Below are 144,179 nucleotides of genomic sequence, written 5' to 3' on the forward strand. Positions count from 1 at the left end.
AGCGTATCATCTTTAGTGTAAGGTAAAGTCCAATTATAGATAGTTCAAAGGTTTACAATTAGATAGACGGGAGGTCAGGGCAACTCTCTGGTTAGTGAAAGGACAGTTCAGTTGCCTGATAACAGCTGGGAAGAAACAGTCCCTGAACCTGAAGGTGTGTGCTTTCAAACTTCTGTACCTGTTGCCTGATGGGAGAGAGGAGAAGAAGGAGGGGCCGGTGTGAGACTGGTCCTTGATGATGCTGGTGGCCTTGCCGAGGCAGCGTGAAGTGTAGATGGAGTCAATGGAAGGGAGATTGGTTTGTGTGATGGTTTGGGCTATGTCCACATCTCTCTGCAATTTCTTGTGGTCTTGGATGGAGCTGTTCCCAAACCATGATGTGATGCATCCCGATAAAATGTTTTCTACGGTGCATTTATGGTAAATACATTTTGTACATACATTTTTTGAAGCTTTAGAGTTTGAAAGGTACAGCATGGAAACATGCCCTTCAGCCCACTGAGTGTGGTCAGGTTTGAACCTCCGGCTAAAATGAGCTGACGTGACGTTGAAGGATGTTTAGGAATCATGTGAAGATGCTGGTTTAAACCGAAGATAGACACAAAAAGCTGGAGTATCACAGTGTGACTGGGCAGTATCTCTGGAGAGAAGGAATGGGTGACGTTTTTATGTCAAGACTCTTCGGGCTAGTGATATACGAAGATGGGCCTCGACCCGAAACGTCACCTACTCCTTTTCTCCAGAGATGTTGACTGACCCACGGAGATACTCCAGCATTTTGTGTCTATCTTCAGTTTTAACCGGCATCTGCAGTTCCTTTCTACACAAGGCTCGTGATGTAGCCCATCTTGACCCACAAGCGGCCGTAACACATGGGGTGAAGCAGATAGCCAACTGGTCCTCCCATTGGATGGAAAAACGTGAGTGGTCGCTGTGGAAATGAGGGGTGAGCTCAGAGAGGGCGGGATGTGTGCATCAAAATCCATCTGGATGCCTGTTCGCCATGCTTAAGGGGTCAGAGTGTAGCAAGGTGAGGCTTTTCAAAACTCTTTCAAAGTAATTGTTCAGTTTCATTGTTCATTTTCGCTTATTGTCACGTGTACCGAGGTACAGTGAAAAGCTTTTGCCCTGTGCTAACCAGCCAGTGGAAAGACAATACACGATTACAATCGAGCCATTCACAGTGTACAGACACATGATTAGGGAATAACGTTTTGGTGCAAGGTAAAGCCAGCAAAGTCCGATCAAAGAAGGGTTTCGGTCCGAAACGTTGCCTATTTCCTTCGCTCCATAGATGTTGCTGCACCCGCTGAGTTTCACCAGCATTTTTGTGTACCTCCGATCAAAGATAGTCAGATAGTAGTTCAGGAATGCTCTCTAACTTGCAGTAGGATGGTTCAGTGGCCATAAAACAGCTGGGAAGAAACTGTCCCTGAATCTGGGGGGTCGTGCGTTTTCATACCTCTGTACCTTTTGCCTGATGGGAGAGGGGAGAAGAGGGAGTGGCCGGGGTCTGACCCATCCTTGATCATGCTGCCGGCCATGCCGAGGCAGCGTGAGATGGAGCCATTGGAGGGGAGGTTGGTTTTGCGTGGTGGTCTGGGCCTGGTCCACAATTCGCTGCAATGTCTCGGATGGAGCTGTTCCCAAACCAGACCGTGATGCTTCCCGATTAAACCTATTGCAGAGACGCAGGGGACCTTTTCAAAAGCAGCGAGCGCATGAGGGAGGGAGGGAGGGATGGGTTAGACCCTGGAGTTAGCACTGCGAAGGGTTGCATTAATATTTGAAACACTGGGTGGCATGAGAGTGTGGCAGTGAGACAGGGCAGCTGAAGTTTACAGCGGCCGTTTCCATTGGCTCCCTCCAGAAAGTGTGATGACATTAGGTTCTGCCTGAGTTTAAAAGGATCTTCTGACAGAGATCGGCAGTGCAGAGAGCTGGGTTGCTGAGCCAACAGACTGTGTTCCTCAACATACCCCGAAGAGAGAAAGCAACCAAATAAAAAGCACATCACAGACAGAGACTTGGCAGTCTGATCATGAGCGAGGTGAGTCTTTGTAGTAAAACGGCGAGAAGGATGTTTTTTTTTATTTCTGTGCATGAGTAGCTTATTTAATTGTGCTTTCCTCCTTTCGCAGCTTCATAAGTTCTCTCTGCGCGGGTTAGATTTGGATTTTAACGATTGTTTTAAAAAAAAATTAATGTGAATAATTAAAGTGTTTTCGAAGGGAAACCAGCGCAAGTGAAACGTGGTCTGTCACATTTCAAATAAAGGGTAAACAATAAATAAGGCTTTAGTTTCAAAACTGAGAGCCCAGTTGGGGGAGAGACAATGTTTGAACATTCACCTCCTCTCATACACTCAGGGACCTGTTGCTAATTTCCAGTTTGTTCTGCTTTCATTTTAGTTGACATGGGTTAATTTAATTGTTCGTCTACTTCCTTTCTGGTTCATGTTCAAACTGTACCGCGACTTCGGTTTTGTTTTAACCAGGGCGTTAAAGTGTTAATATCTGTGGTCACTCGTTTAAGGGGATTGTGAGGAATTTTACTCCGTGGAGTTTTTTTAAAGGCACAATGCGGATGTCCGGGAGGTGTCAGCGTCTTTTAAGAGGAGAGTGCTCGAGTCTAGTAGCAAGAAAGGGGATTGAGCTGAGGGGTTTGGGCTGCGGGCACTGGATTGGGGATCGAGCGAGAAGAAAGAGTGCGATAAGCGATGAAAAAAATAAAGGAAGGTGGGATGAAGGGGCGAGAGGAAGAAAAGCAGAGAGGGGCTGAGATCAAGAGAATCGCAGAGAGGATACTCTCAGCATGGGAGAGAGTGAGGAGAACATGTGTGTGTGTGTGTGTGTGTGTGTGTGTGTGTGTGTGTGTGTGTGTATATGGGGTGGGGAAAGCAGGAGGGGGGGGGGGGGGGGATGAAGGAGAGAAGCAGTGGGAAAATACAGAGGAGAGAAGCACTAACATACAAGTCTACTAGCTCCAAAAGCAAGGAAGAAGACAAACACGGGCGTTAATGCAGCGCAAGGTCAAATGTACAGAGAAAAGGAAAACTGACATTAAGAGGGTAGAAATACTCATAAACAGGAGGAGGACCATATATGTACAGTGAATAGAGTCGAGTGCACTTGTAAAAATCTCTATCCAGGACCCAGTGTGCTCAGAAATGTTGGCAGCGGATCAGAAATGTGGATGCTCATAATATTCTAACAATGCTTTGCTTACAATGAATTCTGCTCTCTGTCATTTCGTTTCTATTCCTGTTCGCTGAACTAAGAAGAAAAAAAAACAGACATCGCTCAAGCTTCCATAAGACGTAGCCTTGATAAAGACAAGCTGTTTGCTCTATGAGTGGTACAGTTTTCCCCCCGCTGTAGTGCGGGAGACAAGCTGTGTGTGGACCTTGATTTCTCATCGTTTGAAATGTGCTTTCTCTTCACTCCATGCACTGTCAGCTTGTGTCTGCCTGCCGCTGAAGCAGTGGAGTTAATGCCTTGCTGTGATGAATCTGTGATGAATAATAGATCACTATAACCTAGATTGGTGGTGGCTTCCCTTACTTTCATCCGAGTCGAGACAAATCCAGTTTACAAAAAAAAGAAATGCCGATGAGGTTCGCGAGCATTCACTGTTTGAGATGAAGGGGAATCCATTTAGACGGGATTCACTAAAGTTAACAATGTGATTCCAGCTCTGGGGTTCCTAAGCGGTAAAGAAAACATTAAACCGCCGGAGGAATTGACTAGTCAGGGGCTATGGGGAGAATTGGATTAGGTAGGAGAGATAGATCAGCCATGATTGAATGGTGGAGTAGACTTGATGGGCCGAATGGCCTTAGTTTAGTTTGGTTTAGTTTAGAGATACAGCGTGGAAACAGGCCCTTCTGCCCACCAACTAGCGACCCCCCGCACATCAACACTACCCTACACACACTAGGGACAAGTTTACATTCATACCAAGACAATTGGTTTCGGCCCGAAACGTTGCCTATTTCCTTCGCTCCATAGATGCTGCTGCACCCGCTGATTTTCTCCAGCATTTTTGTGTACCTTCGATTTTCCAGAACCTGCAGTTCTTTCTTAAACAATAACCTACAAACCCGTACGGCCTTTGGAGTGTGGGAGGAAGCCGAAGATCTCGGAGAAAACCCACGCAGGTCACGGGTAGAACGTACCAACTCCTGGGCGTTTGATAGACAAACTCCTATCACTAATGAACTTATGCACTCAGTGGGCCAGGTAGCAGCTCTAGAGGGTAATGAATGGACAGGCGACATTTCAGGCCGGGACCCTCATTCAGACCCTTATGTGACTCTTATTGTCACACGTGCAACTGGACAGTGACATTATTTCCTTACACACAGTCCAGTAAATTATTGTCGTACCTACTAAGAACATCCGTGATGAGCAGAGTGTGCAGGAATAGCGCCAGAGACCCGGGTTCGATCCCGACTATGGGTGCTGTCTGTACGGAGTTTGTACATTCTCCCAGTGATCTTGCGCCTCCATTTTACTGCTCCACTATAAAATCTCCTCCTAGTACGCCCGGACTGAAGAGTTACCTGCACAGATGTTGCCTGATTCCCGGTTACGGTGACACAGCGGTAGAGTTGCTGCATTACAGCAAAATGCAGCGCCAGAGACCCGGGTTCGATCCCGACTATGGGTGCTGTCTGTACGGAGTTTGTACATTCTCCCAGTGATCTGTGTGGGCTTTCTCCGAGATCTTCAGTTTCCTCCCACACTCCAAAGACATACAGGTTTGGAGGTTAATTGGCTTGATAAAAATGTAAAATTGTCCAAGTTGGCGATATGCAGAGTACTGCCCTGCCGACTACAAAATTCAGAAGGTTCAGAAGGTTCACCGAGTAACTCCAGCAGTTTTTTTTGTTCACTTTGGATTTCAGCATCTGCAGTCTCTTGCGTCTCCACACGGAGGTTCTTACAGGGAAATCCAGGAACGGGGTACTGATTCTGGATGATCAGCCATGATCATATTGAATGGCCTACTCCTGCACCTACTTCCTATGTTTCTATGTTTCTAACCTTGCTGAAGCAAAGCAAGAGTTTCATTGTCCTATCAGGGACACATGACAATAAACTCACTTGACTTGACTTGACTTGATCTCTCCCTTGTCCATATGAGAGTTTGTGACCTGGAAAATGATGGATGGATTGGGGTGGGGGAGGATTGGAAGAGCTAAATTGGTGGATGCGAGGCCACAATTGTGAGGCACTTTATAGATGATAAATCTTGATTGAGATGTTAAAGACTGGCCTAGTAGTTAGTATGGTTCAGTTGCCTGATAACTAGTTTCTTCCCAGCGGTTATCAGGCAACTGAACCATCCTACCAACAGCTAGAGAGCCGGCCTGAACTACTATCTACCTCATGGGAGACCCTGGGACTATCTTTAATTGGACTTTACTGGCTTTATCTTGCACTAGACGTTATTCGTGTTATTCCCTTTATCATGTATCTGTGGATGGCTCGATTGTAATCATGTGTTGCATTTCCGCTGGTTAGCATCAACAAAAGCTTTTTGCTCTACCTCAGTACACGAGAGAAATAAAATAAACTCAAACTCAAACTCGAGTGCATTTTTCACACATTAGGAACAGCGACCAAGGACTTAGAGTCATCGAGTGATACAGTGTGGAAACAGGCCCTTCAGCCCAACTTGCCCACACCGGCCAACATGTCCCAGCTACACTAGTCCCACCTGCCTGCGTTTGGTCCATATCCCTCCAAACGTCCTATCCCTAATATTCAATACTCAAACTGATGAAGGCCCATGTGCCAAAAGCCTTTTTGACCACCTGATCTACCTGCGACTTGACCTTCAAGGAACCATGCACCTGCACTCCTAGATCCCTCTGCTCTACAACACTCCCCCAGAGGCCCACCATTCACTGTGTAGGGCCGAAGGTACTAATTAGATGTCCTTGTTAGACATCCCAAAATGCAACACCTCATATTTCTCTGTATTAAATTCCATCAGCCCACCTGGCCATTCGATCAAGATCCTGCTGCAATTTTTCCCAACCATATTCACTATCTGCAAAACCGCCCACTTTTGCATCAGCAACTAGACTTAGTCAAAGGGGAAAGGTCTGTAACCAGAGGTAGCCAAAGTAGAGTGGAAGAGAGGTGCAGAATTTCAGAGCTGAACGCCATGTCAGTTGGATGGAGGATGTGATCTGACCCGATGCCCTTTATTGCTTCAGATAGACTCAAAATGCTGGAGTAACTCAGCGGGATAGGCAGCATCTCTGGAGAGAAGGAATGGGTGATGTTTCGGGTCGAGGCCCTTCTTCAGTCTCTTTGTTGCTTTTATATTTACAACATCAATGTGGTTCCATAGTACAGAGGGGTATCTTTCATTCTTTTTTGTTCAGCGATACAGCGCGAAAACAGGCCCTTCGGCCCACCGGGTCCGTGCTGACCAACGATCCCCACACACTAACGCTATCCTACACACTAGGAACAATTTACAATTATACCAAGCCAATTAACTTACAAACCTGTACGTCTTTGGAGTACGGGAAGAAACCGGAGATCCCAGAGAAAACCCACGCAGGTCACAGGTAGAACGCACAAACTCCCTACAGACAAGCACCCGTAGTCAGAATTCAACCCGAGACAATGGCGCTGTAAGGCAGTAGCTCTACGGCTGCACCACCGTGCCACCGGACTCAAGAGAGGAATAGTTCTGGTGGACGCACAGAGTCTTTTGCTCAGAGTAGGGGAATCGAGAACCAGAAGACATGGGTTTAATGTGAAGGGGGAAAGATTTAATAGGGATGTGAGGGGTAACATTTTCACACAAAGGGTGGTAGGTGTATGGAACGAGCTGCCAGAGGAGGCAGTTAAGGCAGGGACTATTGCAACGCTTAAGAAACAATTAGACAGGTACATGGATAGGACAGGTTTGGCAGGATATGGGCCGAACGCAGGCAGGTGGGATGAGTGTAGATGGGACCTGTTGGTCGGTGTGGGCAAGTTGGGCCGTGGGGCCAATTTCCACGCTGTATGCCTCTAATGCCCCTGTCCCACTTAGGAAACCTGAACGGAAACCTCTGGAGACTTTGCGCCCCACCCAAGGTTTCCGTGCGGTTCCCGGAGGTTGCAGGTGGTTGCCGGAGGTTGCAGGTAGTGGAAGCAGGTAGGGAGACTGACAAAAACCTCCGGGAACCGCACGGAAACCTTGGGTGGGGCGCAAAGTCTCCAGAGGTTTCCGTTCAGGTTTCCTAAGTGGGACAGGGGCATTAGACTCTATGAGTCAAGAAAGCATGGGACGTGGTGGGGGATGGGGAAGGGATGTGGTGGGGGATGGGAGGAGGGGGGGGTGGAGACGAGTGAAGCAGAAGTGAGGGGTCACACAGATAAAGAGGAGAGAAGGAGGGGAGGGTAAGACGAATAAGTACAAAACAGAAAGAAAGGGAGAGGAGAGGAAAAAGAGCAGGCAGGCATGAGAGAGAGATCTACAGTAAAACCAGTGCGTGCAAAATGCAGCAACTCAAAACATATCCAACAGATGGTCACGGAAATTAAACATTTATAATCTGTAAATATTTCAGTTGTTGCAGGGCACTGCGGGATATCAGAGAATTGTTGCTTAATTAGTGTTTAGTAGAAAAGACAGGGAATAATATTCGCTGCCAGGGCAAAAGATAGATTCGGAGAATAATGAGAGGGAGCTGGAAGGTTTCTAATGAATGGAGGGATTGGGAATGATGATGTAAATGAGCCCTCTGATGGATGTCAGTCCTCTGGACTTGATATTTCAAACATTAACTATTGATTACAGAGAAACATAAAAATTAGGTGCAGGAGTAGGCCATTCGGCCCTTCGAGCCAGCAACGCCATTCATTATGACCATGTTTGATCATCCAGATTCAGTACCCTGTTCATCCCTTTCTCCCCACACTCCTTGATTCCGTTAGTCCAAAGAGCTGTACCTAACTCTCATGAATACATCCAGTGAATTGGCCCCCACTGCCTTCTGTGGGAGAGAATCCCATAGATTCGCAACTTCTTCAGCCATGATCACATTGAATGGCAGTGCTGGCTCGAAGGGCCGAATGGTCTACTCCTGCACATATTGTCTGTTGTCTATTGTCTATTTCTGGCTGAAAAAGTTTTTACTCATCTCAGTCCTAAATGGCCTACCCCTTATTCTTAAACTGTGACCCCTGGTTCTGGACTCCCCCAACATGGGGAACATAATTTTTCCCTGCATTGAGCCTGTCCAATCACTTAAGAATTGTATATGTTTCTATAAGATCCCCTTTCATTCTTCTAAATTTCAGTGAATATAAGCCCCAGGCGACCCATTCTTTCATCTTATGATTAGAAACGATTCTGTGACCCCCCCCCCCCCCCCTCCCCCTTGGTGTCTGAGAGGATGTATAGGGCCTGCCCACTGCAGTATTCTATGTTTTAGTTTAGTTTAGTTTAGAAATACAGCACGGAAACAGGCCCTTCGGCCCACCGAGTCCGCACCGACCAGCCATCCTTGCACACTAACACTACCCTACACACACTAGGGACGGTTTTACATTTACACCAAGCCAATTAACAGCTTAGATTTAACTCTTTTGTCTAATGGAATCAAGGGATTTGTGGGAGGAAGCAAAAACGGGGTCCTGATTTTAGATGATCAGCCATGATCATATGGAAATGGCGGTGCTGGCTCGAAGGGCCGAATGGCCTACTCCTGCACTTATTTTTCTATGTTTCTATGTCATTTACTTACACTGCCTGGTGGTTTACTGTAGCTGGTTCAGGTACCAGCCTATTTTTGGGATGTGGGAGGAAAGAGGAAATCCCACGCAGTCACAGGGAGAGCGTGAGTGTACCACACACTCACACAACACCGCGTGAGTGTACCACACACACACACAACACCGCGTGAGTGTACCACACACTCACACAACACCTGAGGTGAGGATCGAGCCCAGTTTGCTGGAGCCGTGAGACAGCAGCACTAACCGCTGCATCGCCGTGCCACACAGCTGGTCATGCGGCAGTCAGTGCCTCTTCCTTGCAGCTCCAGAAAACAGGATGCCATTTAAATAAAACTTTCCACGAATTTAAATTAAAATCTCCACAAATTCCAAGTGCCTTTAACCCGTAATGTTGGGAACATGCGGGCAATTTTTTTTTCACAGGGCCAAATCCCTAAACTACCGGCTTTATACAAGTCTGTTGATGGATGGCTGTAGACAAAGATAAGCTGGGATAAATGCGTAAGAAGGAACTGCAGATGCTGGTTTACACCAAAGAAATGCTGGAGTAACTCAGTGGGTCAGGCAGCATCTGTGGAGAAAAGGAATAGGTGACAGTTTTGGGTCGAGAACCTTCATGAAAGGTCTCGACCCGAAACGTCACCTGTTCCTTTTCTCCACAGATGCTGCCTGACCTGCTGAGTTACTCCAGCATTTTGTGTCTATCCAGGCTAGGGAAAATGCTGCCTAGATTAGAGGACATTAGCTATAGAGGTTGGACAATATCCAATTATTTTATACGGATTGTTGGAGGCGGGGAGGAGACCTGTTACAAGTAGATTAAATTATGAAGCATAGATAAGGTAGACAGTCAGAATCTTTGTCCCAAGGTGGAAACGTCAATGAAGGATGAGCACAGCTTTAAGGTGTGAGGGGGAAATGTATAAAGCAGATGTGAGGGGCAAGTTTTTTTACTCATGGGTGTCTGGAATGAGCTGCCAGGAATGGTAGGGAAAAAGATACAATTGGGTCATTTAAGCGGCTTTCAGATAGGCACATGGATATGCGAGATGTTGAGGGATATGGAGCCTGGGCAAGCAGAGGAGATTCGCTGAACCTGCCATTATGGAAACATGCCCATCGGCCCACAATGTCCATGTCCTACATACCAGGGGGAATTTACAGAAGCCTGTTGACCTACCGGCACATCTTTGGAGCGTGGAAGGAAACCTCAGAGCACCTGGGGAAACCCACGCGGTCACAGGGAGAACGGACAAACTCCACATAGACAGCACCCATAGTCAGGATTGAATCTGGCGCTATAAGGCAGCAACTCCGCTGCTGTTCCACTGCGCCACCCCATGTAAGGCAGAAGAAACCTTGCAGTAAGTGATTGAACAGCCATTATCATAAATTTATTACAAGGAACTGCAGATGCTGGTTTACCAAGGAAAATTGCAAAATGCTGGACCAACTCAGCCGGTCAGGCAGCATAGAAACATAGAAACATAGAAATTAGGTGCAGGAGTAGGCCATTCGGCCCTTCGAGCCTGCACCGCCATTCAATATGATCATGGCTGATCATCCAACTCAGTATCCCGTACCTGCCTTCTCTCCATACCCTCTGATCCCCTTAGCCACAAGGGCCACATCTAACTCCCTCTTAAATATAGCCAATGAACTGGCCTCGACTACCCTCTGTGGCAGGGAGTTCCAGAGATTCACCACTCTCTGTGTGAAAAAAGTTCTTCTCATCTCGGTTTTAAAGGATTTCCCCCTTATCCTTAAGCTGTGACCCCTTGTCCTGGACTTCCCCAACACCGGGAGCAATCTTCCTGCATCTAGCCTGTCCAACCCCTTAAGAATTTTGTAAGTTTCTATAAGATCCCCTCTCAATCTCCTAAATTCTAGCGAGTACAAACCAAGTCTATCCAGTCTTTCTTCATAAGACAGTCCTGACATCCCAGGAATCAGTCTGGTGAACCTTCTCTGCACTCCCTCTATGGCAATAATGTCCTTCCTCAGTTTTGGAGACCAAAACTGTACGCAATACTCCAGGTGTGGTCTCAGAATGACGAAGGGTCCCGACCCGAAACGCCACCTATCCATGTTCTCCAGGGATGCTGGAGTAACTCCAGCGTTTTGTGTCTTTCCGCTTGTTCTAACTGTACTTTGAAGGAACGGGCTGAGAGGAGGGTGCAGGAAGATATCCTGCAATCATTCAGCCGGGTAACGCTTGAGGTGAGTGCAGTTTTATTCCTGCACTCGGCCCATCATTTGCGCAGGTCGGAACTGCAGATGCTGGGCTACACCGAAGACAGACATAGAATGTTGCAGTAACTCAGCAGGTCAGGCAGCATCCCTGGAGACCCTTCATCAGACTGAGAGTCAGGGGAGAGGGGGAAACTGATTATTATTGTTTGTTTTAGTTGCGACTCAGTTTGGGTCGTTCTTGCTGTTTGGCCTCTTCCTCGGGGTTTACTTTAAATGTGATATGGTTCAAGGCAGCTGTCACTGTGGTGATGACAGGCCACATTAAGGAGATTGTTATTTTTTCTAAATGCATTTATGGTTCTCTCACATCCCCCGTAACGTCGCAACCAAAGCAATTGAGCCTCAGTGCCGTTGGTTATCCAATGGCGAGAAGTAACGAGATCTCTTGGTGTGAGAAGGGTTGCGATTGCAGCGGGGGTGAGATGAGATGGCAGAAACTCTAGATTCATTGAGTTATACAACGCAGAACATCGAAACGTACAGCACAGGAACAGGCCCTTCGGCCCACAACACCTGCGCCAAACATTACGCCAAGATAGTCTAGTCTCATCTACCTGACATAGAAACATAGAAAATAGGTGCAGGAGTAGGCCATTCGGCCCTTCGAGCTTGAACCACCATACAATATGATCATGGCTGATCATCCAACTCAGTATCCTGTACCTGCCTTCTCTCCATACCCCCTGATCCCTTTAGCCACAAGGGCCACATCTAACTCCCTCTTAAATATAGCCAATTAACTGGCCTCAACTACCTTCTGTGGCAGAGAATTCCAGAGATTCACCACTCTCTGTGTGAAAAATGTTTTTCTCATCTCGGTCCTAAAAGATTTCCCCCTCATCCTTAAACTGTGACCCCGTGTTCTGGACTTCCCCAACATTGGGAACAATCTTCCTGCATCTAGCCTGTCCAACACCCTAAGAATTTTGTAAATTTCTATAAGATCCCCCCTCAATCTTCTAAATTCTAGCGAGTACAAGGCGAGTCTATCCAGTCTTTCTTCATATGAAAGTCCTGACATCCCAGGAATCAGTCTGGTGAACCTTCTCTGTACTCCCTCTATGGCAAGAATGTCTTTCCTCAGATTAGGAGACCAAAACTGTCTTTATCACATCTTTATCATTGGGGGTGATTCCAAAGGCGATCTAGGCAAAGGCGATCTAGGGGTAGGTAGAGAGTTATAGAACCATACAGTGTTGAAACAGGCCATTTGGCCCAACTGGCCTATGCTAACCAACATGCCCCGTTTACACTAGTCACGCTTGCCTGCTTTTGGCCCATAGTTGTCTCAACCAACCCTATCCATTTGCCTGCCTAAATGTTTCTTAAAGATTACGATAGTACCTTCCTCAACTACCTCCTCCAGCAGCTCGTTCCATACACACACCACCGTTTGTGTAAAAACGTTACGCCTCAGGTTCCCATTAAATCTTTCCCCCCCTCACCTTAAACCTATTTCCTCTGGTTCTCGATTCCCCTACTCTGGGCGAGAGACCCTGAGCCTCCACCCGATCTATTCCTCTCATGATTTTGTACACCTCTGTAAGATCACCGCTCATCCTCCTACGCTCCAAGGAATAAAGACCCAGCCTGCTCAACCTCTCCCTACAGCTCAGGCCCTTGAGTGGGATACCACGTAGGATGCTCCCGCACTGGCTCTGCAAATGAATTTCTCCTAGCAACTTGGGTGGAGTTTCTTCTTATTCTGACCTACAGGAGTCCATTCAGTTCGAGGAAGGGTCTCGACCTGAAACGTCACCCCTTCCTTCTCTCCAGAGATGCTGCCTGTCCTGCTGAGTTACGCCAGCATTCAGTGTCTATCTTCGATGTAAACAAGCCTCTGCAGTTCCTTCGTACACATCCTGGAGTTCATATTGGCCCCACCCTTGGCTCCAATGCCTTCATTGCCTTCTCTGGAATTCCATTCATAAACCTCTTTACTTCCCTCGCTCGTGTTCCTCCTTTAAGATGCTCATTTAAACTAACATTTTAGAACAGGGGGTGGCACGGTGGCGCAGCGGTAGAGTTGCTGACGTACAGCACTTACAGCACCAGAGACGCCGGTTCGATGCTGACTATGGATGCTTGTCTGTATTGAGTTGTACATCCCCCACCCCCGTGACCACGTGGGTTTTCTGCGAGATCTTCGGTTTCCTCCCACACTCCAAAGGTATACAGGTTTGCAGGTTAATTGGCTTGGTATAAATGTCAAATTGTCCCTATTGTGTGTAGGATAGTGTTAATGTATGGAGATCGCTGGTCGGTGTGGACTCGGTGGTCCGAAGGGCCTGATTCAGTGCTATATCACTAAACTAAAAATGAAACGAGTTTTTGATTGCCCGTTCCAGTATCTCCTTATGTGGCTCAGTGCCAGGTTTCTCTGATAACAACGTCACATCTCGGGACTTTTCTATTACAGAGAAATCTCATTTAAATGCAAAAATGTAGTTTTACATTGGTAATTTTGAGCTGGGATTTCCATGCACACAAGATGGCATAGGAGCACAGCTAGCAGAGCTGATGTCTCATTGCTTCTGTGACTCGGGCTCAAACCTGACTCTGGTGCAGTCTGTGTGGAGTTTGCATGTTCTGCCTGCAACTGCGTGATAGAGAGGGATAGAGATGGAGTCATACAGCATTGAAACAGGCCATTCGGCCCAACGTACCCTCGCCGACCAACATGCCCCATTTAAATTAATCCCATTTTAGTTTACCTTATCCATAGCCAGTCTGGAGAAGGGTCTCGACCCGAAACGGCACCCATTCCTTCTCTCCAGAGATGCTGCCTGTCCCGCTGAGTTACTCCAGCTTTTTGTGTCTATCTTCAGTTTAAACCAGCATTTGCAGTTCCTTCTTACACACTCATTGTAGTTTAGTTTACTTCAGTTTAGAGATACAGCGCGGAAACAGGACCTTCGGCCCACCGAGTACTCGCTGACCAGCGATCCCCGCACTTTAACACTATCCTACGTACAGTAGGGGCAATTTACACTTACTGTATGTATATCAGGTTTTCTGCGAGATCTATCAGGCTAATTAACCTACAAACCTGTACGTCTTTGGAGTGTGGGAGGAAACCGAAGATCTCGGAGGAAACCAACGCAGGTCATGGGGAGAACGTACAAATTTCATACAGACTGCACCCGTAGTCGGGATCGAACCTGGGTCTCTGACACAGTAAGCGTTGTAAGGCAGCAACTCTACCGCTACGCCACCGTGTCGCCCATTTGCTTGTATTTGACCCATATCCCTCTAAACCTTTCCTAGCCATGCACCTCTCCAAGTATCTGTTAAATGTTGTTATTGCACCTGCCTCAACGACCTCCTCAGGCAGCTCATTCCTTATACGCACCAAATAATTGCCCCTCGGGTTCACTATTAAATCTGTCCCCTCTCACCTTAAAGCTTTGTCCTCTGGTTCTTTGATTTTCATGCAGTTTCCTTCTGCATTACCAAAGATGCTCATCTTGGCAGATTAATTGACCACTTTTAATTTACTGTGCTTTGTAGGTGAATGATATAATCTGTGAAGAGTTGAGGGGAATGAGGGGGAATTGAAATGGGATTAATGTAAAATGGATGCTTGAAGGTTGGTGCGGACCCGTTGGGCTGAGGAGCCTGTTTCCGTGCTGTGTGACACCATGTGGCACGACTTCATTCAAATAACCAGATTCATTCGACTTTCCCAGAAGAGCTGATGCCTGTTCCATAAATGTAAATTTAGCATCAGTCATTTACATCTCCAAAGCACCTTGAAGATATTAAAATGTCCCAAGGCACTTCGTAGCAGCTTTGTCAAACAGGATTTATCTTAAAGTCACACAAGGAGTTATTGCAGCACGTGGCTGATAGATTTTCCGTTAAGAGTCTTAAACGGGAGAGAGCTGGGGTGTTTTATGTAAAGGCGGCAGGGTGGCAAAGTAGCAGAGTTGCTGCCTTACAGTGCCCGGAGACTCGGGTGTGATCTTGCCTATGGGCGCTGTCTGGGATCGGGTGGGTTTTTTCTCCGTGTGTCATGGAGTCATCGAGTGTGGAAACAGGCCTTACAACCCCACTTGCCCACACCGGCCAACATGTCCCAGCTACACTAATCTGCGTTTGGTCCATATCCCTCCAAGCCTACCCTATCCATGTCCCTGTCTGTTTCTTAAATTATGGGATAGTCCCTGCCTCAACTACCTCCTCTGGAAGCCTGTTCCATACACCCACTACCCTTTGTGTGAAATGTTACCCCTCAGATTACTATTAAATCTTTTTCCCTTCTCCTTAAACCTATGTCCTCTGGTCCTCAATTCACCTACTCTGGGCAAGAGAATCTTAAAGAGAATCTGCATCTACCCGATCTATTCCTCCCACGATTTTACACAAGGATGCTCCGATTTCAACCCACATTCCAAAGACGTGCAAGTCTGTAGATTAATTGGCTACTGTAAATATAGAACAGAACATAGTGTACAGGTGATCGCTGGTCGGTCTGGACTCAATGGGCCGAAGGGCCTATTTCCATGCTGTACTTCTTAAAAAAAAGAATTCTGGAGAATAGGGCCTCAAAGATGGGGTTAGATTAGAAAATGAATAGTTTCAATAAAAGCGTGAAGAAAGGATGGAGAGTGCTGGAGTAACTCAGCCGGTCAGGCAGCATCTCTGGAGAACATGGATAGGTGACGTTTCGGGTCGTACTCTTCTTCAGACTAATCAAATTGGAGCTGCTAATAATCTTTCCTAACCAAATGCCCCATAGTAGAAGGGTCTCGACCCGAAACGTCACCCATTTCTTCTCTCCAGAGATGCTGCCTGTCCCGCTGAGTTACTCCAGCTTTTTGTGTAAACCAGCATCTGCAGTTCCTTTTCTTAGTCATTCACACAGAGGCAAGTGTGAGATGAAAGAATAAGCTGTTTTTGATCTAGATATTTTATCTGGGAAACGTTGATCAAAGAAACACTCGCCTATGAATGAAGAAATTGGATCTTTAAAGGTCAGAGCCACTGTGATATTTGGTTGATCATAACATTGGAGGAGATTATTCCAATCAATTCTGTCTTGATTCAGTTCGACGGCACGGTGGCGCAGCGGTAGAGTTGCTGCCTTACAGCGCTTGCAGTGGCAGAGACTCTGGTTCGATCCCGACTACAGGTGCTGTCTGTACGGAGTTTGTACGTTCTCCCCCGTGACTGCTTGGGTTTTCTCCGAGATCTTCGGTTTCCTCCCACTCTCCAAAGGCATGCAGATTTGTAGGTTAATTCGGCTCGGTGTTTGTGTAAATTGTCCCTAGTGTGTGTAGGATAGTGTTAATGTGCAGGAATCGCTGGTTGGCTTGGACTCGATGGGCCAAAGGGCCTGTTTCCACGCTGTATCTCTAAAACTAACACTAAACTAAGTACCACCGTGCACTGTTGCTACTTGCTCAAACCCTTGGTTTGGGGGGGGGTGGTCTAGAAGTCACATTGTGACTTATACAAAGACACAACGTTCTGGAGTAACTCAATGGGTCAGGCAGTATCTCTGGAGAGCATGGAGAAGCAATCTATTGAGTCGGGATCCTTCTTCAGACTGATTGTGGGAGAGTAGGGGAGGGCGGAGGGTCCCCAGGGACACATGGGCACAGACGTTTCTCACGTTATTTCATTCACCATGTATCTGTACACGGTGGATGACTCGACTGTAATCATGTACTGTCTTTCCGCTGGCTGGTTAGCGCACGACAAAGGTTTTTCACTGTACCTCAGTACACGTGACAATAAACTAAACTCAAAATCACAAACTTAGCTATGAATCTATAAATGATTTATGTTTACATTAGAAAGGGAGGGGGGCTATTTAAGTGGAAAGTAAACAAAGGGAAGAATGAAAATGGAGAATTTACATACATTTACTTTATAACCCCAGAAACCATCTAAATCTCTTTAGAACCAATGTGGGGGAAAAATGTCAGTACAAGAAGCTTCCAAAAAGATTGTGATGATGGGTGCAGTATTCTTTCTCATGATGTTTATCCAGGGAATAAACATTAATGAAGATACTACGTTCGGTTCAGTTCAGTTCGGTTTTTTTTCACATGTAACCGAGGTACAGTGAAAAGCCTTTGTTGCATGCTAACCAGTCAGCGGAAAGACAATACATGATTACAATCGAGCCATTCACAGTGCACAAATACGTGATCGGGGGATAATGTTTAGTAAAAGATAAAGCCAGTAAAGTCTGATCAAATGTTCAAGAAGGAACTGCAGATGCTGGAAAATCGAAGGTAGACAAAATTGCTGGAGAAACTCAGTGGGTGCGGCAGCATCTATGGAGCGATAGTAGGTGCGGCAGCATCTATGGAATGAAGGAAATAGGCAACGTTTCGGGCCCTGAAGGGTTTCGGCCCGAAACGTTGCCTATTTCCTTCGCTCCATAGATGCTGCCGCACCCCAGCTGAGTTTCTCCAGCAATTTTGTCTAAAGTCTGATCAAAGATAGTCCGAGAGTCACCAGTGAGGTAGACAGTAGCTCAGGAACGCCCTCTGAGCTGTAGGTTCGATGGTTCGGTAGCCTGAAAAAAGCTGGGAAGAAACTGTCCCTGATGAGAGTGAACTCCTGATCTCTTTTGAAACAGGTCCTTCGGCCCAACTGGTCCATAGAAACATAGAAAAATAGGTGCAGGAGCAGGTCATTCGGCCCTTCGAGCCAGCATGGCCATTCAATATGATCATGGCTGATCATCCAGAATCAGTACCCCGTTCCTGCTTTTCCCCCATATCTTTTGATTCCTTTAGCCCTAAGAGCTAAATCTAGCTCTCTCTTGAAAACATGCATGCTGACCAAGATGCCCCATCTAAACTAGTCACATTCATCTGCATTTGGCCCATGTCCTTCAAAACATTTCCTATCCATTCATCTAGTCAGGGGTTCTTTTACATTTTTGCGATGGGCGGCAGCTCTGTGATTTAATGCCGCGTCTAATGTGCACTGCCTGCAGTTGTTCAGCACTCTCTCAGTCCTGCACTGAAACGTCAAACAGATATTTCCCTCAAATTGGGATCTGATCAAGATGACAGCATGTACAGTGAAATTAGCAATTTAACTCTGAGATTGGATTATAATGTCGGATGCATGCCTTGATATGATAATTAATCTTATTTTAGATTAACATTTCTTACTCATGGGTCATGATCCCAATGGTGAAATGGAACATTTTTACGCTTGTTGACCTAGAAATCATTTGCAGCTATTAGCTGAGGAGTTTGCAACCTATTTATCTTCCTTGGGTTTAGTATCTCTCAAAATAGTACAAGGAGGAGATCATAAAAAAGAATGTTTCATTGAGTTTAGTTTAGTTTAGAGATACAGCGCGCTAACAGGCCCTTCGGCCCACCGAGTCTGCACCGACCAGCGATCCCCGCACACTTACACTATTCTATACACTACCAACCTGTACGCCTTTGGAGTGTGGGAGGAAACCGGAGATCCTGGAGGATACCCACGCAGGTCACGGGGAGAACGTACAAACTCCGTACAGACAGCACCCGTAGTCAGGATTGAACCTGGGTCCCTGGCACTTTAAGGCAACAACTCTATCGCTGTGCCACCATGTTGCCCTATTTCAGCATAAAAACTATGAAATGGTGGTTTTCTGGCTAATATCAGAAAAAATCTAGTCAGAGCCCTACAGCTCGGAAACAGGTCCTTCGGCTCAACCTAACCATGCTGACCAAGATGCCCCATCTAAGCTAGTCTCATTTGCCCACCATTTTGGCCTATATCCCTCTAAACCTTTCCTATCCATGTATCTGTGCAAATATCTTTTAAATGCTGCTATAGTACCTGCCTCAAGTTCTTCCTCTGGCAGCTCGATCCATATATACCTATCACCCTCTGTGTGAAAAAGATGTCCATCTGGTTCCTATTAAATATTTCCCCGCTCACTTTAAACCTATGACCTCTACTCGTGATTCCCCTACTCTGGGGTAAAATGATTGTGTGCATTCACCCTAGAACATAGAATACAGTGAAGTACAGCACAGGAACAGGCCCTACAGTTCACAGTGTCGTTGCCCAACGTGATGCCTGAATAAACTAATCTCTCACATAATGCATACAGCCAAATGCTAAACATACATCGAATGTTCTTTTAATGTACCTCATCAACAGAAGGCATCTTTGTCTACTGTGAATCAATCTCCTTTTGGTCTCTGAAGGTATTTCCTGCTAAACCAGTAGGACAGTTCCAATTTGTACACCAGCCAATTCTGCATTCCTGCTGAACTAGATTACAAAATTTGGTTAGAATGAAGATTAATTAACAGGTGGATTCAAGCACATTAGCTTCCAAATTGAAAGTGTTGCCTTTGTTGCAAATGTCTGAGAGAGAAAGAGAGAGAGAGAGAGAGAGAGAGGAGGGGAGAGAGGGGGAGAGGGAAGGAGGCCGAGAGAGGAGAAGAAAGGGAATAGAGGTTTTGACCTATTAGAAGCATGGAAAAAACATAGAAAATAGGTGCTGGAGTAGGCCAATCGGCCCTTCGAGCCAGCATCACCATTCAATATGATCATGGCTGATCATTCCAAATCAGTACCCTGCTCCTGCTTTTTCCCCATATCCCTTGATTCCGTTAGCCCTAAGAGCTCTCTTGAATACATCAATCAGTACTAAGATTTAAAGGCATTTACACTGCATTGTAGCAAGGGGAAATTAGTAAGTATGTGGATTTAAGTTTGCATGTCGCTTCCACAGCACCTGAGAGACAGATAGCACAAATCTTCCATTGTTCCACTTGCCCTTGGCACAGCCAAATCAGCCATCTATGTGGTTTATAATAAATTAAGGAAGGGCACATTTGGAATTGGTTGACACGACCTTATACTTATGCCACATTAGACCCATAGAGAGCAGGAACAGAGATCTATTCATTGTGTGTGCAGAAGATAGTTTAGTTTAGTTTAAAGATACAGTGTGGAAACAGTCCCTTCACCCCACCGAGTTCACACCGGCCAACAGTCCCCGCACAATAACGCTATCCTACACACACACACATACACACACTAGGGACAATTTTACATTTATACCAAGCCAATTAACCTACAAACCTGTACGTCTTTTGAGTGTGGGAGGAAACCAAAGATCTCGGAGAAAACTCACGCGGTCACGGGGAGAGCGTACAAACTCCGTACAGATAAGCACCCGTAGTCGGGATCGAACCCTGGTCTCCGGGTGCAACTCTACCGCTGTGCCACCGTGCCACCCCACCGTAGACACAAAATACTGGAGGGTCTGGCAGCATCTCTGGAGAAAATAAATAGGTGACGTTTCGGGTCTGAACCCTTCTTCAGATCTTCGGTATAAACCAGCATTTGCAGCTACTCCCTGCACATTGTCTGTGCAGGCTGGATTCCAATGACAAATCACACACAATGCATTTGTTCCCTTCCAATAGTAAAAACTTTCATAAACAATAGTTTTTTCTTGGGACGGCCTGGATTTATTTAAACCTTAATTTCCCCTGAATCCCTGTATCAACCACATTGTTGTGTCCAGAGTCATATATCTGGGGAAGGAAGGCAAATAAAGGACATACCTTTAGAAAAGAGATGAGGAGGATTTTCTTTAGTCAGAGGGTGGTGAATCTATGGAATTCATTGCCGCAGAAGGTTGTGGAGGCCAAGTATCGACAGATGGCACAATGGGCTAAGTGTTCGGCTGGCAACCGGAAGGTAGCCGGTTCGAATCCCGCTTGGAGTGCATACTGTCGTTGTGTCCTTGGGCAAGACACTTCACCCACCTTTGCCTGTGTGTGAATGTGTGTGAGTGACTGGTGGTGGTCGGAGGGGCCGTAGGCGCAGATTGGCAGCCACGCTTCCGTCAGTCTGCCCCAGGGCAGCTGTGGCTACAGAAGTAGCTTACCACCACCGAGTGTGACTGAGGAGTGAATGAATAATGCGATGTAAAGCGCCTTGAGTATTAGAAAGGCGCTATATAAATCCCATCCATTATTATTATTATTATTATTATTAAGTCAACGTATTTTTAACGTGAAATTTGATAGATTCTTGATTAGTACGGGTGTTTTTACGTTTATTGTTAAATTCTTTAATGTTGTGTCTTATTTTTATTGGTGTGCTGCAAATGGCAAGTCAAATTTCACTACACCAATTGGTGTATGTGATAACACATGTCCTTTGTTCTTTGTGTCAGGGGTTATGGGGATTAGGCAGGAGAATAAGGTTGAGAGGGAGAGATAGATCAGCACTGATTGAATGGCAGAGTAGACTTGATGGGCTGAATGGCCTAATTCTGCTCCTACGACTTTATGACTTTACGAATGAATGAAATTTCCTTCCCCGTAGGAGATTTATTTCCGGGACATGGAGCTGAACATACTAAAAATTCTGATCTGAAGATGGGTTTTGACCTGAAACAACACCTATTGCTTCTCAAAGTTACTCCAGCAAATTTTGTGTCATGCTAAAATTTAAATTATACTCCGAACTTCACCCAGAGAGAGCATAAGATATTTTTCTTTCAGTTACTATGTGGATGTCTCTGACACAGCTAACACGTGTAATCCATCTCCAATTGGCTCCGATCTGAAAATGACTACATTGGTGGGACCATTATCCAATATAGCCTAGACCAGATAAAATTGGCAGATTCTATTTTGTAAAGAGAAATGATGAACACGATGGATTTATTTATTTTTGACGATAGTTTCTTGGCTTCCCATTTATTTTGATGGGGAAATCCTTCGGGGGGGGGGGGGGGGGGAGTGGGGGGGGGGGGGGGGGGTGGTTATTAGCTGTCCTTTGTATTTGTTTTATTTTAGATCGTTTAACATTCAGAGACCTGTTTGTTGGAAGGAACTGCAGATGCTGGTTTATACCGAAGTTTGACACAAAGTGCTGGAGTAACTCATCGGGTCAGGTAGCATCCCTGGAAAAAAAGGAATAGGTGACCTTTTGGGACGGAACCCTTCAGTCTGAAGACGTTTCCGACCCGAAACGTCACCTATTTATTTACTCCACAGATGCTGCCTGACCCGCTGAGTTACTCCAGCACTTTGTGACTACCATTCAATGACCTCTTGGCTGAACTTGACTCAACATGTGCAAGGCGTGGTGAACTGAGGGCTTTGACTGCAGTTAGATGTTCACAGTAATACTTACAATGGTGTAATTTGTTAAGAAAGGAGGCCAGATAGAATTTATTCAATACTACCTTAAATAAGTGCTTCCTTAATTCCTGGAAAATAGACCAACAATTGGAGATAAGTTTGGCTGCCAAAATAGGGATAGGCTGCTGATTGTACAAACAATGATGTTGGCTGTAAATAAATTGGAATAGATTATAAAAGGAGGCACAAGGAACTGCAAATGCTGGAATCTTGAGTAAAACACCAGGTGCTCGAAGAACCCCAATGGGAACCCCTGGCGCCCATTACCCCCACAGATGTCCTGTTCAGTTCAGTTTATTGTCACATGTACCGAGGTACAGTGAAATTTTTTTGCTGCGCGCTATCCAGTCAGCAGAAAGACAATACATGATTACAATCGAGACATTTACAATGTATAGATACAAGATAAGGGAATAGTGTTTAGTGCAAGGTTAAGCCAACAAAGTCCGATCAAGGATAGTCCGAGGGTCATCATTGGGTTAGATAGTAGTTCAGCACTACTCTCTGATTGAGGTAGGATGATTCAGTTGCCTGACCTGAGGAAATTCAGTGTCTCCGAGGATCCTCCAGTGCTTCTACGCAGCGGCGGTGGAAAGCATCTTGTCCGGGAACATTACCATCTGGTTTGGGAATTGCTCTGCCAAGGACAAGAAGGCTCTGCAGAGAGTAGTGTGTTCGGCCGAACGCACTATGGGAACTTCACTTGCCCCCCTGCAGGAACTATACATCAGGAGGTGCAACTCCAGAGCCAACAATATCATGAGAGACCCCTTCCACCCCTGCAACGGACTGTTCCAGCTGCTACGGTCAGGCAAACGCCTTCGTTGCCATGCGGTGAGAACAGAGAGGTTGAGAAGGAGTTTCTTCCCAGAGGCCATTCGGACTGTAAACGCCTATCTCACCAGGGACTAACTCTACTGAACGTTTTTCCTTCCAATATTTATTATGTAAAGGTATATGTGTGTTTATGATTGTTTTTATAGTTTGTTGGGTTGTTTGTCTTTTTGCAAAAAAGTCCTCGAGCATTGCCACTTTCATTTCACTGCACATCTCGTATGTGTATGTGACAAATAAACTTGACTTGACTTGACTTGACTTGACTGCTGAGTTCCTGCAGTACTTAGATTTTAAAGAGACCTATTGGACTTCTTGTCCACTGTATCTTAGTTTTGAGTCTTTTTGGTTTTGCTAACTCTGGTTTCAAATTTGTTTATAAAGTCGAGAGTACAAAATCCAGGGTGACATTCCAGTGTACGACTGAGGGAGGTGATGCTTTTTGATTAAGACTTCAAATTGACTCCCCGTTCCCTCTGTTGAACGGAGGAAACGAAAATCCATATTATTAATTAAACCTGCTGCAAGGAAAGGAATGGAACAACTAATTTGTGTACAGCAAACTCTGCAGATCAATGAAATAAGTGATGGATTGTGCCTGGTTATGATAAAATAAAAATAGAAAATGTTGTAAATACTTGGTAGGCAACATCTGTGGAGAAAGAAACAATGTTAGCCTCTTTACAAAATCATGAGAGGAACAGATCTGGTAGACGCACAGAGTCTCTTGCCCAGAGTCAGGGAATCGATAACCAGAGGACATAGGTTTAAGGTGAGGGGGGAAAGATTTAATAGGAACCTGAGGGGTAACTTTTTCACGCAAAGGGTGGTGGGTGTATGGAGCGAGCTGTCAGAGGAGGTAGTTGAGGCAGGGGCAATCGCAAGGTTTAAGAAACATTTAGACAGGTACATGGTTAGGACAGGTTTAGTGGGATATGGGAAACATACAGGCAGGTGGGACAAGTGCAGATGGCCGGTGTGGGCAAAGGGCATATTTTCATGCTGTAAGACTTTATGACTCTGTTTCACGCTAATAATAAAATAATGCTGGACCTGTGAGAGGCAGTACGCAGCATTTACTGAGATAAAAGAGAATGCTGGAAATACACAGCAGAGTATGGCACGGTGTCGCAGCGGTAGAGTTGCTGCCTTACAGTGCTTGCAGCGCCGGAGACCCGGGTTTGATCCCGACTACGGATGCCGTCTGTACGGAGTTTGTACGTTCTTCCCGTGACCGCGTGGATTTTCTCTGAGATCTTCGGTTTCCTCCCACACTCCAAAGACGTACAGACAAGTAGGTAAATTGGCTTGGTATAAGTGAAAATTGTCCCCAGTGTGTGTAGGATAGTGTTAATGTGTGGGGATCGCTGGTCAGTGCAGACTCGGTTGACCAAAGGGCCTGTTTCCGCACTGTATCTCTAAACTAAACTAAACTAAACTAATCAGATGGCTTCTGTGAAGAAAGGAAAAAAATTGCATTTTGATGCCCTTTCATCAGAATGGTCCAGTTCTGACACAAACTGGAAAAGCTGGATATTTGAGGCTTTTTAATTCAGTATCGACTCCTGAAGGCTGAAACTGCTGTTGGCTCAGGATGTAGGTTAGATTCATAAAGTCATACAACTTGCCAACGCCGGCCTACATGTCCCATCTACACTAGTCCCATCTGCCTGCGTTTTGACCCAGAACCCTCTAAACCGATCCTATCCATGTACCTGTCTAAATGTTTCTTAAACATTGCAATTGTACCTGGCTCAGCTACCTCCTCCGGAAGCTCGTTCCATGCACCCACCACCCTTTGTGTGAAAAAGTTACCCTTCAGGTTCCTATTAAATCTTTCTCCCCTCACCTTAAACCTATGTCCTCTGGCTGTCGATTCACCGACTCTGGGTAAGAGACTCTGTGTGTCTCCCTGATCTATTCCTCTCCTGATTTTGTACACCTCTATAAGATCACCCTTCATCCCCCTGCGCTCCAAGGAATAAAGTCTTAGCCTGCTCAACCTCTCCCTTTAGCTCAGGACTTTGAGCCCAGGCAATATTCTCGTAAATCTTCTCTGCACCCTTTCCAGCTTGACAACATCTTTCCTATAACATGGATCCCAAATCGGAACACAATACTCTAAATGTGGCCTCACCAACATCTTATATAACTGCAACATGACCTCCCAACCTCTCTACTCAATACTCTCTCAGGAAATGTGATCTCTCTGTGGAAATACCGCATGTCTGCAGGGACTCTTACCAGTTTCTGTAGAAGCACTGCAAAAAACATCATATTAGAGTCATAGAGTCTTACAGCGTGGGAACAGGCCCTTCAGCCCCATTTGCCCACACTGGCCAACATGTCCCATCTACACTACTCCCACCTGCCCGCATTTGTCCCATATCCCTCTAAACCTGTCCTATCCATGCGCCTGTCTAAATGTTTCTTCAACGTTGTGATAGTACCTGCCTCAACTACCTCCTCTGGCAGCTCGTTCCATACACCCACCACCCTTTGCGTGGAAAAGTTACCCCTCAGATTCGTATTAAATCTTTCCCCTTTCGTCGTAACCTATGTCCTCTGGTCCTCGATTTCCCTACTCGGGGCAAGAGGCTCTCTGTGTGTCTATTAGGATGCATCACAGCTTGGTATGGCAACTACTCTGCCCAAGACTGCAAGAGATTGCGGAGAGCTGTGAACGCAGCCCAGTCGATCTCACAAAGCAGCCTCCACCCGTTGATTTATCTATACTTTGCTCACACTAAGGAAAGCAGGCAACATAGACAATGGCCACCCACACCTCTCTTCTCTCCTACCAGTCCGGAAGAAGATACAAAGGTTTGAAAGCAAGGATTACCAAGCTCAACAACAGCTTCTTCCCCAATGTCATCAAGCTCTTCAATGAACCTTTCATAGGCAAATAATTCCCAATCTCCCAATCTACCTCATTGTGGCTTGCACTTTTTCAATCTGCACTTTCTCTGTAGCTGTAACATAATATTCTACAGTGATTATTTTCTCTTTTGCACTAACATAGTTTACCTGGATAGCACGCACAACAAAGTGTTTCATTGTATCTTGGTACATGTGACAATAATAATTCAATATCAGCACCTTTGCCGTTTTTGAGAGTATATAGTGTTTAAATTGGTTGCTGTGTTCCTTGCATTACTGGCAGCACGGTGGCGCAGCAGTAGAGTTGTTGCACTATAGCGCCAGAGACCCGGGTTTGATCCTGACTATTGGTGCTGTCCGTATGGAGTTTGTACGTTCTCCCCGCGACCTGCGCTGCGTGGGTTTTCTCCGGTAGCACCGGTTTCCTCCCACACACCAAAGACATACAGGTTTGTAGGTTAACTGGCTTGGTATAATTGTAAATTGTCTCTAGTGTGTGTAGATTAGTGTCAATGTGCGGGGTTTGCTGGTCGGTATGGACTGGGTGGGCCGAAGGGCCTGTTGCAGCGCTGTATCTCTAAACTAAACTAAAACTGAATTATAACAATTACTCAACATGCAAGGTTACTTTTTTTGAGACATTCCATGCCCTGATGGGCTGATGTAAACGGTGGCTCTTTGGTTACCTTTGCTCAGCTACTTTACAAGATTCCAAAAGGCAAAGGGTCTTTTTCCTTCCACACATCGAGAAAAAGCCAAAATGTCAGAAAAGATCGGAGCGAGAATGAGCAATTGCACGAATCCCACTAATACTTGGCAAATACACTCTGAGGGGTTGAATGGAAGCTCGCAACGCTTCACATAGATCGAACGGGGAGAATTTTTAGCTGTAAATGCTGAAGGAAAACAGCACAAAGCTATAAAAATCTAATATAAACTGCCTGGAGGATTTGGGAAGAGAGAAGAAAGTAACTAGGTTACCAGTGGTATTGCGAACATTAATGACATTGAAAGAAGGCCTCAAGGCCATTCCTGAGCATATGACAGGCACTGCAGCAAAATGCATACAAGCCACCAATAATTCATTATTAAGGATAACTTAGTAATATGCCAAGTCTAGTTTATAATGCTTTGATGCAATAAGACAAATCCAATGCGCTTTCAGAGGCTACACCGCTAAATTGGTAATGTAATTTGCAATTGCAGCTCGTGATACCAATTGCAAACACTGTGGAAATAATGATACTGAACTTGGCCGCGTACTTTCACACTGTTCCCATTCTGATTCTCCGGGGTATTTCACAAGTTCACAAGTTATAGGAGTAGAATTAGGCCTTTCGGCCCATCGTGTCTACTCTGCCATTCAATCATGGCTGATCTCTGCCTCCTAATCCCATTTTCCTGCCTTCTCCCCATAACCCTTGACACCTGTTCTAATCTATCTCTGCCTTGAAATTATCCACTGATTTGGCCTCCACAGCCCTCTGTGGCAATGAGCACAGATTAACTACCCTCTGACTAAAGAAGTTCCTCCTCACCTCCTTTCTGAAAGAGCGCCCTTTAATACTGAGGCTGTGACCTCTGGTCCTAGACTCTCCCACCAGCGGAAACATCCTTTCCACATCAACGCTATCTATGCCGTTGATTATTCTGTAAGTTTCAATGAGGTTCCCCCCTTCAACCTTCTAAACTCCAGCGAGTAGAGGTCCAGTGCTGCCAGGTGCTCATCATATGCTAACCCACTCGTTCCAGGAATTCTCCTTGCATCCTCCTCTCCGGATGCAACCACCTCCGAAAGCAGATGGGGACTTGTCTCCGCACCTCCTCTGTGAGATGGCACCCTTGACGTTACTGCGTTGAGGTGTTAACCTGTAGCACCTTCCTCGGGCCCCCGGAGTGGAATTTGAGCCCACAAGCGAGACTGCAACCCGTCGTGTTAAGGCAGACACGCACATTAAGTATCAGGTTTTATTGTGAATTTTCAACAGCCAGTGCATCTTAAAGCTTCCAAAATGAATCACGAGGCAAGGATAATTACATTGTGCGCGAGAAGCGACGGCAGGATTGCAGGGCAGTTGTGGGAGGACAAAATAACATAACATAAAATAAATAAATTGATGTCGAACCACAGCACAATTTAAGGTAGAAATCTAGATCATTGAAAAGCAATTAGGATTGCTTGTGCATAATATAGACTCATATTCTCAGGGCACCCCATGTAATGAATTATTCTTGAAGTAAAGTTTATAATATATCTCTAATGAAATAAGAAGCCAATTTGGTTTAGAAATAACATATGAGTAAGGACATGGACAGATGGTGATTGTACAGTTGCCTCTGGCCAATTCTGCCACTCAATTCAATTTGTGCAGCATGGTAGTGCAGCTGGTGGAGCCTCTGCCTCTGCTCAGGTTCAATGCTGACCTCGAGGGATGTCTGTCTGTACGGATGTTGTACGTTCCCGATTGTTCCCGATGTTGGGGAAGTCCAGAACAAGGGGTCACAGTTTAAGGATAAGGGGGAAATCTTTTAGGACCGAGATGAGAAAAACATTTTTCACACAGAGAGTGGTGAATCTCTGGAATTCTCTGCCACAGAAGGTAGTTGAGGCCAGTTCATTGGCTATATTTAAGAGGGAGTTAGATGTGGCCCTTGTGGTTAAAGGGATCAGAGGGTATGGAGAGAAGGCAGGTACAGGATACCGAGTTGGATGATCAGCCATGATCATATTGAATGGCGGTGCAGGCTCGAAGGGCTGAATGGCCTACTCCTGAATCTATGTTTCTATGTTTCTATGTTCTCCATGTGACCACGTGGGTTTCCTCTGGGTGCTCCGGTTTCCTCCCACATTCCAATACGCATGGATTTGTAGGTTAATTGGCCTCTGCAAAATGGCCCCTAGTGTGCAGGCGGTGGATGCGAAAGTGGGTCCAACATAGAAACATCGTGAATGGGTGATCAGTGGTTGGTTTGGACTTGGTGGGCCGAAGGGCCTGTTTCCATGTTGCATTTGTATAGTTTAGAGATACGGCGTGAAAACAGACCCTTCGGCCCACTGAGTCCACGCTGACCTGCGATCGACCCTTGCACTAGACATATCGAACACACTAGGGACAATTTACAGAAGCCAATTAACCTACAAAACCTGCCCACCTTTGGACTGTGGGAGGAAATGGAGCAGCTGGAGAAAACCCACGCAGTCATGGGGAGAACGTACAAACTCCATACAGACAGCACCCGTAGTAAAGAACGAACCCAGGACTATGACGCTGTAAGGTAGTAACTCTTCCGCTGCACCACTGAATCCTTCAATTAAATTCAATTCAATTCAATGAAATCATGGCTGTTAACTCCATCTAATTGCCTTGACTCTCCATAAAGGCCAGGAATGGAGGAGATTACAGGGAGTGATCATCTGCACTGACTTCCCCACCATTGAAGGGATCTAGAGGAGGCACTGCCTCAATAAATTAGCCCAATATCTTCACGCTGGCCCCATTCCCATCATGGTCTGCCCATTGGGAAGAAGGTGCATTATTGCATGGTCAGTACATATAACAATTAAACACTCTTGACTCATAACTCCTACTACATTTACCAAACACAGATCTCTCAATCCCAGTTGTGATATTTTCAGTCTAAACAGTTCTTTGTTGGTGTGGAGTGAGTTCCCAATGTCCACCACCCTTTTTGTGTGAAGCAGGAATGTGAACATAGAGCATAGAACATACAGCACAGGAACAGGCCCTTCGGCCCACATTATTTATGCTAAACATGATGCCAAGTTAAACTGACCTCATCTGCCTGTACAATAGACAATAGGCAATAGACAATAGGTGCAAGAGTAGGCCATTCAGCCCTTAGAGCCAGCGCCGCCATTCAATATGATCATGGCTGATCATTCACATTCAGTATGCCGTTCCTGCCTTCTCGCCATCTCCCCTGACTCCGCTATCTTTAAGAGCTCTATCTAACTCTCTCTTGAAAGCATCCAGAGAATTGGCCTCCACAGAGAATTCCACAGATTCACAACTTTCTGGGTAAAAAAGTTTTTCCTCATCTCCGTTCTAAATGGCCTTCCCCTTATTCTTAAACTGTGGCCCCAGGTTCTGGACTCCCCCAACATCGGGAACATGTTTCCTGCCTCTAGCTTGTCCAATCCCGTAATCGTTCTCTCGTGTGTCAGACGACGTGTAGCTCGCTGTTGGCTTCTGTCTTCGTCCAACATGTTGACAGAATTGGTCGCCCGACACGTCACAGAGTGCATCGTGTCGTCGTTTCCGGGGATCGCCACGAGGAGGCTTCTGTCATGATCCCCAATCCCTTAATAATCTTATATGTTTCAATAAAATATCCCTTCTCATCCTTCTAAATTCCAGAGTGTACAAACCCAGTCGCTCCATTCTCTCAGCATATGACAGTCCCGCCATCCCAGGAATTAATCTTGTAAACCTACGCTGCACTCCCTCAATAGCAAGAATGTCCTTCCTCAAGTTTGGAGGAAGCACTATCCAGCACTAGCACAAGCACTCTCCATATGCACTTCCATGTGCCTTTCTAAAAGCCCCTTAAACGCCACTATCGTATCTCCCTCCACCACCACCCCCCTGGAAATGCGTTCCAGGCCCCCACCACTCTCTGTGTAAAAAAAACCTGCCCCGCACACTTCCATTAAACTTTCCCCCTCTCACCTATTGGCTTTGCCCTCCAGTGTTGGAAGTTTCCACCCTGGGGAAAAGGTTCTGAATGTCTACACTATCTATGCCTCACATTTTCATTTACTTTAGAGATACGGCGTTGAAACAGGCCATTCGGCCCACCGAGTCCGCGCCGACCAGTGATCCCCCAGAACACAAGCACTATCCTACACACTAAAGATAATTTACAGTAACCAATTAACCTACAAACCTGCACGTCTTTGGGATGTAATAATCTTATGTGCTTTATCAAGTCTCCCCTTAACCCCTGATATTCCAGAGAAAACAATCCAACCTCTCCCTGTAGCTGAAACCCATTAATCCAGGCAGCTTTCTGATGAGAGAAATGGCCTGGATCTTGTTTTAAGATCATGTTTCTTTCTAGAATCATAGTCATTCGGTACAGCTCCAGGCTTCCTGATGATGAATATCCAGGTCACTTATTTTTGGTAGGTCCAGTTGAGAGATGAACCTTGGCTTCGATTCCAGGAGAAATTCCTGCTCATACTTAATTTCTTGCAGTGGAATCCTTTGAGTCTCGTTACCAAGGCATTATCATCTTTGATAGTGTGGCAGCCTCGTTTTGCCAGCTGGATCATATGCTGTCACCTTGGAGTGTAGTCTGCAACCACAGTCTTCGGAGCCAAACAAGGATGCTGCCTGGTTCTCTCCTCTATCACCTCCCTTGGGTGAAGATGCAACTGGATACCATCTCCAACCACATTAAGTAGCGTAACAACATGATCAATGGTATCTCTTTACTGTAATAATGAAGTATTTTCTAAGAGTTAGTACTGGTACCAAGCCAACTGAATGCACAGGGATTTTGGCTATTTAAGTATTAAATGGACTGGTCGAGCCCAACTAGTGAAGCTGTGCCAGACACATGGATTCTATCCTGACCTTGGCTGCTGTCTGTGTGGAATTTGCAAGTTCGCTTTGTGACTGTGTGGGGTTTTTCCAGTTTTCACCCACATCGCATTGACGGGTTAGTTGGACATTGTAAACTGGTCCTTGTGTGTAGAATCTGGGGAGGATTTTTTGTTAAAGTGGTGCAGTTGATCGAGCTGCTGCCTCACTGTGCTAGAGACCTGAGTTCGGTCCTGACCTTGGATTTGACTTCATTGATTTGTTTCATTGATCTGTTTTGAAAATTTTAGCTCAATAAGTTAGGGCGGCATGGTGGTGCAGAGGTTGCCTTACAGTGCCAGAGTCCTGGGTTCAATCCTGACCACGGGTGCTGTCTGTATGGAGTTTGTACGTTCTCTACCCGTGACCTGCGTAGGTTTTTCCCGTTGGGTTCCGGTTTGTGGGTTTATTGGTTTGGTATCATTGTTAATTATCCCTAGTTTAGTTGAGTTTAGTTGAGTTTCGAGGAAACATGCACTTCGGTGCACCGACCAGCGATCCCTGCACATTAACGCTATCCGACACACACTTGGGACAATTTACAATGATACCAAGCCAATTAACCTACAACCTGTACGTCATTGGAGTGTGGGAGGAAACCGAAGATCTCGGAGAAAACCCATGCAGGTCACGGTGAAAATGTACAGCCAGCACCAGTAGTCACGATCGAACCCGGGTCTCTGGCGCTGTAAGGTGTTATTACTCCACCGCTATGCCTCTGTGCAGCCTATTGTGTGTAAGGTAATGTTACTGTATGGGGATCGCTGGTTGGCGTGGACACGGTGGGTCGAAGAGCCTGTTTCCTGTATCTGAAAACTAAACTGATGTCCACACTGGCATTTATACTACTTTCCAGCTACCTCCAATTTTATCAGTACAAACTTTTGTTCCCTATATTTTCTCATTGCCCATTTTCTCCTTAAATACATCTCAGCCAGTAGACGACATGCTTCCATCTTTGAATATTGTTACAAATATTGATTTTTAAGCTTGGCAGACATATTATTTGCCACCCTTCACATACAATAGAAAAGTATCTTAAGAATGAAACTCAAGGTGTCCAGTAGTTGGGTTTGGTCTTATGTTTACATAGGTGTTGGTTTAATATTGTCATGTGTACCGAGGTACAATGAAAAGCCTTGTTTTGCACTCTTCCCAAACAGAACAGATATGCCACACATAAATACAATCAAGTCAAACTCCTGTACAATAGATAGAACGAAGGGGAAGATGCAGAATGTAGTTCCCAGAGTTGTAGTCCATCAGTTCTATAGACTCCAGTTGAGAGATGAACCTTGGCTTCGATTCCAGGAGAAATTCCTGCTCATATTTAATTTCTTGCAGTGGAATCCTTTGAGTCTCGTTACCAAGTCCAATGCCCGCAATGGGGTAGAGGTGAGTCATACAATACCTTAGCTTATGGAAGGATTGTTCAGAAACCTGACAGCTGAGTCTGGTGGTGCGCGCTTTCAAGCTTCTGTACCTTCTGCCAAATGGGAGCAGGGAGAAGAAGGAATGACCAGGGTGGGCGAGTCTTTGGTTATGTTGGCTGCTTTTCCAGAGGCATTGCGAAATGTAGACGGAGTTAATGGTGGGAAGTCTGGTTTGTGTCATGGACTGGCTACAATTTTCTGCAATTTCTCGCGCACTTGAGCTGTTCCCAAACCAAGGTGTGATGCAACCCGGCAGTATGCTTTGTATGGTGCATCTGTAGAAGTTGGTGAGAGTCGCTGGAGGCATGTCAGAGTTTCTTCCGTTTTCTCAGGAGGTAGAGGTGTTGGTGTGCTTTCTTAGCTGTCACATCAGTGCAGGTGGTCCACAACAGGGCGGCACAGTGGCGCAGCGGTAGAGTTGCTGCATTACAACGCTTACAGCACCAGAGACCCGGGTTCAATCCTGGCTACGGGTGCTTTTCTGTACGGAGTTTGTGCATTCTCCCCCTGACCGCGTGGGTTTTCTCCGAGAACTTTGGTTTCCCCACACGCTCCAAAGATGTACGGGTTTGTCGGTTAATTGGCTTGGTATATATGTAAAAATTGTCCCATGTGTTGGATAGTGTTAGTTGGGGATCACTGGTCGGTGCAGAATCGGTGGGCCGAAGGGCCTGATTCCGCGCTGTATCTCAAAACTAAACTAAACTAAACTAAACAGATCACTGTTTTTTTTCCTTCATTGTTCTTCATTGTTATTCTTTATCAGTTGGCTTGTGCAAAAAGCTTTTGATTTATTAATATTCTGTTGCTGCAGCTTCTTCCCCACAGCCATCAGACTATTAAACAAACTGTGAACTATAACAGCCTATTGCACTTTATCTGTTTATTTATGTGTGTATATATATATTCTATGGTATATGGACACACTGATCTATTCTGTATTTATGCCTACAATATTCTGTTGTGCTGCAGCAAGCAAGAATTTCATTGTCCTATCTGGGCCACATGACAATAAACTCTCTTGACTTGACTTCTCAGATTGCCACAAATAAAATAAATCAACACTTACAATTTCCACCACACAACTTCAGGAGGAAAATAAAGATGAGGAGGGGCGATAATGTACTAAGGAGGCACAGAGTGGACTTGTCCCTATTTAAAGGCCTTGCTAAGCAGGAATGGAAGTGGGTCAAGGTTGAGAAACCTCTGTGTGAGGTATATCTAGTTTGGCTGGGAGTGAAAGGGCCATTTGCCGTTGGTATTTACAGTAGAGCTACTCCAAGGAAAAATATACTCCCTGACTCAAGGACATAGGTTCAAGGTGAAGGGGAAAAGATTTAATAGGAATCTGAGGGGTAACTTTTTCACACAAAGGGTGGTGGGTGCATGGAACAAGCTGCCAGAGGGGGTAGTTGAGACTGGGACTATCCCAACGTTTAAGAAACAGTTAGACAGGTACATGGATGGGACAGGTTTGGAGGAATATGGACCAAGCGCAGGCAGGTGGGACTAGTGTAGTAGCTGGGACATGTTGGCCAGTGTGGCAAGTTGGGCCGAAGGGCCTGTTTCCACACTGTGTCACTCTATGACTATGATTCAGTGTAATCAACAGCAGTAGACCTGTACAATTGCTGGATTAATATGGGTGAAATGTTCACTGTCTATTTGAAGATGTCAACACCACATTTAGGAAACACTATCATGGGCCAGATTTTGTTGAAGTACAACATCTCGTGGCATGGCCTATCCGCTAGATTTGCCTGCGTGGGCCTAGATTTTGGAACAACCGCCCACAGTATTGCACGAAGCACAAACCTATAGAGGTGCATTGAAGGTAAAAGGGAGAAACAGCATGTCATCTTAACCACTGTGGTTTATGGATTGGGAAATGAACAAGATTGATGAAGGAAGAAAGTGGGTGAATTCAATGTCAGGTCAAGTGCAGAAGGAAAGAGAAATGTTTGCGATGGAGGAAACAAAGTGAATGTAAAATAAAAATGTAAAGATGAAAAGTTGACATGGTAAAGATATCATGGAACAATTCCCAACTTGACAGAATAAGATACCACAGTAATAACTGTTCACTGCCTTGGTAAAAAAGACTGATAGGCAGTCATTAGCAATAAGTGCACTGTTAGAGAGATACTTACGTTGTCGATTATTGGACTTAACATTCCATAGCAAATTGAGTTAGTAATTAGGAGCCAAATGTGGTGATTCCATGAAAATCCTGGAGAAGTGGAGATGTTTTCAGAAGGTTAATGGCAGAGCAAAGGTAATAGCCAGCCGACCACTTGATGCTACGCACAATTCCTGCACTGCGTTCGATTTCTGGCCACATTAATTATAGACTGGAGACACAGAAGACTGCCAATGCAGAAATCTTCAGCATAAATCAAACCACTGGAAGAACTCAGTGGGTCAGGCAGCATCTATGGGTGGGGCAGAGGGGAGGAGGGAAATGGACAGACGACGTCTCGGGCCAGGGCAGTTCTTCAGTCTGAAGAAGGGTTTAGTTTAGTTTAGAGATACATAGAATAGAATAGACTAGAATAGAATAGAATGCCATTTATTGTCATTTAAACATACAAGGTTCAAATGAAATTTTGTTCCTGCAGTCATAACAGCAAAATACCAAAACACACAATTAACACAATTCCACACAAACATCCATCACAGTGAATCTCCAAACACCTCCTCACTGTGATGGAAGGCATCTCTTCCCTGTTCTCTGTTCTTTATTCTTCTCCCGCAGTCAAGCAGTCAAACTGCTGCATCGAGCTGATCGAGGCTCTTGATGTTAGAGCCCCCGGCTGGCGATGGTAAGTCTCGCGGCTGTTTAAGCCGTGCCGGGCGATGTAAGGCCCCGCACCGAGTCGATTTAAACCCCTAGATTCGGGCGGGCGAAGTTGCCGTTGCGGGAGCTCCGAAAAGCGGTCTCCCACCAGGGACCCGCGAGCTCCCGATGTTACCGTCCACAGGGCCTGCAGCCGAAGTCTCCGAAGCTCCGAAGTCGGGTCGCAGCCGCGCGCCACCACAGCGCACCGCGCTCCGGTGGTGAGCCCGCAGGCTCTGCGACTGGAGCCCCAGGTCCATTCCGGTTGGAGGCTGCCTGCTCCACGATGTTAGGCCCCAACTCGACAGGGAAAAGGTCGCGTCCCCGTTCAGGGAAGGGATTAAAAAGTTCCCCCGCCCCCCCACATATACACAGCCAAAAATAAAGTAAAACTAAAACCAAAAACACCTAACAGGACAAAAAGAAAGAAAAGACAGACGGACTGGTGTTGAGCCGCTGCCACAAGGCGCCGCCACGAATTCCACAGCATAGAAACAGGCCCTTCGGCCTACCGAGTCCGTGCTGACCAGCGTTCCTCGCACACTACTATCCAAGCCAATTAGCCTAGGGGCTTGTGCGTGTGGAAGGAAACCGGAGATCCCTGAGAAAGGCCACGCAGATCACAGGGAGAACGTACAAACTCCGCACAGACAGTCAGGATTGAAGCCGGGTGTCAGACTCTGTCGGGCAGCAACACTACCATTGCGCCCGCTTGGTACCACCGAGCCTTGTTATGAAATATCGCCTGTCCGTTTCCCTCCATCGATACTGCCTGACCAGGCCCGCTGAGTTCCACCACCATTTTGTTTTTTGCTTCATAGTAGTGAGCGTTGTTCATGTGTAACCTTCTCAATAATGAGGAACAAATGCGAATGCTGGAGGAACTAGATTGTGATGGAGCAGGGCATCAGGTAGCGCTAAGTGTTTGGTTTCCCAATGAAAAATAAAGCCTAGAGAGCAGTCTTTGTGTAAAAAAAGATGGACACAAAATGGTGGAGTAACTCAGCGGGTCAGGCAGCATCACTGGAGAGAAGGAATAGGTAACGATTCGGGTCAAGACCCTTCGTCAGACTGAGATGCAGGATCTGACAACCAAGGTCTGAAGAAGGCTCTCGACCCAAAATGTCACCTATACCTTTTCTCTTGAGCTGCTGCCTGACCTGCTGTGTTACTCCAGCATTTCACATCTATCTTCCGTATAAATCAGCACCTGCAGTTCCTTCCTACACAGTCTTTGCGTAAAGTCTGGTGTGACAGCCAGGTAGTGCAGGGACCTGGGTTCGATCCTGACCATGCCTGCTGTCTGTGTAGAGTCTGCACGTTCTCCCCACAGGTTGTCAACAGCTTGTGTAGGAAGGAACTGCAGATGCTGGTTTATGCCGTAGATACACACAGAAAGCTGGAGTAACTCAGCGGGTCGGCACCATCTCTGGAGAAAAGGAATAGGTGACGTTACGGGTCAAGACTCTTCTTCAAACTGAGAATCAGGGGAAAAGGGAAACGAGTGATACAGATGCTGATATAGAGAGATATATTACAAATGAATGAAAGAAATACAAATAGGTAATGCAAATAAAGGAAATAGGCCATTATTCGCAGTGGGATAGGTGAAAACCAGTTACAGACAATGAGACTCAACAAGATGACTTTGAAACTAGAAAATACTTTGGTGGGGGAGGGATGGAGAGAGGGGATGCAAGGGTTATTTGAAGTTAGAGAAGACACCAGCTTGTCTGGTGTATCCCCACATCCCAAATACATTCTGATGTTGAATGTCTACTATATATTATCCCTTAGTGTAGGTAAGAATTAAATGGGAATTGGTGGCAATGTGAGCGAGAACAAGTTGCAAGGATGCGGATAAATAAGGAGAGAAGGTTGGAATTGATGGGACTTCTCTCCTGTACCGGGTGGGCTGAATGGCCTCTTTCTGTATTGTAATCTTATATTACTAAAAGTCTGATCTTGACCGCTTTTGGTCCACTGTGCTGCGATTTCCGAGAGAACGCCGCCACCCAAGACTGTCATTTTTGGCCACCTCGCTCAGAGCCCACGTCTGCCTTCCTGGACCAGAGGATTTTTCCCATCGATGAACAATCAGAGAGATATTAATGTTTTTTTTTAAATCACCATTCTCTCTGCTGCCCCTGCTGGAGGGAGGGGGAGGGACTATAAAACCAGGAAGTGGTGTACCTCACTCAGTCTCTGCAAGATGGAGGTCACGTCTCTCTGACCTCTGAATAACACTGAACACATGTCTACTCAACTGTGAGTGCCCTTAATGTGGTTTGAAAATGAAAATATGGTTGGTTTGAAGTAAAAATACACTGCCTGCAAATGGTTGTTTGGGGGGTTTGGGTTGAAGTAAAAAGGAACTCTCTCTCTCTCTCCCCTCCTCTCTCCCCACCCCTCTCCCCCCCCCCCTCCCCCCTCTCTCTCTCTCCTCTTTTTCTCCCCCTCCTCCCCTCCATCCCCTCCATCCCCCTCCCCCACCCTCCCTCCCCTAAACCCCCCTCCCCTCCACACCTACCCCCTTCCCTCCACCCTCCCCCTCCCTGCACCCCACCTCTCCCCCTAGCCTCACCTCACCACCTCTCAGCACCCTCTCTCTCTCCCCCTCACTCAGCACCCCCTCTCTCCCCTCCTCCCCCCCTCTCCTCCCCCCCTTTCCCCCCCTCTCCCCTCCCCTCTCCCCCTCCCCTCACCTCACCCCCCCTCTCAGCACCCCCTCTCTCCCCCTCACTCAGCACCCCCCCTCTCCCCCCTGCCTCCCCCTCGCTCCTCCCCTCTCCTCCCCCTCCTCCCCCTATCCCCCCCTCCTCCTCTCCTCCCCCAATTCCCCCCCTCTCCCCCCTCTCTCTCTCTCTCTCGCCGCTCTTTCTCTCCCCCTCCGTCCCCTCCCCCACCCTCCCTCCCTCCCCTAAACACCCTCCCCTCCACACCCCCTACCCTCTCTCCTCCACCCTCCCCCTCCCTGCTCCTCACCCCCCCTCAGCATCCCCTCTCTCTCCCCCTCACTCTCACCCCCTCTCTCCTCCCCTCCCTCTCTTCCCTCCTCCCCCACCTTTCCCCCCTCACCCACCCTCCCTCTTCTCCTCCCCTCCACCCCCCTCTCCCTCTTGCCCCTCTCTCTCTGCCTCTGCCTCTCTATCTGTCTCTGCCCCTTCTCTCTCTGCCCTCACTCTCTACCCCCACCCCCTCCCCCTCTCTAGATGTGACGGCAAGTTGGGGGCTATGCGTCAGTAGATGGGGTGGTTATGGGGTAAAAGGAGCAAATTAATAATATTAATATAATATCAAGGGGGGTAATTAGCGTGTGTGACGCTGCATGCCGCCTCCCCCCCACAACCGCACGTTGGGGGAACAGACCCAACGGGTCTGCACTTGGTCTAGTAAGTAAATAAATCATAGGTGCACAGCCATTGTTAGTCCTTCCTTTATAGAGAGAAAAATCCCAGGTACTGAGCTCTCAATCTCTATAATATGCTTCTAGCAAACGTTGTTTCTCACCACCAACTGCAGAACGAACTCTGCAAGCATTTACACATAGATGGCGTGGTGGCGCAGCAGTAGAGTTGCTGCCTTACAGCACCAGGGACCCACGTTCGATCCTGACTTCAGGTGCTGTCTGTACGGGGTTTGTACGTTCTCCCCGTGACCTGCGTGGGTTTCTCCAAGTGCTCCGGTTTCCTCCCACACTCCAAAGACGTACAGGTTTGTAGGTTGCTTGCCATGGTGACATTGTAAAATTGTTCTTACTGTGTGTGGTAGTCTACGTTAGTCTATGAGTGTTAGTCTACGGGGATCGCTGGTCGGTATGGACTCGATGGGCCGAAGGGTTTGTTTCCGCACTGTATCTCGAGACTAAACTAAAACTAACCTAAACACATCTCAGGCTAGAACGTTAATATAAAGCACATTATCTTTGCACAACTGGGACTACTTGCTTCAGACCATCGAGCCTCAAATTACCACCAGGGAAAGGAATCATTTCATTCTTGCTGTTTGTGTGAATGGGGAAATGATTCATGCCTTTGATGGATATCTGTAATCAAAGTGCGGTCGCCTGGAAATGTCTCCCTGATTCTTCAATTGATCTTGTTTTTCTTCGAGTTACCTGGGAGTTCCATTGACATCTTCATTGCGCAAACAGACTGCTTGGAGCAGCACCAAGAAGCAGCCAGGCCTGGTTTGCGATTTGCTTTGAGTTTTAGGCAGGGCATTGATTCATTTACACAGAAGATATGCGCAAAAATGCTGGAGTAACCCAGCGGGTCAGGCAGCATCTCTGGAGGAAAGGAATAGGTGACGTTTCGGGTGCGAGACCCTTCCTAAGACTGAGAGTCAGGGGAAGAGGGAAACTAGAGTTATGAAAAGGTACAGGACAAATCATGGCCAGCATTGACAACTTCAGAAAGATGGAGCCCACAATGGTCCATTGTTGGCTGTGGAAAAGGTGACAACAAGGGGATATACAGTAACAGTGGAACTAGCAGGATGAATAGGGTGGGGGAGGGATGGAGAGAGAGGGCATGCAAGGGCTACTTGAAATTAGAGAAATCAATGTGCATACCGCTGGGTTGTAAGCTGCCCAAGCAAAATATGAGGTGTTCTTCCTCTAATTTGTGTTTGGCCTCATGCTGGCAATGGAGGAAGTCCAGGACATGACTGACTAACAGGACATTAGTGTCCATGAATGATCTGACAGATATAATTAACTGGGACCCGACTTTCAACGTGAACCTTATCAGGCGACTGATCAGGTTCCAACCACAACCAGAGAGCAGTCCTGAACTACTATCTACCTCGTTGTACACCCTCGGACTCTCCTTGATCGGACATTATGTGTAGGAAGGAACTGCAGATGCTGGTTTAAATCAAAGAGCGACACAAAATGCTGGATTAACTCGGCGGGGCAGGCAGCATCTCTGGAGAGAAGGAATGGGTGACGTTTTGGGTTGAGACCCTTCTTCAGAATGAATGAGTGACGTTTTGGTTCGAGACCCTTCTTCAGACTGGAGAAGGGTCTCGACCCAAAACGTCACCCATTCCTTCTCTCCAGAGATGCTACCTGTCCTGCTGAGCTACTCCAGCATTTTGTGTCTATCTTGATCAGCCTTTGCTGGCTTTATCTTGCACTAAACGTTATTCCCTTATCATGTATCTATACATTGTAAATGGCTTGATTGTAATCTTTCCGCTTATTGGATCGCACGCAACAAAAAGCTTTTCACTGTTTCTCGATACACGTGGCAATAAACTAGACTGTTCGGCATGTCCCCAACAACCCTCACCTACTTCTACAAATGAGCCGTAGAAAGCATTTTATCGGGATGCATCACAACCTGGTTTGGGAACAGCTCCACCCACGACCAGAGGAAATTGTAGAAGTGTGCATGTGGCCCAGACCATCATGCAAACCAACCTCCCTTCCATTAACTCCATCTGTACTTCATGCTGTCTTGGCAAGGCCACCAGCATCATCAAGGGCCGGCCACACACTGGTCACTCCTTCATCTCTCTTCCCCCATCAGACAAGAGGTACAGAAGTGTGAAACCACATACTTCCAGATTCAGGGACAGTTTCCTTCCAACTGTTATCAGGCAATTGAACAGTCAATAGACAATAGACAATAGGTGCAGGAGTAGGCCATTCGGCCCTTCGAGCCAGCACCACCATTCAATGTGATCATGGCTGATCATCCCCGTTCCTGTCTTCACCCCATATCCCCTGACTCCGCTATCTTTAAGAGCCCTATCTAGCTCTCCCTTGAAAGTATCCAGAGAACCGGCCTCCACCGCCCACTGAGGCAAAGAATTCCACAGACTCACAACTCTCTGTGTAAAAAAAATGTTTCCTCATCTCCATTCTAAATGACTTACCCCTTATTCTTAAACTGTGGCCCTTGGTTCTGGACTCTCCGAACATCGGGAACATGTTTCCTGCCTCTAGCGTGTCCAAACCCTTAATCATTTTATATGTTTCAATACGATACCCTCTCATCCTTCTGAACTCCAGAGTGTACAAGCCCAGCCGCCCCACTCGCTCAGCATATGACAGTCCCGCCATCCCGGGAATTAACCTTGTAAACCTACGCTGCACTCCCTCAATAGCAAGAATGTCCTTCCTCAAATTAGGGGACCAAAACTGCACACAATACTCCAGGTAGTGTAGTCCTGGCCTCAGTGTGGTCCTGACCTCTCGTCTACTTAATTGGAGGCCTTTGAACTATCTTTAATAGGATTTTATCAAGATAATTATCAAGTTTGAGAACCTCATAATCTGGTGCCCAACAACAACCTTTCCCTCAATGTTAGCAAGACAAAGGAGATTGTGATAGACTTCAAGAAGCAAAGTAGTACACACATACCCCTGGTGTACATTGATAGTGGTGAGGTAGAGATGCTTGAAGCTTCAGGTTTTCAAGAAAGATAAATATAGTACCCTCTATCCCTTGATCTGTGCACTGCTTGATTGTAATCATGTAGAGACGTTTCTGTGGCTGGATGGCTCGCGAACAAAAGCGTTTCACTGTACCTTGGTCCACATGACAATAATAAACGACACTAAACTACACTAAACTTTTAGACTCCAATGGGAGTCTCGTTGATAAATGTGAATCGCCCTGTGACAGAAGTAGGGATTCTGATAATAGTCCAAACAAATTTCTTAGATGGTCATTCAACGGAAAACGGTTTTGTCATTATATTGTATTTAAGAAGGAACTGCAGATGCTGGAAAATCGAAGGTACACAAAAATGCTGGAGAAACTCAGCGGGTGCAGCAGCATCTATGGAGCGAAGGAAATAGGCAACGTTTCGGCCCGAAACGTTGCCTATTTCCTTAGCTCCATAGATGCTGCTGCACCCGCTGAGTTTCTCCAGCATTTTTGTGTACCTTCGAAACCTGAAGGGTTTCGACCCGAAACGTTGCCTATTTCCTTCGCTCCATAGATGCTGCTGCACCCGCTGAGTTTCTCCAGCATTTTTGTGTACCTTTGTCATTATATTATTGCTCCTTTCCCAATGTTCTAAAGTGTTTTATTTATTCTTTCATTTATTTATTCAAGAGGCAAGAATGAGTAAATCAGAACCACTAAATCAGCACCGTGTAAATGATCACATAAACTGTTTAGAACACGTGATGACAATAAATATTAATGGAAAATAGGGGATGGCTCTCCTGGTTTACGGTTTATGGGAGTGCAATGTTTTATATGCACCCAGGAGCAAGTGAGTCTTCAACTTAATGACTCAGTTGAAATTTGCCACCGCCAGCAAGGCTACACCCCGTCAGATACAAAATGCTGGAGTAATTCAATGGGTCAGGCAGCATCTCTAGAGAAAAGGAATAGGTGACGTTTCGGATCGAGACCCTTGTTCAGACTGAGAGTCAGGGGGGAGGGAAATTCGACGGTATGAAAAGGTTCAGAAAGGTGGAGCCCACAATGGTCCATTGTTGGCTGTGGAAGAGGTGATGATGAAAGGATGTATGGATGCAAACAGTGGAACTAACTGGACGACTGGGTTGAGGGAGGGGCGGAGAGAGGGGGAATATTAGGCTTACTTGAAATTAGAGAAATCCAGCCAACCCCTCAGTCTGGAGTGTCAACATGAGTGTCTCGACTTTGGATGAGCATCTGACTCAAGAGGCAAGAATGCGTTCCACTAAACCTTTTCCCAAGGTCATTGAGAAGGAGAGAATAAAAGAGAGTTTTGCATATTTTATACAAATGCACTAGAGAAGTGGCTCGGGGACATCAAAGTAGTTTTAGCGGGTCCGCTTTGATGTGCAAGTGTGACATATTGCATCGTATACCGTGACAAACTGCAAAATTGTAAAAAACATGCTTTTTCCACCTCCGCCCACTGAGTTCTGCTAACGCCAAAAATAGATGACTAGAAATAACATAGTCCACTTATATTGAATGTGTTTATATGCAGAGATGTCCTGACTTTATACAGCAGGATTCAGTTCCACGCAGAAATCCCGCTTACAGAGAGTGGGGATGAGCTCCTTGTATCTTTCATTTAACTTCTTATTTCTTATGATACAGTTATGATCATAATAGACTTTGATTGCTAATATATTGATTTTTTAATATAATGGTAAATAATTCTCAAATGTTCATTGTTAATAAGACTTGAACAAGTGACATCAGAGAAAGTGACATCAATTTACAAAATCGGGATTAAATAACTGACTTTAATTGGGCAGAGAGTTGGAGTTATTAACATATTTAATAAAAAAGGAACTGCAGATGCTGGTTTATTCCAAATATAGACATAATATGCTGGAGTAACTCAGCGGGTCAGGAAACATCTTTGGACATAGCAATGGAAAGCATACAGAGAAAGCTTGCAAGAGAATAATTTAAAGTTTCTTTGTGAAGCTTTCTAGTTCATACATAGTTTATGAGTTTTGCGAACACCACTATCCATATTAATCTTTTTCATGTTGTTTGTTCACTCTCCTTGTGTTATATTGTTTGGTTCACATAACCAACAGGATAAAAAGGGCCGGTTATGTCCTAAATGAATTCCTGCCACTATTCTGACTTATGAGGCTGTGGCAGAGACATTTTACTCCATATATAGACACTCATAAACTTATGGGTTCTATCATATTGAGGTGATCTTGAAGGGGTAGATTCAGAGCAATGTTGCCTCTAATTCTGCCACAGCCACACGCAATGACCTCTGGATCTCCGAGAAGAAAAACCAGCAGTGTTGCACTCAAACTTCCTGCTGTTGTCGTTGCCTCATAGACACTGATTTTATTGTGTTGAGGAAGGGGGGGGAGGGGGGGGAGGGAATTAGGATGCATGAGCAGGGATGTTCAACATATTTCGCCACCTCTACTGAGTACAACAGGATTCACATTGAAGTTGAAGTCAGCATCCTGGGTTAATTTGAACTACTGGCGTAGGCCTGCTTAACTGTAAAAGCCTTGGACCTCCGCATGTGCAGGGTCAAGCATGATTTGCGGACCGATTCAGCACAGCAGTTCCATCAGTTTTGTTCCAGGGTTGGACTCCCATCATTTCAGTTTCAGTTTTGTTTATTGTCATGTGAAAAGCTTTTATTCAGCAGGACTCAGTCTTGCTGAGAATCCCCCCCTAACAGCCATACCAGATAATTACTTGTCGACATAAGAGACTGCAGGTGCTGGAATCAATCTGAAGAAGGGTCCCAACCTGAAACGTTTTCTGTCCCCCCCCCCCCACACAGATGCATCCTGCGTCCATTGAGTTCCTCCGGCTGATTTACATCGGGGAGACTAAGCGGAGGTTGGGCGATCGTTTCGCCGAACACCTCCGCTCAGTCCGCAATAACCTACCTGAATGCCCGGTGGCTCAGCACTTCAACTCCCCCTCCCATTCCCAATCCGACCTCTCTGTCCTGGGTCTCCTCCATTGCCAGAGTGAGCAACACCGGAAATTGGAGGAACAGCACCTCAGATTCCGCCTGGGTTGCTTGCGTCCGGATGGCATGAACGTTGAATTCTCCCAGTTTTGCTAGCCCTTGCTGTCTCCTCCCCTTCCTTAACCCTCGAGCTGTCTCCTCCCATCCCCCCGCCCTCGGGCTCCTCCTCCTCCCTTTTTCCTTCCTTCTCCCCCTCACCCCCCATCAGTCTGAAGAAGGGTTTTGGCTCGAAACGTCACCTATTTCCTTCGCTCCATAGATGCTGCTGCACCCGCTGAGTTTCTCCAACATTTTTGTGTACCTTCGATCTTCCAGCATCTGCAGTTCCTTCTTGAACACGAGTTCCTCCGTCAGTTAGTTTTGTTTTTGCCGGAGAGTTTGCTCTTCAATCCTGGGCAATGTAGTCCTGGTGCAGCAACCATTGGGACCATAGGGCTGATTCGAGCTTGTCTGGCTGGTAGTTCCCAAGTGTAGCCTGAAAGCTTCAGAAACCCACCTGGACTCCACCATGGGGTCGATGTCCTCAGTTTTACATCGAGCAGACCTGGGAATTCAAACTATGCAAAAACCTTGGCGGAGGAAATGAGGCTCCACTACCACTCTTCAATGGCCGGATGCTTCCCAGGAGTAAGGTAGTAGGTCAACTTATGTGGCCTCCTCACCAAACCCAGGTAAGTTCTGGCAAGGTGGGGACAGTGGGGTGGTACATCAGAGCGATGGACCAGATCCTGCTCAAAGTGGCTCCAATGGTGATTAAATGGCAAGTCACATTTCACTACACCAATTGGTGTATAAATGTTCTTTGTATCCTTGTATCCTTTGTATATACGACGATACTATACGATATGATAGAACTGTATTTATCCCAGGAGGGAAATTGATCTGCCAACAGTCATAAAAACACAAAATACATGAAACATGAAATTAAAGTGACGTGTGTAAAGGATTGGGGATGTGCAAAGATTGAGGAGTGGGGAGTGGGGGTTGGGGGGTGGGGGGTGGTGGGGAGTCAGCCTGTCTACCCCACAACAGAAGGAGGAGTTGTGCAGTTTCATAGCTGCAGGGAAGAAGGATCTCCTGTGGCGTTCTGTCCTGTATCTTGGTGGAACCAGTCTGTTGCTTAAGGTGCCCCTCAGGTTGACCAGTGTGTCATGGAGGGGGTGAGCTGTATTGTCCAGGATGCTCCGCAGTCTGGTAGAGCAACAGTAGAGCTGACCTCGGAAGTTTGCACATTCTCCCTGTCACCATGTGGGTTTGTTCTGGGTGCTCCAGTCCACATCCCAAGGACGTGCAGGTTTGTAGGCCAATTGGCTTCTGCAAATTGCCCCTAGAGTGTAGAATGCAAAAAGTGGGATAACATTGAACTAGTATACAAGCAGTGTGGTCAGTGTGAACTCGATGGGCTGAATGGCCTCTTTGCACATTGTATCTCCAAACTAAAGTAAACTTAATTATCTAATTGTATGTGTTTTTGGCTTCTTTTTGAATGATTAATTAATAATTTGTACGTTCTTAATTATTTGGTTAACCTCAATAGCTTTTAATTGTCCCAGTTTTCAAAAATATTCAGATACATGTCGTATTAGAGGAAGAATGTGGTAGTGAAGAGGGAGGGCAGAGGGCAGAAAAGATTCACAACGATACTGTCAGGATTTGAAGACTGGCTTTATTCTCATTAGAACATAAGCGGCAGAGGCAAGGCCTTACAGAGATTTATAACATTTTAAAGGGGAATAAAATTGATAAAATTGATTTTTTTTTACCAGGGCAGAGGAGTCTAGAACTGGAGGCCACAGGATTAAAGTGAGATTCACATGTTCACAAGTTATAGTTGAATTAGGCCATTTGGCCCATCAAATCCACTCCACCATTCAATCATGGATGACCTCTGCCTCTTAATCCCATTTTCCTGCCTTCTCACCATAACCCTTGATACTCGTTCGAATCATGGCTGAATTTGTCTATCTCTGCCTTAAAAATATCCACTGACTTGTCCTCCACAGCCCTCAGTGGCAATGATTTCCACAGATTAACTACCCTATGAGTAAAGAAGTCCCTCCTCGCCTCTTTTTTTAAATTTAAAGGAAATCTGAGGTAAATTTGAGGGTGCTGAGAGTCTGAAATGAGCTGCTGGAGTAGGTAGTAGAGGCTGGTACAAATACAATGTTTAAAAGGCATTTGAAGAGCTGCACAGAAATGTGTAGAGGGATGTGGACCTAATGTGTGCAAATGGGATTATCAGGCAACTGAATCATCCTACCACAACCAGAGAGCAGTCCTGAATTACTATCTACCTCATGGGTGACCCTCTGACTATCCTTGATTGGACTTTCCTGGCTTTACCTTGCACTAAACGTTATTCCCTTATTCATAGCAAAAGGATTTGAGTATAGGAGCAGGGAGGTTCTACTGCAGTTGTACAGGGTCTTGGTGAGACCACACCTGGAGTATTGCGTACAGTTTTGGTCTTCTAATCTGAGAAAATACATTCTTGCCATAGAGGGATTACAGAGAATGTTCACCAGACTGATTCCTGGGATGTCAGGACTTTCATATGAAGAAAGACTGGATAGGCTCGGCTTGTACTCGCTAGAATTTAGAAGATTGAGGGGGGATCTTGTAGAAACTTACAAAATTCTTAAGCGGTTGGACAGGCTAGATGCAGGAAGATTGTTCCCGATGTTGGGGAAGTCCAGAACAAGGGGTCACAGTTTAAGGATAAGGGGGAAATCTTTTAGGACCGAGATGAGAAAAACATTTTTCACACAGAGAGTGGTGAATCTCTGGAATTCTCTGCCACAGAAGGTAGTTGAGGCCAGTTCATTGGCTATATTTAAGAGGGAGTTAGATGTGGCCCTTGTGGCTAAAGGGATCAGGGGGTATGGAGAGAAGGCAGGTACAGGATACTGAGTTGGATGATCAGCCATGATCATATTGAATGGCGGTGCAGGCTCGAAGGGCCGAATGGCCTACTCCTGCACCTATTTTCTATGTTTCTATGTGACTATGCACAGTAAATGGCTTGATTGTAATCATGTATTGTCTTTCCGCTGACTGGATAGCACGCATCAAAAGCTTTCCACTGTACCTGGGTACATGTGACAGTAAACTAAACTGACCTGAATAGTGATTAACATAGATGGGCATCAGGGGCAGCATGGGTGAGGTGGGTTGAAAGGGCCTGTTTCTCCGCTCTAACATTCTATGCTTCTATGATTCCATGACATTTATATAAAGACCGTGCAGTTTTAACTACTGCCAAATCTGTGAGTGAGATTAATGAAGCAGTTGCTGCCTGCATTTGGCTAGAGTGTACAGCATTCTGCAGGGACTGATGAGTAACATTTGCACCACAGAACTGCCAAGAAATGCCCATCTCCAACTAGAACTAGAGTTTTACCTCTCCTGACAAATTAACAGCAATACCATCAGTAAATTTGCTGCCAGCAACCAGACATACCCCTAATTCTACTATCACTTGTAGAAACATAGAAAATAGGTGCAGGAGTAGGCCACTCAACCCTTCAAGCTGGCACCGCCATTCAACACGATCATGGCTGATCATCCAAAACCAGTACCCCATTCCTGCATTTTCCCCATATCCTTTGATTCTTATGATCTTAGGAAGACTTAGATAAAGAGGTGATAAGGGGCATCTTTATGTGGATAGGGGCGGCATGGTGGCGCAGCGGTGCAGTTGCTGCCTACAGTGCCAGAGACCCGGGTTCAATCCTGACTATGGGTACTGCCTGTACGGAGTTTGCACGTTCTCCCTGTGATCACGTGGGTTTTATCTGGGTGCTCCAGTTTCCTCCCACGCTCCAAAGATGTAATTGGAATTGTTTAATTAATTAGGGCGGCACATGGGCGTAGCGGGTAGTGTTGATGCCTGACTACAGAATACCGTAGTTCGTGTTTTGCTACTCCATCACGACACAGAATGAGGCTATTTGGCCCATTGAGTCCATGCCAGCTCCAGATCAATCACATTCATCACTAGTTTTCCCATCTTAACCATCAACTTTAGGAGCAACACGGTGGCGCAGCCTTATAGCACCAGAGGCCCGGGTTCGATCCTGCCTACAGGTGCTTGTCTGTACGGAGTTTGTCCGATCTCGCCGTGACCTGCGTGGGTTTTATCCGAGATCCACGGTTTCCTCCCAACTCCAAACAGGTACAGGTTTGTAGGTTAATTGGCTTGGTGTAAATGTAAAAAATGTCCCTAGTGTGTGTAGGGTAGTGTTAACTTGCGGGGATCGCTGGTTGGTGTGTGGGCCGAAGGGCCTGTTTCCGCGCAGTGTCACTAAACTAAACTAAACTGACAATCAACAGCAATGCCATCATTCTATCCAGAGATGCTGCCTGTCCCGCTGAGTTACTCCAACATTTTGTGTCTAACCCGATAGAATGAAAGGGTGACTGCATGTAAATGGCCTCTGATGTGTTTGGAACAGGAGTGGGAGCCGATGGTAATGTGGGCAAAACTAGTGCGGGATTTGGATTGCTCAGGAGCTGGCATGGACTCAATGGGCCAAATGGCCTCCTTCTGTTCCGTAAGAAAATACTGGAACATGAACTATGGAATACTGCTTCACAATGGCCCAAGAACCCGATGAAATGTGTAGGAATGAACTGCAGATGCTGGTTTAAATCGAAGGTAGATACAAAATGCTGGAGTAACTCAGCGGGACAGGCAGCATCTCTGGAGAGAAGGGATGGGTGACGTTTTGGGTTGAGCAATCCAAATCCCGCACTAGTTTTCCCATCATTACCATCGACTCCCACTCCAGTTCCAACACATCAGAGGCCATTTACACGCAGTCACAGGGAGAACATGCAAACCCCACACTGACAGCAACAGAGGTCAGGACTGAATTGGGATTGCTGGTGCTGTAAGGCTTTGCCACTGTGCCACCTCTACCTCACAGTCTCTAATCTGCATTTTAGTTTAGTTTACTTTAGAGATGCAGCGTGGAAACTGGCCGTTCAGCCCACCGAGTCGACACCGACCAGCGATCCCCCACACACTAGCACTATCCCACACATTAAGGACAGTTTACAATTTTTACCAAAGACAATTAACCTACAAACCTGTATGTATTTGGAGGGTGGGAGGAAACCGGAGCACCCGGAGAAAACCCACGCGGTCACGGGGAGAACGTACAAACTCCGTACAGGCAGCGCTCGTAGTCAGGATCAAACTGGGGTCTCTGACGCTGAAAGGCAGCAACTCGACCACTGCGCCACCGTGCCACACCTGTCTACATAAAAGCGCCCCTCATCCCCTCTTTATTAAAGTCGTGATCATCTATCGGAATATTTTCTATCGTGGGTCGACACTGCGATGTTTTACTTCACTTAAGGTATCAGAGCTTCTGTTATTATTGGCTACCGCTTAAGCTTCGAATTTCAAAATAGTTCATGCCTGAGAATGGAAACGAAATTGGCATTAAGATGCATAACCGTTTTAAATTTATTTTTACTATATTACCTGAAAGAAAAATATATTGTGAAACTTCTCAACTGCTGCAGCATCTGGGACTGAGTTCAGCGCAGCCTTGAATTCACAGGGGTTGTGGAGATTGCAGCAACATGCCCTGCAGTTGGTTCTGTTCCAGCTTTCCTTTCAGTCTTTGTAAGATGCCATCTGGGAAGAAAATCCTCAGACCATTCAAGTCCGACGTACTTTATATTCTTTACACTATAGATTCATAACACAAGCTGTAATCAAAGAATTATAGCAATGCCAAGATTTTATTGGACTGTACAATTTCATGCCTACGCATAAATGACACATCTTTGCAAAATAAAACGGCAGAAATTCCTGGAAGTACTCGGCAGGTCAGGCAGCATCTGTGGAATGAGAAACCGAGTTATGTTTCAGATGGGTGGCTTTTTATCGAAACTGGGAAATATCATCTTATGTAGGAGGGAAATTGGGGGATGATGAGAACAAAATGGCACGGTGACGGAGCGGTAGAGTTGCTGCCTCAAGGCACCAGAGACCCGGGTTCGATCCTAACTGCGGGTGCTGTCTGTCCAGAGTTTGTACGTTCTCCCTGTGACCGCATGAGTTTCCTCAGGGTACTCCGGTTTCCTCCCACACTCCAAAGATATGCAGGTCTACAGGTCAATTGGCTTTGGTAAGTTGTAAGATTGCGCCTGGTGTGTGGGAAAGTGACGCTGGTGATGTTTAAAAAATAAACCGGTTCTGGATTCTGGGGGGGAAAAAATGTGTTGTCAGTCATTAGAAAATAAGTGCAGGAGGAGGCCATTCGGCCCTTCGAGCCAGCACTGCCATTCATTGTGATCATGGCTGATCGTCCAATATCAATAACCTGTGCCTGCCTTCACCCCATATCCCTTGATTCCACTAGCCCAGAGAGCTCTATCTAACTCTCTTTTAAATCCATCTAGTGACTTGGCCTCCACTGCCCTCTGTGGCAGGGAATTCCACAAATTCACAACTCTCTGGGTGAAAAAGTTTTTTTTCCACCTCAGTCTTAAATAGCTTCCCCTTTATTCTAAGTGTTCAAGTTCAAGTTCAAGTTCAAGTGAGTTTATTAGAAACATAGAAACATAGAAATTAGGTGCAGGAGTAGGCCATTCGGCCCTTCGAGCCTGCACCGCCATTCAATATGATCATGGCTGATCATCCAACTCAGTATCCCGTACCTGCCTTCTCTCCATACCCTCTGATCCCCTTAGCCACAAGGGCCACATCTAACTCCCTCTTAAATATAGCCAATGAACTGGCCCCAACTACCCTCTGTGGCAGAGAGTTCCAGAGATTCACCACTCTCTGTGTGAAAAAAGTTTTTCTCATCTCGGTTCTAAAGGATTTCCCCCTTATCCTTAAGCTGTGACCCCTTGTCCTGGACTTCCCCAACATCGGGAACAATCTTCCTGCATCTAGCCTGTCCAACCCCTTAAGAATTTTGTAAGTTTCTATAAGATCCCCTCTCAATCTCCTAAATTCTAGAGAGTATAAACCAAGTCTATCCAGTCTTTCTTCATAAGACAGTCCTGACATCCCAGGAATCAGTCTGGTGAACCTTCTCTGCACTCCCTCTATGGCAATAATGTCCTTCCTCAGATTTGGAGACCAAAACTGTACGCAATACTCCAGGTGTGGTCTCACCAAGACCCTGTACAACTGCAGTAGAACCTCCCTGCTCCTATACTCAAATCCTTTTGCTATGAAAGCTAACATACCATTCACTTTCTTCACTGCCTGCTACACCTGCATGCCTACTTTCAATGACTGGTGTACCATGACACCCAGGTCTCGCTGCATCTCCCCTTTTCCTAATCGGCCACCATTTAGATAATAGTCTGCTTTCCTGTTTTTGCCACCAAAATGGATAACCTCACATTTATCCACATTATACTGCATCTGCCAAACATTTGCCCACTCACCCAGCCTATCCAAGTCACCTTGCAGTCTCCTAGCATCCTCCTCACAGCTAACACTGCCCCCCAGCTTAGTGTCATCCGCAAACTTGGAGATATTGCCTTCAATTCCCTCATCCAGATCATTAATATATATTGTAAATAGCTGGGGTCCCAGCACTGAGCCTTGCGGTACCCCACTAGTCACTGCCCGCCATTGCGAAAAGGACCCGTTTACTCCTACTCTTTGCTTCCTGTTTGCCAGCCAGTTCTCTATCCACATCAATACTGAACCCCCAATGCCGTGTGCTTTAAGTTTGTATACTAATCTCTTATGTGGGACCTTGTCGAAAGCCTTCTGGAAGTCTAGATACACCACATCCACTGGTTCTCCCCTATCCACGCTACTAGTTACATCCTCGAAAAATTCTATAAGATTCGTCAGACATGATTTACCTTTCGTAAATCCATGCTGACTTTGTCCAATGATTTCACCACTTTCCAAATGTGCTGCTATCCCATCTTTAATAACTGACTCTAGCAGTTTCCCCACTACCGATGTTAGACTAACTGGTCTGTAATTCCCCGTTTTCTCTCTCCCTCCCTTCTTAAAAAGTGGGGTTACGTTTGCTACCCGCCAATCCTCAGGAACTACTCCAGAATCTAAAGAGTTTTGAAAGATTATTACTAATGCATCCACTATTTCTGGAGCTACTTCCTTAAGTACTCTGGGATGCAGCCTATCTGGCCCTGGGGATTTATCGGCCTTTAATCCATTCAATTTACCCAACACCACTTCCCGACTAACCTGGATTTCACTCAATTCCTCCAACTCCTTTGACCCGCGGTCCCCTGCTATTTCCGGCAGATTATTTATGTCTTCCTTAGTGAAGACGGAACCAAAGTAGTTATTCAATTGGTCCGCCATATCCTTGTTCCCCATGATCAACTCACCTGTTTCTGACTGCAAGGGACCTACATTTGTTTTAACTAATCTCTTTCTTTTCACATATCTATAAAAACTTTTGCAGTCAGTTTTTATGTTCCCTGCCAGTTTTCTTTCATAATCTATTTTTCCTTTCCTAATTAAGCCCTTTGTCCTCCTCTGCTGGTCTCTGAATTTCTCCCAGTCCTCTGGTATGCTGCTTTTTCTGGCTAATTTGTACGCATCATCCTTCGCTTTGATACTATCCCTGATTTCCCTTGTTATCCACAGATGCACTACCTTCCCTGATTTATTCTTTTGCCAAACTGGGATGAACAATTTTTGTAGTTCATCCATGCAGTCTTTAAATGTCTTCCATTGCATATCCACCGTCAACCCTTTTAGAATTAATTGCCAGTCAACCTTGGCCAATTCACGTCTCATACCCTCAAAGTTACCTTTCTTTAAGTTCAGAACCATTGTTTCTGAATTAACAATGTCACTCTCCATCCTAATGAAGAACTCAACCATATTATGGTCACTCTTGCCCATGGGGGCACGTACAACAAGACTGCTAACTAACCCTTCCTCATTACTCAATACCCAGTCTAAAATAGCCTGCTCTCTCGTTGGTTCCTCTACATGTTGATTTAGATAACTATCCCGCATACATTCCAAGAAATCCTCTTCCTCAGCACCCCTGCCAATTTGATTCACCCAATCTATATGTAGATTGAAGTCACCCATTATAACTGTTTTGCCTTTGTCGCACGCATTTCTAATTTCCTGTTTGATACCATCTCCAACTTCACTACTACTGTTAGGTGGCCTGTACACAACACCCACCAGCGTTTTCTGCCCCTTAGTGTTTCGCAGCTCTACCCATACCGATTCCACATCCTCCAAACTAATGTCCTTCCTTTCCATTGCGCTAATCACCTCTCTAACCAGCAACGCTACCCCACCTCCTTTTCCTTTCTCTCTATCCCTCCTGAATATTGAATATCCCTGGATGTTCAGCTCCCAGCCTTGGTTACCCTGGAGCCATGTCTCCGTGATCCCAACTATATCATAATCATTAATGGCTATCTGCACGTTCAACTCATCCACCTTATTACGAATACTCCTTGCATTGAGACACAAAGCCTTCAGGCTTGTTTTTACAACGCTCTTACCCCTTATACAATTATGTTGAAAAGCGGCCCTTTTTGATTTTTGCCCTGGTTTTGTCTGCCTGCCACTTTTACTTTTCACCTTGCTACCTATTGCTTCTACCCTCATTTTACACCCCCCTGCCTCTCTGCTCTTGTACCCATCCCCCTGCCACATTAGTTTAAATCCTCCCCGACAGCACTAGCAAACACTCCCCCAAGGACATTGGTTCCATTCCAGCCCAGGTGCAGACCGTCCTGTTTGTACTGGTCCCACCTCCCCCAGAACTGGTTCCAATGCCCTAAAAATTTTAATCCCTCCACCTTGCACCATTTTTCAAGCCACATATTAATCTGCAATATCCTCCTATTTCTACTCGCCCGTGGTACTGGTAGTAATCCAGAGATTATTACCTTTGAGGTCCTACTTTTAAGTTTATCTCCTAGCTCCCTAAATTCATCTTGTAGGACCTCATCCCTTTTTTTACCTATATCGTTGGTGCCAATATGCACCACGACAACTGGCTGTTCACTCTCCCCCTCCAGAATGTTCTGCAGCCGTTCAGTGACATCCCTGACCCTTGCACCAGGGAGGCAACATACCATCCTGGAGTCTCGTTTGCGGCCGCAGAAATGCCTATCTATTCCCCTGACAATTATTGTCATGTGTCCCTGTATAGGACAATGAATTTTTTGCTTTGCTTAAGCACACAGAACATAGTAGGCATTTACTACAAAACAGATAAGTGTGTCCATATACCATAATATAAATATATACACACATGATAAATAAACTGATAGTGCAAATAACAGAAAATGGGTTAATAATAATCAGAGTTTTGTCCGAGCCAGGTTTAATAGACTGGGGCCCCTGGTTCTGGACTCGCCCAACATTGGGAACATTTTTCCTGCATCTAGCTTGACCAGTCCTTTTATAATTTTATATGCTTCTATAAGATCCCCCTCATCCTTCTAAACTCCAGTGAATACAAGCCTAGTCTTTTCAATCTTTCCTCATATGACAGTCCTGCCATACCAGGGATCAATCTCGTGAACCTACGCTGCACTGCCTCAATCACAAGGATGTCCTTCCTCAAATTAGGAGACCCATAGGTTTGGGTTTAGATTTATTAATTTTCACATGTACAGTGAAAAATATTGTTAGTTTGCTATACAAACTTCAGCTCATACTAATGCATAAAAATCAAGCATAAGAAATAGAGCAAAGTGAAAAATACCAGAGTATAGTTCCAGATTTGAAGGAAGATTAATGAGAATATTGTTAGTAAAGCGTTAAATCGTGATAGATTTACGAGTGGAAACGTGATTTAAAAGAGTGGGGCGATTGTACATGAAGAGTAGTAGATTCTCCTCTGGGACCAACACGCATAGAGTCGCCGGATGTTAACTGTGCAACTTTGCAGTGGCCCTTGTCCCAGTTCCCAAATTTAGTTCCCTTGACATTGTAGGGAAATCAATCTTGCAACTATACGGTTTACTTTAGAGCGATACAGCATGGAAACAGGCCCTTCGCCCAGAGTCCATCGATCACCGATTACAGCAGTTCTATGTTATTCCACTTTCTCATCCACTCCCTACACACCAAGGGCGATCTGCAGAGGCCAGGTAACCTACAAACCCGCATGTCTTCAGGATTTAGGTCAACCCATGCGGCCACGGGGAGAACACGCAACTCCACACTGACAGCACCCGAGGTCAGGATTGAACCCGGGGTCTTTGGCGCTATGAGACCACTCTAATACCAGCTGCACTTTCACATCCATTTAAGAACTTTGAAAGTGCATCACAGACAACGAAACACATCTTTGAAATGCAATCCTCCAGATTCGGGGACAGTTTCTTCCCATCTTCCCTTCTGCCTGACCCTCTGACATTCTGTGTCTATTTTTGTGCAATTCCTATCCAAATGGCCTTTGAAACGGAGGGTGTTTTCAAAAAAAAATAATCAAACTGGTGGAGGAACACAGCAGGTTTTCTAGTGTCTATGAGACAATGGGCGCTTTGTGTACCTGGGCACTCTGATTCATGTTGGCACAACTGGCAAATATGCGCCGGGCAATGGCTGAAGTCCTGAGGTTACCCACTGGACAAACGAGCAGAGGCAGAGAGTGGAAACGCCCAGCCAAAATCTGCGATTGAAGCCGATGCAGCAAAGCCTAGAAACGACAAGACAACGTACACATTTTCCTTGGTTTTCTATCAATCAGCGCTGGAGAGAAAAAAAAGATATGCTATTCAAATATCTGCTGATGGAGATGTATGTATTTTATGCAATGCATCTTAAAATCAGTTCTATTGAAGTCGGTGGAAATGAATTTCAGAAGAGAGTAAGTGCACATTTAGTGCCACCAATTCTGGAATGAATTTTTCATGTGGCTTATAAAGCATTGCTTACAGATACAATTATAAATCCATGCACGGGGATGAAGAAAATCATCCCATAAATCTCACGCACATGTATTATATCTATTAAAATATCATTAACTGGCTAAGGCAGGCTAAGGAGTAAATGGGCTTATTATTTTAACTGGATTGTGATGTAATTTGTATTGAAAGGTCAGAAGCAAAGCAGGGAAATCTTATTCAAATCATTATTCATTTATTTAGCAGTCAAAATAGCACCCTGTTGCTTTGCATGAAATATTCAGTTTGTGCCTTGTGAATCTATAATATAACCAAATAGGTAATCTTACCAGGAGCCACAGCCGAGAATGTGTGTGTGCACGTGTGTGCAACTGTGTGTTTGTGTGTGTCTGTGTGTGCGTGCGTGCACATCTGTGTGTGTGTGTGTGTACGTGTTGGAGGGGGTGTGCACGCATGTGTGCGCGGATGCGCGCATTTGTGTGTGTGCGCATATGTGTGTGTGTGTTTTTGGAGGGTGTGTGCGCGCATCTGTGTGTGTGTACACGCATGTGTGAGTGTGTACACGTGCGTGCGAGTGTGTGTGTGTGCATCTGTGTATGTGTGAATGTGTGTGCGCGTGTGTTTGTGTGAGTGTGTTCGAGCGTGCACGACGGTGTGCATGCATTTGTGTGTGTGCGCGTACGTGTTTATGCGCGGGTGCGTTTGTGTTAGTGAGCGCATGACTGAGAGGCAATGAAACATATCATGAACTATCCCGCTATCTAAGCACAGGTACAGTCTTGCAGAGAAGGTTTCTAGTACGGGTGGGAACTGGTAACTGAATTCATCACCAGCCACAGTATAAGGAAATACATTAAATGTCCACTTCCAGATTCAAGGATGCAGCATAAAAAAAGGGGAAATAAAAGTGCTGAAATATAGATGTGGAAATATCTATGGTAAATAATGCAGGGGGAAATACTGCAAAATGTATGAGAGTTCTCTTTCTAATCTACAAGTCTTGTCGCATCTGACAGGTGTTAAATATAAGCGCAAGCTTCCTTATGAAAGAAGCATTTATGAATGGGAACAGATCATTTGTTTGAAAGCTAAAAGGTTTCTCCATTAGTCAAAGTACTGCGCAAAGGGCTTATCATTTTTTATACAGCACAAATTTTAGTGAAGAGAAGACAAGTGTTTTTTTTTCCATTATGCATAACCGATGTTTTTGGTAAAAGTTTATCTTTACCATCATTAAACCTTTATAAAAACAGCCACCGTAGCACAGTAGTCATTCACTCCATCATCGCGGAATTGAATTTCATCGCTACTTTTCCCATCTGCTCCCAAACCTCTTTCCCTTCATTAACCTCACCACTTGCTACGGTTAGAAATAAAAAAAGAGACAATTTGAGACTCAAAAAGGAATAAAGGAGGTGTTCCAGTGATTGGAAGAGCAATGCCCTCGGCACTGAAGTAATATCGGTGCTGCTCGCTGCCCTATCAATAGCGTGCTGTCCGCGGGGTTTAACCCAGTGTGGGCTTCCTGTGGATGGGTAATAAATCGTATCGGTACTGCAATGTTCTGCATTAGTATGGTGCCTTTATACAGGCGAGGTGGGGGAGAAGCAGGAAGAAGGACTATATTGAATACTTCTGTAACTTTGTCGGCGCCCTTAGCATACTTCTACTGAATGCAAACAAAGAATCTCACTGTACCAAGTCAATTCAAGTGTGTTTTATTGTCATATGTCCCAGATAGGACAATGACATTCTTACTTGCTGCAGCACAACAGAATATGTAAACATAGTACATAACCGGGAGAAAAAAAGTTCAGTGTGTGTATATATACATATACACATACTCAATAAATAAACAAATATAGTGCAATAATCATAATGATGGTCTGTTATAGTTCAGGGCTTATTTGCTGTGTGTTCAATAGCCTGATGGTGGCAGGGAAGAAGCTGTACACATGACAATAAGAGATTCAGTCAAACAATGAATCAATTCGTAATCATTTGATTAGTACGGATGTCAGAGGTTATGGGGAGAAGGCAGGAGAATGGGGTTAGGAAGGAGAAATAGATCATCCATGATTGAATGGTGGAGTAGACGATGGGCCGAATGGCCTAATTCTGCTCCTATCACATGACCTTATGATCTTATGATGAGCATTCTCAAATAGATAATTGGGCAAATGAGTTTCGATGGGCAGTCTACCTAACTCTCACCTTTATTTAAGGTTTAGATTAGAGATACAGCATGGAAACAGGCCCTCCAGCCCACTGAGACCACGCTGACCAGTGATCACCATATATCCTACACTCTAGGGACAATTTACAGAAGCCAATTAACCTACAAACCTGCATGTCTTTGGAATGTGGGAGGAAACTGGAGCACCCGGAGAAAACCCATGCGGTCACAGGGAGAACGTGTAAACTGCATGCAGACGTAGCTAGGATCAAACTCAGATCTCTGATGCTCTAAGGTAGTAACTCTACCGCTGTGCCACCATGCCACCTGGTTCACTAATATCCATCTGGAAGGACATCTGGCATTCTTTCCTGGCCTGGTAGATATGTGGGTCCAAACTCACGTGCGTAGTTGCCTCTGAAATGGCTAGCAGGCCATCAGATCAAAGGCATGAACGGATGGGCAATAAATGTTGCCCTATCACCAATGCACCAGATTTAAAAAAAATAATCAAAATTAAAATACCTAAGAGGGCAGACAGGACCATGGTTTAATGCTTTATAGTGCACCCTTAATACTTTGCTGGAGTCTCAGTTTGTGTTATATGCTCAGTATACAATATGTGACCTGCTGCTTTGCAGTACCAGAGACTCAGGTTCGGTCCCGACTACAGGTGCTGCCTGTACGGAGTTTGTACCTTCTCCCTATGACGGCTTGGGTTTTCTCCGGGATCCTTCCACACTCCAAAGTCGTACAGCTTTGAAGGTTAATTGGGTCGGTAAAATTGTAAATTACCCTTAGTGTAGGATAGTGTACAGGTTTATAGATTAATTGGCTTCGGTGAAAATCGTCTTTAATGTGTAGGATAGTGCTAGTGAACTGTTGGTCGTTGCAGACCCGGTGGGCCGATGGGCCTGTTTCTGTACTGCATCTCTGAAGTCTAAAGTCTAAGTCCTAAGATGGGATGGGGAACATCTGACTCAATAACTGGAGTGAAACGACTGACGAATCAATGTGAGATGGAAGGAAGGTATTTTCACATTGTTCCATAATTTGATTGCATTTAGGATTATTTGACTAAACCTTTAAATGGATAAAATAAGAATAAGAAAGATGAATTGTTGCTAAATTAAGGGAAGTGAAAGAATCCTAGATGTTAATCTTTGTGAATAGTATAGATAAGATAAAATAAAGGCTCCTGTGCTTTTTGGGATAACATCTCAGCACTTTGGTTACAGGGCGGAAAACAATAATAATATATCAATAACCACAACACTCAGAGGATGGGGGCATCTGTCTTTTGTTGGAAAACTGAGTAAGATTGACCTGAGGTTAGCAGAACTGGTAATCTCATTAAGACATCCAAGATACAGATGGATTGATAAAGTTACAGTAATACTAAGAGATTGTTTCCTCTCTGTAGATAGCGTAGATCCAGGAGGAATGGTTTCAGGACAAGGGAAGTTTGGAGATGCAGCAATGTTGACTGTAGATGTGTGGCAGTTGGTCTGGATTTCCATTGAAGGTGTAGAAAGGAACGACAGGTGCTGGTTTACACAGAGTATAGACACAAAATGCTGGAATAACTCAGCAGGAACAGGCTGCATCTCAGGAGAGAAGGAATGGGTGACGTTTTGTGTCGAGACGTCTGAAGAAGGGTCTCGACCCGAAACGTCACCAATTCCTTCTCTCCAGAGATGCTGCCTGTCCTGCTGGATCACTCCAGCATTTTGAGTCTATTTCCATTGAAGGCCATTGTTAAATTTGTCCCGAGCTTTATTTTTAGGCAGCAGCCTTGGGTGTTCCTGAACTGAAGGATCTGAACTGGTTGTGACCCAAGGAAAACAGATAAATCCTACTTGGGAAGGGTGCACAGCTTGGACCTGCTGTACGAAGCTCTCCGTTAAAAATGGGGGAGACATTTTACGCAAACAGAATTCTTGAAAGCTTTTGCATTCTCTATCACAGAGGGTTGTTAAGTCTCACTCATTGAGTATTTTCAATATAGAGGTTGAAAGATTTTTAGAACATAAGAACAAAGTGGCTCAGCAGTAGAGATGATGTCTAGCAGCGCCAGAGACCCAGGTTCAATCCTGGCTAAGGGTGCTATCTGTAAAAAAGTTTGTAAGTTCTCCTCATGTACTGCGTGAGTTTTCTCTGGGAGCTCCGGTTTTCTCCCACACTCCAAAGACGTAGGTTGATTGGCTTGGTGTTTTTATTATCCCTAGTGTGTGAAGGAGAGTGTTAGTGTACGGGGTGATTGCTGGTCGGCACGGACTCGATGGCCACTGTTTCTGTGCTGCATCTCCAAAATTCAAACAAAAAAAAACTAAAATAAAAGATTTAAGAGTAATACTCAGCATGCCAACCCTCAAGTCTGCTCCAACCTTCAGCAAAATTACGGCTATTAAAATTGTAGAATCATTTCATTGTCACCGTACAGTACAGAAATAGGCTATTCAGTCCATCAATTCTCTTCCAGATTTTAGGCTGTCCGAATCGCAGTGTTTTCTACACAAGTCCTGCAATTTATTCTCCCTCTTTATGTCATTAAGTGTAAAGAATGCAGAGAAGAGTTACGAGGATGTTGGTGAGGCCACAAGGGCCTGAGCTTTAGGGAGAGGTTGGGAAGGCTAAGACTTCATTCCTTGCTGTGTCGGAGACTGAGGGGTGATTATTTAGAGGTGTATAAAATCATGAGGTGAATAGAAAAGGTGAATGCCCCGAGTCTTTTACCCAGGGTATGGAAACACGAAAAGCTCATTGGTTTAAGGTTTAAGATGAGAAAGTCAAGATGTAATAGAAAACTGAGGGGCAACTTTTTCACTCAGAGGGCAACTTTTTCACTCAGGGAACAAGCTGTCTGAGGAGGTAAATGAGGCAGGTACTATAACAGCATTTAACAGACACTTGGACGAGTACATTGATTTGAGGGATAAGTGCTAAGATTGGGCAGGTAGAACTCGATTAGATGGGTCGTAATCAGCATGGATGAGTTGGGCCGAAGGGCCTGTTTCCGTGCTGTACGACTTTATGACTCTAAGTACATGCCCTATTCTATTTGGTGGTGGTGGTGAAGCGGTGGCAGCGGTGAAGCCTCACGACGTTGGGGCCTTGGCGGTGGTGAAGCCTCGCGGCGGCGATGCCTCGCGGGTTGACGGTCGATGGCAGCGTGGAGGACCGCCGTGGGCGGGGAGGGGAAGAACAATGGAGGACCCGGCATGGGGAGACGGCCGGGAGGGAGGTGGGGGGAGAACAATGGACAATAAGGGGGTGGAGGGGACAAAGGACAATGAGGACCCAGTGTGGGGGAACTGTTGGGGGGGTGAGGAACAAAAGAGGGAGCCGGCGTGCTTTGTAACTTTGTCAACACCATAGGTGGCTGCTATTTGTATACATTGGGTATGCAAGCAAAGAATCTCACTGTGCCTAGTCACTTGTGACAATAAAGTATTCTTATTCCTATTTTATTTGAAAGCGCTTGATTGATTCTGTTTCCTTATTCTGTTTACAAACAGAGCCAAGACTCACTCTGAGCAGAAAACATTTTCATCACACATCCCAAATTTTAAACTTTAAAGTTTCACTTGGTCTTCGTCATCCACTAATGGGAACAGTTTCCCACTCTTTCATCTCATCTGATCAATCAATGCCCTGTCTACCTCTATCAAAGCTCTCCACCATCTACACTCCAAGGAGACCAATCTCGGTATTTCCAATCTCACCTTGTATCTGAAATCCTTCGTCCCTGGAACCATTCTAATAAATCTTTTCACAAACCCTCTCCAAAATCTTTGAATCCAATTACTGGTGACCGGAACTGGTGTGTACGGTTTCAAATGACTCTGCTTCTTTTGTATTCCACATGTCCATTCATGACTTCTTGGATCCCATATACTTTGTTGACCACACTCTCAACATGTCCTTCTCCATTCAAGGATTAATGCACTTGTTAATCCCTGACCATCCATCCTCCAAGCTATTTAGAATCGTGCCATTTAATCTGCATTGTATCTCCTTAATCTTCCTGCCAGTGTTCACTTCACACATCTTTAGACTCTAGAGATACAGCACGGAAACAGGCACTTCGGCCCATCGAGTCCGCGCCGACCAGCGATCACCCCTTGCATTAGCGCTGTTCTACACACTTAGAACAATCTGCGATTTTATCGAAGCCAATTAACCTACAAACCTGTAGGTCTTTGGAGTATGGGAGGAAACCGGCACACCCGGGAAAACCCACAATGTTACGGGGAGAACGTACAAACTCCATACAGACAGCACCCGTAGTCAGATTCGAACCCGGGTCTCTGGCGCTGGAAGGCAGTAACTCTACCACTATGCCACTGTGCCAACGCTATATATTCTCTATATTGAATTGCATCTGGCACCTGTATATCCACTCTGCTGGACTATCTTGCAGTCTATTACTACCCCTCTCTCTTCTAAGCACCGTGATATCTGCAAATTTGAAATCTTACCTGGCACATTACATCACAGTGAGGAACGTGAGGACTAACTTTTATGGTAGTTGTGGGTGTTAACTTTTATGTAGTTGTGAGTCTTGTTGCTTTTTGTTTAGTATGGCTGTATGGTAATCCGTATTTCACTGTAACTGTATGTTTCATTGGTACATGTGTCAATAAACTGACATGGAAACCTTGAAACATTCAACATCCAAATGTTCAATACAATTGAACCAGGGAAACTGGAGGCAAGAAAAGGCCAGAACAAATCAAGGCCAGCAACAGATGACCTCAGGAAGGGTGTAGTCCATATTGGGCATCTTCCCATCCCACAACCGAATGGGCCTTCATTGGGCCTTTAAAACATTAAACTGAGAAGGCAGCGGAGGCCAATTCACTGGATGTTTTCAAGAGAGAGTTCATAGAAACATAGAAACATAGAAATTAGGTGCAGGAGTAGGCCATTCGGCCCTTCGAGCCTGCACCGCCATTCAATATAATCATGGCTGATCATCCAACTCAGTATCCCGTACCTGCCTTCTCTCCATACCCTCTGATCCCCTTAGCCACAAGGGCCACATCTAACTCCCTCTTAAATATAGCAAATGAACTGGCCTCGACTACCCTCTGTGGCAGTGAGTTCCAGAGATTCACCACTCTCTGTGTGAAAAAAGTTCTTCTCATCTCGGTTTTAAAGGATTTCCCCCTTATCCTTAAGCTGTGACCCCTTGTCCTGGACTTCCCCAACATCGGGAGCAATCTTCCTGCATCTAGCCTGTCCAACCCCTTAAGAATTTTGTAAGTTCGATATAGCTCTTAGCTCTTAGGGCTAACGGAATCAAGGGATATGGGGAAACAACAGGAACGGGGTACTGATATTAGATGATCAGCCACGATCATATTGAATGGCGGTGTTGGCTCGAAGGGCCGAATAGCCTACTCCTGTACGTATTTTTCTATGTTTCTATGTTTCTTACATCTCTGCACTCAGCCAACGCTGAGGAAGGGTTTGCTCAAGGGGGTTGTTTCCCCATCCATGTCACTGCAGTTTGCTCATCATTGTTAGCGAGTGGATGTAGCAGGGCTGCCGAGCTTCCACTCAATACATTGGTCACTTGAGCGCTTGGCTCTGGCTGCTGCGCTCCTCCGTAAGCCTTTCGAGAGTATAATTGTGGCGTTCCAATTAAACAAAATTCTCCATTCTATTGGCAATGAACCGCTGTCAGCAAGGTAATTGTATTCTCCCATCTCTGCAGCACGTCAGTTATGCTCAGATGCACAATTGGCCATCGCAGAGCAAATTCCTTATTCTTCTTAATGAACCCACTTCGAATGGGAATGAGTTCCAGAGTGTGTACGCTCCAAGTGAGCGGTGGTTAAGCAGCATTAATATTCTGGTGAGGCTGCAACAATGTTTGAAAGGGGGACAGATAAGGGAAAAATATTCCGCTACGTTTAACATCTACTCAAAGTCATTTTTCTTTTCTTTTCCTAGTTCTGCAGCCTTTTGCATGAACATTATTGTTCCTGTTTATACATCTGTGCCCGACAGCTGAGGTGAACTGCCAACTGAGTTCCATTGTCACATTTTCTTGACCTCTGGGACGGCTTCTTCATGAATACGGAATGCTGTCATACTTTCTAAACATGTTCTGCGTTTTTTCTTTGGTGACTTTTACTCGTTATAAAACTATTAGATTTTAGGTAGACTCTATCAGTTTCAGATGGCTGTTTCAATTGGATAATAAAATAATCTGTTTGCTTTCAATTAGGTTAATTGGCTTCAGTAAGAATTATAAATTGTCCCTAGTGTTGTGTGTGTGAGTGTACGGGGTGATCGCTAGTAGGTGTAGACTCGGTGGGCAGAAGGGCCTGTTTCAACGAATGTATCTCTAAGCTAAGCTAGACTAAACTAAACTAAACTAAACTAATCCAGGCCATAGGAACCGATAAACATCAAGGACCACAGGTACTTGGACAAAATCTATTAACCTACATAGAAACATAGAAAAATAAGTACAGGAGTTGGCTATTCGGCCCTTCGTGCCAGCACGGCCATTCAATATGATCATCTAAAATCATTACCCCATTCCTGCTTTTTCCCCATATCCCTTGATTCTTTTAGCTAAATCTAACTCTCTCTTGAAAACATCCAGTGAATTGGCCACCACAGCCCTCTGCAGCAGAGAATTCCACAGATTCACAACTCTCCGGGTGAAAAGGGTAACAGTCACCTCTCACTGTCTTTCTTTTAGGGCTGAAAAGCTTTAATTAAATTTGATCATTGTTCCAGAACTCAGCCATCTGAAAATGGGATCAATGCCAGCAACCTTCTTGATGCTGCTTCCAGTTTGGTGAAGTGTAGGAGGTAACTGCAGATTTAAATTAAATTAAATTTATTTATTTATATAGCACATTTTTAGTCAACTTGCATTGACCCCAAAGTGCTTCACATAATTACATCCACACACACAGGCAAAGGTGGGTGAAGTGTCTTGCCCAAGGACACAACGACAGTATGCACTCCAAGCGGGATTCGAACCAGCTACCTTCCGGTTGCCAGACGAACACTTAGTCCATTGTGCCATCTGTCGTCCCTGATTTATGCTGGTTTACACCGAACATAGACACACAATGCTGGAGCAACTCAGCGGGACAGGCAGCATCTCTGGAGAGAAGGAATGGGTGATGTTTCGGGTCAAGACCCTTCTTCAGACTCCTTCAGACTCTTCAGACTGAAGAAAGTTTTCGACTCTGAACGTCACCCATTCTTTCTATCCAGAGATGCTGCCTGCCCTGCTGAGTTACTCCAGCATTTTGTGTCTATCCAGGTGGTGAATGCTCTCTGTAGTCTCCAGTTGTAATTGAGTGTAATGACTGAGGTTACTCATAAAGTCATAGAGTGATACAGTGTATAAACAGTCCCTTTGGCATAATATGTCCCAGCTACACTAGTCCCACCTGCACATATCCCTCCAAACCTGCCCTATCCATGTACCTGTCTAGCTGTTTCTTAAACGTTGGGATACTCCCAGCCTCAACTACCTTCTCCGGCTGCTTGTTCAATACACCCACCACCCTTTGTGTGAAAAAATTACCCCTCGGATTCCTATTAAATCTTTTCCCCTTCACCTTAAACCTATGTCCTCTGGTCCTTGATTCACCTACTGTGGGCATGAGACTCTGTGCGTCTACCCGATCTATTCCTCTCATATTTCTATACACCTCTAGAAGATCAGCACTCATCCTCCTGCGCTCCTAGGAATAGAGTCCTAGCCTACTCAACCTCTCTCACCCTATTGCTCAAACCCTGTAGGCATTGCCCAGTGGACCTATCTACATAGCTTCAGCGCGATGCATTCACACATTCACACCCGACTCAGCAGCAGAACATTCCAGTGCATAAATAATTTGCTACTGTGGTGCGCTATGATGGCTCGAACTTTGAGTATATTCCTGCATATCTTCACGAGAGTAAATTCTAGTTGGTGGAAACAGCTGTGCCTGATTTTGGCAAGAGAATGGATCATGTCACAACAGAGGCCATCTGTGAGACAAAATACTGTAAGTAATAGACTTCTGTTTTATCTTTCCAACAAGATTACTGGTTATGTTGAAAGATTAGAAGTCAGAGGCCTGGATTAGTCTGAGTCCAAACCCTACTAAGGGATTTAAATTCTGTTTAAATCTGGGATACAGGAGCTGGGTTCAATAAATGGTGACTCCGTAACAAGTGAATTGTAAAAAAAACCTAAACACAAGGCGTACTGTGAACTTGATTTTTCAAACCACAGGATCTTTCTACCTTAAGGACTGAAAGTCCTGGTTCCTCTTCTTCTTAAGCCTCTAGGGAGCATAGGCCATTGACAAATGTCCTCCACTTCACTCGGTTGTTGGCAGTTCTTTCGTGATCTCCCCAGTTGAGCCCACTCTCAGACATTTCGGTCTGGACACATCTGGGGCGACCTCTTATCCTTTTTCCTTGGGGCTTCCATTTCAGGGCTTGCCGGGTGACATTTGTGGCATGTTTCCTGAGGGTGTGTCCAATCCAACTCCATTTTCTCCTTCGAATTTTGTAAGTCAATGGGCTCCTGGCTTGTTCTTTTCCAGCAGTCCACAAAGTCCTGGTTGGCACGCAACAAAAGCTTTTCGCTGTACTTCAGTGCACACGACAATAAGCTAAATGTAACTTAAAGTGCTGGAGTAACTCAGCAGGTCAGGCAGCATCCCTGGAGAACATGGATAGGTGACTTTTCGGGTCCGGACCCTTCTTCTGATCTGTTTCCATAAATTGTAAAAACATACCTGGTTCGCCAAAGGTCATCAAGGGAAGGAAACCCACCATTTTTACTTTTATAATAAAAGTTATAATTTTGTGCAGTTACAATAAAAAGGAATTCAGAAAGGAAGGCCCTGAAGGAGACCGGAAGATTGGGACAGATAAAATTGTTGTACCTTGTTGCCAACACACACATGAATGGCCTTCTGTATCATAACTATTTTACGATTCTTTGAAACATGGTTTCATATCCATTGCAACTTTGTTGAATCTTAACTTGACAGTTCCCGCAAGAGTCTTAGTTTAGTTTAGCTTAGATAAATAGAGCGGAAACAGACCCTTTGGCCCACCAAGTCCGTGCTCACTAGCGATCACCCCGTACACTAAAGCCCCTGTCCCACTTAGGAAACCTGAAGGGAAACCTCTGGACACTTTGCGCCCCACCCAAGGTTTCCGTGCGGTTCCCGGAGGTTGCAGGTGGTTGCCGGAGGTTGCAGGTAGTGGAAGCAGGTAGGGAGACTGACAAAAACCTCCTGGAACCGCACGGGAACCTTGGGTGGGGCGCAAAGTCTCCAGAGGTTTCTGTTCATGTTTCCTAAGTGGGACAGGGGCATAACACTATCCTACACACGAGGGACAATTTACGATTTTTACTGAAATCGTCTAATTAGCCTACAAACCTGCATGCCTTTGGAGCGCGGGAGGAAACCGGAGCACCTGCAGAAAACCCATACAGGTCACGGGGAGAAGGTACAGGATCGAACCCGGGCCTCTGTCGCTGTAGGGCAGCCACTCTACCGCTGCGCCACCGTGCTGCCCAAAGTCATTAGGAATGTGCAGTATTTGCCTTGCAAGTGAGGCTCACAACCTGTGAAATAATTTAATAAAATACATTGTTAGCTGAACGGCCCCTGCAGTTTAAGCTTCCTCCGTGATTAGTCCAATGGATCAGGAGATGAGGGTTTTGGTTAGGTTTATTTACGGAACTGTGCGAAAACCAATAACCATTTGAGAAAGAAAATCTGCACTGCTGCAGCTGGGAGTTAAAATAATATGATGCAAAGTAAATTCCAGCATCTAAAAATAGATTCAATATTGTTTTACGGATTAGGAGGGACTGTCTTTAATAAGATTCGGCCGATTTTTCTTCAAGATGAATGCGGTTTGTGATTCCTCTTTGTTGGATCTGCACAAACTTATAATTTTTATTATCAAAGATGTGCCTGGTACACATTTAAAAATGAGCTTTAATGATCGGTGCTGTGCAATTACATTGGATAACTGTGTCGAGGGAAATTGATTCACTGTCTTGTATCAGTGTGGCATGAATTGCAAATGCTGGCAGCACAGATAGGCAGAATGATTCATTGCATCCACTGAGCGATACTGACATATGAAGGAGTAAAGAATCAGTCATATTTGTGTTATACCTTTCATAATTTGAGGCTGTCCCATGGAGCTATAGAAGCGATGAAATCATTTTCAAATCCCCCTGCTGAAATTCTACATTTAGCAAAGCACAATGCTAAACAACAGTGTAATTTTAGTTTAGAGATACAGCATGGAAACAGGCCGTTCGGCCCATCGATCACCCATTCACACTTTTACATCCATTCCCTGCACAGTAGAGGGCAATTAACCTACAAGCCCTACACGTCTTTGGGACGTGGGAGGAAACCGGAGCACCCGGAGGAAATCCACGCGATCACAGGATAACGTGCAAACTCCACGCTGGCAGCACCCCAGGTCGGGACCGAATCCGGTCTTTGGCGCTGTGAGACAGCAGTTCTACCTGCTGCGCCATCATGCTACTCTGAGAACAGCAAAAGGATTAAAGACCAGATAATCTGTTTCAGAGGTGTGACAATTTACAATCTGTAACGACAGTAAACCTGTACGTGTTTGGAGTGTGGGAGGAGACCAGAGCACCCGGGAGAAACCCACGCAGTCACAGGAAGAATGTACAAACTCCATTCAGACAGCACCTGCAGTCAGGATCGAACCCAGGCCTCTGGCGCTGTAAAGCAGCAACTCTACCGCTGCACCACCATGCTTCCCCCTTTTCTTATGACCGTTAAATGTGTACATGTACATACTGGTCAAGATATGATTCAGTCCCAGCTGCAATCATGTTGAATAGCTGACTATTTAAACTTAAGGGCCTGTCCCACTTGGGCCGTCATTTACGCGACAGGCCGATAGTGACGGTCGCACAGCCGTCAGGAGCACGTGACGTCATTTGAAGATGGACACAAAATGCTGGAGTAACTCAGCGGGACCGGCAGCATCTCTGGAGAGAAGGAATGGATGATGTTTCGTGTCGAGACTCTTCTTCAGTCTGAAAGAAGGGTCTCGACCCGAAACGTCACCCATTGCTTCTCTCCAGAGATGCTGCCGGTCCCGCTGAGTTACTCCTGCATTTTGTGTCTATCTCCAATCGTCTTGGCCCCGCTATTGGAGCAGGAGTGGGGGCGGATCTGGATCTGCAACGGCCGTGAGCCCCAGGCCGAGCTCGGCGATCGTTTGCCTGCTTCTGCTGCTGTTGGAGGTGAGACGTTGCGTCGCGCCAGGGTCTTGGGCCTGTCCCACTTTGGCCGTCAGTTACGCGACAGGCCGGAGGCGGGCGAAGATGTCGTGCAGGACGAAGTCCACACTCGTCCACACCACTCCATGCGCCCGTCCCGTGCTAAACACACGCTACCCACACGCTAGCAGGTGGCGTAAATGGCATGCGAATGACAGCCAAGTGGGACAGGCCCTTTAGAATGAATTAATACCCATCCTGCGAATTGCTATTAAACAACATTAGCATCCCATCCCCTTTATACCCCCCAATGGAGTGCTGGGGATGTGGTGCACAGTTAAAGGTGCTGTCGTTTACATTATTTGTTCTTTAGATTGATGTGAATTATCCCAAAGGATTATTTCAAGGAACATTATATTAATTCCGAATGTCCTGAACAATATTTACCCCGTAATTAACATCACTAAAACATATTTCCCTGGTAATTAGACGTAAAGTGCTGGAATAAATCAGCTGGTCAAGCAGCATCTCAGGAGAACATAGATAGACGATGCTTCAGTTGTAGTCATAGAGACATACAACGTTGAAACAAGCCCTTCGGCCCAACTTGCCCCCACCAACCCAACATGTCCCATCTTCTCTAGTCCCTTTCTTCAGGCTTGGAGGCTGTGAAAGGCTTGGATAGAGTGTATGTGGAGTTGATGTTTCCACTAGTGGGACAGTCTAGGACTAGAGGTAGTAGACTCAGAATTAAAGGGCGTTCCTTTTCCTGAACGGAGAGGCTTCGGGAAAGATTTATGAGGTTGAAGAGAATGATCCCAGGAATGAGCGGGTTAACATATGATGAGCGTTTGACGGCATTGGGCCTCTACTCACTGGAGTTTAAAAGGGTGAGGGGGGGACCTCATTGAAAACTCACCAAATAGTGAAAAGCCTGGATAGAGTGGATGTGGAGAGAGCAGCTGGTTGTGAGGTCGGTAGCACCTCATATTTCGCTTGGGTAGTTTACATCCCAGCTGTATGAAACATAGAAACATAGAAAATAGGTGCAGGAGTAGGCCATTCGGCCCTTTGAGCCTGCACCGCCATTCAATATGATCATGGCTGATCATCCAACTCAGTATTCTGTACCTGCCTTCTCTCCATACCCCCTGATCCCTTTAGCCACAAGGGCCACATCTAACTCCCTCTTAAATATAGCCAATGAACTGGCCTCAACTACCTTCTGTGGCAGAGAATTCCAGAGATTCACCACTCTCTGTGTGAAAAATGTTTTCCTCATCTCGGTCCTAAAAGATTTCCCCTTTATCCTTAAACTGTGACCCCTTGTTTTGGACTTCCCCAACATCGGGAACAATCTTCCTGCATCTAGCCTGTCCAACCCCTTAAGAATTTTGTAAGTTTCTATAAGATCCCCCCTCAATCTTCTAAATTCTAGCGAGTACAAGCCGAACCTTGACTTCTCTAACTTCAGGTAGCCCTTGCTTTCTCTCTTCATTCACCTGCCTCCCCCCCCCCCCATTTTCCCAGTTCTCCCACTAGTCCCACTGTCTCCGCCTACATTCTTTCTTTGTCCTACCCCCTCCCATGACATCAGTCTGAAGAAGGGTCTCGACCCGAAAAGTTGCCAATACCATCTCTCGAGAGATGCTGCCTCACCCGCTGAGTTACTACAGCATTTTGTGCTTAGGTTGTGAGGGAATATGACTTTTATGGATGCGTTTTCTATGAGACCTGATATTGGTAAATGTGCCTAAGGGCTGATGATTTTTCCTCTCTGAATGTGGCAGGTGTGTTGAATTGAATCTGGTCCCAATGGTGGCTGTGAGGAATTGTTTCTGATCACTTTCCATGGGGTGGAAAACTCTCTAAGGTTGTCTTTGATCAAATTCAGGTTTTATCGCAGAGGACTCGACTTGGGATAAGGATTTGATGGAGCAATACTCTTTTAAATTCAACCAGTGAATTGGCCCCCCACTGCCTTCTGTGGCAGAGAATTCCACAAATTCACAACTCTCTGGGCGAAAAGGTTTTTTCTCATCTCAGTTTTAAATGGCCTCCCCTTTATTCTTGGACTGTGGTCCCTGTTTCTGGACTCCCCCAACATTGGGAAAATTTTGCTGCAACTGGAAAGGAATCCAATTTCTGGACTGTTACATAGCTTTTATCTCATTGCTGTTCACGAGAGTTTGTTGAGGGCAACTTCTTCTGCACATAACACAACCGTGATTGCATTTCGCAGACTTCAATATATTTTGGGAGATTCTGAAAGGGTCAGGAAAGGTGCTAGCTAAATACGATTTCTTGCTTCTGTAGGCGTACGCTACTCTGGTGATTATTGGCATATTTGTTATTTATCTGTGGAGATAAATCCAGTCTTTGAAGAGAAAAATGCTACATGATAAACATGAAATATTACATTGACATGTTAACATGATTATGCTGTATTAGTAAAAGCCTTGCTTCTCATAGCCGAAATAAATAACACACTCCAGAAGGTGACCCGAAATCAATTGAAGGAATGTCACCGCACCACCAATCAATGTCGACAAGACAATCTATGCTTGCTTTCCTATCTATGCTTGCTTTTTTAACTACACATAGACATGCTGCAGAGAACAAGAGGTACCTGGCGTGGGGGGTCCCTGAGAACACAGAGGGACCATTGGGGCCTGTATTGAATACTTTGTAGCTTTGTCAGTGCCCTATACGTAGCGACTCTTAGCATACCTTGTGTGTAGGATGCAAAACAAAGAATTTCCCTGTGACATGTCACATGAAGAGAAAGTGAGTTACATGCAGTCAAATGTAGTTATATGTAACATGTAGTTAATCTGTGGAACTCATTGCCACGGAGGGCTGTGGAAGTCAAGTCAGTGGATATTTTTAAGGCAGAGATAGACAAATTCTTGATTAGAACGGGTGTCAAGGGTTATGGGGAGAAAGCAGGAAAATGGGATCAGGAGGCAGAGATGAGCCATGATTGAATGGCGGAGTAGACTTGATGGGCCGAATGGCCTAATTCTACTCCTAGAACTTATGAACTTGAGATAATAAAGTATCAATCCATCACACGGACATATGCACACATTTGACTGATCATACAGTTATCAACTGGACTCTTGATATTATGGGAGATTTTAATATGCAGGTTGACTGGGAAAATCAGGTTGGTTCTGGACCCCAAGAAAGGGAGATTGTAGAGTGCCTCCGAGATGGATTCTTCGAGCAGCTTGTGTTGGAGCCTACCAAAGAGAAGGCAGTTCTGGATTTAGTGCTGTCTAATGAACCAGATCGGAAAGGAATCGTTAGGAGGTTGTGGCCACAATATGATAAGTTTTAACCTTCAATTTGAGAGGGAGAAGGTTAAATCAAAAGTATCAGTGTTGCAGTTGAACAAATGGGACAATGAAGGCATGAGAGAGGAGCTGGCCAAGGTCGACTGGAAAAGGATCCTAGCAGGAATGATGGTGGAAAAGCAATGGCAGGAATTTCTGGTCATAATCCAGAAGATGCAGGATCATTTCATTCCAAAGAGGAAGAACAATTCTAAGGGGGTAAGAGGCAACCGTGGCTAACAAGCAAAGTTAGGGATGGTATGAAACTAAGAAAAAAGGTGGATAACATAGCAAAGAGTAGCGGGAAGCCAGAGGATTTGGAAACTTTCAAAGGACCACAGAAGGTAACAAATACAGGGTGAAAAGATGAAGTAGGAGGGTAAGCTGGACAAGAATATAAAGAAGGATAGTAAAAGCTTCTTTAGGTATGTTAAGAGAAATAGATTAGTAAAGACAAATGTGGGTCCCTTGAAGGCAGAAACAGGTGAAATTATTATGGGGAACAAGGAAATGGCAGAAGAGTTGAACAGGTACCTTGCTTCTGTCTTCACTAAGGAAGACACATACAATCTCCCAGATGTACTAGTGGACAGAGGATCCAGGGAGATAGAGGAACTGAAAGAAATTAGCATTAGGTGAGAAAGAGCATTGGGTAGACTGATGGAACCGAAGGCTGATAAATCCCCAGGGCCCGATGGTCTGCATCCAGGGTACTCAAGGAGGTGACTTTGGAAATCGTGGGTGCATTGGTGATCATTTTCCAATGTACTATAGATTCAGGATCAGTTCCTGTGGATTAGGGTAGCTAATGTTATCCCACTTTTCAAGAAAGGAGCGAGAGAGAAAACGGGGAATTATAGACCAGTTAGCGGAGTCAAGGGATATGGGGAGAAGGTAGGCACGGGTTACTGATTGTGGATGATCAGTCATGATCACAATGAATGGCGGTGCTGGCTCAAAAGGCCGAATGGCCTCCTCCTGCACCTATTTTCTATGTTTCTATGTGTCTTGATTATTCCACCCAACAATATTCTTTGCAATGGTTATTGTAAAACGAAAATTCAGTTTGATCTCTTTCCATTGTGAGGTGCTTCCAAAATGATCATGGTGCTGTCGTGAAGAACAATACTACTAGTAGGTATCACAATGGACTGTTTCGATGACCTTTCTTCAGTGTAGAATTAACCAGGTCATAGAGTCTTACAGCATGGAAACAGGTCCTTTGGCCCAACTTGCCCACACTGGCCAACATGTCCCATCTACACTAGTCCCATTTGGTCCATATCCCTCCAAACCTGTCCTATCCATGTACCTGTCTAATTGTTTTTTAAACGTTGCGATAGTCCCTGCCTCAACTACCTCCTCTGGCAGCTCTTTCCATACACCCACCACCCTTTGTGTGAAAAAGTTACCCCTCGGGTTCCTATTAAATCTTTCCCCCTCTCACCTTAAACCGAAGTCCCGATCTGTGGGCTGGAATAACTAAAATACTGATCTGACACCCAACAAAGCACCGTCTTCAGAGGAACGACACTAAATATGCCGTTGGTAACAGTCTTCACCCGCTCAATTATACTTTCATCCTTTTTTATTAGAACGCTACCTTGTTGAATTCGCGAAGACCTGAAATTAGCACAGATCCTCTGGTGTGTATGTGTGTGTGATGCTCTCTTTAAATAGTTCATCTCATTAATTCAGGATGGCAGTCCCTTCATTGTAATCAACGTGTCAAGGAGTTGGAAATATTCTTAATTTAGTAGTCCAGTGGTATCCTCATTATGGTGGTACAAAATGACCCGGGTTTACAAGAAGAGTTAAGATTGGAGCCGTTCCTTAGGCACAGATTTTAATTGAAACTGGATGGATTAATATTGCCTGTTAATATCACCCACTTGCATGTCCCACATTCCTCTTTGTGTGTCTGATGTATGCCTTTTATAGTGTTTTAGAGGGTTTTTGACCAAGGCTTTAAATAGAACGCCCTCTCGAATGTGTTCCCTCTTCATTGTAACACTACTTTAATGGGTGCATTAAATTAAATGGGCTGTTGGATTTGAGCACACGGGGAATATTCTCTCCTATGGTTAATTTCATGGAGGATTGAGCTATGTGATCCTTTTCTTGCTTTCCAATTATGCCCGACTATTGAAGGTCACGGGAGCTGTGAAAGCACCACTTGGCATACATTACTCATGCTCTCTGTCTTTGGGAAGGGAGTTTTATTTTTTTTGCGTGTAAACCGTGGAGGATCAGCAGGATAATGGCCTTTGAATTAAAGGGCACAAGGAAGGAAGGTGTTCAGCCCTCCATGTTTCAACCAGTTCTCGGGAAGTCAGTCCAACACTTTCATGTTCCCTGAGCGAAGGACACAAGGGGCTGGAGTAACTCATAAATGATAGGAGTAGAATTAGGCCATTGGGCCCATCAAGTTAACTCCGCCATTCAATCATCAGCTGATCTATCTCTCCCTCCTAACCCCATTCTCCTGCCTTCTCCCCATAACTTCTGACACCTCTACTAATCAAGAATCTATCTATCTTTGCCTTATAAATATCCACTGACTTGGCCTCCACAGCCTTCTCTGGCAAAGAATTCCACAGATTCTCCATCCTCTGACTAAAGACATTTCTCCTCATCTCCTTCCTAAAAGAACGTCATTTAATTCTGAGGCTATGACCTCTAGTCCTAGACTCCCCCACTAGTGGAAACATCCTCTCCACATCCACTATATCCAAGCCTTTCACTATTCGGTATGTTTCAATGGGGAGTCCCCTCATGCTTCTAAACTCCAGCGAGTACAGGCCCAGTGCTGACAAACCCAGTAATTCCTGGGATCATTCTTGTAAACCTCCTCTGGACCCACTCCAGAACCAGCATATCCTTCCTCAGATATGGTGCCCAAAATTGCTCGCAATATTCCAAATGCGGCCTGACCAGCACCTTATAGAGCCACAGCATTACATCCCTCAGTGGGCCAGGCACAGCATATTTGAAGAACACAGGCAGGCGATGTTTTGGGTGGGACACTTTTGAAGACTGTCAGCAGGTCCAGCTTGAGAGCGGCTGGGGAGATTGAGAAGGTCGGACTTTAGTTTAGTTTAGAGATACAGCATGGAAACAGGCCCTTCGGCCCACCTGGTCCGCGCCGACCAGCGATCCCTGAAAATCAAACACTATCCAACACACACTGGTGACAATGTACTTTTGTACCAAGCCAATTAACCCACAGACCTGTACATCTTTGGAGTGCGGGAGGAAACCAGAGATCTTGGAGAAAACCCACGCAGGTCACGGGGAGAACGTACAAACTCCGTACAGGCAAGCACCCAAAGTCAGGATCGAACCTGGGTCTCTGGCGCTGTAAGGCAGCAACTCTACCTCTGCGCCACCGTGCCACGCGGGTTGGTGGGACTATTTCCCTCTTCTTCACCTGTAACTCAAATCATTTAGTGAAAACTTCCAATCTATTCCCTGGTATCATCTGCCCTCTTCCCACTGGTGGCAGTTCCTGCTTCGGCATACCCTTCCTCCCCTCCGCTATCTCCATTTCCATGCCTATAAGTGACGCAGCACATTGATTTTAAACAGATATAATTATATTTCCCCGTTGGACTATTACCCTGTTCTTCACCATTGCATTTTCTTTTGTTCAGGCATGCATCCAATTCTCTTTGAAAGACAAACAAACATTCAAACTCCTTTCTCTGTCTCCTCAGGTTGTAGATTCTTCGATTCTTGGTCATAACAAGTCAACGTGTGTAGAAAACCTTCCAACCCCTTTCAGTTCTGTTCAGCCCATTATAGGAAGGATATGGAGGCTTTGTAGAAGAGGTTTACCAGAAAGCTGTCTGGATTAGGGGGGAATTAGCTACAAGAGAAGTTGAAACTTGGATTGTTTTATCCAGTGCTGCAGGTTGAATGCCACCTATATTGGAAACATAAAAAATAGATGCAGGAATAGGCCATTCGGCCCTTCGAGCCAGCACCGCCATTCAATATGATAGAAACATAGAAAATAGGTGCAGCAATAGGCCATTCGACCCTTCGAGCCAACACCGCCATTCAATATGATAGAAACATAGAAACATAGAAAATAGGTGCATGAGTAGGACATTCGGCCCTTCGAGCCTGCACCGCCGTTCAATATGATCATGGCTGATCATCCAACTCAGTATCCCGTACCTGCCTTCTCTCCATACCTCCTAATCCCCTTAGCCACAAGGGCCACATCTAACTCCCTCTTAAATATAGCCAATGAACTGGCCTCAACTACCTTCTGTGGCAGAGAATTCCAGAGATTCACCACTCTCTGTGTGGAAAATGTTTTTCTCATCTTGGTCCTAAAAGACTTCCCCGTTATCCTTAAACTGTGACCCCTTGTTCTGGACTTCCCCAACATCGGGAACAATCTTCCTGCATCTAGCCTGTCCTGCATCTAGCCTGCATTAAGCAGGAACTTAAGAATTTTGTAAGTTTCTATAAGATCCCCCCTCAATCTTCTAAATTCTAAAGTCTATCCAGTCTTTCTTCATATGAAAGTGTTGACATCCCAGGAATCAATCTGGTGAACCTGGCTGATCTGGCTGATCATCCTAAATCAGTACCCCATTCCTGCTTTCTACCCATATCCCTTGATTCCATTAGCCCCAAGAGCTACGTATATCGAACTCTCTCTTGAAAACATCCAGAGAATTGGCCTCCACTGCCTTCTGTGGCAGAGAATTCCACAGATTCACAACTCTCTGGGTGAAAAAGTTTGTCCTCATCTCAGTCCTAAATGGCATACCCCTTATTCTTAAACTGTGACCCCTGGTTCTGGACTCCCCCAACATGGGGAACATTTTTCCTGCATCTAGCCTGTCCAATCTCTCAAGAATTTTATATGTATTCACTCCTCTGGCTTCACAACTCGTAACTCTTCAATCCATTTGCCTCACACCTTCTGCCTTATCATCTCTGTTCAAACATCGGCCCATCAACTCTCGCACTCTCACTTTTATCCACCAGTTACTTGCTGGGCTTTCTCCTGCCCTGCCCCTCTTCCTGTTTACTATCTCCTTTATTTTTTTTTAGAGGTTCAGCGTCGAAACAGGCCCTCCGGTCCCCTGAGTCCACGCCGACCAGTGATTACCCTGCACACCAACATATCCCCGCACACAAGGAACAATTTTCAGAACCCAAGTAACCTACTAACCCTGTATGTCTTTGGAGTGTGGGAGGAAACCGGATCACCCTGAGACAACCCATGTGGTCACGGGGAGAAGGTACAAACTCCATACAGACAGCGCCCGCGGTCAGGATTATACCCAGGTCTCTGGCGCTATAAGTCAGCAACTCTACCGCTGCGCCACCGTGCTGCCCTGACAGTCCCTCCCCACCCCCCCCACCCCCACTAAAGAAGAATCCTGTCCCAAAATATCACCTATCCATGTTCTACAGAGATGCTGCCTGGCTGTTGAGTTACTCCAGCACTTTGTGACTTTTCTTGTAAACCAGCATCTGCAGCTCATTATTTATACAGAGACAAAGTCTGTTTCCCATGGCAGAAATATCTAAAACAAGAGAGATCATTGGTTTAAGGTGAGAGAGAGGACGATGGAAGTGGATGTATGAGGTCATTTGTATCACAAAAAGAGTTGATGGTATTTGGGATGAGCTGCCAGCGAGGACCTTGTCATGTATCTATACACTGTAATGGCTCGATTGTAATCCGATTGTGATCTGACGACAGATGGCACAATGGGCTAAGTGTTCGGCTGGCAACCAGAAGGTAGCCGGTTCGAATCCCGCTTGGAGTGCATACTGTCGTTGTGTCCTTGGGCAAGACACTTCACCCACCTTTGCCTGTGTGTGAATGTGTGTGAGTGATTGGTGGTGGTCGGAGGGGCCGTAGGCGCAGATTGGCAGCCACGCTTCCGTCAGTCTGCCCCAGGGCAGCTGTGGCTACAGAAGTAGCTTACCACCACCGAGTGTGACTGAGGAGTGAATGAATAATGCAATGTAAAGCGCCTTGAGTATTAGAAAGGCGCTATATAAATCCCATCCATTATTATTATTATTATTATTATGTATGTCCATACGCTGACTGGATAACGCGCAACAAATGCTTTTCACTGCACCTCGGCACACACGTGACAATAACGAATCTGACTGAAACTGAGGTGGTGAAGGCAGGAACAGTAGCAACAATTACAACAATTCTGGACATGGACTTGAATGGGCAAGGTATAGCAGGTTATGGAATCATAAGCCATATTTTTTACTTTACAAAGGTGAGGTTAGTTGGTAAAAACACACTTCTATGGATGCAAACTCTATACGACATCGTAGCATCAGGAAAAGCACTGTATAAATGCCAGGCCTTCAGCTTGCAAGCACAAGAGTATGTTCAGTTTGGTTTAGTTTAGAGATACAGCACGGAAACAGGCCCTTCGACCCACCGAGTCCGCACCGACCAGCGATCCCCCACACATCAACACTATCCTGCACACACTAGGGACAATTTTACATTAAAAAAAAATTATACCAAGCCAATTAACCTACAGAAGTGTACGTCTTTGGAGTGTGGGAGGAAACAGAAGATCTCGGACAAAAACCCACGCAGGTCACAGGTAGAAAGAACAAACTACGTACAGACAAGCCCCCTTAGTCGGGATCCAACCTGGGTCTCCGGCGCTGTAAGGCAGTAGCTCTACTGCTGCGCCACCGTGCTGCACATATATTAATTTGTCGGTTTCCCAGGGGGCACATCATGGGCAATTTCCCAACAATGAATACCTCTGGAGGTACAATTGCCCCGTGCAAAGATTGTGGGCGGAACACATGCCTGAAGAAGGGTCTCGACCCGAAGCGTCATCCATTCCTTCTCTCTAGAGATGCTGCCTGTCCCACTGAGTTTGTCCACTTTTTGTGTCGATCGTCAATATATCTACGTATCTTGGCATGACAGTGATTGTGTTGGGTTACAATTGTACATTGTGTGTATCTAGCCTCAAACAAGCTCCACAAATAAATATGCCTCAAATAACCATGCATCCAATCAATGGTGCATGAAATGAACTGGGTGCTGATGATGCGTGTAATAGGTTTTCATTATATCCGATGTCCTAATTCACACCTTCGAAGAAGTGATATTCTTGCACAATTTTGTAGCCAAATTCTAATTTTTCAGTGTTTATGTCCCTATAACATGCCTTGTTAAATATAATATAATATAATATAATATAATATAATATAATATAACATAATATAATATAATATATAAAAATCAACTCTGCAATATCAAACACAAATATATAATTTTTGCTAAAAAGGGGCAAAGCGGTAAATTATAGACTGATCTTCTTTTTGCATTTGAGGCAGCGGAAGTCCGCAGCCGGGTGATGCCATCCAGTTCGACATCCATAGCTGCCCTCCCTAACAAGGGCGCATGCTCCGGGTTGGCGCCAAGCTGCGGCACTGCTGCTGTCTCTGTTTGTTGTCGTCCGCCTGACTGAGGTCAGTTGACAGGGCTCACCACGGGGAGGTCGACAACATGAGCCCCGTAGTCTGCTTCATAGGGCTGTTGTATGAATATGATTGGCTTCCTCTGTAAAATGGAAATATGATACTGCTGCAATAAACCAGTCTAGGAGTTCGATCCTGACTATGGCTGCCGTCTGAACAGAGTTTGTACCTTCTCCCAGTGACCGCGTGGGTTTTCTCCCGGGATTCTGGTTTCCTCCCACACTCCAAAGACTTCCTCCCACACTCCACAGGTTAATTGTCTTCAGTAAAAATTGTAGCTGGTCACAAGTGTGTAGGATAGTGTTAGTATGCGGGTGATCACTGGTTGGCGTGGAATTGTTGGGCTGAAGGGCCTGTTTCCTCGCTGTATCTTAAAAACTCAACCAAACTTTAAAAAAAAGTTAACCTGCGCCTATTTAACAAAGATTTATACTTATTGAGCCAATCGTGGCAATCCCGTGTTGATTTGCTGACATTTATCCTGTTTGAATGTCAACTGGTTTGAAACCTGGGGCACTCAGAGCCAAACATAGAAGCCCCAAACTTGTGGACTGATGTCAGCTAGTTAATCCTTCCTCCACATGGAGTACAGCTGTATGAACATGAACTTATCAAAGTTATCCAGTTCCTGTGCTGGAGAATCTGCTCAGAAATCCAACGCCAGGTTAATCTGATGCGGGACCCACAACCCTACTCATAGATCGTGGGTGGCACGGTGGCACAGCGGTAGAGTTGCTGCCTTACAGTGCCGGAGACCCGTTCGGGTACGTGCCGGACTACGGGTGCTGTCTGCACGAAGTTTGTACATTCTCCCCGTGACATGCGTGGGTTTTCTCCGAGATCTTTGGTTTCCTCCCACACTCCAAAGACGTACAGGTTTGTATGTTAATTGGATTGGTGTAAATGTGAATTGTCCCCAGTGTGCGTAGGATAGTGTTAATGTGCGGGGATCGCTGGTCAGCATGGACTCGTTGGGCCGAAGGGCCTTTTCTGGGCTGTATCTCGGAACTATACTGAACTAAAAAATCGATCGAGTCAGAATCAAAGTTCTATAGCTCCGAAGCTGATTTAACTGAGTCAATGGTTCTTTCTTGCCCACATGCATGTACAGTGAAATCCTTACACTTGTCACCAAAGAGAGTGTCGCCTAATGTTGGGCTTGCCTCATGACCCAGAGAGTACGACTGAGCTAACTGGGCTGTGTATTTTGGCCCACCACTGTGTAATTCTTTGCCACACAAGGCTGTGGAGGCAAAGTCAGTGGATATATTTAAGGCAGAAATAGGTAGATTCTTGATTAGAATGAGTGTCAGAGGTTTTGGGGAGAAGGCAAGAAAACAGGGTTAAGAGGGGGAGCTAGATCAGCCGTGATCATATGGCGTAGTAGACTTGATGAGCCGAATAGTCTAATTCTACTCCTATCACTTATGACCTTATGATGTCCCCGCCAACCCATCTGCCCACCTACACAGTAACTAATCCTGTTTGCCCACATTAGGTCTGTATCCTTCTATATCTTGCTTATGTAAACGCCTGTTTAAATGTCTCGTAATTGTGGTGATTATATCTGACTCCACCACCTCCTATGGCAGTGATTTTCACACATCAGCCACTCTCCGTGTAAGAGGCGTTTCCCCCATATCTCCGTTGGAACACTTTGTCTCACATTCATCACATCATCTCTGACTGCGGGTGCTGTCAGTACAGACTTTGCAGATGTAACTAGGTGGGGGCTGTAAGATGGAGGGACAGGGTGGAAAACAGAGAGAGAGAAAGAGAGAACCTGGCAGACTAGGTGGAGCAGGAAGAGAACATGAGGTTTCTGCGTTACCTGAAATTGTAAAATTCAATGTAGTATATCACATGCGCAGGTAACGCCTGTCACTTTAAGGACTTCCCTAAGATGCTTCTTTCCTTCCATTAAGTTACATCCCAAGGTTATTATTTGATGGTGAATGAAATGTGTAGGAAGGAACTGCAGATGCTGGTTTAAACCGAAGATAAACACAAAATGCTGGATTAACTCAACAGGCCAGGCATCATCTCTGGATAAAGGAGTGGGTGACCTTTCGGGTCGAATCCCTTCTGAAGCTGTTTGTGTCTATCTAGGATGGTGGATGTACGGAACAAACTGCCAGAGGAGGAAGTTGAGGCAGGGACTATCCCAACATTTAAGAAGCAGTTAGACAGGCACATGGATAGGACAGGTTTGGAGGGATATGGACCAAATGCTGGCAGGTGGGACTAGTGTAGCTGGGACATGTTGGCCGGTGTGGGCAAGTTGGGCTGAAGGGCCTGTTTCCACACTGTGGCATTCTATAACCAGATCCCCAGCTGTTTCCCATTCACTTGTCCACGTTTCAAAGTTCTAGCTGTGACATCAGTAATTTGTGACGTGCTTTTAATTAGAGATCACTAATACATGCCTAGTGACCTCTCCATGTAACATAGAAACATAGAAACATAGAAAATAGGTGCAGGAGTAGGCCATTCGGCCCTTCGAGCCTGCACCGCCATTCAATATGATCATGGCTGATCATCCAACTCAGTATCCTGTACCTGCCTTCTCTCCATACCCCCTGATCCCTTTAGCCACAAGGGCCACATCTAACTCCCTCTTAAATATAGCCGATGAACTGGCCTCAACTACCTTCTGTGGCAGAGAATTCCACAGTTTCACCACTCTCTGTGAAAAACATTTTTCTCATCTCGGTCCTAAAAGATTTCCCCCTTATCCTTAAACTGTGACCCCTTGTTCTGGACTTCCCCAACATCGGGAACAATCTTCCTGCATCTAGCCTGTCCAACCCCTGAAGAATTTTGAGATGTACAATGCTATATGCACAGAACCTCCTGAAACAGATAAATGTTGTGCTCCGATCACATTTTGCAATTAATTTTACTCTTCACATCAGTCACTTGGTACATAAAATTGTACTATACACTTGACTTTTCAAACCACAGCACCTTTCTATTTTAAGGACATAATGTGCTGGTGCAACTCAGCGGGTCAGGCAGCATCTCTGGAGAACTTGGATAGTTGACATTTCAGAGTCAGGACCCTTCTTCAGACCTGACCCAAAATGTCACCTATCCATGTTCACCAGAGATGTTGCCTGACCCGCTGTTACTCCAGCATATTGTGTCCTTTTGTGTAAACCAGCACTTGCAGTTCCTTGTTTCTACATAATAATAAATAATAATGCATTTTATTTGCTGGCGCCTTTCTGGACACCCAAGGACACCTTACAGGACATAAAATCACAATACATTTATCAATATTAAAATCAAGTTGATTAAAAACAAAAAACAAAAAAAACAAAAAATACACAAAACTTTTAAAGTCATTAAAATCAGGGTGAACATGGTGGAAGTTATGTCGGGTATGCTAATCTAAACGTGTTTTGAGTTGTGATTTGAATTGATCGATAGTGTCCAGGTGACGGATGGGAGGTGGGAGAGTGTTCCAGAGACGTGGGGCAGAGCAGCTGTAGGCTCTGGCACCCATGGTGCTGAGTCTAAATGTGGGGACAGTTAAAATTGCTATCTTACTATCTTGTTCATAATCTTCTCATAACAATATATATATATTTCTGTTTAGCGGCGATACGGCATTGAAAAGAGCCTCCAGTTTTAATGCCAGCTCCCTCTCTGCTGTCCATCTACTACAAGTTGGGTTGGGTCACCGTTGAGTGTCAAACCCCCATTTTCTCATCAGTGCTAATCCCTACCACATAACTGTCCCCAATTTACCATTAAAATATCAATGGAGTGCTCCACCTTCAGCTCGTCACATTTAAACCCAAGCCACAGAGTCATACAGTGAAGAAACAGGCCCATCAACCCAACCTGCCCACATCGACCAACATGTCCCATCCACATTAGACCCATCTCTCTGCATTTGGCTCATATTCTTCTAAACCTGCCCTATCCATGTACCTGCCTAAATGTTTCTTAACTGTTGCGATACTACCTGCCTCAACTACCTCCTCCAGCAGCACATTCCATACACCCACCACCCTTTGTGTGAAAAAGTTACCCCTAAAGGTTCCTATGAAATCTTTCCCCCTCTCACCTTAAACCTGTGTCCTCTGGTCCTCGATTCATTTACTCTGGACAAGAGACTTTGTCCGTCAACCTGGTCTATTAGCTTACAATTTACTTTAAAATGATTCATTCAAGGCACATTGATATCGCAGGCAGTGCCCACGTTTGTTGTTCTTCACTAATATCCCCTAAAATAACAAGGCTTTCAAGAGTTAACCATGTTGGCTGCTGTGGAGTCACATATGGGCAGAGCAGTTACGGAAGGCAGATTTCCATCCCTGAAGGCATTAGCGACCCGGGCGGACTTTTGTGACGATCCAACCCTTTCACGCTCACCATTGCCGACACAAGCTGTTTTAATTCAATTTTTAAACACTCATTTAAATCCCTCTCTTGCCATGAAGGGATTTGGACTGGATCGATGATCCAGAACGCAGACTAGCTCAGCAACGTTTGAGAAATTAATCTGCAATGAGTTTGCAGTGCCTCGTTCCGACATTTCCAATTCCACTACATTGTTATCGCAGTGTTTAGAAAGAGTGCTTTTCGTGCCAAGTACCAAACGGGGAGAGGCAGCGGCAGCAGCAATAGCGTTCAGTCGGCAACTTAAACTTAAACTTCAAACTTAACAACTTTAAACTGCGTACTCCGAAGGATTCACCCATCCCATTTCTTTACGAGACTCTCTGGGGACTTATAGGATTCTTCAAAGATTTTCTTTCCTTCAGCTAAATACAGTAACATTCCAGGGGCAAGATCTAAATTCCCACGTGGTGAATTCGCCCTTAGATTTGAACTTGATGCAACCTAATTTGGAGTCCGAGGGCTCAGTTAGGTCATAGTTGGTTGTGTTTGATTTGCTATTCCTCTGCTCATCTCGGCTCTTGACAAAGACGTCGAATAGCAGGAAAAGCCTGTTGTTCATTTTGTTTTTAGTTTTAGTTTAGAGATATAGTTCGGATACAGGCCCTTCGGCCCACCGGCCGGCGATCACCCCGCAGACTAACACTATCTTACGCACATTAGGGACAATTTACAATTTCACCAAGGCAATTAACCTTCAAACCTGCACGTCTTTGGAATGTGGGAGGAAACCGGAGATCCCGGAGAAAACCCACGCAGGTCACGGGGAGAACGTACACACTCCATACAGGCGGAGTTTGTATGTTCTCCACGTGACCTCATGGGTTTTCCCTGGGTGCCCTGGTTTTCTCCCACACACCAAAGACGTACAGGTTTGCAGGTTAATATGCTTCGGTAAAGATTGTAAATTGTTCCTGGCGTGTAGGATAGTGCTCGTGTACAGGGGTTGCTGGTTGGGGCGGACTCTGTAGGCCGAAGGGCCTATTTCTGCACTGTATCTCTAAACTAAATTAAACTAAACTAAAGGAGCAGGGAACATATTGCTACCCTCCTGATTGCAGTCAAAATGAGGAAGGGTCCCAACCCGAAACGTTGTCTATCCACATTTTCCAGCGGTGCTGCCTGACCCGCTGAGTTACTCCAGCATTTTGTGGCCTTCTCTCCGAACAAGCATCTGCAGTTCTTTGTTTCTACAACTTATCGCTATATTCCTGGCACAATTGTCAACTACCTAGCTTTAAATCAGCACTAATCTTCACTGGAGCTTACTTTGCATTAAGCAGCTGCCATACTTCTTGCTTTACAAGCATGACCGCCCCTGGGAATTACTCTGGTGGCCATGACGCCCTCTTTACATCCTGTGGTTCTCGGAAGCCCCTTTATCCAAAGTTTACTATTTCCGCCTTCTGAATTAATAGTGTGGGAGAACTTTGGCACTGCTTCCTCAAGCCAATGCTTCCCCTGAGATTATAACTCTTTGTGAAGCAGCATGTCTGTGCCATCAAGCGCCACTCTGTAAGCTTTTGCTTCAGTGAGGCAAGTCACAGCATTTTAGAAATAATCTAATTCATTAAAAAAAAAAGCACAAGGGCGCCAGCAAAAAACCTACAAGTATTTCATGGTTTAATTATTTGCATTGGACAGATGTGGTTCAGCTTTTCAAACGTTCGTTTCACTATAATGAAGCCAGCACCACAATCAAGACGAGTTGCACATCATGCAACCATTTTGATGCCAGGTCCACTTCTGAGGCCAGTCAATTGCCATTCGCTGTAGAACATAGATCTTAACAATTTACAACACAGGAACAGGTCCTTCAGCCCACATTGTTTGTTTCCTCCCACAAATCCCTCTATTCACTGCTTTCCATGTGCCTATCTAAACGCCACTACCGTATCGGCCTCCACCACCACCACCCTTGGCTATGTGTTCCAGGCCCCTACCACCCACTGTGTAAAAAAACTTGCCCCACGCATCTCCATTAATCTTTCCCCCTCTCAATAGACAATAGACAATAGGTGCAGGAATAGGCCTTTCAGCCCTTCGAGCCAGCACTGTGATCATGGCTGATCATCCACATTCAGTACCCCGTTCCTGCCTTCTCACCATATCCCCTGACTCCGCTATCTTTAAGAGCTCTATCTAGCTCTCTCTTGAAAGCATCCAGAGAATCGGCCTCCACTGCCTTCTGAGGCAGAGAATCCCTTAAAGCTATACCCTCTAGCGGTTGGGCATTTCTACCTTGGGAAAAAGTTCCTGACTGTCTATCCTATATATATGACGCTCATCATTTTATATACTTCTATCAAGTCTCCCCTCAACCTCTAACATTCCAGAGAAAAATATTTGAGTCCATCCAAACTCTCCCTGTAGCTGAAACCCTCTAATCCAAGTCTGGTAAACCACCTCTGCACCCTGCAAGGGCCGGGATCACACCTAGACTACAGTAATGCCCCAGTCTCACCTAGGAAGCCTGAACGTAAACCTCTGGAGACTTTGCGCCCCACCCAAGGTTTCCGTGCGGTTCCCGGAGGTTTTTGTCTCCCTAATGGTCGAAAGTGGTTTCCGCTTCTTCTATGTTCCGGCGATTATTTCAAAAAATTCAAAACCGGCCGCGACTAAAAATAGGTTGCCGTTTTAAAAATCGGTAATTTTTTAGTCGAAGCCGGTTGTGATGCTAGTTGAAGGTAGTTGCTGGAGGTTGCAGGTGGTTGCCGGAGGTTGCAGGTAGTGGAAGGTAAGACCTTTTTTTCACCCAGTTTTATTCCACCAGGGAGGTAAGCTGCAGAGATTTGTACAACAATCCTGTGGTTCCATGGTCGCTATTTGTGATACTAACTTGTTATTCGTCAAGATCAGTGGCATGGAAGTGAAGAAGTTTGCACGATGGCAAAATTGCTAGACTAAAATCTATTGGTCTGTACTTTTGATTCAAGGATGGTGCAGCAGTAGAGTAGCTGCCTTGGAGTGCCCGAGACCTGTGTTTGATCTTGACTATGGGTGCTGCCTGTATGGAGTTTGTACGTTCTCCCCATGACCTGCGTGGGTTTTCTCCGGGAGCTCCGGTTTCCTCCCACACTCCGAAGACATACAGGCTTGTGGGCTAATTGGCTTAGTATAATTGTATAATTCGCCGTGGATTGTCAACTTGTCTTGGTGGAGAAGCTTGTGTGGACCTGAGATCCTGAGATCCTGAGAGTGATGCCGTCTGGAACTATGCTCCTGGTAGGACCACCCATGGCGGTAAGATCGAGGGGGAGGTCCCTGACAAAGAGCATTCCAACCAAGACCTCAACGGTAGAACAGGCGGAAGACGATGGCTGACCTTAGTGGAGCGTCACACCAGCTGGGAAGGTGGATGAAGGCTGCAGCAGAAAAGGTTCTCCGGTCGTCTTGGACTCCATGCCACTGGATCCTGGCCCAGATCTGTCAAGGACCGTGTGGTGGCTGTCTGTGCACCAGTCTCCCCACGTTAAACAAAGTCACGCACAGGCGTCCTCCATATAGGGAATAGCATCCTAGAGACACCCATGGTCAGCCATGACCGAAAGGGGCCTAAGAAGAATTGTAAATTGTCCCTACTGTGTGTAGGATAGTGTTAGTTTGCGGGTATCGCTTGTTGTGCGGACTCGGTGGGCAGAAGGGCCTTTTTCCGCGCTGTATCTCTAAAAAAAAAACAAGTTTGAGTTCCATCGTGCCAGCAGTGAAATTTAAATTCACATAATTCAATAATATGTTAAACCAAAAGCTAGTATCTGTTATTAGTAAAGCTGATATACAATAACTGCTGCATTTTTGTAGAGACGCATTTGCTGCACTGCTGTGCCTGCAGGGATGTAATTCTGTCATCCTCACCCAGTGTGGCAGATGGGTGACTCCAGACATGCAGCAAAATGGCCGACGCTATAAAATGGCTGCCCCCCTGAAAAATTGCAGTCAATAAAAATACATTGGAGTTCAAGGCTTTTTCACCCAGAGAGTTGTGAATCTGTGGAATTCTCTGCCACAGAAGGCAGTGGAGGCCAATTCACTGGATATATTTAAGAGAGAGTTAGATATAGCTCTTAGGTCTAACCGAATCAAGGGGTATGGGGAGAAAGCAGGAATGGGGTACTGATTTTGGATGATCAGCCATGATCATATTGAATGGCGGTGCTGGCTCAAAGGGTCGAATGGCCTACTCCTGCACCTATTTTCTATGTTTCTAAGGCTCCATTTTATCATTGATATAGACTGAGAAAAGAGGGAGAGTCCAGTTGCAGTGGTCCACTGGAGGAGGACTGGTGTTTTTATAACGATAAGCCTCTCCCCCCCCCCCCACCTCCCCACATCCAAATCATCCCCTTGTACCATCCAAGTACAGAAGAAAATCCAAATATAGAGGTCCTTGCACAACTTCTATTTGGAAGCATGACGTCAAGTGGCCAACACGTCTGAAGAAGGGTCCCGTTCTGTAATGTGTGGGAAGGACCTGCAGATGCTGCTTTAAACCAAAGACAGACACAACAAGCTGGAGTAACTCAGCAGGTCAAACAACATCTCCAGAGATAAGGATTAGGTGACGTTTCGGGTCAAGACCCATCAGTCTGAAGAAGGGTCTCGACCAAAAACGTCACCTGTTCCCTTTCTCCAGAGATGCTGTCTTTTTGTATTGTCCAGTATTTTGTGCCCATCTTCAGATCTGTAATGCTCTTGGTTGAAGGCAGTACCCATCCATGTTTTCCACAGGTGCTGCCTTTCCCTCCGACTATCTTCAGAACTTTGTGTCTTCTTTTTTAACCAAAAAGTAACATAGGAGATAAAAGCTTCTAGTAAGCACTGAAAATCTCAGTGCTTTGAAAAAAAAAACTCCTATCTCTATAGAAACACATGGCAATATATTATCTCTCTCTCTCTCTCTCTTTCTCACTCTCCCTCTCACTAATAAGAGGTTTGAACCATTGATCATTTCTATACTTAGATACATTTTTAACAGCAGGGGATAAAGCAATCCAATTCCACACAAGTTAATGGAAAGAGAATTTAAGTGCCTGTTTGCAGCGGTCTTCCATTATTACAGCCATAACTCATTAAATCCTTATCAATTGTGAATTACAGAGGCGGCCTATCTAATACATTGTGAATTCCCACAAAATTAAGTATGGACTGTGAAGTTAATCGTAGGTAGGAAGTAGAAATTGCCGGTTCTCGTACCATCATACACATTTTGAATTCAATTCCCTTGCAAGGTAAAAGCCTTTTTGTTTAAATTAATATTGCAACAGTCTTGCGAAGGAAAGCAAAAAACCCTTGAATTTATTTAATCCCTTTCATGACTGTGGGACATTTTAAACTCTTCACTTCAAATTAAATTCCTTTGACATATGGTCACTACCATAGATGGATGAATGGGACCTTGTGCAACCAGTAACCTCTCACAAACAGATATTAATGACCAGTCTGTACTTTGGGCAGCACAGTGGCGCAGCGGTAGAGTTGCTGTCTTATGCCCCTGTCCCACTTAGGAAACCTGAACGGAAACCTCTGGAGACTTTGCGCCCCACCCAAGGTTTCCGTGCAGTTCCCGGAGGTTGCAGGTGGTTGCCGGAGGTTGCAGGTAGTGGAAGCAGGTAGGGAGACTGACAAAAACCTCCGGGAACCGCACGGAAACCTTGGGTGGGGCGCAAAGTCTCCAGAGGTTTCCGTTCGGATTTCTTAAGTGGGACAGGGGCATTACAGCACTAGAGACCCAGGTTCAATCCTGACTATGGGTGCTGTCTGTATGGAGTTTGAACCTTCTCCCCTTGACCACGTGGGTTTTCTCCAGGAGCTCCGGTTTCACCCCACTCGCCAAAGGAGTAACAGGTTTGTAGGTTGATCGGCTTTGGTAAAATTAATAAATTATCTCTAGTGCGTAGGATTGTCCTAGTATGCGGCGATCGCTGGTCGGCGCGGGCTCGGTAGGCTGAAGGTCCTGTTTCCGCGCTGTATCTCTAAATTATCTGTTTCGGATATTTCATTTGTGGAATAATTGATAACCAGGGCATTGTACAGACAGTTTCTGCAGCATGGTTTAATCTACATTCAGCTCTCTTCAGGGTCTGTGTCAATCCTGAGTCCGTGATGTCAATGTGGCACCGACCCTTTGCTAAACCCTGCGACCCTGTCATAGAGTCATAGAGTGATACAGTGTCGAAACAGGCCCTTCAGCCCAACTTGCCCACACCAGCCAACATGTCCCAGCTACACTAGTCCCACCTGCCTACACTTGGTCCATATCCCTCTAAACCTGCCCTATCCATGTACCTTGGTTTCCTGGTCCTCCAAAATATTCCAAATTGAATTTAAACTGTCTGTTTCTTAAATGTTGGGATAGTCCCAGCCTCAACAACCTCCTCTTCCAGCTCGTTCCATACACCCACCACCCTTTGTGTGAAAAGGTGACCCCTCAGATTCCTATTAGATCTTTTCCCCGTCACCTTGAACCTACAGTATGTCCTCTGGTCCTCGATTCCCCAACTCTGTGCCTCTACCTGATCTAGTCCTCTCATGATTTTACACACCAAATCACGGTGTCAGAAGAAGAGTCCAGACCGGAAACATAGCCTGTCCATTCCCTCCAGATGCCGCCTGACCTGCTGAGTTACTCCAGCACTTTGTGTTGTGTTCTTGGTCGGTCAAGAAAGTCTCACTCCAATTAACTACCTCTGCCAATTCCTTTTTGCTTCTTAGCGGGAAGTTCCCCACACTGGTACTCCTAGAAGATAATGGATTCTATTGCACAACTGTGGTTCACTGTGGCAGAACATATTGTTGCCATGAATCTATCCACCGCTGTGCTGCTTGGAAGTCATTTCATTCCGCAGTGTGCTTGATTCTATTTTGGGATAAGGTAACTTGAAAGGAGAGAAAGATCTTTGCAGGTCATTGTAACTGTTCAGTTCACATTCCGTGCATGGTTACCTCAACCACAGACTCTTCCTCCTTTCCCAACCTGGGCAAAGTTCTCTTCGTAACCCCTTTGCTGACTGCAGCACCTAAAACAACTCCTCAAACGGATTTTTAAATTATGGTCTCTGTGTGTGAAACACATAATTTTCTCAGGTATGAAACTGCAGATTAGCAAGTTGATTCCAGGTTCCTGATTCTCTAAAGCCTTCCTGTCATCGACGAGGCTCAGACGTGCGACATAGAAGAATTACTTCAACAATGTCCACCTGTCTGAATGAACACAGCTCCCATGACAGTTAAATAAATTCAACAGCATCCCAGACAAGAGAAGTTTATCGATCACCTTAGAACGTTCCCCTCATCACTGGTGCACTGCAGGTAGCATCTACCAAATGCACTGCAGTTCATCACACAGGCTACTCTGCAGTATCTTCCAAATGCCTGAAGTCTATTGCGAACAACTCACAAGTTGCATGGTGGCGCAGTGGTGGAGCTATTGCCTTACAGCGCCAGAGAGCCAGGATCGATCCTGACTACCGGTGCTTGCCTGTACGGAGTTCGCAGGTTCTCCCCGTGACCTACGTGAGTTTTCTCCAATATCTTCGGTTTCCTCCCCCGCTCCAAAGACGTACAGGTTTGTAGGTTAATTGGCTTGGTGTAAATGCAAAATTGTCCCTCGTCTTTAGGGTAGTGTTAATGTGCGGGTATCATTGGTCGATGCGGACTTGGTGGGCCGAAGGGCCTGTTTCAGTGCTGTATCTCTGAACTAAACCGAAACAAAGGACATGGGTAACAGCTGCACAAGAACGCCATCGGGTTCTCCTCCACATCTGGCTTAGGAAATACATCACCATTCTTTCATTGTCACCAGATCTATTTCCTGGGACTCCTCACCTCATAGTGTGTAGGAAGGAACTGCAGATGCTAGTTTACACCGACGTTAGACATGAAATGCTGGAGTAACTGGGTGGGTCAAGCAACATCTCTGGAGAAAAGGAATAGGTAACGTTTCGGGTCGAGACCCTTCATCAGACTGAGAGTCAGGGGAGAGGGAAACTAGAGGTATGAAAAGGTGCAAAGAACAAAAGAACGAAAGGTATGAAAAGAACAAATCAAGGCCAGTACGGATGATTTTCCAGAGCCAACAATGGACCACTGCCAGGTTCAGCAAGATGCCCCTTTCCAAGGGCACTGACCACAATTAGACTAAAAGATAAATGCCCTCGGATCAGCCACCAAGTTGTATCAACCTGGCCTCAAATGGCTTCTAATTGAAGATAGACACAAAATGCTGGAGTAACTCAGCGGGACAGGCATAATCTCTGGAGAGAAGGAATGGGTGACGTTTCGGATCGAGACCCTTCTTCAGACTGACCAGTCCTAAACCAGCATCTGCAGTTCTTTCCTACACAAACTAAAATAGCTTCTCCCTGATTTTTCCCTCCTCTTATACTCAACCCCCTTGCTTGGAAGCTGATTATCTGTCTGGGCAATAGTATAATTTGTGCCTCTTGCCTTGGCACTTGCCTTTGTTTCCTCTCCTGGTCAATGGGTCATGCTTATATGGAAAGCAACTGGGTAGGATATGATATCTGAGCCATTTGGTGATAGTTGGTACTTTAACGGCAGAAAGACCAATGCATTAACTGTGGAAAAAGTCAGACTTGCGCGATTGTTTGGAGGATATAGAAACAAAGAGAGCTAGTCTTTACCACAGAAACTCAAATGATTGTTGAAGCAGAACATTCAAATTCTGTTTCCAAGTCTTCACCATTGGCCAGATATTTAACCTATGTAAATGACAGGCATCATAGAAACATAGCAAATAGGTGCCGGAGTAGGCTATTCGGCACTTCGAGCCAGCACCGCCATTCAATATGATCATGGCTGATCATCCAAAATCAGTACACCGTTCCTGCTTTCTCCCCATATCCCTGGATTTTGTTAGCCCTAAGAACTATATCTAACTCTCTCTTGAAACCATCCAGTGAACTGGCCTCCACTGCCTTCTGTGGCAGAGAATGCCACAGATTCACAACTATCTTGGTGACATTCTTTTTCCTCATCTCAGTCCTAAATGGCCTGCCCCTTATTTCTTAAACTGTGTCCCCTGGTTCTGGACTCTCCTAACATCGGAAACATTTTCCTTGCATCTAACCTGTCTAATCCCTTAAGAATTTTATGTTTCTATAAGATTCCCTCTCATCATTCTAAATTCCAGTGAGTATAAGCCCAGCCGATCCATTTTTTTCCATCATATGTCAGTCCTGCTATCCCGGGAATTAACCTGCACTGCACTCCCTCAATAGCAAGAATGTCCTTCCTCAAATTAGGAGTCAGAACTGCACACAATCCTCCAGGTGCGGACTCACCAGGGCCCTGTACAACTGCAGTAGGGCCTCCTTGCTCCTATGCTTAAACCCTCTTGCTATGAAGGCCAACGTGCCTTTTGCTTTCTTCACTGCCTGCTGCACCTGCATGCTTTACTGCATCAGTTGCAGTATTATGCAATTAACTTTATTAAAGGTTAAGATCTCAGTGACAACACACTACCGTCTAACAATGTACTACTGCCTGGGGGGGAATAACAAGAAAAAGATAAAACATCCCTGACAGCTGGCTTGTAGATGCAAACTGACTCCGGCAACTTTCAGTGCCTGGTGATCAAAAGCTGACAGGAAACAACTTTTTTTCTGCAAAATTGTCACCTTATAATTACACGCTCTGCTGAAACCACTGATGGGAGGGCGTGATTGCAGCATGAAAAACGTACAAAGACGGTCTCCACTATAAATAGTGGACGTCAGCAGAATTAAAATAAGGGTGCACAATGGTTCAATGGTTCCTTTATTATTACATGTACCAGGGTACATACAGTGAGATGTTTTTTTTTTGCATACAAATCGGTAAGATTATAGCTGTACATAAGTACAATCCCCCAACTAAGCACATAATGTATAGAAACATCCCACTGGGTCAAAAGGTCATAAGTGATAGGAGCAGAATTAGGCCATTCGGCCCATCAATACTCCGCCATTCAATCATGGCTGATTTATCTCTCCCACCTAACCCCATTCCCCTGCCATCTCCCCATAACCCCTGACACCCGTACTATCAAGAATATATCTTCGTATCTCTGCCTTTAAAATATCCACTGGCTTGGCCTCAACAGCCTTCTGTGGCAAAGAATTCCACAGATTCTTCACCCTCTGCCTAAAGAAATTCCTCCTCATCTCCTTCCTCAAAGAACGTCCTTTAATTCTGAGACTATGACGTCTTGTCCTAGACTCTCTCAATAGTGGAAACATCCTCTCCACATCCACTCTATCTAAGCCCTTCGCTATTCGGTAACTTTCAATGAGGTGTTCCCTCATCCTTCTAAATTCCAGCGAGTACAGGCCCAGAGCCATCAAATGCTCATCATATGTTAACCCACTCATTCCTGTGATCATTCTTGTAAACCTCCTCTGGACACTCTCCAGAGCCAGTACATCCTTCCCCAGATCTTTCAAGAGAGAGCTAGATGGGGCTCCTAAAGATAGCAGAGTCAGGGGATATGGGGAGAAGGCAGGAACGGGGTACTGATTGTGGATGATCAGCCATGATCACATTGAATGGCGGTGCTGGCTCGAAGGGCTCGAATGGCCTACTCCTGCACCTATTGTCGATTGTCTAAATTGAGTCAATGGAAGGGAGGTTGGTTTGCGTGATGGCCTGGGCTGCCTCCACAATTCTCTGCAATTTCTTGTGGTGTTGGATCGAGCTGTTCCCAAATCATGCCGAGATGCTTCCCAATAAAATGCTTTCTACGGCACATCTGTGGGAGTTGGTGAGAGTTGTTGGGGGACATTATGCCGAACTTCCTAAGCCTTCTAAGGAAGTTGGTGTGCTCTCTTGGTGGTGCTGCACGCTAACGTTTGCTTCGCCTTTTGGGGATGATATGACAAAGTGAAATGAGTCGTTGCAACTGGGGAGGTGGTAAGTGCCATAATGCCCTTCCCATGGATGCCATGGATGGAAAAGGCCAACAGCAACTATGAGGACTCTCCAATACTTGGGGTGAATCTGTGCATTTAGAGGCCGCATAAAAATTCATAACATTTGGTTTCTTTTTTTTTAGAGAAAAAACACTGGAGCAAAGTATGGAAAAGAGAAAGCATCGGATGGCAAAGGTGAATATCTATTTTTAACTTTTTAGTTTAGTTTAGAGATACAGCGTGGAAACAGGACCTTCGGCCCCCCCCCCGAGTCTATGTCAACAAATGCTTACCTAAACTACTTCAATCTTACATACATGGGGCAATTTACACACACCAATTCACCTACAAACCTGCACGTCGTTGGAGTGTGGGGGGAAACCGGAGCACCCGGAGAAAACCCACACGGTCACAGGGAGAACATGCAAAGAGCACCTGTAGTCAGGATCGAACATGGGTCTCTGGCGCTGTGAGGCAGCAGCTCTACCGCTGCATCACTGTGCCACCCTTGCACAACAGGGGAGGGACATGAGGGAAGCTGAGAGGTCTTATGTCCATATACGTTTATAAGTTATAAGAGTAGCATTAGGCCATTCGGCCCGTCAAGCCTACTCCTCTATTCAATGGCGGCTGATCTATCTTTCCTTCTCATCCCCATTCTCCTGCCTTCGCCCCATAACCGTTGACACCCCTACAAATCAACAATCTGCACCTGAAAAATACCCAATGATTTGGCTTCCACTGTGGCGATGAAGTCGACATGATTTCAGGACAGGAGTTTCTTCATGTTGAAATGCAAGAACTGTTATTCTCCACTCCTGGCAACATCTAATTTGTTAATAGTCCGCATTGTGGATGATACGAGGTTAATGGAGTTTGTTATTAGTCAAAGCAGTACATTGCGACACGACAAATCTAGAAGTGTTTTAATGACTGCCAGCTGAAAGTAACGAGAGTTAGTATGATTGTGCTACTGCTGTGATGAAGGGTATATCACGCCAGCATACAGATCAGCAAGATTATTGCCGTACATAAGCACAACTCCTGGTTGAGCACCTAATGCATAAAAACAGCCTCACTGAGTCTATATGCAAGAGTCGCCAAGCCTTTCACTATTCGGTAAGTTTCAATGAGGTTCCCCCGCATCTTTCTAAACTCCAGCGAGTACAGTCCCAGTGCTGTTTTGTTTTTTTAATAATCTTTTTATTAGAGGCAGGTACATATCATATTAAAAACATTGCATGTATATCATTCCTACATTACTAATATTATCAATTGATATTGACTCTGCTTCTACTATTTTTTTAAATATATAGATAGAAAATAAGAAAGTGAAATAAAAAAGAAAAAAGTATAATAGAGAAGAATGGAATAATTTACTAAAAATACAACTTTGGAGATAAGTTCGTAAATTATAAAGTATAACTTTTCATCTGATCCTTAATTTGAGTTTCAGTCAGGTTCACGTGCCGAGCCAGTCTGCCCCGTCAAGTAGTCAATAAATGGAGACCATATTCTGATAAAAAGTTCTTGTTTGTCCATTAAGACAAGTCTGATTCTTTCCAAATGTAAGGTCTCCGACATTTCCACAATCCACATTTTAATTGTGGGGGTAAGGCCCAGTGCAATTAAACGTTCATCATATTCCTGGGATCCTTCTTGTTAAACCCCCTCTGGACCCTCTCCAGAACCAGCACAACAACCTTCCTCAGATATAGTGCCCAAAATTCTAAATGCAATGCAATAGTCGCCAGGTTTTAGCGCCATTTTGCAGTCCCAACTGCAGCTGGCCATTAAGGCCTGTTGCAGCCGTCACCTCCATCCGGACTGAATCATCATATTTACCATGGGTTTCAGGGCAAAATATTCCTGTTTCTGTTTCTGTTCAACAAGGAGCCCACAGTTTCCAGCTGGAACTGAGCGCTGTGCACCCAGGCAGAAGACTGAAACACAGCTGGTCTACAGCGCACAGATGCTCCTCAACACAATGTTGTCCCTCGACTCTTCCGTTCCTTCCCTTGCTATTCCACTAACATCCCTTTCCTGTTCCAATGTGGGAAAAACCTCATGCTCATCGAGACGATCTCCATCCACTTCACGAGTCATCGCCTTCATTAAAGAGCAGAAGATGCTCGACCCAATCAAACCCTCAGCTGAAAGTTAAACTTTTCCCCTCAGCTACTTCTCCCTTGAAGGCATCGCCTTCTTATTGGGTAAGAAGGAATTGCAGATGCTGGTTTAAACCGAAGATAGACACAAAAAGCTGGAGTAAGTCAGCGGGACAGGCAGCATCTCTAGAGAGAAGGAATGGGTGATGTTTCAGGTCAAGACCCTTCTTCGGACTACTCCAGCTTTTTGTGTCTGTCTTCTTACTGGGATTTGGTATTCAGGCCATTCCTGTTTTGACATCAGTCCATTGTCAGATAGACTCAGAAGATCGCTAAGACTCCGAAAGAGGCCAATTCAATCCAACGAGCCTGTTCCAGAGACATGCAAGGACAGTCTAGTCAGTCTTATTTCCACATTATTTCCTCTCAATGGTGTAATTTCTGTCTATATACAACATTTCCTTTTGAAAGTGCTTATTACGAGCACTCCCACTCTTATTTTAGGTTTTGAATTCCAGATTGGGGTGACTAACTGCATGAAGTTTAGTTTAGTTTAGCTTATTGTCACGTGTACCGAGGTACAGTGAAGAGCTTTTGTCGCGCGCTAACCAGTCAGCGAAAAGACAATACACGATTGCAATCGAGCCATTTACAGTGTATAGATATACATACATGACAAGGGAATAATGTTTAGTGCAAGGTAAAGCCAGTAAAGTCCGATCAAAGATAGTCTGAGGGTCACCAATGAGGTAGATGGTGGTTGGGGAAAACCTTACTCATGTCACCCCATGCAACCTGTTTCAATCCATATCGCTCCCATCAATGGAGCCAATTTGACACAATCAATGTTCATACAGCAAGTACTTGGAGCAGAATTAGGCTATTTAGCCCATCAAGTCTACTCCGCCTTTCAATCATGGCTGATCTATCTTTCCCTCTCAACCCCAATCTCCTGTCATCTCTCCATAATCGCTGGAGACAATCTGCATCCCTCCCGTCAATGGGGACAATTTCTCCCAGTTCATTCTATTGACATCTCTACCAACTTTCCTGCAACTTGGTACAGAATAGCACAGCAACAGGCCCTCCAGCCCAGGTTGATGCCAGGTTAAACCAATCTCCACTGCCTGCATGTGATCCTTATCCCTCTATTCCCTGCATATCCATGTGCGCATGTAAAATTCTCTTAAACGCCACTATCGTATCTGCCGTCACCACCGTCCTGGCATCTCTCACTTTCCATGTAAAAAATCTTATTCCGCACATCTTCATTGAAATGTTGCCTTTCTCATCTTAATAATTTGAAATTCGAGATATCGTTCTGGTAAATCCCTACCGCATGCTCTACGAAGATCAAAATCTTCAAGTGAAGATGGGGTGGTAGAGTTGCTGCCTTACAGCAGCAGGGACCCGGGTTTGATCCTTACTATGGGTGCTGTCTGTCTGGAGTTTGCACGTTCTCCCTGTGACTGCGTGGGTTTTCTCCGGGTGCTGCAGTTTCTGCCCACTTGCCAACGACGTGTAGGCTAATTGGCTTCTGTAACTTGTCCCTAGTGTGTCGGATAGAACTAGTGTACGGGGTGATTTTAGTTTAGTTTAGTTCAGAGACAGGCCCTTCGGCCCACCGAGTCCGTGCCGACCTGCGATCCCCGCACACTAGCACTTCCCTACACAATCGAGGGACAATTCTTACATTTACCAAGCCAATTAATCTGCAGTCCTGTACGTCTTTGGAGTGTGGTAGGAAGCCAAAGATCTCGGTGAAAACCCACGCGGTCATGGGGAGAGCGTACAAACACCGTACAGACAGCACCCGGAGTCGGGAGCGAACCGGGTCTCCGGCGCTGCAAGCGCTGTAAGGCAGCAACTCTACCGCTGTCCCACCGTGCCATCCTTGTTGGTCGTTGAAGACTCGTTGGAGCAAAGGGCCTGTTTCCATGTTGTATCTCCAAATCAAACTCAACTCACCTGTAGTGACTAAACCTGTTCTCAGTGCTCTGGTGTTAATTGCTTCATTTAGCCGTAAGATAAATTTCACCCCTTTGTACAAAGGCCAGCAATCCACGGACATTTTTAATTGTTTTCTCCACCATTCATGATATTTTAAAGACCGCCCCCTTATTGACCCTGATCTGGGGATAAAAAGAGATAAATCTTAGTTATAACACAAGGGGAAGGCAGAAGGGGCACGGGACCTCTGTGCTGTATATTCCCTGCAGTAGCTGGAGGTTGATGAGGGGCGGTGAGGGAGAGGCGAAACGATATTGCGGATATTCTCGGAACTGAGAGCGCAGAAGTGAAAAAATAAAGTTTAAAGGCTTTATTTATTGGAAAACCGTTGCAGATCCCCAGGATCCCTCTAAAAACAAATGTCACAGCGTGTTAAAGCACCTTCACCCTGGAGCCATAGCAGTATATTCAGTTTCTCCCTGCTGATCATTATTCAATACATGGAGATTAATTTGCTGAGACAGCACTTCTCGAAAGCCGATCGATGTGGATGTAAGCCGTGCCTGCCACTACGAATCAGGGGCTGGAGATGGATTAAATGTCTGTGTGTCCTGCTTATAAATAACTTTTTTTATGCAATGATTCACTGCCCATGTTCAGATGCAAATAAAGTGTTTCAACATCGGAGGTGATGTCTGAATTAGATGTGCATTGGTTAAAACATTAGGCGGCACGGTGGCGCAGTGGTAGAGTTGCTGCCTTAAGCCCCTGTCCCACTTAGGAAACCTGAACGGAAACCTCTGGAGACTTTGCGCCCCACCCAAGGTTTCCGTGCGGTTCCCGGAGGTTGCAGGTGGTTGCCGGAGGTTGCAGGTAGTGGAAGCAGGCAGGGAGACTGACAAAAACCTCCAGGAACCACACGGAAACCTTGGGTGGGGCGCAAAGTCTCCAGAGGTTCCGTTCAGGTTTCCTAAGTGGGACAGGGGCATTACATTGCTTACAGCGCCAGAGACCGGGTTCGTTCTCGACTACGGGTGCTGTCTGTACAGAGTTTGTACGTTTTCCCCGTGACCCGCGTGGGTTTTCTCCGAGATCTTCGGTTTCCTCCCACACTCCAAAGACGTACAGGTTTGTAGGTTAATTGGCTTGGGACAATGTAAAATTGACCCTGGTGTGCGAAGGATAATGCTAATGGTTGGGGATCGCTGGTCAGTGGGCTGAATGGCCTGTTTCCGCACCTTATCTCTAAGCTAAACAAAAAACAAACAGGGCATTCATTGCACAGGCCTGGAATGAGCTTATTCGAAAATAATCTTTAAAGCTGTTTCCAGAGCTGCCGCTGCTGAGATGGCTTACTTCAAGAGAGCCTGAGCTATAGGGAGAGGTTGAGCAGGCTGGGACTCTATACCTTGGTGAGCAGGAGGATAAGGGGTGATCTTATAGCAGTGTACAAAATCATGAGAGGAATAGATCGGGTAATTGCACACAGTCTCTTTACCCTGAGTAGAGGAATCGAGAACCAGAGGACATAGGTTTAAGGTGAGAGGGGAAAGATTTAATAAGAAACTAAGAACCTTTTCAACACAAAGGGGGGTGGGTGTATGGAAAGAGCTCCCAGAGGAGATAGTTGAGGCAGGGACTATTGCAGCGTTTAAGAAACATTTAGACAGGTACGTGGATAGGATAGGTTTAGAGGGATATGGGCTAAATGCAGGCGTGTGGGACTAGTGTAGATGGGACATGTTGGTCAGCCGAAGGTCCTGTTTCCACGCTGTAAGACTCTATGCCTCTAAAGCATGGTCTGTATTGAGGCCCTCAGGGAGAGAGCAGGGATGTACATTGAAACTAGGTATCAGCCATGATTTAATGGATGGGAGAGCAAGCTCAAGGTACCGAACGATCTACTTCCTACATCTTATTTACTACTTTTCTCTGCAGGCAGCTTATCCAGCAGTTCTTAAAGCTTTACAGAATTGCTTACCTTAGATTTTGAGTCTGGAGTTGCAGAAATACTCACTTTTACTTGAATACAGAGCCAAACACCATGGTTGCTGCTCAACTAGAACTGCTTGATTTTCCCTCCCTCCTCACCCCCCCAACCCCCCCAACCTCTCCCCTCTCCCCTCCTGTCCTATCCCCTCTTCCCCTCCCCCTCCCGTCCTCTCTCCCTCCCCCTCTCCTCTCCCCCTCCCCCTCCCCCTCCCTATCCCCCTCCCCTCCCTCTCTCCCCCACCCACTCTACCTCCTCATCTCCCCTCCCTCTCTTCCTCCCCCCCCCCACCCCCACCACTCTCCCCCCTCCCCCATTTCCCTGACCCTCCATCCTTTCCCCCCTCCCCCCTCTGGGGGTCAGACTCTCAAAATGGGGGTCAGGCTACTGAGGCCTGAAATAATGAGAATTTTCTTCAGAGGGAACTGTATCATTGGAATTCTCAGCCCTGGAGGTCAGCAGAGGCTCAGTCAAAATTCATTCAAAATCGGTCAATTAATTTCTGGGATAGGGCAGAAACGATATTGAGGTAGAGAAACAACCTTGAGTTCATTGAATTGCAGAGCAAGCTCCAGGGCCTAAATTGCCTTCTCCTGATCCTCTTCCTTATCTTTATTCACTCACTACCCAAATACTGACTCTGCTCCCTTCCAATCACGGTCCCTTCCTCTCCCACCCAATCATTACCTCCCTTTCCCATCCAATCAACAATCACTATATCACAGGCACTTCCTTTCCTTCCTAAACGGGCCGAACGGCCTGTTCATAAGATCATAAGTATAAGGAGCACAATTAGGCCATTCGGCCCATCAAGTCAACTCCACCATTCAATCATGGTTGATCTATCTCTCCCTCCTAACCCCATTCTCCTGCCTTTTACTCATAACCTCTGACAACCATTCTAATCAAGAATCTATCTTAAATATATCCTCTGACTTGGCCTCTACAGCCTTCTGTGACAAAGAATTCCACAGATTCGCCACCCTCTGACTAAAGAAATTCCTCCTCATCTCCTTCAAAAAAGAACGTCCTTTAATTCTGAGGCTATGGCCTCTAGTCCTAGACTCCCCCACTAGTGGAAACATCCTCTCCACATCCACTCTACCCAAGCCTTTCACTGTTCTGTACATTTCAATGAGGTCCCCCTTCATTCTTCTAAACTCCAGCGAGTACAGGCCCAGTGCCGACAAATGCTCATCATATGTGTTCCATCCTGTATGACTAAACTAAACTAAACTAAACTAAACTAAACTAAACTAAACTAAACTAAACTAAACTAAACTAAAGTGCATAAAAACTATGTCTGACGTACAGGCCAAAATCTAACTCAGCATACTTAACATTAGATTATCTGCTGCTTATGACATCTTGCTGTGTGAAAATTGGCCGCTTTGTTTCAATACTTCAGAAGGAGAGAATTCTCCTCCTTTGGGGGAGAATGACTTTGTGGCTCGGTAGCTCGAGGGGATGAGGTACCTCAGGAGGTGATGGGAGGGGGAGGGGGGAGTCGGACTGCACAAAATGGCGGCATTCAGCCAGAGCTGACCTTCCAGTCTTTCCTTCTCGTAGATGCGGCCAGAGCTTCGAAGGAGGACGCCGAGGAGTTTGACATTGACCTGGAGGCTCCCGAGACGGAGAAGGCTGCTGTCGCTATACAGAGTCAGTTCAGAAAATTTCAGAAGAAGAAACAAGATCCTTCTTAGGCTTTCTGTTGGGTGCTGCGAAGACGGCACACAAACAGACAACTCCCTCAAAGCTTTCTCCTGTGGGTGCATGCAGTCACAAACACTCTGCGGTATCTGTGTGTATTGAATATAATAATCCCCCAAAATGGCCTCTGTAATACTCCCCTTAGTTATTCCCCTGTAACCTATTCACACATTAATAAAATCAGTATTGTACCCAATGTATTTCACACGAGCTTCTTTCTCCAGCCTGCAAGAGGAGATGTATACGTGCTGTACAGTTAGACTCTTTCAGAACAACTCAGTTGCCACAGGAGGCAACGGAGGCCAATTCACTGGATTTTTGCAAGAGAGTTAGATTTAGCCCTTAGGGCTAAAGAAATCAAGGGATATGGGGAAAAAGCAGGAACAGGAGGGAGGGGGTGGGGGGGGGGGGTACTGATTTAATTAGTTAGTTAGTTAGTTAGTTAGTTAGTTAGTTAGTTAGTTAGTTAGTTAGTTAGTTAGTTAGTTAGTTAGTTAGTTAGTTAGTTAGTTAGTTAGTTTAGTTTATCATCATGGGCACCGAGGTTTATTGCATGTTATCCTGTCATCGAAACGACTATACATGATTACAATCAAGCCGCCCACAGTGTATAGATACAGGATAGAGGGAATAACGTCTAAAGCAAGATGAAGCAAAAACCAAGAAAGCGCGCCAACGACTCTACTTCCTAAGAAGGCTTAGGAAGTTCGGCATGCCCCCAACAACCCTCTACAACTTCTACAGATGCACCATAGAAAGCATTTTATTGAGATGCATCACAGCTTGGTTTGGGAACAGCTCCATCCAAGACCACAAGAAATTGTAGCGAATTGTGGATGTAGCCCAGACTAACCACCATTCCATTTATACCTCACGCTGCCTCGCACATTGACCACATCCCTCTTCTCCCCTCTCCCATCAGGAAAAAGGTATAGAAGTGTGAAAACGTACACCTCCAGATTCAGGGACAATTTCTTCCCTGCTGTTATCAGGCAACTGAACCATCCTACCAACAACTAGAGAGCAGCCTTGAGCTACTATCTACCTCATTGGTGACCCTCAGACTATCTTTAATCAGACCTTGTTCCATGCTTCCAAGATGGCGCCCAACACAAGCAACTATTTGCAGATCTACCATCACATATTACAATCGCTCCGCACTTCTAAATCTCTACTCTTACAGCAACATTTCATATAATCTATACACCGTAAATGGTTCGATTGTAATCATGTACTGTCTTTCCACTGGCTAGTTAGCACGCACAAAAAAACTTCACAGTACCTCGGTACAGGTGACAATAAACTAAACTAAAGGCCAGTAAAGTGCGATAAAAGACAGTCCGTGGTTGTCCATTGAGGTCCGATGGTCTCTTGTATTACTGTTGGGCTGGAATCATATTTAAACCAGACTGGTCAGAGAAGGCAGATTTCCTTCTGTAAATGGCAATAGCTTTTACTGTCACCATTAACGAAACTCACTACTTAATTCAGATTATTTTATTAAATGACATTCTTCTTCTTCTTTCGTGTGGCGTGCACAGCCTAAAGTTGTTGGACAACTTGTTCTATTTGATCTTCCGTTTGTGCACGTCGAGTTAATTGCATTAGTCGAAACAGGGCGGACCACGTGAAGGTTGCAATCTTCCACCCCTAAATGACATTAATCGTTCCCAACTGCCTGGTTGGGAGATGAACATATTCTCTTGCTGGGGTTACTCTTAGTCATCGTCATTAGTTTATTGTCACATGCACCGATTGTACAGTGAAACGCTTTTGTTGCGTGCTAACCAGTCAGTGGAAAGACAATACATGATTACAATCGAACCATCCTCAGTGTACAGATACAGGATCAAGGGAATAACATTTAGTGCAAGATAAAGCCAGTAAAATCCGATCAAAGATAATCTGAGGGTCTCCAGTGAGGTAGATAGTCATTCAGCACTGCTCTCTGCAGTCTGAAGAAGGGTTTCGGCCCGAAACGTTGCCTATTTCCTTCGCTCCATAGATGCTGCTGCTGCACCCGCTGAGTTTCTCCAGCATTTTTGTGTACCTTCGATTTCCAGCATCTGCAGTTCCTTCTTAAACACTGCTCTCTAGTTGTTGGTAGGATGGTTCAGTTGCCTGATAACAGCTGGGAAGAAACTGTCCCTGAATGTGGAGGTGTAAGTTTTCACACTTCTATACATTTTGCCCGATGGGAGAGGGGAGAAGAGGGAGTGGCCAGGATGCGACTCGTCCTTGATTATGCTGGTACATGAGAAAGGGAATAATGTGAATAACGTTTAGTGCAAGATAAAGCCCAGTAAAGACTGATTAAAGATAGTCTGAGGGTCTCCGATGAGGCAGGTAGCAGCTCAGGACTGACCTTCAAGAGTCAAGTAAAGAGTGTTTTATTGTCATACGTCCCAGATTGGACAATTAAATTCTTACTTGCTGCAGCACAACGGAATATGTAAACATAGTACTTAACGGGAGAAAAATAAAAGTTCAGTGTATGTATACACATGCACACATACTCAATAAACAACAAATATAGTGCAATAATAATAATAATAGTCTGTTGCAGTTCAGAGTTTATTTGTTGTCATGTTTAATAGCCTGATGGCTGTCGGGAAGAAGCTGTTCCTGGACCATCGGTAGGGTGGTTCAGTTGCCTGGGAAAGCTCAAGACATGGAATCATCTCCCTAATGAGAGGTAGGAATTGCACAATAAAAGAAGGAAAATGCTGGAAGCTCTCAACAAGTCTGGGAGTAATTGTGAGGAGAGATAAAGAGGACACGAGCTGGTGATTCAGGCTTCCAGCTTCCACTGAGTGCAATTAATGTTCCATTTAAGTAGCACCAGAAACCTTCGCATCGTGGAAGAAGCCTTGCATCCTTTATAGGGGTTCGACCTTGCAAGTACCGCAAAACTGATGACTCGGCTCTCTCAGCAAAATTATCTTTCCTGAGGTTGGATGTTACACAAACACTATCAATGCTTTCTACAGGTTTGTTGGTTTATTGGCTTGGTGTCAATGTAAAATTGTCCCTAGTGTGTGTAGGACAGTGTTAATGTGCGGGGATTGCTGGTCGGTGCGGAGGGGGCTGTTTCCGCTCTGTATCTCAAGAATGGGTCGACTGGGCTTGTATTCACTGGAATTTAGGATGATGAGAGGGGATCGTATAGAAATATATAAAATTCTTAAGGGCTTGGACAAGCTAGATGCAGGAAAAATATTCCCCATGTTGGGGGAGTCCAGAAGCAGGGGTCACAGTGTAAGAATAAGTCAAGTCAAGTCACTTTTATTTCTATAGCACATTTAAAAAACAACTCTCGTTGACCAAAGTGCTTTACATTGGTGGAGGTACTAACGTTATACAACAGGGGGAGGTAGGCCATTTAGGACTGAGATGAGAAAAACGTTTTCACCCAGAGAGTTGTGAATCTGTGGAATTCTCTGCCACAGAAGGCAGTGGAGGCCAATTCACTAGATGTATTCAAGAGAGAGTTGGATATACGTAGCTCTTAGGGTTAATAGAATCAAGGGATATGGGGAGAATAAGCCATGGTCATATTGAATAGCGGTACTAGCACAAAGGGCAAAATGGCCTACTCCTGCACCCAGTTTCTATGTTTCTATTAAACAAATCCCTGCTCTACTTTCAAATCACTTTTAATGTCCGTTGGTAGCTGCTGTGTACAGACTTTCTTCCAATGGCCAGCCTGGGTCGAGTTTTAACTCTCTTGAGTCGACTGACCGGATCAACTCCTCCTCAGATGCACATGAAATGCTGGAGTAACTCAGAGGGTCGGGCAGCATCTCTGGAGAAAAGGAATAGGTGACGTTTCGGGTCGAGGCCTTTCTTTCAAGCTGAGAGTCGGGGCCTTTCTTTCAAGCTGAGAGTCGGGGGGAAAGGGAAGCGAGAGATATAGAAGGTACATAGAACAAATGAATGAAAGATATGAAGGAAAGGTGGAGCCCACAATGGTCCATTGTTGGCAGGGGGAGGGATGGCATCAGTCGTCATGATGTCTCGGCTATTTATTCATCTCAGAGTGATTGGATCATGGAGCATTACTGCATGGAGCATAGATCACAAAGTGCTGGAGTACCTCAGCGGGACAGGCAGCATCTCTGGAGAACAAGAAGAGGTGACGTTTTGGGTCGAGACCCTTCTTCAGACCCTGGGTGGGACTTGCTGTACCCAGACTGGCTGAGACTGGTCCCTCCATCCAGCCTGAATAATGTTCCCGACCGAAAATGTTACTATTCCATTCCCTCCACAGATGCTGCCTGACCCGTTGAGTTATTCCAGCATTTTGCGTTAGGTTAGGTTTCCCTCCATAGCTTTTCACACAAAAGGCGGTGGATGTATGGAACGAGCTGCCAGACGAGGTAGTTGAGGCAGGGACTATCCCAACATTTAAGAAACAATTAGGCAGGTACATGGATAGGGCAGGTTTGGAGGGATTTGGGTCGAATGGGGACAGATGGGATTAGTGTAGATGCGACATGTTGGTCGGTGTGGGCAAGTTGGGCTGAAAGGCCTGTTTCCACACTGTATCACTCTATATCTCAAAGTACAATAATTAACCTTCAAGGCCAAAATATTTCATTTCTGCCAAAGTGCTGGCCAACCTCAGGGTGTGAATTTGAAGCACAATCTAAATGCAGACCTTTTTGTTAATCTCTTCCCATCTTCTTCTGATCCGTTTTCTATTTCCCTCAGGCTACCCTTCCCTCCGAAACACTTCTAATTATCTCTTGAACCCATTTGTACCTTCTGCTTTCATGGCTTCTCACAGCACTTTCATTTCCAAATTCAGTGTGCATTTAGTGGAAGGATCTTGATTGACGTTGCAGGTTACTTTGAACCTCATAACCTCTTTCATGTACACTCCAAGCTTTGAGCACAATGCAATTAGATCTCTTCGATGGTTACCTTGATAATGCTGTCATGTGGGAGGTATGTTTCACTGGCAGGGCCAATATTTATTGCTCAGTCCTCATTGTCTCTCTTTAGGGCCATTTCAGGGGGCAGTTCAGGTTTAAGACAAGTTTAATATCCTGAAGATTATTTGTGAACCAGATGTTCTTTTCAGCTTAGTTTAGATGAGAGATACAAGGCAGAAACGGGCCCTTCGGCCCATCGAGTCAGCCCCGACCAGCGATCCCCGCACATTAACACTACCCTACACACACTAGGGACAATTTACACTTTACACCAAGCCAATTAACCTACAAACCTGTACGTCTTTGGAGTGCGGGAAGAAACCGAAGATCTCGGAGAAAACCCACACAAGTCACGGGGAGAACGTACAAACTCCGTAGAGACAAGCATCCATAGTCAGGATCGAACCCAGGTCTCTGGCGCTGTAAGGCAGCAACTCTACCGCTGCGCCACCGTGCTGGCCTTCATTTTTATCAAAGAACAATTAATTTCACAGTCATTATTATTGAAAAGTAATTTTTCATCCAATTTACCTAATTCGCTGAATTTAAAATGACAATGGATAATTCAAACTAACTTCTGACCACCTTAAATAAGTGGTGGGGTGGGACTGGTCGGATTCCTCTGAGAGTTAACCTGTACTCAATAGGAAAAATGGCCTCTTCCTATGTTTTTAGGAAACATTTGTTAAAAAGTGCTGGAGTAACTCAACGGGACAGGCAGCATCACAGGAGAACATGGACGGGTGACTTTTTGGGTCGGGGCCCTTCTTCAGAATGATTGTGGGGAGCGGGGGAGCTGGAAGAGAGGTGAAGCCGAAGAAAGACTGGAAATATGATATTTTATAATTAATCTAGACATCAAGATTGTTGCTGTGTTAAATAAAATGCCTAGCCCATAACCTAGCTGTGGCCGGGCAAGAGGCTGTGTGCGTTTACCCGATCTATTCCTCTCATCATTTTGTACACTTCTATAAGGTCACTCCTCATCCTCCTGCACTCCAAGGAATATAGTCCTAGCCATCTCAATGTCTCCCTATAGCTCAGCCCTCAAGTCCTGGCAACATCCTGATAAACCTTCTCTGCACCCTTTCCAGCTTGACAACATCTTTCCTAATAACACGGTGCCCAAAACTGAACACAATACCCTAAATACGGCCTCACCAGCGTCTTATATAAATGCAACAACACCTCCCAACTTCTATACTCAAACCCCTCCTCCAACATCTCTGGATAGGAGGAATGGGTGAGGTTTTGGGTCTGAAGAAGGGTCTCGACCCGAATCATCACCCATTCCTTCTATCCAGAGATGCTGCCTGTCCCGCTGAGTTACTCCAACATTTTGTGTCTATCTTCGGTGTAAATCAGCATCTATAGTTCCTTCCTGCACCTCTCACACAAAGGGTGGTGGGTGGATGGAACAAGCTGCCAGAGCAGATAGTTGAGGCTGGGACTATCCCAATGTTTAAGAAACAGTTAGACAGGTACATGGATAGGACAAGTTTGGACCAAATGCAGGCAGGTAGGACATGTTGGCCAGTGTGGGCAAGTTGGGCCAAAGGGCCTGTTTCCTCGCTGTATCACTCTATGACTCTATGACTCCTCCAACCTCTTGAACCCCACATCCTGGAGATCTCTGCGACTTCCCCTGGTGCCCTCCAGCGCCATCTATTGACCACGGACATCTTCTCCCTAACCTCCGACACAAAGCCCTTTCATTCCATCCAAACACTGCTTCGTTACAAATTGGCGTATCTTCATCATGCACAATTGCCCAGATCTAAAACCAGCCAGGAATAAAACAGCCTTGAATAGTCCATCCCAGATCACCTGGAAGTGTGCTCCCCATAAAGTGTTAAAGTTCCATAATAATATGTTTGTAAGTGATAGGAGCAGAATTAGGCCATTCGGCCCATCAAGCCTACTCCGCCATGCAATAATGGCTGATCTATCTTTCCCTCTTCATTCCATTCTCCTGCCTTCTCCCCAAAACCCCTGACACCCAATAAATATAGCTTTATTCTTGACGGCACAAAGTGCTGGAGTAACTCAGCGGGTCAGGCAGTATCGCTGGAGAACATGGATAAGGTGATGATTCGGTTCGGGACCTTTCTTGAAGCCATAGGTACACAAAAATGCTGGAGAAACTCAGCGGGTGCAGCAGCATCTATGGAGCAAAGGAAATAGGCAACGTTTCGGGCCCGAAACGTTGCCTATTTCCTTCGCTCCATAGATGCTGCTGCACCCGCTGAGTTTCTCCAGCATTTTTGTGTGCCTTTGATTTTCCAGCATCTGCAGTTCCTTCTTAAACATTTCTTGAAGCCATGTTCTCCAGAGATGCTGGTGACCCACCGATTTTCTCCAGCTCTTTGTCTTATATAAGATTTAATTGAAAACTGAGGGGCAACTTTTTCCCTCGGAGGTCAGACCCGAAATGTCACCTATCCATAAATCACAGACATAAAATGCTGGAGTAACTCAGCGGGGCAGGCAGCATCTCTGGAGACATGCTCTTGAGTCAATTGGTAAACTGATTCTCAGTGGACATGTGTCTTTATATTGTATTCCTTTTTTAAGATGGACACAAAATGCTGGAGTAACTCAGCACGGCAGGCAACATCTCAGGGGAGAAGGAATGGGTGACGTTTCGTGTCGAGACCTTCCTTCAGACTCCAGTGTTTAATTTTGCTCCGGCAAGCAGTATCCTTCAATTCCTGGAGAATCCAAATACTCCAGCATTTTGTGTCTATCTTCAGTGTATCAGAGCATCTGCAGTTCCTTCTTACACATGTCACCTATCCATATTCTTCGGAGATGCTGCCTGTCCCGCTGAGTTACTCCAGCATTTTGTGTAAACCATCATCTGCACTTCCTCGTCTCTACATGCCTTTATTCTTCTTTACCTTCTGCATTTGCTACATTTGTTTGTTTTTTTTACACAACAATGTACTTATTGAGGTTAATTACCAGTTAATTCCATCCCCTATCAAGGTATCTTTGAAAGGATGCAATTATATTTTATGTATATTTAGAGCACTAGGGGTGAGGAATTAAAGATGGTTATCTGAGTGGCAGTGAAAATTGCCAGCCAGTAATGACCGGAATGGCTTTTAAACATCTACCTTTCCGCTTATCACAACAAACAAGAGGGACTCACAATTCACCCCGACATGAATAGCCCACAGCCTTATCGCACAATGCAGTGCAAAATTACAGAATAAAGCAAGTACAGGTACTTTGCCTTAAAAATAAACTGACTTGGCCTCCGCAGCCTTCTGTGGCAAAGAATTCCACAGATTCACCACCCTCTGACTAAAGACATTTCTTCTCATCTCCTTCCCAAAAGACCCTCCTTTAATTCTGAGGCTATGACCTCTAGTTCTCCCACTAGTGGAAACATCCTCTCCACATCCACTCTACTCAAGCCTTTCACTATTCTGTATGTTTCAATGAGATCCCTCCTCAGTCTTCTAAACTCCAGCGAGTACAGGCCCAGTGCCGACAAACGCTCATCACAGGTTAACCTACTCATTCCTGGGATCATTCCTGTAAACCTCCTTTGGACCCTCTAATGGGTGATTAATTCAGACTGATTAACTTAGTTTCCCTTAATTTAAGTTAAAGATACAACGTGGAAACAGGCCCTTTGTCTCATTGAGTCCACGCCGGACATCGATCGCCCCTTCAGACTCATTCCATGTTATCCCACTTTATTGTCCTGCACACTGGGGGGAAATTTAGGGAATCCAATTAACTGCCAAACCTGCACATGTTTGGAATGTGGTAGGAAACTGGAGCATCCGGAGAAAACCCACGTGGTCACGGGGAACCCTGTATCTGGACAGCATTGGGTCTCTGGCACTGTGAAGCAGCAGCTCTACCACAGCGCCGCTGTGCTGCCCTGTTCACTTATTGTGACTGAAAAGCTGAGTTTCTTTGCTTGAGGCATGAGATTAGGGAATTCACACCGTACTTTCATTCAGCTAAATTTAATTTTCAGTTTAGTTTAGAGATACAGCACGGAAACAGGCCCTTCAGCCCACCCAGTCCGTGCCGAATAGCAATCCCTGTACACCAGCATGATCCTACACACAAAGGACAATTTGCAATTTTTACCAAAGCCAATTAACCTACAAACCTGCACGTCTTTGGAGTGTGGGATGAAACCGGAGCACCTGGAGTAAACCCATGCGGCCACAGGGACAACGTACAAACTCCGAACAGACAGCACCCGTAGCTGGGATCGAACCCGGGTCTCTAGCGCTGTCAGGCAGTAATTCTACGGCTGCGCCACCTGTGCTTTGCGGGAATGTGCTGGACTCTCCAGGAATTTAAGGATGCTGCTTGCAGGAGCAAAATAAAAAATCACGCCAATGATTTTAATATTTTAAATGGGGCCTTTAACATAAAATTCAATGGTCTAGAAATTGGTGAAGGCCCGTTCAGTGTTTGGTTCATGGTAGACCAATGAATGATCTTTTAGGAAGGTCTGCCATTTTGAAAGGCACTCGTGTGCAACACCTGTGCCCTCACACACGCACACGCACACATACGCACAAGCAAACATAAACACACAAGCCCATCACACATAACCCTCCACACACACTGACAAACCCACCCACACACACATGCAAACAAACACACATAGGCAAACAGACACAAACAAATTCCTAATTCAATCCCTGAACACATTCAGAGACCCCACTCTCACACACTCTCTCATATGCACTCATGCTCACACACGCACGCACACATGCACACACACGCACGCACACATGCACACGCACACATGCTCACACACGCACGCCCACATGCACACACCCATACACGCGCTGACACGCTCACAATGTCACACACTCACTTGCACACTCGCACACAGCTTTTCATTTGTGCATGACACCACAGCGGAGAGAAGTTAGGGCCACCACAAACAAACAGACTCTCCAGGAAGTAGAGCCCAAACAATATATGTTTATGGAAAGCAAAATCATGACAAGACATTCAGGTGCAGATCTCTCCCTGAATCCTTAATAATGTCACGTAGCATTGAATCAGATCGACCAAGTCATAATCCACGTCTGCCTCCCCAGATTCCATCATTCACGTGCATGTTATAAGGAGTTTATAGTGGACATTTAACTGCCCTACTTGCATGTCTTTGGAAGAGACTGAAGCACCTCGGCAAACCTACGCACAGGGTGAAGTTGGGAATTCCGCTCAGACAGCCACCTGAGGTCAGGATTGAACCCAGGTTACTGGAGCAATGAGTTGGTGGCTCTACTAGTTGTGCCACTGGCCTTGATTGCATAGTAGATGCAATAAATGCCAACCGACAGGGTGGCGTAGAGGTAGAGTTGCTGCCTTACAGTACTTACAGAAGCAGAGGCCCGGGTTCGATTCTGGATACGGGTGCTTGTCTGTATGGAGTTTGTACGTTCTCCCTGTGACCTGCATGAGTTTTCTCCCAGAACTTTGGTTTCCTCCCACCCTCCAATGACGTACAGGTTTGCAGGTTAATTGGCCTGATATGAATTAATGTCCCTAGTTTGTGAAGGATAGTGTTAATATGCGGGATCACTGGTCGGTGCGGACTCAGTGGGCTGAAGGGCCTGTTTCCGTACTGTATCTCTGAACTATACTAAACTAAACTAAAACTGAAGCCAAGAGTCAAGAGAGTTGTGGACGTAGCCCAGATTATCACACAAACCAACGTCCATCCACTGACTCCATCTATACTTCAATCTGCCTTGGCAAAACGACCAGCATAATCATGGACGAGTCTCACCCCGGTCACTCCCTCTTCTTCCCTCTCCCATCAGGCAAGAGGTACAGAAGTGTGAAAATGCACTCCTCCAGATTCAGGGACAGTTTCTTCCCAGCTGTTATCAGGCAACTGAACCATCCTCTCACCAACTAGAGTGCAGTCCCGACCTCATTGGAGACCCTCGGACTATCTTTAATCGGACTTTACTGGACTTTATCTTGAATGTTATTCCCTTTATCCTGTATCTGTACACTATGGACGGTTTGATTGTAAGCATCTCTAATTTGTTTCGCTGGCTGGACAGCAGGCAGTGAAAAAGCTTTTCACTGTAGCTTGATACACATGACAATAATAGACTAAACTAACTAGAACTAAGAGTGTGTAGGAAGGAACTGCAGATGCTGGTTTAAACCGAAGATAGACACAAAAAGCTGGAGTAACTCAGCGGGACAGGCAGCATCTCTGGAGAGAAGGAATGGGTGACTTTTCGGGTCGAGACCCTTCCTTAGACAAAACTCAGAGTGTTTAGTTGTGGTAGTTGTGGAAGGAGAGCATGGGCAAGTATGGGAGTGAGTCTTTGATGATATTTGCTGCTGTTTTGGGGCAGTTTCTACAATGGACCTCTTTGACGGTACCTGTGATGAACTGAAGGACATCCATCTTAGATGCCGTGTAAGGGTTCCAGTCGGTGCTAATACTGGATGGAGTGTGTAGACTGCATGCTCCGCTCTGCCTCTGAAAGTCACATTGATGATCCTGGGATGACTGAGTAGCTTCAGGGGCCCAGCAAACAAACCTAACGTCTGTGTGAGTGCGTGCTTTGGATAACACCGAGGATGACTCCAAGGCAGGCAGTGCAGAGGATCAAAGCCACAGCGTGAAATTTGAAGTGATCAGGCTGGACAAATAGATAGCAGCTAGTTGGAATTTGGTCGCTGCACATAAAAGAATGCCGCGCATCATCGTCAGTGTTCTCTCGTTGAGACCAGCTTAAGCCGTTGGAGGTGGAATGAAAATTGTGGGGCGGCACGGTGGCGTTGTGGTAGAGTTCCTTTCTTACAGCGCCAGAGATCTGGATTTGATCCTGACCATGGCTGCTGTTTGTATGGGGTTTGTACAGACAGTACAAACTGTGTTCTCCCCGCGACCTGCGTGGGTTTTCTCCGAGATCTTCAGTTTCCTCCCACACTCCAAAAACGTACAGGTTTGTAGGTTAATTGGCCTGGTGTATGTGTAAATTGTGCCTAGGTGTGTGTAGGAGATCGCTGGTCGGCGCGGACCCGGTGGGCCGAAGGGCCTGTTTCCGCGCTGTATGTGTATCTCTAAATTAAACTAAAGTCCGAATAAACACGACCGTGTGGGTTTTCCCAGGGTGCTGAATCCTCCCACATTGTGCTGGTGTATGGGGATCACTGGTTGGCATGGACCCGGTGGGCCAAAGGCCTGTTTCTGCGCTGTATATCTTTAAAAACTAAATAAAACTATAAAAAACGGCAACTGCTGGAAATCTGTGATTAAAACAGTTTAAGAATAAGGGGTAAGCCATTTAGAACGGAGATGAGGAAACACTTTTTCACACAGAGAGTTGTGAGTCTGTGGAATTCTCTGCCTCAGAGGGTGGTGGAGGCCAGTTCTCTGGATACTTTCAAGAGAGAGCTAGATAGGGCTCTTAAAGATAACAGAGTCAAGGAATATGAGGAAAAGGCAGGAACGGGGTACTGATTGTGGATGATCAGCCATGATCACAATGAATGGCAGTGATGGCTCGAAGGGCCGAATGGCCTAGTCCTGCACCTATTGTCTATTGTCCATTGCCTATTGAATGCACCTTTTAGTTAAATCTATCTCTGCGAACTAAAAAAATGAAATACTGTGATTAATAGATTCTGTTCAACACAGGCATTCAAGTGGCCTATTTCTGCTCCTATCACTTATGATGATATGATGAATGGCGGTGCTGGCTCGAAGGGCCAAATGGCGTACTCCTGCACCTATTGTTTATTGTCTATTGTCTTACTGACACACTCAAAGGATCAGGCAGCATCTGTGGACATGGACAGGCAATGTTTCATTTTGGGACCCGAAACATCATCTATCCATGTTCTCCAGAGATGCTGCCTGTCCTACCTTGTGTCTACCTTCGATTTAAACCGGCATCTGCAGTTCTTTCCTCCACATGCTGCCTGTCCCGCTGAGTTACTCCGGCATTTTAAGTTCCACGCAAGATTCCAGCATCTGCTGTGCCTTGTGTCCATGTGCTGGAAACACCCATCAGACCGGGGCGGCAAGGGGCCAGCACGGTGGCGCAGTGGTAGAGCTGCTGTATTACAGCACTAGAGACCCAGGTTCAATCCTGACAATGGGTGCATTTTGTATGATGTTTGACCATTCTCCCCGTGACCACGTAGGTTTTCTCCGGGTGCTCCGGTTCCCTCCCACATTCCAAAGACATGCAGGTTTGTAGGTTAATCGGCTTCTGTATTGTCCTCGGTGGGTAGGATAGAGCTACTGTACGGGGGTTAGCTGGTCTGCGTGGACTCGGTGGGCCCAAGTACCTGTTTCCATGCTGTATCTCTAAACTAAACTGAACTAAGCTAAACTGAACCAAGCAGCATCTCTGGAAAGATAAACAATGAAGATTTCTGGTCTGAGACCCTACATCAGAACTGGGAAAGTGAGAAAAACGAATCAATTATTAATGGGAGAAGTCATTGGAGCTGCTTGGTGCAAAGCCATTCCAATCGGAATCAGCATTGTGCATCCCGACTGAGTTAACTAATAATAACTGGCAGTGAATCTGCAGTATCGAGTTGAAATCCAGGAAAACAGACTGCAGATGCTGGAATCTGGAGGAAAAAACAAAGTGCTGGAGGAACTCAGGGGGTCAGGGAATGGGTGGATGTCATTTCGGATTGGGGGGGGGGTGCTGGGGGGGGGGGGGGGGGGGGCTGCAGCCCCTCCACTTTTTTGGTGAGACATGCTTCATAACCCAAAATTATCTGGCCCGCAGGCGTATTTTACTCTTCTTCTGAGGACCTCCGACATCCAGAATCTCAGAGCAAGCGCACAGTGAGTGCGGCAAAACCAAAGATCATAGAGCGGAGCCGTGGCGGAAACCGACTGCCCCCAAAAACCCTCCACTCAACGGCCAAAAACTGCAGATGCTGGTTTATACCAGCGATAGACACACAATGCTGGAGTAGCTCAGCGGGTCAGGCAGCATCTCTGGAGAAATCATCATCATCATCATCATCATTGAAAACATCAAGGGCACGGTGCCTTACAATGCTATGTACGACAGTGATCGCAACTTCTACTGAAGTGTGGATGGCCGTTGGCTCGCGAGGAGCTCATCCGCCCTTTGACAGGTCTTGTTTTTGGTCCTGCTGGGGGTCCACAGCCCCCTCCTCACCTGGCAAACCAGGTGGGGGAGACAGTTTAGTCGCCGACTATCCTACCATGGAGCAGGTAGCACGGGATTACATGGTACCCGTGGCAACAGGGCTGATCTATCTCTCCCTCCTAACCCCTTTCTCCTGCCTTCTCCCCATAACCCCTGACACCCGTGCTAATCAAAAATCCATCTATCTCCGCCTTAAAAGAATATCCATTGCTATTCTGGAACTGCACCAAATACATTTTTTTTTTTTAAACCTTCTGAAATATTACACTGTCACCTGAAAATAAACCTCGCACTTTGATGAAATGCTTTAAACTATCCACTGCTACAGTGATTTCCCACATTATGGTTTTGTTATTTTGACAAATTGCACTTCTATCTTTTCCAGCTGAACGATGGGTTGCTGAGCCAACAACATAGCAAGCCGATGTTCCAAGACATTAACGCTACAACTAAACACATCATAGCCTTGCGGCGAAACCTGCTATTTGAGTTGTCAGCGGTTTTGTGGAGGGTTTTAACTTGTGTGCTTTACAATGCTGGCAGTGGAGGTTGAATCGTTAGCATCTCAATTAGATGTTCTCTTTCCCCCTATAACCCCCACAATTAAAATGTGGATTGTGGAAATGTCGGAGACCCTACATCTAGAAAGAATAAGTCTTGTCTTAATGGACAAACAAGAACTTTTTGTTAAAATATGGGCTCCATTTACTAATTATTTGAAGGGATAGATTGGCCCAGCACGAAAACCCAACTGAAACTTGAACTCAGGATTAGATGAAAAGTTATATTTTATAATCTACAAACTTATCTCCAATGACGTATTATAAGTAATTAATTCCACCTTTTCTCTGTTTTGATATGTGTAATTCTTTCTCTCTCTCTTTATCTATCTATCTATCTATATAAAAAAAACACTAGAAGCAGAATTAATCGACAATTGAAAATTTTAATAATGTATGATTGATGTATATGAAAAGTATTTTTTACTATAATATGTAACTATACTTTACCGTAATATGTTTGCTTCTAATAAAAATATTTAAAAAAAAGAAAAAAAAGATGTTCTCTTTCCAGCTTCGTTTGATGATGAGACTGAAATCTTCAAGTGCCAAAACTCAACACATTTGACTGGATGCTCGGGAGAAGCCCAAGCGAACTCGTCAATCAACTGAAGAACTGAATTCATAATTCATAAATACCAAGGCAATCTCACAAGGCAGCAGGAAGTTCAACATCTTAGCATCTTTAAACCTCCCCCCCCCCCCTCGACTCGATGCTGACTATTCTCTGCCTCTCTCCTCACTTAATTCCTGTGGATGCAGGGAGCTATCACCCACTCTCCATCCCACCCCCCTCCCCCCCACCATCCCCCATTCTGAACCAAGCCTTCACTGTGGAGGCCAGGTGAATAAGTAAGTAAGTAAGTAAGTTTATTGGCCAAGTATTCACATACAAGGAATTTGCCTTGGTGCTCCGCCCACAAGTAACAACATTACATATTAATGATCTGGATGAGGGAATTGAAGGCAATATCTCCAAGTTTGCGGATGACACTAAGCTGGGGGGCAGTGTTAGCTGTGAGGAGGATGCTAGGAGACTGCAAGGTGACTTGGATAGGCTGGGTGAGTGGGCAAATGTTTGGCAGATGCAGTATAATGTGGATAAATGTGAGGTTATCCATTTTGGTGGCAAAAACATGAAAGCAGACTATTATCTAAATGGTGGCCGACTAGGAAAAGGGGAGATGCAGCGAGACCTGGGTGTCATGGTACACCAGTCATTGAAAGTGGGCATGCAGGTGCAGCAGGCAGTGAAGAAAGCGAATGGTATGTTAGCTTTCATAGCAAAAGGATTTGAGTATAGGAGCAGGGAGGTTCTACTGCAGTTGTACAGGGTCTTGGTGAGACCACACCTGGAGTATTGCGTACAGTTTTGGTCTCCAAATCTGAGGAAGGACATTATTGCCATAGAGGGAGTGCAGAGAAGGTTCACCAGACTGATTCCTGGGATGTCAGGACTGTCTTATGAAGAAAGACTGGATAGACTTGGTTTATACTCTCTAGAATTTAGGAGATTGAGAGGGGATCTTATAGAAACTTACAAAATTCTTAAGGGGTTGGACAGGCTAGATGCAGGAAGATTGCGCCCGATGTTGGGGAAGTCCAGGACAAGGGGTCACAGCTTAAGGATAAGGGGGAAATCCTTTAAAACCGAGATGAGAAGAACTTTTTTCACACAGAGAGTAGTGAATCTCTGGAACTCCCTGCCACAGAAGGTAGTCGAGGCCAGTTCATTGGCTATATTTAAGAGGGAGTTAGATGTGGCCCTTGTGGCTAAGGGGATCAGAGGGTATGGAGAGAAGGCAGGTACGGGATACTGAGTTGGATGATCAGCCATGATCATATTGAATGGCGGTGCAAGCTCGAAGGGCCGAATGGCCTACTCCTGCACCTAATTTCTATGTTTCTATGTTTCTATACAGTGACAGTTACGAATGACTCAGAAAACACTAAACATTAATAATAATAAAACATTAATGATAAAACACCATTGATCAAGCATGTGAACCAACAAAATACCATATCAAAGGAAGGCTACAGATTTTTGGCTGTTGAGTAGAGCAACTACTCGTGGATAAAAACTGTTTTTATGTCTGGCTGTGGCAGCTTTGACAGCCCGGAGTCACCTTCCAGAGGGAAGTGATTCAAAGAGTTTGTGGCCAGGGTGAGAGGGGTCAGAGATGATCTTGCCCGCTCGCTTCCTGGCCCTTCCAGTGTACAGTTCATCAATGGAGGGAAGGTTGCAGCCAATAACCTTCTCAGCTGATCAGACGATTCGCTGCAGCCTCCAGGTGTCGTGCTTGGTGGCTGAGCCAAACCAGACCATGATGGAGAAGGTGAGAACAGACTCTACGATGTCCGTGTAGAATTGAACCATCATTGCCTGTGGTAGATTGTGCTTCCTCAGCTGCCGTAGCAGAACCAACACTTTGTGTTCTTTTTTTTTGCTAAACCAGCACCTGCTGTTCCTTTGATGGTTTAGCAATGTTAAAGGTAGTTGAGGCAAACATAACATGCTGGTGGAACTCAGCGGGTCAGGCAGCACCTGTGGAAGAATTGGACAGACCGCATTTTGGATCGGGGCCCTTTTAGTTTAGTTTAGAGGTACAGCATGGAAACAGGCCCTTCAGCCCACAGAGTCCATGCCGACCAGCGATCACCTGTACACTAGTTCTAGCCTACACACTAATGACAATTTACAGAAGCCAATTAACCTACAAACCTGCGCATATTTGGAATGTGGGAGTAGACCGGAGCACCCGCGGAAAACCCACGCGGTCACGGGGAGAACATACAAACTCCACACAGACAGCACCCTTGGTCAGGATCGAACCCGGGTCTATGGCGCTGCAAGGCAGCAACTCTACCGCTGCACCACCGTGCCATATCAGCGGCAAATGTCAGATTTTTAAAGATATTCACACACCGTTCAAGAAAATTTAAATTATTTAAATAAGCATTAAGACAATTAAATGTTATTAAAAATGGATTAAAAGCTAATAAATAACTAAACTAAATTAAATGAAGTGACATAAAGTGAATTAACTCAACTGCTGACACAAGAGGCTGCTGATTTGGGAGCTTTTGTGCAAAAAAAATGAAGTGCTGGAGTAACTGAGTGGGACAGGCAGCATCTCTGGAGGAAAGGAATAGGTGACGTTTCGGGTCATAGATACATAGAAACATAGGAAATAGGTGCAGGAGTAGGCCATTCGGCCCTTCGAGCCTGCACCGCCATTCAATATGATCATGGCTGATCATCCAACTCAGTATCCCGTACCTGCCTTCTCTCCATACCCCCTGATCCCTTTAGCCACAAGGGCCACATCTAACTCCCTCTTAAATATAGCCGATGAACTGGCCTCAACTACCTTCTGTGGCAGAGAATTCCACAGATTCACCACTCTCTGTGTGAAAAATGTTTTTCTCATCTCGGTCCTAAAAGGCTTCCCCCTTATCCTTAAACTGTGACCTCTTGTTCTGGAACTGTGACCCCTTGTTCTGGAGACCCTTCTTCAGATGAATCATTTTGTCTCAATCTTCGGTGTAAACCAGCATCTGAAGTTCCTTCCTCAACAAAGTTTCCAGCCGGGGTCTTTCATAAGTCTGATGGGGTAGAGAGGAGAAAGCTGGACAAGAGAGCTGAGGGGAAAGGATGCCGCAAGAACCGTTTTACATTTTAGTTTTGTTTTTTATTCGTTTAGTTTAGTTGATGGTCACGTGCTCAGAGGTATAGTGAAAAGGTTTTTTGTTGTTGCGTGCTATCCAGTCAGCGGATAGAGTGTACATGATTACAATCGAGCCGTCCACAGTGTACAGATACAGGATAAAGGGAATAATGTTTGGTGCAAGATAAAGTCCAGTAGAGGTGGATTATTGAAGCTGGAAGTCGAGTGGGATAAGATGGCGGAAAAGACGGCTGTGGAGGCCAAGTCAATGGGTACGTTTAGGGCGGATATCGTCAGATTCTTGATTAGTCAGGGGTGATGGGGAGAAGGCAGGAGAAAGGGTTAAGAGGGAAAGCTAGCCGTCCACCCTTCAGTCTGAAGAAGGGTTTCAGCCCGAAACGTTGCCTATTTCCTTCACTCCATAGATGCTGCTGCACCCGCTGAGTTTCTCCAGCTTTTTTGTGTACCTCAGCCATGATCGAATGGTGGAGTGGACTGGATGGACCGAATGGCTTGATTCTGCAACCTATGAACTTTTGGGCATCTGTCTTAATATTTAATTGAGTGATTGTTTCTGAGGCCAGACATGTGGTTACTTGCGCATCTTGTTTTCACAGGTTCGCCAACTGATTTGAATGAGCAGGGCTTCCATTTGTAGCCAAAGGCTCCCTGTTCTAAAGCTGAGGGCTGGGTGTGAAGTCTTTTCTCCCCCTCCCCAGCACGTCACTGCTCCACCACTGGGCTCAATGGGAAGATCATCGAAGGGGCAGATGGTCAACTGTGTTGCTTTGACTTTAGTTCTTCCTGGACCTCCTCCGCCTTTCACTATTAACGGCGGCACGGTGGCGCAGCGGTTGAGTTACATCCTTACAGCGCCAGAGACCCGAGTCCAATCCTGACTATGAGTGCTTGTCTGTATGGATTTTGTACGTTCTCCTTGTGACCTGCGTGGGTTTTCTCCGATATTCATTCCCCTCATGATTTTCTGCACCTCTCATCCGCCTACCGTGTGCTCCAAGGAATAAAGTCCTGGCCTGCTCAACCACTATCTTTATCTCAAGCCCTCAAGTTCTGGCATCATCCCTGTAAATCCTCTTTGCACTCTTCCCAGCTTAACTCCGTGTAGACAAGCACTCGTATATAGGATTGAACCCAGGTCTCCGACACTGTGTGGCAGCAACTCTACCGCTGCACCACCTCAGGACTATGATGGGGGGCGGCTGGGAAAGCAGCAGAGATTGGGCTGACTATTTCTAACTGTGCAAAAAGCCATGCAGGGGGCCAATTTATCCGCACAGCATCAAGGAGACAAGGAACCTAGCAGGTAACACTCCCAATGCATTAAATCCCAGTTTGAAATCATCATAGCCCTGGGCTGGAAATGGATTAATTCCCCCTTTTTTTTAAATGAAAACAGTCTGAAAGTGATTTACTTCAGATGAAAATAGGCTAACGTATTTCTGAATCCATAATTAAACAGTTTGTTTTTCTTGTGTAAATGTAGATCCACCTCTTACCCGCCTCGCCATCTTGTGTGCAGTGAAATGGCAGTTTTGTGTAACATAATACTGTGCAACTGGTAACTGTTTGATAACGAAGGCGGACACAAAATGCTGGAGTAACTCAGCGGGGCAGGCAGCATCTCTGGAGAGAAGGAAAGCAGGCAGCATCTCTGGAGAGACGTTTCAAGTCGAGACCCTTCTTCAGACTGAGAGTCAGGGGAGTGGGAGGGACAAACAAAAAAGGCTTTTTTTTGTGTGTCTACCAACTTCGAGCCAGTACTGCCATTCACTGTGATCGTGGCTGATAATCCACAATCAATACCCCGTTCCTGCCTCTCACCATATCCCATGACTCCGCTATCTCTAAGAGCCCTATCTAACTGCCTCTTGAAAGCATCCAGAGAATCGGCCTCCACTGCCTTCCGAGGCAGAGAATTCCTCAGATTCACAATTCTCTGGGTGAAAAAGTTGTTCCTATTCTCCATTCTAAATGGACTACCCCTTATTCTTAAACTGTGGCCCTGGTTCTGGACTCCCCCAACATCAGGAACATGTTTCCTGCCTCTAGCGTGTCTAATCCCTTAATAATCTTATATGTTTCGATAAGATCTCTTCTCATCCTTCTAAATTCTAGTGAATACAAGCTCAGTCGTTCCATTCTTTCAACGTATGACAGCCCCGCCATCCGGGGAACCTACGCTGCACTCCCTCAATAGCAAGAATGTCCTTCCTCAAATTTGGAGACTAAAACTGCACACAATACTCCAGGTGTGGTCTCACCAGGGCTGCCCATATTGCCTTTTTATTTATCTTCTGTTACACTTTAAAAGTTTCCCAATCCTCTGGCTGCCCGCTCATCTTTGCTATCTTACACTTCTCTTTTATTTTTAAACTCGATTTATGCTGTTCCACCACGTAGGTTCATAAGTGATAGGGTCAGAATTAGGCAATTCGGCCCATCAAGGCTATTCCACCATTCAATCATGGCTCATCTATCTTTTCCTTCTAGACCCCATTCTCCTGCCTTCCCCCCATAACCCCTGACACCCGTACTAATCAAGAATGTATCTAACCTGCCTTAAAAATATCCATTGACTTGGCCTCCACAGCCTCCTGTGGCTGTGATCAAAATTCTTGGCCAAAGAGATAGACAAAGTGCCGGAGTAACTCAGAGGGTCAGGCAGCATCTCTGGAGATAAAGGATGGGTGACTTTTCGAGTCAGCACCCTTCTTCAGACTTGGCTAAAGAAATAGATTGAAGAGCATCTAATAGTATTGTGTTATAAAAATCTGCTTGTCAATGATCTTTAGAGTGACCATAACTCACTGAATTCATTTATAAATTTATATTCTTCTCTCTGAGGAGGATTATTTTTAGATACCTTGACATTTCTGCTGGGCCTTTAAACCAGGCAAAATTGCATTTTGCTACAACTGCCTTTTGAAAGACTCCCTCCAGGATTTCTTGAGAAATGTAGATAGACATTGAGGCGAGGTTGCAATATTTATAGCTGACGTGAAATGTTTTACCCAATGCGTCCCATTAAAACACTATTCACATAACCTTTAGGGCGGCACAGTGGTGCATCGGTAGAGTTGCTGCCTTGCAGTGCTAGGGACCCTGGTTCGATCCTGACCTCCGGTGCTGTCTGTACATAGTTTGTACGTTCTCCCTGTGACCCGCGTGGGTTTCCTCTGGGTGCTTTGGTTCCCAAAGACGTACAGGTTTGCAGGTTAATTCGCCTCTGTAAATATGCATGGCAGATGCAGTATAATGGATGGCAGATGTAGTATAATGTGGATAAATGTGAGGTTATCCACTTTGGTGGCAAAAACAGGAAAGTAGACTATTATCTGAATGGTGGCCGATTAGGAAAGGGGGAGATGCAACGAGACCTGGGTGTCATGGTACACCAGTCATTAAAAGTAGGCATGCAGGTGCAGCAGGCAGTGAAGAAGGCGAATGGTATGTTAGCATTCATAGCAAAAGGATTTGAGTATAGGAGCAGGGAGGTTCTACTGCAGTTGTACAGGGTCTTGGTGAGACCACACCTGGAGTATTGCGTGCAGTTTTGGTCTCCTAATCTGAGGAAAGACATTCTTGCCATAGAGGGAGTACAGAGAAGGTTCACCAGATTAATTCCTGGGAAGTCAGGACTTTCATATGAAGAAAGACTGGATAGACTCAGTTTGTACTCGCTAGAATTTAGAAGATTGAGGGGGGATCTTATAGAAACTTACAAAATTCTTAAGGGGTTGGACAGGCTAGATGCAGGAAGATTGTTCCCGATGTTGGGGAAGTCCAGAATAAGGGGTCACAGTTTAAGGATAAGGGGGAAATCTTTTAGGACCGAGATGAGGAAAACATTTTTCACACAGAGAGTTGTGAATCTCTGGAATTCTCTGCCACAGAAGGTAGTTGAGGCCAGTTCATTGGCTATATTTAAGAGGTAGTTAGATGTGGCCCTTGTGGCTAAAGGGATCAGGGGGTATGGAGAGAAGGCAGGTACAGGATACTGAGTTGGATGATCAGCCATGATCATATTGAATGGCGGTGCAGGCTCGAAGGGCCGAATGGCCTACTCCTGCAACTATTTACTATGTTTCTATGTTTCTATGTCCTTGTGTTTAGGATAGAACCAATATGCACTATAATAATAATAATAATAAATTTTATTTATGGGCGCCTTTCAAGAGTCTCAAGGACACCTTACAAAAATTTAGCAAGTAGAGGAAAAACATGTAAGCGGAATGAAATAAATAGTAGAGACATGACTAATACACAAATTAAAGACAGAATTCAATTCAAAACACAATATGAGGCAATTCAAGCACAGATGAAAAGGGAGGGGGACGTGGGGCTAAGGATAGGCAGAGGTGAAGAGATGGGTCTTGAGGCGGGACTGGAAGATGGTGAGGGACACGGAATTGCGGATCAGTTGAGGGAGGGAGTTCCAGAGCCTGGGAGCTGCCCTGGAGAAGGCTCTGTCCCCAAAACTGCGGAGGTTGGATTTGTGGATGGAGAGGAGACCGGCTGATGTGGATCTGAGGGACTGTGAGGGTTGGTAGGGGGAGAGGAGGTCAGTGAGATATGGGGGGGCCAGATGGTGGAGGGCTTTGTAGGTGAGGACCAGGATTTTGTAGGTGATCCGGTGGGAGATGGGAAGCCAGTGAAGTTGTTTGAGGACTGGAGTGATGTGATGCCAGGATTTGGTGTGGGTGATGAGTCGGGCGGCTGCGTTCTGGACCAGTTGGAGTCGGTTGATGTAGGTGGAGCTGATGCCAAGGAGAAGTGAGTTGCAGTAGTCCAGTCGGGAGGAGATGAAGGCATGAATGAGTCTTTCAGCAGCGGGAGGTGTGAGAGAGGGTCTGATTTTGGCGATGTTGCGGAGGTGAAAGAAGGAGGTTTTAATGACATGGCGGATGTGAGGCTCAAGGGAGAGGGTGGAATCAAAGATCACGCCAAGGTTGTGGGCCTGGGGAGATGGGGAGACAGTGGTGCCGTCGATGGTGAGAGTGGGGTTATTGATTTTGCTGAGTGTGGATTTGGAGCCTATGAGGAGGAATTCTGTTTTATCGCTGTTGAGTTTGAGAAAGTTATGTTGCATCCAGGTTTTTATAGCTGACAAACAGGAGTTGATATGGGAAGGGGGGGGGGGGGGGGGGGGGGGGTTGTGGGGGGATTTGGTGCCGAGGTAGATCTGGGTGTCATCGGCGTAACAGTGGAAGTCCAGGTTGAAGTGGCGGAGTATCTGACCAAGGGGGAGGATGTAGATGATGAAGAGGAGGGGGCCTGAGTACGGAGCCTTGTGGAACGCCTTGAGTGACTGCGGCTGTAGCAGAGGTGTGGTTATGGAGAGAGATGAAGTGGGATCTGTTGGAAAGGTAGGAATGGAGCCAGCTGAGTGCAGAACCTTCAATGCCAAGGTCCCCAAGTCTGGTAAGCAGGATGTTATGGTTCACTGTATCAAAGGCTGCACTCAGGTCGAGGAGGATGAGGATGTTGAGGGAACCAGTGTCAGCAGAGGTGAGGAGGTCGTTGAGGACTTTTAGGAGAGCAGTTTCTGTGCTATGGAGGGGGCGAAAGCCAGATTGGAGGGGTTCGAATAGGTTATACGCAAGGAGGTGGGAATGAAGTTGTGACGCAACGATACGCTCCAGGGTTTTTGAAAGAAAGGGGAGGTTTGAGATTGGGCGGTAGTTAATGAGAGAGGAGGGATCAAGACCAGGTTTCTTTAAGATTGGTGTGACAGCAGCAGTTTTGAAAGCGGAGGGGACAATTCCTTGGGAATATACACGATGATTGTTGGTCAGCGTGGACTTGGTTGGCCGAAAGGGCCTGTCTCTACATTTTGTGAGAGAGTCGTTGAATTTTCCACACCCTGGTGCGTACAAGTGCTGTTAACTTTCAATATCAACCAAGCTGACCCACTGAATGTTGATCGAGCGTAAAATTTTCCATTAAATCAAAACCAGCCTAATCCCAGCAGGTAGAATTGGTCCAGGCCTGGATTCAGGTTGTGTAAAGGTTGCCAGGGTCAGTAAGTATCTCCCATCTCCTTGGTCTATTAGTGGGAGCAGAACACAAAGTGCAGGAGCAACTCAACAGGTCAGGCAGCCTCTGTGGAGGGAATGGACCTAAGACGTTTCGGGTCAGGATCTTTCCTCAGACTGATTGCAGTAGGGGAAGAAAACTGGAAAAGAGAGATGGGGGTGGGATATAGACAATAGACAGTAGGCAATAGGTGCAGGAGTAGGCCATTCGGCCCTTCGAGCCAGCACCGCCATTCAATGTGATCATGGCTGATCATCCCCATATAGATTGGCAAGCAATAAGTTGGTACAGGTGAGGGTAGGGGGGGTGGGGGGTGGTTAAGGGGGTCATTTGGTAGAATGATGGATCCTGTATCCTGTACCTGCCTTCTCTCCATACCCCCTGATCCCTTTAGCCGCAAGGGCCACATCTAACTCCCTCTTAAATATAGCCAATATAATCTCTGGAGAAAAGGAATAGGTGATGTTTCGGGCCGAGACCCCTCATTAGACTCTTAGTTTTGTCTGAAGAAGGGTCTCGATCCGAAAAGTCACCCATTCCTTCTCTCCAGAGATGCTGCCTGTCCCACTGAGTTACTCCAGCTTTTTGTGTCTATCTTCAGATTAAACCAGCATCTGCAGTTCCTTCCAACATAGTGTGTAGGAGAGAACTGCAGATGCTGGTTTAAATCGAAGATAGTCAGAAAATGCTGGAGTAACTCAATGGGACAGGCAGCATCTCTGGAGAGAAGGAATGGGTGACGTCTCGGGTCGAGGCCCTTCTTCAGACTGATGTCTTCCAACACAGTTCCTGGCATCTCTAGTTTCTTTCACTCACGTTCCTGCTGGTTGTTTAGCTTGGGCAGATTCTCCTGAAAATAGTGCCCACCCTCTCCCCTCCAACCCCATTGTCTATCTCTAGTGATCTTTTTTTTTCTGCTACACATTCACTTGTTGGATAAGCTAATGCTGAGATCTTCGTCGAAGTAATTTGGGACAAACCACAGCATTAAGCTGGGCTGCAAATACATTTCAGCAGCCTAAAGAAAGTACCAAGTGTGGGTTCAAATCACTGGAGAATTCCCCTTGTTAGAGTTCCCTCTCCCATCAGTTATCAAGAGCAACTTGATAGAGGTGACACCATGGCGCAGCGGTAGAGTTGCTGTCTCACAGCGCCAGGGACACAGGTTCGATCCTGACCACGGGTGCTGTCTGTACGGAGTTTGTACGTTCTCCCTGAGACCGCCTGGGTTTTCTCCGGGTGCTCCGGTTTTCTCCCACACTCCAAAGACGTGCAGGTTTGTAGGTTAATTTGGCTAGGGTAAAAATTGTAAATTGTTCCCAGTGTGTAGGATAGTACCAGTGTAGGGGGCGATCGCTGGTCGTCGCGGACCCGGTGGGCTCAAAGGGCCTGTTTCCACGCTGCATCTCTAAAGTCTAAAGCCACTTTTTTAAATATTGGCAAGTCAGCATCTCACACCAAATGTATTCATCTGACTCTGTGGAAGATTTCAATAGAACATTAAATTGATAGAAAAGGCCATCTTATACCAGCAGGCAGCCAGGGAATAATGAATAGATCGTTACACACTCTGTAAAATCTGAACAGTGCCGTGTACACAGGAATATATGAATGTATTTTAGAACGTATGGGAATAATAGTCCTTTTTAATTAAAAAACAGGAGAAAACTGCAGTGCTGAGAGACAGGGTGGCACAAAGGTTGAAAGGAAAGGAAAGTTAGATAACAGAAAAGATTTGTTAGTGAGATTCCCAGACTCAGACCAAGCGAGAATACTTTATACCCAGTATAGACTTTAGACTTCACACTTTAAACCTACAGCGTAGACACAGGCCCTTTGGCCCTCCGAGTCTCAGCCGACCAGCAATCAGCTCGAACGCTAACAGTATCCTACACACTAGTGACAATTTAAAAATATTTATGGAAGCCAATTAATCTACAAACCTGTACGTCTTTGCAATGTGGGGGGGAAACCAGAGCACCCGGAGAAAACCCACGCGGTCACAGTAACGTAATCATGTTCGAACCCGGGTCACTGGCGCTGTAAGGCAGCAACTCTCCCAATGGTGTATCACTAATCTTTTAATATTGGGAGTACATTTGCACAATTTTAAGTCACAGAACATAATTTTGGCCAAATAATATGTTGTCCTGCAATTTAGTTTAGAGATAGAGCATGGAAACTGGCCTTTCGGCTCACTAAATCCCTATTGATCATCATTCATCCATTCACATGCTGGATAACTCAACCTGTCAGGCAGCATCTCTGGAGAACATGGATCGGGGATGTGTCGGAGTTTGAGGAAGGGTCCCAACCGACCAGGAACATTGCCTATCCACGTCCATCAGAGATGCTGCCTGACTCGCTGAGTAACTCCAGCACTTTGTGTTCTGCCCACAAGTTCTGTGTTATCCCAATTTCACACCTACTCCCTACTGACTAATGACAACTTATAGAGGCCAATTAACCTACAAACCCGCATGTCCACACAGGGAGAACGTGCAGACTCCACACAGACAGCACCTGAGGTCAGGATCTATCCTGGGTCTCTGTAGAAGTGAGGCAAGTTGTGCCATTGATTGAGGGCATGATGTTGGGCAGTGTTGTGCTGTGGCCTCGGTCAGTGTAAGACAAAGCGTTCATCCCCAGGCTGTTCTGTCGACCACCTGAGCTCATTCTGTCAGGAGACCTTTTTCAATGTTTGCCTCGAAATCACAAAATAACAAAAATAACATTCAAATTTCAATTCAAAATTCAATTCAAACACTTTTAACATGTAACCCACTCCAGAGATTTAAACCTTGACATTAATTACAATTAATGGAAGCAAATGCAGGTCATTGTCTGAGGTAGTGTAGGAGTTGATTCGTGCCATAACCAATCTTTTCAAGTACTTCAATACAATGGATATAAGTGCTTACTTGCTACCAGACAGCCATCATTGAGGCAGGTTGACATACTCATCTTGGTGCTATCCTTGGTACCATAGATGTCCTTTTGAAGCAGGTAGGAACCTCACACCACAGCAGCGTGAAATTAAAGATGTCCTCAAACACACTAGCCAGATGGACCACACGGGTCTTTAGTGACCGGCCAGGTATGCCTTAGGATCGGGGCAAGGTGCTTTATATGGATAGTGAAGATTGCTCTGACATTGGCCTCAGAGGCTGAGATCGCCTGCCGTTTGGTAGGGCCATACCTGCACATATACAGATTTTTGTTTAGTTTAGAGGTACAGCGCGGAAACAGGCCCTTCGGCCCACCGAGTCCGAGCCAACCAGCGATCACCTTGTATACTAAAGGTAGACAAAAATGCTGGAGAAACTCAGCGGGTTCTTAAACACCCCGTAATCTAGCACTAACCTACACACTAGGGACAATTTTCCAATTTTTACCGAAGCCAATTCATCTACAAACCTGAGATAGACACAAAATGCTGGAGTAACTCAGCGGGACTGGCAGCATCTCTGGAGAGAAGGAATGGGTGACGTTTCATGGGCAAGACCCTTCTTCAGACCCAAAACGTCACCCATTCCTTCTCTCCAGAGATGCTGCCTGTCCCGCTGAGTTACTCCATTGTGTGTCTATCTTCAGTTTAAACCAGCATCTGCAGTTCCCTCCTGCACATTTAAGGGCCTGTCCCACTTGGCGATTTTTTCGGCGACTGTCGGAGTCATTGACTGACGTATCAGGGTCGCCGAAGGATTTTGAACATTTCAAAATCCAGTGGCGACAAAAAAAATGTTGCGACACTGGAGGAAACACCGCACATCAATACATCATCACGCCACGTCGCGCCGCGACTTTTTCGGCGACCTGATACGTCAGTCAACGATGCCGGCAGTCACCGAAAAAATCGGCAAGTGGAACAGGCCCTTAAATTCTACAGACCTGCACGTCCTTGGAATGCGGGGGGAAACCGGAGCGCCCGAAGAAAACCCAGGCGGTCACGGGGAGAACATGCAAACTCCGTACAGGCAGCACCCATAATCAGGATCTCTGGCGCTATAAGGCAGCAACTCTACCGCTGAGCCACCATACCTTGCCTTACTTAGACCCTTGACTTCCAGGAGATTAGTAAACTTCAACCAGTCATTAGTGAACTTCAAACATCCACGCAGTCCTGGGTAGGAGGGAAACTCTGCTAACAAAGTCAAGGAGTTCTCAATAATGTCAGCAGACACCATGGCAATTAGGTTTGGAAACACTGCTAATTATATCGACGCCCCACTGTTCGTTATTCAATTTTAATGAGCGCAGTGTTGCTCATCTAAATTTGTTTGTGTCATTTATTTGGTTGCTTTCATGAAGTTCAATCGGTTGAGTGGGTGAAGCTCTGCAAAGTAGATATAAATTATTTTCACAAGTCTGTCGAAGTCTATAATGCCCCTGTCCCACTTAGGAAACCTGAACGGAAACCTCTGGAAAACTTTGTGCCCCACCCAAGGTTTCCGTGCGGTTCCCGGAGGTTGCAGGTGGTTGCCGGAGGTTGCAGGTAGTGGAAGCAGGTAGGGAGACTGACAAAAACCTCTGGGAACCTCCTGGAACCGCACGGAAACCTTGGGTGGGGCGCAAAGTCTCCAGAGGTTTCCGTTCAGGAATCCTCAGTCTGGATCTGATGGCTGGGTGGCAGGGTGGGGGCAGTGGTTAGTGCTGCTACCTCACAGCCCCTGCGACCTGGGTTGGATTGGATTAGTTTAGTTTAGTTGAGAGATACAGCGTGGAAACAGGCCCTTCGGCCCACCGAGTCCGCACCGACCAGCGATCCCCGCACCCATCACCACTATCCTATATACACTAGGGACAATTTTACATGAATGCCAAGCTAACTAACCTACAAACCTGTACGTCTTTGGAGTGTGGGAGGAAGCCAAAGATCTTGGCGAAAACCCACGTGGTCATGGGGAGAATGTACAAGCTCCTTACAGACAGCACCTGTAGGCGGGATCGAACCTGGGTCTCTGGCGCTGTAAGCGCTGTAAGGCAGCAACTCTACCGCTGCGCCACTGTGCCGCCCCAGTTCAATAGAGTATTCGTCTCTCTCCATGTGTACCGCTGTGGCCTGTTGAGTATTTCCAGCTTTTCCTTCCACAGGAGTCAAGGCTGGGAGCAGAGCCTTGGCTTTTTATCAAAACTACTGAACATTTTAAACTTTTCGAACGTCTCTGACGTCAAATCACATTTAAGAATTATTAAAATGGAAACAAATTATTTAAAGTAATTAAAATTGATTAAAATAAAACTATTTAAAGCGCAAAAATGTTTAGAATCTCTAAACTAAATGATTAAAAACGTTAAACCAAAGTAATTAAATGAAAATTCCTTATCTTTTCATTTGCCTTGTAATTAGATAGCTCAAGGTCGCTAAGAAATCAGTGAGGTTTCAGTTGATGCTTCACGTCTGAGTTGGTGTAGGGTTGTGGAGGTGATTCCCAAAGTAATCCCACAGAACCACAGCAAGACTAGCCTCCTTCATTGACAGAACCAGTGACATCAAGGGTGCCGCAGTGCTTAGCGGTAGAGTTTAGTTTAGTTTAGTTTATTGTCACATGTACCGAGGTACAGTAAAAAGCTTCTGTTGTATGATAAACAGTCAGCAGAAAGACAAAACATGATTACAACCGACCCATTTATAGCTCAAAAGGCCATAGTAGCCTGCTGGCAATGCCCCCCCCCCCCCCCAATCCACTCATTCACTACACTGCCGAAACACAACAGCAGCAGTTTGTCCCATCTACAGAGTGCACTGTGTGGCAACTCAACAAGACGCTACCGGCTGTAACACTGTGAATAGATGGCTCGATTATAATCACGTGTTGTCTTTCCGCTGGCTGATCAACGTGCAACAAAAGCTTTTCACTGTACCTTAGGGGATCATGACAGAAGCCTCCTCGTGGCGATCCTCGGAAACGATGACACGATGCACTCTGTGACACGTCGGGCGACCAATTCTGTCAATATGTTGGACGACGACGGAAGCCAACAGCGAGCGACACGTCGTCTGACACACGAGCGAATGAACTGTAGCTTGGAAAATGTGACAATAAAGCAAAGATGGGAAGGACAAGGGCAGCAGAAACAACAGAACACCATTACCTGGTGAGCCTGAAGAAGGGTCCCCGATCCCAAACATCTCCCATCCTTTTTTTCCAGAGACGCTGCACTGCCCCTCGGTACACATGACAATAAACTAAACTGAACTGAGCTGATACACTAAATGGCTCAATTGTACTCATGCATTGCTTTCTGCTGGCTGGTTAGCGCGCGATAAAAGCTTTTCACTGTACCTCGGAGCACGTGAAAATAAACTAAACTGAACTGAAAGTGAAACTGACCCGCTGAGTTACTCCAGCATTTTGTGTCCACCATTGCCCTTTATGTTGTATGTCAGTTACGGGCGCATGGTGGCAGAGTTGCTGCCTCAGAGCCTCAGAGACCCGGGTTCCATCCCGACTACAGGTGCTGTCTGGAGAGAGTTTGCACGTTCTCCCTGTGACCATGTGGGTTTCCTCTGGGTGCTCCGGTTTCCTCCCGCACTCCAGAGGCGTGTGGGTTTGTAGCTTAATTGGTTTCGGTAAAAATTGTAAAATTATCCCCCGTGAATAGGACAGTGTTAGTGTACGGGGTGATCGGCGTGGCGTTGGTGGGCCGAATGACCCATTTATGCACTGTCTTAAAGTCTAAAAGCAAATATGACACGTTGTAAGCTTGAGTTCAAAACAATGTGGAAACCTATGAACAACGAATGTCGTAACACCCACCTGATCTTGCGTGACGATTTTCCAAAGCTTAGGGCGTGAATTCTAATGAATTTGTAACACTTTTTAAATGGGGCAGACCACCCCATAACCAGGTTAATACAACACCTGGACCTCAGGAATCATGCAATGCTTATGCCAAGTAAAGACCACCTCAACATAAGAAAAGGAGGAGGCATATTTCCCTGTGACCTTCAGCTCCTCATCATCAGGTTGAAAGACAGGTTAGGCAGAGCTTGACTAACTTTCTGAAAACTGCAGCTACGAAAGCAGATCTGGATTGAGTCACTGTATCTCCTATGTACGATACAATAGAATTTTAGAATCCCAGGAGCGAAATTGATTTCCCAGGACGGAAATTACAATAGAATCCCAGGAGGAAAATTGATCTACCAACATTCATAAAAACACAAAATACATGAAACATGAAATTAAAGTGAAGAGTGGAAAGGATTGGGGATTGGGGGGGGGGGGGGGGGGGAGGGAGTCAGTCTGAGTCTACCCCACTAAAGAATGGGGAATTGTACAGTTTGATAGACATAGGTAAGAAGGATCTCCTGTGGCATTCTGTCCTGCATCTTGGTGGAACCAGTCTGTTGCTGAAGGTACTCCTCAGGTTGACCAGTGTGTCATGGAGGGGGTGAGCTGTATTGTCCAGGATGCTCCGTAGTTTGAGGAGCATCCTCCCCTCCAAGACCAACCTCCCATGAATCCAACTCCGCCCCCAGGACGGAGCCAGCCTTCCCGATGAGTTTGTTGATCCTATTGCTGTCCGCGGCCTTTGCCCTGCTGCCCCAGCACAAGACAGCGCAGAAGTTGCCAATCCATCTCCTGTTTAGTTTAGCTCGTGAATGTTATGGGTCTGTGTGGAAGCAGCTTAACTATACTTTAACAAGCTTCACAGCATTCAAAGTAGCTGCACCCTCGATTGCTGGTTACCTTGCCAGGCTCAATATTTAACCCTTTCATCTCCAGTGTCTGCATGACGTGCTGTCCATGCTGGATGTCTGAAGAAGGGTCCCGACCCGATACGTCACCCAACCTTTTTCTCCAGAGATGCTGCCTGACCTGCTGAGTTACTCCAGCACTTTGTGTCTATCTGCTGGAATCAAATACGGGTTGGACAAATGTTTGGCATCATTGACCTGTGATCCTTGTTTGGGCATCATTGACCTGTGCACTTTATGCTCAATGCTATGCTGTATATTGAAGGTAAGTTTGGTTTAGTTTAGAGATACAGCGTGGAAACGGGCCTATCGGCCCACCGAGTCCACGCAGCCCAACCATCACCTCGTGCGCTAGTTCTGTCCGACACACGAGGGACAATTTACAGGAGTCAATTAACCTACAAACCTGCACGCCTTTGGAATGTGGGAGGAAACAGGAGCTCCCGGAGAAAACCCACGCGGGCACAGGGAGAACGTACAAACTCAGTACAGACAGCACCCGTAGTCAGGATCGAACCCGGGCCTTTGACACTGTAAGGCAGCAACTCTACAGCTGCACCACCGTGCCGCCCTATTGTTAGCAGGCATGCACATGATGGTTTCTTCATTCCTGCGTTACGGACAATCCATGCACAAAGGTGATTGTATTTCTAGGTCTTAAGAGTCTGGTTCCGCAACAAAATACACATTCATCATTGGTGTGCATCAGAAATGTATGTTTTATTGCACAATTATTAGTGGAACGTCCCACAAACAATAAGTAAAGAAAAAACCTTTTAAAAACCATTTGCAATCAAACAGCGATCAATATCAGGCTGACTGAGTTGTGAGAGAGTTGTGGGGTGCAATTAAGGAATCAATTAACACATGGTCAGAGGAGATAGGGCTATTAAATTGCAGTACAACACAGATTTTCGATTGAATGGTTTAGAGACAGAGTCCCAGTCACTCTCTGCCCCACCTCCACCAGACTCAGTGGGGGAAGCGCATTTGCACAATGAAAATCTCAGGAGACACCCACCCCCTCCCCCCCCCCCCTTACCTCCCAAAGTGTAAGCTCAAGTGTTTAGTGCCGTTAGTAGACTATGTCTAAAAATCTGTGAATTTCGATTAATTTTCATTTAGTGTTTTCCAGTAGAGATGCACTTTATATATTAAAAAAAAACATTAACACAGGATGCACTTTTACCGTTGGCATTAGTCTTGGTTATGTCCTTATTGGACTCAGGATGAATTTCAATAATAATTCAAGAGTCTTAATATTTCATCATGGTTTAAGGAGAAGAGAAGATCTTGGTTGCACCCCTCTGTCCTCCAGCTCTGCCTTAATCCCTAACAACCCTGGTAGGAAAAGGATTATACTGATCCCCATCTCCTTTTCTTTTGACAAGGAAATCTTCAAAAACACATACTTTCGGAAGACCCGTCATTAAAATTTGGCCAATTGAGAATACTTCCAAACTCGTCTTTTAAGACCTTCCCTCGATTAGTTTGAACAATTGCCATATTGAGAACGATTTTTTTGAATATCTGCAGGGATTTCCATCGATGTGTTGGCAACTGTTACTTTTAAGCATTTTTTGAAAAATAATTCATTCAACAATGCCATTTCACCATTTGCAGTTTTTTTTAAAAGTTAGAATCGTTAGAAAAAAAGTATTTGTAATGTGCAAATTGAGATCCAGTCGAAGTAGTTCTGACTATACAGTAGCTCGTATCAAAAATGTTACAGTAATTAGTTTGGAAACCCACAATGGTTAGTGGTGACACCTAGCAATGATTACGGTAGTCAGAATCAAAAATCCAATGGTGACAAAACAATAACATACACATTTAACAATCCAGAAACTGTTGCGTTTATTTACCTGTCTCAAGGGGTGCATTGGTGCCGAGAATGCATCATAAAGGTGTCAGCTATGTAATCAGTGTTGGACAGGGAGCCAATATGTAATACAAGGCACAGTACACATAGCATAAATGGTAACATTTATATGTGCACTTTGTATGGCACAAGAGGGCATTATCTTGCGTTTTTATGGACATGCATTTGATTGGAAATACAATTGCTTTTCTCAATAACTTTCCAACTCCCAAGTTTTGTTAAAAAAAAAACTTTCCTTTCATAGAAACGTAGAAAATGAATGCAGGAGTAGGCCATTCGGCCCTTCGAGCCAGCACCACCATTCAATATGGCCACGGCTGATCATCCAAAATCGGTACCCCATTCCTGCTTTCTCCTCATACCCCTTGATACCGTTAGCCCTAAGAGCTATATCTAACTCTTTCTTGAATACATCCTCCACTGCCTTCTGTGGCAGAGAATTCCACAGATTCACAACTCTCTGGGTGAAAAAGTCCTAAATAGCCTACCCCTTATTCTTAAACTGTGACCTCTGGTTCTGGACTCCCCCAACTTGGGGAACATGTTTCCTGCATCTAGCCTGTCCAATCCCTTAACAATTTTGTGTTTCTATACAAAACCCTCTCACCCTTCTAAATTCCAGTGAATATAAGCCTTTCATATTTCCAGTCCAGTCCAATCAACTTGGGTTCCAATGGTGTTTGTGATTTCCCGTGAGAAGATGAGGAAGAAGGTTCTTTATCATCCCATCTTCACTACTTGATGCCACAAAGATTTAGGAAGGAAATCACAAGCACAAACGCTATCGTTAGAGACAAGCCATGTATTTAGTCAAAAAAGACACAATGTGCTGGATTTACTCAGCAGGTCGGAGAGCATCTCTGGAGGTCATGGATAGGCGATGTTTTGGTTCAGGACCCTTCTCCAGACTTCTGAAGAAGGGGCCCTACTCGAAACTTCATCTATCCGTGTCCTCCAGAGAAGCTCCCTAACCTTGCTCCAGTACTTTCTTGTCTTTCTTGATAAACCAGCTTCTGCAGTTCCTTGTGCCTACATTTATACTTAGCCATCCATGGTAGACAAGTGAGCACCAGCTCCTATCAAACCAAATCAGCTTGGCTCACACGCCCTGTTATATCTGTATAAATCGTTGAACGCCTTTGCTCAGTTCATCTGAACCTACCTGAACTCCTGGTTGCTAAACACTTTAATTCACCTTCCCATTCCCACACTGACCTTTCACTCCTCGGTCTCCTCCATTGTCAGAGTGGGGCTAAACGCACATTGGAGGAATAGCATCTCATATTTCACTTGGGCAGATTGCAACCCGTGGTATGAATATTGATTTCTCTAACTTCAAGTAACCCCAGCATTCACTCAATCTCCATCCCTCCCCCATGCAAGTCGCACTAGCTTCTTGTTTTCACCCACCAAACTGCTAGCAGTAGCCTGTTTCCTTTATCATCGTTTCTTTTGTGCATATCTTAAATTCATTGTTCTTCATCTCACTGCAGTATCATCTATATCCCTCATTTCCCTTACCCCTAACCAGTCTGAAGAAGGGTCTCGACCCGAAACGATACCCATTCCTTCTCTCCAGAGATGCTGCCCATCCCACTAAGTTACACCAGTTTTTAAGAAACATAGAAACATAGAAAATAGGTGCAGGAGGAGGCCATTCAGCCCTTCGAGCCAGCACCGCCATTCATTGTGATCACGGTTGATCGTCCCATATCAATAACCCGTGCCTGCCTTCTCCCCATATCCCTTGACTGCATTAGTCCCTAGAGCTCTATCGAACTCTCTTAAATCCATCCAGTGATTTGGCCTCCACTGCCCTCTGTGGCAGGGAATTCCATAAATTCACAACTCTCTGGGTGAAAAAGTTTATTCTCACCTCAGTCTTAAATGACCTCCCCTTTATTCTAAGACTGTGGCCCTTGGTTCTGGACTCGCTCAACATTGGGAACATTTTTTCTGCATCTAGCTTGTCCAGTCCTTTTATAATTTTATATGTTTCAATAAGATACCCCCTCGTCCTTCTAAACTCCAGTGAATACAAGCCTAGTCTTTTCAATCTTTCCTCATATGACAGTTCCACTTTGTGTCTAAATCGTTCTTCCTACTTGCAGTGCACTGGAAGTCAACCAAAGTTGGTAAAACACGGAGGGTTTATTCGTAATTGATAGGAGCAGAATTAGGCCATTCGGCCCATCAAGTTTACTCCGCCATTCATTCATGGCTGATCTATCTTTCCCCTGAAGCCCATTCTCCTGTCTTCTCCCCATAACCCCTGACACCCGTACTAATCAAGAAGCTATCCATCTCAAAATATCCATTGACCTGGCCTCCACAGCCTTGCGTGGCATCCTTGTGACCTGAGATTCAGTCAGAGAATCGTAACATTTTTAGTTTTGTCAATTCAAACACACATATATATATATATATATATATAGCTTTATTTTACATCAGTGATGCCAAAGGAATATTGTGGACACCATCCTTTGAAGGTGATAGTTTTCGTGATGTTAAACCTCTACATTGGAGAGGTGCATGTCCTTGCAATGAGACCAAAAGCATGGCTTCAGCAAGCAGCTGCTCGATGCTTTGGTTGTGAGGGTGACTTATTGCCTCAGGAATCCACAGAGATAAATTCAGAAGAGGGTCTGGTTATGATGCATGTAGCCTAGTGTGAAACAGAAACCAGCGACCTTCCCATCATAGACTTGATCAGAACACTATTAGCATTGACCCTTCCATTACACTCCCAAAAAACAATTGTGCTCCTTTGTAGTCTTATCATATAAAAATGTTATACAAACTTCCTCTTCTCGAACCTTGGAACTGCTCTTTGCTTGAGTTCTTGCAAAGCGGATGAGACCAAAACCAAGCTCATTGTTAGCAAAAGCTTTTCACTGTACCTCGGTACAGGTGGCAATAAACTAAACTGTAGCAGTAACTGTTACCATGAATGATCTGGGTAGACTTTAGAGTGACGCTAACATTTTCATGGATGTCCACTTCTTCCCAAACCAATCCCCGTCCGGACACAGGGTGGAGGAGGATGAAGGATCGGGGATTGAATTACTATTCTTAGACGAGGAGAAAAATCCACAGATGTTGGAAGCAATCTGCGTCAATTTCAATAGCAAGACTGTTCAAAGAGGCAAATTGGAAGGCTAAACCTGGAAAGGGCGCTATCATAGGAAGAATGAGGTTCAGTCATATTTCATCAAAGTCCCTTCACAGATGAGCTACCCTCGTCACAAGCAAACTTGATGTACATGCATGTCTTCGGACAATGAAAACAATGCCCAAATCACGTCTGGTCGAGAGGCCCAGAAATCGTGTTTATAAAACCCCTCTGTGGCATTGTGTTTGGTCGCAATCTCGTTCCACAGATAACTCGCTCCATCTCCATGAAATACAGTGGTCTTGAGAACGAGGAAGCATCTTAGCCTAAAGTAACACTCTCTCGGTCAGCTCTCATAGCCATGATTACCCAGTTGTAACAGTCACAATTTTGTAAAATAATGCTATATATATATATATATATATATATATATATATATACTCACACATATACATACATACGTACATATATATTATATATATATAGTATATATTTGTTTTGTCTTTGATGTTCAAAAGTTTTTATTATTACAACAACCAGACTGAAAGGTTTGTGCAGGGGGCAAGTGATAAAATGTTACATCAGAAAACACACACAAACAACTATGTAGTAAAGAATTAAAGGTCACCAAACTTTGGTTAGAGCTTGAGGCCAGATGCAAGCCTGAGGAGGTAGACACACATGTAGCTGAAACGTTAGTTATTACTGGGTTTTCTGTCTTTCTTCATTTTATTTACCTAAAATAAATTCCGACCCATTTACAGTTACACGTAGACACACATATACACACACGCACGCGCACGCACACACATATTCCATATCCACGTGTATGTGTGTTATGTATGTAACTAGATAGATACAAACACACATACATAAATGGATATATAATACATAAATATGGTCAGTAAATCAAACAAATCAAGGAAACATAGATGCCAAGCATTCTTATTTGATTCCCAGCCTTGTGGGTTCATAGTGTAAAGTTATTTCAATAGAATAATTATATTTCAAAAAATATTTGTTAATGTTAATCCTTAGCCTAATGAACACCAGGAAAAAAAGCTTGAATTGATGTACAGGCGCTCCCTGACTTATGTACGGGTTACATTTTGTGAACCCTTATGTATTATGTTCTTTTCATTTACTATGGCTGAATGGTAACTCAAATGTCACTGTACCTTAATTGGTTAAGTGACAATAAATGCGAAGTTCCATTTTACGTTAAGTCGGAATGATTATCCCCATTTCTTGCCCGAAATCACTCACAGAAAGTATTAATTGTCTGGCTGCGCCCAGGGTACTTTCTGTGGCACAATATCTTCTAGTTTTAGTTTCTAGTTGTAGTGTTTTAGAGGAAACAGTCCCTTCGGCCCACAGACTCCGCGCCGACCAAGGATTCCCACACATTAACACTATCCTGCACACACTAGGGACAATTTACATTTACACCAAGCCAATTAACCTACAAATCTGTAAGTCTTTGGAGATTGTGGGAGGAAACCCACGCAGGTCAGACAGCACCCGTGGTCAGGATCGAACCCGGGCCTGTGGCGCTGTAAGCGCTGATAGGCAGCAACTCTACCACTGCGCCACCATGCCGGTGAACACTGCCGGCTTGTTTCTGATGTACATGCGAGTGATCGTACAGCGTTGTAGAGTTGACAAACTGCCTAGATTTCCGCTGGGGACTGAGTACGGAACGTTTTCCGTAAGTGTGAGTTTACGCAAGTCACCTGTGGCGTAAGTCGGGGAGTGTCTCTGTACATCGGCAAAATGGACCCAATCGGCCGCCTTCAGTGCTGTGTTACTTTAAGCCTCTGCTTCTAACTGACTGTGAAAGGTGATCAGTTACTTGCTTGCAAACTCTTCAATCAATCAGGGATCGCTGTTTCAACCACAAATGTAGCTTTTCGTTTTTATCTGTGCGGTATTTAAACTATTTACGTGTTATGTTCGCAGGTGACAGAAGTTTTGTAATTTTTTTTTTTCCGCTCACTGTAATTCTTTTTTGTGCTAATGTCAATGCCTCTCTACTCTGCCTCCATGCATTTCATAGGAAATGAGTAAAAACACCACGATCTGTGCATATCTGATAACCAGAGGGCTCCTTTAAAAAAAATGCACAGACATTCATTTGCTCAGACATGTCACAACAAAGTCCTTGCAAATATCTAATTTTTTTTTAAATATTTTGGCAAATCTTTTGATTATAAATATTGGAACCAGTAAAAAAGGTAGCTTTCAATTGAACTATTTACAGCCTCGTACAGACATGCATTTGTTATACCAGTGTGTAGGACTTTGCGTAGGGGTTGTTCCCTTGCTTCAAGTGGCCGCGATTGTCCAGTAGCGATTCCTGTGAGCTGCTCAACTTGGGGCCTTTTCCACGTTCTGCGCTCTCCCTCTGAGGTAATGTCGATGTGGTGCTTGATTGCCATTGCTGCACGTCCCTGCCTGCCGCCTCCATTGGGATGGGCTCCATGACTTGTGTGCGTTTCATGGTGCCCCGTCTCTGAGGCTCCAGGCAGGCATGCGCTTGACCCAGCTCCCTGCTGGGAACCGCAATGCCTCTGTGAATCAGGAAGTCCACCCTTAGGTACGGCGGCAGATGCATAAGGTCACCTGTGTGGACAATCAAAAAAATGAGATCATTTGTAAACACACAAACAGGATTCGCTTTAAAGTTTTTAAGAAGGAACTGCAGATGCTGGA

General features: G+C 45.5%; 2 protein-coding genes across 3 annotated transcripts in view; one reads left to right on the plus strand and one right to left on the minus strand.

Moving 5' to 3' along the window:
* Positions 1-1,878: 1,878 nt before the first annotated feature.
* pcp4 (Purkinje cell protein 4) lies at positions 1,879-104,578 on the plus strand. The gene is made up of 3 exons (XM_033032508.1): positions 1,879-2,050; positions 96,768-96,819; positions 104,242-104,578. Exons 1-3 carry the CDS (start codon positions 2,042-2,044, stop codon positions 104,373-104,375), a joined length of 195 nt encoding a protein of 64 aa, XP_032888399.1. The 5' UTR covers positions 1,879-2,041; the 3' UTR covers positions 104,376-104,578.
* Positions 104,579-142,993: 38,415 nt separating this feature from the next.
* dscam (DS cell adhesion molecule) overlaps positions 142,994-144,179 on the minus strand; it is a 220,777-nt gene continuing 219,591 nt past the window's right edge. For both annotated transcript variants that reach the window (XM_033032509.1, XM_033032510.1), the window contains one exon: positions 142,994-144,089. In XM_033032509.1, the coding sequence (XP_032888400.1) occupies positions 143,749-144,089 (341 nt within the window). In that variant the 3' untranslated portion in view covers positions 142,994-143,748. The remainder of the gene's footprint in view (positions 144,090-144,179) is intronic.

Source organism: Amblyraja radiata, chromosome 14 (genome assembly GCF_010909765.2).
Source record: "Amblyraja radiata isolate CabotCenter1 chromosome 14, sAmbRad1.1.pri, whole genome shotgun sequence".
NCBI lineage: Eukaryota > Metazoa > Chordata > Chondrichthyes > Rajiformes > Rajidae > Amblyraja > Amblyraja radiata.

Coding starts and splice junctions, on each gene's coding strand:
- pcp4 (XM_033032508.1), top strand. Junction 96,820..104,241: donor GAAAGCATCGGATGGCAAAG/GTGAATATCTAT, acceptor TCCTTCTCGTAG/ATGCGGCCAGAGCTTCGAAG.